General features: G+C 41.4%; 1 protein-coding gene across 2 annotated transcripts; it reads right to left on the bottom strand.

The window, feature by feature from the left end:
• Positions 1-44,359: 44,359 nt before the first annotated feature.
• Positions 44,360-127,994, bottom strand: wnt7bb (wingless-type MMTV integration site family, member 7Bb). Of its 2 annotated transcripts, none has more exons than XM_080190881.1 (4): positions 127,354-127,994; positions 119,399-119,625; positions 57,111-57,382; positions 44,360-45,606 (listed from the first exon to the last, which is right to left on the bottom strand). In XM_080190881.1, exons 1-4 carry the CDS (start codon positions 127,422-127,424, stop codon positions 45,127-45,129), a joined length of 1,050 nt encoding a protein of 349 aa, XP_080047007.1. In that variant the 5' UTR covers positions 127,425-127,994; the 3' UTR covers positions 44,360-45,126. The 2 variants fall into 2 exon arrangements, with proteins under 2 accessions (XP_080047007.1, XP_080047006.1); XM_080190880.1 differs by lacking the exon at positions 127,354-127,994 and adding an exon at positions 120,510-120,642.
• Positions 127,995-140,776: the final 12,782 nt, after the last annotated feature.

The raw sequence follows: 140,776 nt of genomic DNA, 5'->3' as shown, positions 1-140,776 counted from the left end.
ACATCTTTCCTTCACAACTTTTCCTTTGAACCCTTAACCTATTCAGATCCATTCATGTTCTGTCCCCATTGTTACTAAATTGCCTCAGATAAACATCAGTTTACAGTATTGCTGGGCTCTTTAATATCACAAATGCTCTAGGCCCATTCACATTGTTACTCTGTCCCTGCCTTAATTATCTTGCACATTCTCAATATATAACCAGAACATTACCAGCAGACAATATTTGAATTTCTTGGATTTCCCTGAAACTTTCATGACAAACCCCTCTTCAGTTTACACTATTGGAATCATTTGGTAATAGACCTAATGATGACGTAGAGATGCCGGTGTTGGACTGGGGTGGGCATAATAAGAAGTCTCACAACACCAGGTTAAAGTCCAACAGGTGGACTTCATTCACCCGATGAAGGAGCAGCATTCCAAAAGCTCATGATTCCAAACAAACCTATTGGACTTCTTACTAGACCTAATGATGTGGTACTGAGCTGTATGGGCCAGGAGATCTGGGGGTCCATTATCAATTTGTGCTAACTAACGCCAAAGCTGCAGTTGGGAACTGCAATTGGCCCCAGGGCCCAGACTGTGATGTAAGGTTTTGCCCAAGTGCTACACTTGCTGAGGTTCCTGTTGAGAATCAGTCCTCTAAACTCAGGAACGTGGAGGTTAAACGCATGGCCTTCTAACAAAACGTGGAGTCGAGGCTAGCATTTCAGCACTTATATGATTTATGCATGACCTCTCTTGATTTATATTCCACTACCTGGGTTATAATGTGGGCAGCACAGTGGCATAGTGGTTAGCATTGTTACTTCACAGCACCAGGAACCTGGGTTTGATTCCCGGCTTGGGTCACTGTCTGTGCAAAGTCTGCACATTCTCCTGATGTCTGCATGTGTTTCCTCCGAGTGTTCCGGTTTCCTCCCACAGTCTGCAAGATGTACTAGTTAGGTGCATTGGTCAAGCAAAATTCTCCCTCAGCATACCCGAACGTGCACCAGGGTGTGGCAACTAGAGGATTTTCACAGTAACTTCAGTGTTAATGTAAGCCTATTTGTCACATTAATAAATAAACTTAAACTTAATAACCAGTCATCTATATTTTGGCTTTTTTTTACATTTTTCTATCCCATTTTCTGTTTTAAATTTTATTTTTCTTCTCATCCATTAGTTTCTACTTCTGCATAACATTGATCAGCCTGCATTACATGACATACTACAGCTAAGTGCTAGATACCCACTTTAAAGCCCTGTTGCATCTTATTATGTATCCAAAACCTTGGAGAAAGGTGAGTTTAAATGCACCAAAATAAAGGAACATTTAAAAATTGAGGCCATTGATTTAAATACTTCATGGGAAATAAGACAAAATCTAGTATTTATGAACAAGCATCAGAAATAAGAACAATAGCTACATGATAATAACAAACACTATTATCGAGAGAATAAGCCTTACCACACTTAGTCACCAATGTATAACTCTTAGTCCCATACTATATGGTTGACTACTAATGGCCTTGAATGTGGCCTGGCAAATACTCAGTTGTACAAACAATTGCTATTTAAGAAAGTCCACAAATACCTCAGTGTTATAAATATGACTTTGTGGCCATTCACACAGCATGCTTGGATTTCTTTTCCTTTTTTCGCTGCTGTGCATTGATAGAAAATTGCTGAGGGTCAAAAGTCCTGAAACAGTACTTTGGGGTACATCGCCATTCACCAGATTTTTCTTAGTGTAAAACATTGAAACAAAGTACGAAATCTAAATTTTCAAGCTTAAAAGTCAATTTAGGTTACTTTGTGTAACATACTGTTCATCAACTTTGGCTCCTTATCATAACAATCTAAAAAAATACAGAAGTGGAAAATTGGGAATGGCAATTAACTTGATGCTGTTTCAACACAGGCATTGACATGTCGAACCAAAATTGTCATTTTTCATTCAGGAGGCAATCATGTCAATTTTATCAGCGGATTTCTGGCCAGTCTGGTGGGTTTTGATGGTTTGTAATACCTGACTTGCATATCAAACAGCCTGGCTGCAAGAACAATCCTGCATGTCTGACTAGCATTTGCAAGATTTTAACATTTCAAAGGCATGAAGGCATTACTTATGCAATTAACTTGTGAGCACATTTAATTTACTAACCCAGATGATCCCTATAGAAGTTCTGAAGTCCCTAAACACAATGTGTGTATTATTTGTATTCTCACAAAAATCTCTTTTTTGAGAACGCAGCTCATTGAAGTCACTTTTTAAAATTAAAATAGTTTATCCATCTACTGTTTCAGAAAAACCCTCAGAGATACAGTTGTTTGAAGAAAGTGGATATGTGCTTCTAACAGAGTAACACTGCTCCAGAAATATTTGGTTCTAAAAGATAAGATTTTTATCCCTCTTTCTAAACAATGACCAGGAAAGGTAAAAGGGTGCGTCCTCATGTTTAAAGTAGAAATGTATTTATCTCCTCGCAAGTAAGGATAACTCAGCTTACTTATTCGGATGCAACTAATATTTATTTTCCTTTCGCCAAGGTAACCTCAGCTTACTTTCCAAATCCGTTCAGTGAGGCTCACAGCCCCACCCATTACACCCATCAGCCCCTTTGCAATATTGTCATCTATGTTTTATGCCATGTTTTTGCATTTGCATCTGGGAATTTGTGGTAAACAGTGAACAAATGCCACTGAAGAGCCTTTAAACTTCACACAAAGTAAATCCTGTGTCAGTCAGTCATACGCCTGAAGAAAGGTCAGTGAGGAAAATGTGTAGCATATTAGCTGATATGTCATAATGAAAGCTTAGTTTGTACATTTAGCAGTTTACCAATAAACATGCCCAGTGAGCCACCAAGATATGCATATTTGGCTAATAGACAAGTTCTTGCTCTTCAAGCTCATAGATTTTATTTTGTTTGAATAAGTGGTGATAGACTCCGAAGTTGCCTTTAGACTTGTTTTGGAGCAATAATTAGCACCTTTAACAAGGAATATATAACTTGCACTTGCTGTTGCAATTTAGCACCTACAGATGTCTTGTAAATGATAAACTGACATCATTAAGCTGAACTATATATACAAAGTCTACAAATTACTGGAGGGCATGGTCAGGGGTACCTAGGTATGCAAAATCAGTAGCAATATTAGATTACTTTCAAGTTTAAGCCACTTTGTGATGCATAAGATAAATAGCCAAATATGGAAGAATTCGCATGAAGCTGAGTCATCACTGATTTGCTCATTTTTTCCTTTGTAGAGTCTTACAAATTGAAGCAGCTTCATCTGCTTCTCTTTTATTATGTTGCTCTTATGTTTGATGTCAAGTTCCCACACAGAAAAAATACAAGCTTAGAGAGTAGGGAAAGATTGAGGTTACTGCAATCCACATCTGCTGAACGTACTTTTTAAATTAAAAACATATCTGTAGTTGGAATTTTGCTATCAATGCTTCTATCTTAATTTTGCAATGAATTCAATACATTATGGTTTCTACTTAAGCTATTATGATGGCTGCAGAACAGGTGCATACTTCATATGCCTTGTTCTGTGGCCGCCACTGAAGTTGCTGCCCTTATGAACTCCTTTTTGCTTTTTCTTCTTCCTCTTTTTTATGAATGGTAGCTTTTCATTGCCATGGGAATAGTGCATGGGAAGCACTGCCAATGAGAATCAACTCCCGTTTAAAAAGAATGCATTTGATGCAGGTACAATTTATTAAGAATGGATGCTACTCCTTATCAGCACTGTAACATCTTTTCTATAACATGACATCTTTTTCTAATTGTTTTATCGTTTATTCCATTATTTCTTGTTATCTGATTTGTATCTATATATGATGCACCAAAACATTAATTTGAAAAAAAAAGAGACTCACCTTAGTGAGTTTTATTTATCAGATAGCTGAGCTGGGCTATGATCAGCAGCTCCAAGTTTTTGTAGTTGATCTTAATAGGTTTGACCATCATTGAAGGGGACCTGCTGATTTAGGCAAGGAACTGAGTTGTTAGTCCTCAGAAGGAAAGCAGGAATGAAAGCTGCAGGGAAAGCAGAGCACTGGAATAATACCCTCTGTTTAGTCAACATCTCTGTTGGTAGGAATAACGCATTACTCTTATTTGAAATAGCCATGAGGTAAAAGTTGGAAAATGCATTCATTTCTAGATTTTTTCCCCCTCTTCTTGGCTCAAGTCTGTTGCTCTCTGACTCATGTTACCATAAGTGTCCTCTTAAGGGATCTCAGTCGCCTTACTGGTGACTGAAGCGTAATACTTGAGGCTCAACATGTAGATGCTTCTGGCAAGACATCATCAGTGTATCTGTGTGAAAAATAAACAAATTCAGTATTCGCAGCCAAACTACCACAGCATTGTGCATAAGGGCACTCTGAAAACCAAATATTCTGATTAATCTGCTGCCAAATTTCACTAACTGTGTTCATATTAATCATTGTTGTTGATCAACTGTAACCAGATGGGTGCTAGCATTTAAGATGAACTTGAGCAGATGCCTCTTTCTGTTCATCCTACCCTTCTCCAAACTCCCTTTTCTTTCCAATGTCCTTGAACACATTGATGCCATCCAAATCTCTTCCCAGAACTCCATGTACAGATCTCTGCATAGATTTCCACCCTGCCAGAGGACCCAGACAGCTCTTATCAAAGTCTCAGCTTACGTGCTATCTGACTCTCAAAAAGATTAACTATCCCTCCATATCCATCTCGATCTGTGCGATCTTTGACACAATTGACCAACCATCCTGCACCAATAGTCTTTCACTCTTGTCCAGTTGCTTGGCATTACATTTGCCTGATTCCATTCTCATCTATTTAACCACTGACCCAAGGTCACTTGCCATGGTTTCTCTTCCCACTCAAACACCATCACTTCTGGCGTCGATAAGGGTCCATCCGTGGCTCCCTCTGACTTCTTATCTGCATGCTGCTCCAACCTCATCTAAAAGTGCAGTGTTGATATACTGTCAACACCCTGCTCTACCTTACCATTATATCTCTCTGTTCGTCCCTTGCCAATGTTACCTCTACACCTAACTATTCGAATACTTCTGACAAGTTTCCACATTTTGGAAAAACAGACAGAATGACAAAAAGGGGGGATAGCCTTGATGTGTAAAGGGTGACATAGGGACATTAATGAGAAAGGATTGAGCCTCAGATGATCATCAAATAGAATCTATATGGGTAGAAATTAGGAATAGCAAGAGTCAGAAAACACTGATGGGGGTAATTTATAGACCCCTAACATTAGTTATACTGGGAAGAGAATTAAACAAGAAATTAATGGAACTTTAACAAAGGCAATACAATAATTGTGGGGGACTTTAGTCTTTACATAGATTAGGGTAATCAAATTGTCAAGAGTGGTCTTGGAAATGAGTGTGTAGAATGTTTTGTGATAGTTTCTTGGAACAATACATTTTGGAACTAACCAAGTCAAAAACTATCATAGGTCTAGTATTACGCAGTGAAGCATGGTTGTTGAGTAATGTCATAGTAAAAGATTCACTTAGAAATAATGATCATAATATCATTAAATTCCATGTTAAGTTTGGAAGTGACATACTCCAAACACAAACAAAAATCTTAAACATAAACAAAGCCAATTATATGGTAATGAAGGAAGATCTGGCTGAGGTTAATAGACTGAAATGTATGGAGCTAAATCAACCATGAGAAACATTTAAAGAGACAGTTTAAAATGTTCAATAAAAATATATTCCATAGAAAAACAAATACTACAAAAAAAAGTCCTAGGGTGGATCACTGAGAAAGTTGAGGATAGTATTAAATTAAAAGAAGAAGCTTACATTAATGAAAAAATCTGAAACAAGTCTGAGGTTTAGGAGTGTTTTAGAAACAAGTCTAGGGTCACAGAAAGGGAAAAATAGAGTCTGAAAGCAAACTGGCCAAAAATATACAAACAGATTCACACTTTTATAAGTTTATAGAAAGGAAAAGAGTAGCTCAAGAAAATGTTCCCTTAAAAGCAGAGACAGTAGAAATTATCATTGGGAATGAGGAAGTGGTAGAGGCATTGAACAATTATTTTGTCTGTCTTCACAGTTGAAGCCACAAGCTTAATACCAAAAATAGATAGTAACCTAAGGGCTTAAAGGAATGCGCAAAATAAGGAAATTAGTATCAACAGAAAAAAAAGTATTATAGAAACTTAAGGAACTAAAATCTGACACATCTCTGGGACTTGATGGCTTACACCCTAGAGTTCTAAAAGAGATGATTGCAGAAATAATGGATGTACTGGCTATGATTTCCCAAAATTCCTTTGATTCAGGAACTGTCCCAGTAGATTGAAAGGTGGAAAATGTTACACTGCTTTTCAAGAAAAGAGGAAGCGAGGAAACAACTACAGGTCACTGAGCCTAACATCAGTTGCTGGGAAAATGCTGGAATATATTACTAAGAAAGCCTTAACAACGCGTTTAAAAAAGCACTCCATGAGTAGAACAAGTTAACATGGGTTTACACAAGGAAAACTCTGTTGACAATTTATTAGAATATTTTTGAGGATGTAATTAGTTGGGTAGATGAAGGGGAACTAGTAGATGTAGTATATCTAGATTTATTGTCAAAGCTTCATTTATTGTACTTCGAGTGATCTGGTCAATAATGTAATTATTTACTATTAAGATACTTTTGCTGTCCAGAGATTATATGGCCCCTAACGGGACTTTTCTTCAAACCTTAAATATACAGAAAAGTAATAGAATTTATCATGCTTTTTGCTATGCTTCTATTCTTGTATTTCTAATATAATTATTTACCAAAGCATTCTGAATAGAATTGTGAGAAATATGGTATTGTATGGCCTACTTCTCTCTCAAAATCTTCCTTTGAATATGACCGTCAGATCAAATTTCAAAGAAAATAAGATGGTTCTTACAATGTCAAAAATGATACCCTGGTCCTGATATTTTATGATATACCTCTATAGGGTAGAATGTTGTACAACATAACTCTGATATAAAACACATCTTGTATTCTCTGCTGCTCATCCTTGGTGACTCTACATCCCAAAGGGATTACGTTATTGTGGTACATAAGAATGTTTAATGTCTTAATGTATAAAACAGTGCAAAAAGTTGAAAGAGCATAGAAGTTGCACTTCCCTTCTCGACTTCATTGTGCGTCTTAACTACAGAGTCTTCGTCCGATCAGTTTCTTCTGTGTCCTAAAATTTAACAAAGAGTAAAGAAAGAATCATAGAAACCCTACAGTGCAGAAAGAGGCCGTTTGGCCCATCGAGTCTGCACCAACCACTATCCCACCCAGACCCTACCCCCATTTCCCTACATATTTACCCGCTAATCCCTCTAACCTACATATCTCAGGACTCTAAGGGGCAATTTAGCTTGGCCAATCAACCTAACTCGCACATCTTTGGACTGTGGGAGGAAACCGGAGCACCCGGAGGAAACCCATGAGGGGAATGTACAAACTCCACACAGACAGTGACCCAAGCCAGGAATCGAACCCAAGTCCCTGGAGCTGTGAAGCAGCAGTGCTAATCACTGTGCTACCGTACCATCCCTAATAGTAAGGCATAGAAATTATTTCATAGCTAAAGAGGTGTATAATAATCAAGGACAGTGAGGTACAATTTTCATAAAAATGTGAAAAACATAATTTAAGCTAAAATTACTGCTAACATTCTTTAATACCAAGAGCAAAATGTGTAGTTTAGTTTTCCAGTCAATATAAATCAGCGGTCCCAATATTATTCTGTATGTTGTGTGTAATAAAGCTGCTCATGCTTTGGCTATGAGTATCAAGCTAGAGTTTATACGTATTCGGCCTAATTACATGATCACGGAGCCAAACCCACACCAGAAAGTGGTTTAAACAAGGATCCAACTTGTCACAGGAGCTTTTTCTTTTGAAGAAATCAGTGCCCAGATCAAATTAAAATCTTAGTTCCTTTAACAGCCACCAAATATACTCAGTGAAATTCACCATTTTATTCACTAAACTACACGGAATGTTTATCACAATGCATCTGAGAGCAAAGGATTTATATCAAAAACAATCAGAATGATGAGAATGAATGAAAACAAAAATTGATCTCCTGATAAACTTAAGGATAAGTATCTTTGATGTGAGATTAAGATGAGGAAAGTCAGGAGGAGGCTTGAGAGCAGCATAGATGCCAGTATGAATTAGTTTGCTGAATGGCCTGCTTATGCAACATGTATTCTATGTAACCTTATGTAATCCCTCCATTGCTGTGAGAAGATGTACATACTCTGGAGAACACATTTTAAATTGTCAGCTATTATCCAGAAAGTGTTCTTGTGTGTGCATGCACAGGAGACCAGGCGAGGTTCTCTCTGTTAGTGTCAAGTCCTTTCACAGTTTCGCTGTTCTGTGAAAAGTCAGACTTACTGCTGTGCCTCTTAATGTCATTTGATTTTTTTTCCCAGGCTCATCTCAGCCAGCTGTTACATTGTTGCAACATGTCTGCATTTGAAAGCTTTATTCACGAAAGGAAAATGTTTTAGAAGTGGGGGAGGAAGGAAAATCTTTTTTTAAATAGACTTAGTGTAACCAACATTCTTGGAGAAATGTGTTATTAGTTTATGCCATAATAAATTGAATTGATTTTTTATTGTCACATGTATTGGGATACAATGAAAAGTATTGTTTCTTGTGAGGTATACAGCCAAAATATACCGTTCATAGAGTACATAGGGGAGAAGGAAAAGAGGGTGCTGAATATAGTGTTGCAGTTACAGATAGGGTGTACAGAAAGATCAGCTTAATATATGATCCCTTCAAAAGTCTGATGGTAGCAGGGCTGAAGCTGTTGTTGAGTCAGTTGGTCCATGTTTTCAGACTTTTGTATCTTTTTCCTGACGGAAGAAGGTGGAAGAGAGATTGTCCAGGGTGCATAAGGTCCTTAATTATGCTGGCTGCTTTCCTGAGGCAGCGGGAAGTATAGATGGAGCCAATAGATGGGAGGCTGGTTTGTGTGATGGACTGGGCTACGTTCATAACTGTAGTTTCTTGCAGTCAAAGTCAGAGCAGGTGCCATATCAAACTGATGCATCTGGAAAAGATGCTTTCTACGGTGCACCTATAAAAAAATGGGTGAGAGCCGAAGTGGACATGCCAAATTTCCTTAGACTTCTGAAAAAGTAGAGGCATTAGTGGGCTTTCTTAACAAGAGTGTTGGCATGGAGGGGCTAGGACAGATTGTTGGTAATCTGAACACCTAGAAATTTGAAGCTCTCAACCATTTCCACTTCATCATCTTTGATGTAGACAGGGGCATGTCCTTCACCATGTTTCCTGAAGTTGTTGACGCTCTTCTTCATTTTACTGACATTGAGGGAGAGATTATTGTCGTCACACTAATTCACCAGATTCTCTAGATCCTTCCTGTACTCCATCTCGTTATTGTTTGTGATCCATGGTGTTGTCAGCAAACTTGAAAATCGAGTTGGAGGGGAATTTGGCCACACAGTTATAGATGTATAAGGAGTATGGTAGGGGGCTGAGGCACAGGTGTTGAGTATCATGGAGGAGGTGCTGTTGCCCATACTCACTGAGTGTGGACTGTGGCTAAGGAAGTCTAGGAATAGTTGCAGAGGAAGGAGCTGAGCCCTAGACCACAGAGTTTGGAGATGTGTTTTGTTGGGATAATGGTGTTGAAGGCTGAGCTGTATCAATAAATAGGAGTCTGATGTAAGTGTCCTTGTTATCCAGGGGTTCCAGGGTTGAGTGTATGGCCAGGGAAATGGCGTCTGCTGTGGACATGTTGTGGCAATAGGTGAACTGTGCTGGATCCAGGCAATCTGGGAGGCTGGAGTTGATGTGTGCCATGACTAATCTTGTGATGGCCTGGTTGGGGAGGGGGATTTGCATTGGGACAAAATTTTGAATGAGAAAAGGGGTCAAGATGGAGGAGAAAGATCACAGTCTAAAGTAGTTGAACTCAATGTTGAGTTCAAAAGGCTGAAACATGCCGAATCAAAAGATGAAATGAAATTCCTCCAGCTTGCATTGGGCATCACTGGAGCATTGCAGCAGCCCAAGGATGGATATGTGGGCATGAGAGCAAGATGGTGAGTGGATATGGCAAGCAGCAGGGAGTTTGGGACCATGCTTGTGGACTGAGTGAAGGTGTCCCACAAAGCAGTCACCAAGTCTACATTTAGCCTCCCCAGTGTTGAGGAGTTCTTTTGGAGTAGTGAAGAGAGTGGACCAACTCGAAGGCGCTGTAAGTGAAATGATGCTTATCCCGAAATTAGTATCCAGGGCTTTGGACAATGAGGACGGAGGAGGAAAAGGGGCAGACAGCATAGGAAAAAGTTTGTATTCGACTTTTTTGTTCAGATGTGTTTGATTGTGCAACTTCTGAAAAATCTATTGGGTTTTGGCACTGAACCTTCTGCGAGCACCAGTTCATTGGTTCTGTCACAGGTGAGGTAACACCTTGTTTCAACATAGAATCAATTCCCTTTACCTTTGGCAAGAGTGGATGAGGAACTTGTCTGGGTATAGACAAGCACACAGGCTTTGCTTCAGGACGTTGATGTGGCGTGCTGTCTTAACCTTTCCCAGTCCTGTAAACAGCTGTGGAAATTCCGCTCTGAAGTTTTTAGGCTGAACTTGTTGGCTTTCCAGTTTCTCTAGCCTGCCATTCAGATACAAGTCAGTACAGGCTTTCTTGCTTAGTAGCGAACAACTCTGGTTCTGATCGCATATACGGATTCAGTGATTTTTCTTTCTCTCTATTGAAGAATTTGGCTTCTTATCCATGCTCCTGACTCATGTAATTTTTTGCATGATAGCTGAAGAGAACTTTTCTCCAACCATGTTCAATCAGAGAAAAAACCAGAACTGCTGCACTGGTATCTAACTTAAAGCATATCTTGTTCCTCTCTGCTAGGATATCAGAATTCCAATAACTTCCACTTGGTTCCTGGATCTCTGCAAGGAAAGATTTCTCAATATTTTTATATGTCCTATTGCCACATTGCAAAGGCTTTTCGTTTTGCTTATTCTGTACTAGCTTTTTGCTGAAAAACAGATTGAAAGTAACCCTTCTTTCTGAAAAAATGGCATTCCGCCTCTTTAGTGAGACAATTTTTACATCATGCTTTTTCCTGCCACATTGATAACAGCTGATTAGTTGATGATGCTATTCCAGCTTTGCATGCTTTTGATCATCCAACTCTGCTTTTAATATATATATATCCCCACCGAGCCACTCATGTTGGGGGTGCAGTTGTGTAATTCACTGCTTGATTTTGTTTCCTGGCCTCTCATTATCTGCTCAGTTAAATTGCCTTTGTTGAGCTTATGTCATCCCTTGACTGCAAATGGTTAGAAGTCTTACAACACCAGGTTAAAGTCCAGCAGGTTTATTTGGTAGTAAATGCCACTAGCTTTCAGAACACTGTTCCTTCGTCAGATGAGTGGGGAGTTCTGATCACAAATAGGGCATATAAAGGCACACACAGGTTATAGAATATTGATTAGAATGTGAGTCTTTATAGCTAATCTGCTATTCAAGTCTTAAAGGTGCAGACAATGTGAGTGGAAATAGAATTTAAGCATAGGTTTAAGAGATGTGTATTGTCTCCAGACAGGACAGTAAGTGAGATGTTGCGAGTTCAGGGAAGTCATGGGGGTTACAGATAATGTGACACGGACCCAAGATTGTGGCCTGCTGCACTCAAGCAGTGCAGTGGGCTGGGAGAATCGCCCCCATGACGATTCCTCCACCTCGATTCTATTTTATTCCTAATCAACACACACACACAAAACACAGCCTGTCATATCTTCCAGCTGCACCCTGTTAATGACACTTTCATGCTTTTCTGACCAGGATATTATTGGGTGCTCTAACTAGTCACCTTAAGTAAAAGTTTATTTATTAGTCACAAGTAAGGCTTACATTAACACTGCAATGCAGTTACTGTGAAATTCCCCTAGTTGCCACAGTCCGATACCTGTTCAGATCAATGTACCAAACCAGCTCATCTTTCAGAATATGCGAGGAAACTGGATTGGGTCCATGTCACACTATTTGTAATCCCCATGACTTGCCTGAACTCGCAACATCTCACTTAATGTCCTGTCTGGAGGCAATGCACATCTCTTTAACCTATGCTTAATGCTATCTCCACTCACATTGTCTGCACCTTTAAGACTTGATTAACTGTAAAGACTCACAATCTAATCAGAATTCTGTAACTGAGTGTGTGTCTTTATGTTTGTGATCAGAATTCCCCACTCACCTGATGAAAGGGCAGGGCCCTGAAAGCTAGTGGCATTTACAACCAAATAAACCTGTTGGACTTTAACCTGGTGTTGTGAGACGACTTACTGTGTTTATCCCAGTCCAACACCGGCATCTCCACATCATGCAAATGGTTAGACAGTGCTTCATGTCCCCATGGTGTATCAAGGGCTTGGAGCCCGTGTAAAACCTCTTGGGCTATATGTACCAGGGACCATGAAACATGAATTGTCAATGTACATTGTAAATGTAATTTGGAATGGCAAGTGTGGTGTTGCACCTCATGTACTGTATTGACAGAAACTGATCTCGATTTGACTTTATATATCACATTTGAACTGTTGTGCAATGAACCTGCTTCAAATTTTATGAATAAAGTATATTTTTAAAAAATAAGCAAGTTCATCTTGAAATTGCCAGCTAATGTAATCAAAAAGGTGGGTGGAACAGCACTACTGCTTCACAGCACCAGGGACCCGGGTTCGATTCCTGGTCTGGAGTTTGCACGTTCTCCCCATGTCTGTGGGGTTTCCTCCAGGTACTCCAGTTTCCTCCCAAATTCTGAAAGACGAGCTGGTTTGGTGCATTGACCCATACAGGTACCGGACTGTAGCGACTAGGGGAATTTCACAGTAACTGCATTGCAATGTTAATGTAAGCCTTACTTGTGACTAATAAGTAAACTTTACTTTTACTTTAGGTGACCAGTTAGAGCTCTCAATAATATCCTGGTCAGAAAAGCATGAAAGTGTCACTAACGGGGTAAAAGGGGGCAGCTGGAAGATATGACAGGCTGTGTTTTGTATGTGCGTGCTGATTAGGAACAAAGTAGAATCAAGATGGAAGAGGAGTCATGGGGGTGATTCTCCCAGCCCACTGCACTGCTCAAGCGCAGCAGGCCGGGAGACATCAGCAGCAGCCATTTCTCAGGATTCTCACTGGTTGGCCAGGCCTCCACACGTCTCTCAGCGCGAACGGATTCAGGGACTGACCCTGTCCTGTGTGCCTATCCTGCAACACATGCCTGGAAGGGAATGCTGTAGTAGCTCCCATGGCAGTGGCTCAAGGGTGCACAATGGCCATGCCTGCACACCAACCTGTATGCTCTCTTTGCCCACTGTGTTCATGATGCCAATGGCAGGCAACCAAATCAGGTGACGCATGGCACCACAGATTGTGTTGTGTTGCCAACATCCACAAGTAGGAGCACTGGTCCCAGTGAGGGAAGGGGGGTGCGGGTGCTGGGATAATTAAAAGCAAAGACATGTATCTATCAATCTCTGTCTCTGTCTCTCTCTTTCTCTCTCTTTCTCTGTCTCTAATCTTTTGGACTTGGATTTTGGATTTATACGTCTGGAGCTGGCCATCATGGTGAGAGCTGCTGAGGAGGAGGAGGCGGCTCAAGAGGAAGAGGGATTCGCCCAGCCTCTGCTAGAGCAGCCAATGGCAGAACCAGCAGAAGGAGGGTAGGAGACTGCTGGTGAGGCCCAGGAAGTGGGAGTGCAGTCTCCCGAAGGAAGGGCCTGGAGAAGGAGGATGCGGAGACAGAGGCTCTACAAGACAGGGAGGTCCTTTGAGGGCTGCAGAGTTCACCACCATAGCTGAGATGCCCCATGTGCAGGGGGCTGTGGGTGGGTACTCATCGCCCTGTCATCCCAGTGAGGTGAGGGACAATCTTTAAACAACAGGAAGGGCTTCAATGTCTGTGACTACAGGCTGATCATTATGCAGATCTGTGCACGGCCCCCAGGGAGTGTACATGACTGTTATGTCCTGAGGCGTTCAGACATCCCTAGGCCATTTGAAGACCAGCTCATATTGCCAGGATGGCTCATGGGGGGGCAAGGGCTACCCACTGAAGTCATGGTTGATGATGATGTGGATATGCCGGCGTTGGACTGGGGTAAACACAGTAAAAAGTCTGACAACACCAGGTTTAAGTCCAACCGATTTATTTGATAGTAAACTATCAAATTTACTGTTTACTATCAAATATATGAGTTTACTATCAAATAAATCGGTTGGACTTAAACCTGGTGTTGTCAGACTTTTTACCATGGTTGATGATGCCAGTGCAGAGTCCTAAGACCGAGGTGGAAACCCATTACAATGAGGCACACGCTGTCACCCAGTCCGTTGTTGAATATTACATAGGCCTGCTTAAAATGCAGTTCCGGTGCCTGCACTGCTCTGGGGGTGCTCTACTGTACAACCCTGTGCAGGCCTCATACACCATCAGTGTGTGCTTCATCCTACACAATCTAGCGCAGCAGTGGTGAGACCAGCTGGAAGAGGAGGGGAAGGATTGCCACCTGCAGGATATGGAAGAGATTCAGTACGAGGAGTGGAGGATGGGTGGCAATAGTGAGGGTCCAGCAGGGCAGGGCTGGGAGGGATGCTTTACCAGCAGCTCGCTTCACCTAGTTGCTGCCGTGCAAAGTGGCAGCTGTTAGCACCACTCTCTCACATACCCCAGGAGACGCTGAAGCTGCCCCCCCAACCCCAACGCCTCCTCAATCCCCCTGACCCTTCCCCTCTCCCATCTCTTTCACCTGCCTCCCCTCCTGTTCCATTCCCCCCCCTACCCTACTTACTCCATCGCCCCCAGTTCCCAATCACATCACAACAATTGAGCCTGGGCTGGCCATGCTAGCAAGCGTTGGTGAAGGATGATGATGACTCGCTGTAAGGCACACTGGGATCCTGCCCCTGGTGCCACACAAGTCTGACTCCTATTGTCCGACTGCACACTTGCATCTGGGCTCACATAGGAGTAAGGGTTTTGACCACAAGTGTGTGGGGCAATGGGTTAGGGGTTGAGGTGATGGAGGCAGATGCAAGGGGGTGGTGTTGACAAAGGGTCCAGTGGATGTTGAGGAAAGCAGGGCAGGCAGTCTATAACTTTTGGCCAAGGAGCTGATATCGCGCAGCACAGCAATCTACACCTCGAGGCATGGGATTGGGATGCACTCAGTTCTGTGTGGGGAGAATCAGAGACAGATTAGTCACAGCTGTGAGGTGCAAAAAACATTTAATAGTGATCCTAACAGTGACAAAAACCATCACCCAGACCACTGCTGACCATTCACCTGTGAATCTACAACCTTTTAATCTTGTGTGGCCTATTGATTTATCTAGGTGCTCCCCCAGGATGCACATCTGAGGTGGAAGCATCCAGCTGTGATCCAAGCCCCATTGTCTGTGATGCTCTTCACGGGTGTCCCCTTGGGTGTTCAGGGAAGAGTGGGGCAGGACCTAGAGGGCACTGGCTGATTTGCAGATGATGTTTCTGTGCCACCTTGTTCATCCAATTGGCCCTGACATGCCCCGGTGTGAGGAAGGGGGGATTCGAAAGATCTGGGGACATCCAGAGGTTCCTGGGTGGAAGGCCCCAGCATGGACTCTAGTCCTGCCTCCTCTCTCAGTGTGCCCATAGGCCCTAGGGATCCTCCATGGAATGCCAGGGCAGCTAGACTGGACTCCAGAATTTCCAAGATCACCTGGCTCTGCCAGTCCTGGAGGCCCAAATGTGTCTGCCCCACGGTCTGTGATTCCTCAACACTGGCCTTCTGAGACTGGGCAAGCTCTGGAGCCTCTCTGTATTAGCCCTGTGAGACTGGGCTAAGTTGTTGAGGCCCACAGCCATGGCCAGCAGTGTCTCCAACGCCCCTAACACGCATGGCCATAGCCCGATGTGCCTCCAGGATGCCAGCAACACCCTCAGCCGTGGCCAGCTGTGCCTCTGACGTGGCTCAATGTGTTTCCAAGCTGGCCTGAACTCTGTCACCCATGAGACAGAATCCCTGAGTCAGAATTTCCACTGCGGATGCCATCCTTCCAGTTTGGCCTGGTTACCATGCGGTTATGGCACCATCTCCTGCAACAGCACTCAGTTTGACTCCTCTTGCAATCGCAGCATTGTTGCTGACAGCCCATCCACAACTCCCCGGGTTTGCTGATGCATTTCCACCAGCTTCAGGATGAATGAACCCCGAGGCCCAGCATCTGGCCTGGGGCCAGCTGAATCCTTGCCTCCAGCAGATTTATGTCTGCCTGAGCCCTCGGATTTGCCCACCTCCACCCACTGTGCATCAGTGGCTGTGATGTGCTCATCAGTAAGTGACCCAGAAACCTTAAACGTTGTGATAGCCTCTGCTGTTGGGTTGTGTGGTTGATGCCTGAGCCAAATCACTGGTGCTGTCCTCAGAGGATTCTTCAAGGCCTCTCTCCGAGGTGTCGTCCAAGGGGTGTTGGTTCAGGAGCAGTGGCAGGGGTCATGACACCAGAAGGATCCAGCATTGTAAGAAAGAACACACAGGAGAAGGGAGGGAAAACAGCCATCGCAGCATGGCACTTACTTTAAAGATCTTAGGAATAGGGTTCAGCTGACATTCACTAGTATGCCAGAATCTGACCTGGCTGTTGGTGACCATTCTATGCTCTATCTCCCCTGCCAGATCCAGGGCGTGCTACTCAAACCCCACAAGCAGGCACAGCTCAAGTACTCCAACATCAATTTTCTCCCTATCTCAGCCGGTATGTGTGGTTTTCTCCTATGGGGACATAAGGGAGATTGAAAGCTTGATCTATGGAAGGGCATGGGGTACAATGTGTGTTGGGGGTAGGGCACGCGGATGGACCATTCTGGGGCAGTGTACCTCCCCATTGTGGAGTGCAGATTGCCGGGGGGGGAGGTATTACAGGTTGATGGGGGTGGCTGGTGGCTGCTTTTGTGGTGTCTGGGGATGGTTTCACATTATGAGTACAGCACACGTACTGGTTGTAGAATGGGATGTATGCTCAGCTTGCTGCCTGAAGATGGTTGTTCATCTTTTTCCAGTACTGGTCTTCAGAATGACAAGATGATGCATGGGCACTTACAGCTGCAGCCACAGCCTCCCATATGGCATTTGCTGCCTCTGTGTCCATACTTGCAGCTTATGTACAGCTCTGCCTTATTAAGAGATTCCAGGTCGGTGGGATGGGGCGTGGAGTGGCAGGGTGAGAGGCAAGCAATGTTCTTGTTGTGGGGGGGGAGGGGGTGTGGGAAGGAAGGAGACCAGCGATACTCTTGTCCGGGGATAGGGTGGAGAGTGTACGGTAAGAGGCTAGTGTTAAGGCCAACAATGTCTGTGAGGGAATGAATGGCCAGCGATCTCAATGTTGGGATTATAAACAGTTCTCCCAGGGATCAGCACACGCGCAGGGCCTGCTCAGCACACTGATTTCAGCCTCTTCAGTGGGAATAGGCCCCACCCGGATTTTCAGACCAATGGGATTTACTTCAGTTTTTATGGAGTTTGACACTTAGAATTTTTTTGGGAGAATCCCGGCCCATATTTAGGTTCATCTCTAGTCAGTGATATTTTACGAAGCCCCACAACCTTAATTTGTAACTAGTATATGATTAATAACTGAGGTTTGGCAAAGTCATTGCTGGAACCGGCAGTGATTTACCACAAGTATAAAATTGTTCAGACTTTTTAATTGCAATGTCAGCTTATAATTCTTTATTGTTTAGTTGTTTAAATGAGTCGGTATAGACTGATAGCAGCAATTAGGACAATTGCCTTTTGGGAAACACCTGGCTCTTCCCAAAATGTAAGATCAAATCTGAGTGAAAATGAACATCTCTGCACAGGACAGATGTGATTTGCAGCAGCAGCTTTATCAGTTGGAGATCTTCGCTGACTCATTCTGTTGTAAGAATTCACTTCTACCATGAACACCAGCCTATTCTGAAGATGTTGAGCTGGAAAAGGAATCAATGACCACAAGAATGATGGAGTAACGATGATATAAAGACAAAATATTGCGAATGCTGGAATCTGAAACAAAAACAGAAAATGCTGGGGAAGCTCAGCAAGACTGACAGCATCTGTGGAGAGAGAATAGAGCCGTTGTTTCGAGTCTGGATGATTCTTCGTCGGAGGTATAAGGGTGGTGACTGCCTGGGACTTAAAAATTTGAAGTTTAATTTTGGCAGTCTCACCCACCATGTATTTGTGACCCCGTGAAGTCACCATTCAGGACAAAGAATGTGAAAATATGGAGATGAGAAATAGCAAAGGAAAGAAATCGCTTGTGAGAACAGTTTATCAGCCCACCTAACAGCAGTTACATAGCAGAACAAAATATACATCAAGAAATAATGAGGGTTTGTAAGAAAGATATTGCAATAATCGCGAGTAGCTTTAATCGTCACATTGATTGGACAAATCAAATTGACAAAGGTAACCTAGTGAATGAGTTCATAGAGTGTTCAGGATGGTTTCTTAGAACAATATATTGTGAAACCTACCAGTGATCAGTCTACTTTGGACTTGGTAACATATAATCATGTGACTTAAACCTGGTGTTGTCAGACTTCTTACAACATATAATCAGACAGGATTAATTAAAGACCCCATAATAAAGGATCCTCTAAGAGTGAGATATGAGGATCTATAACTAGGGTCTTAAATATAAAGGCAATTATAAGGGTATGAAGGCAGGTTGGCTAAAGTGGACTGGACAAATTGGTTAAAAGAAAAGACAGTTGAGCAGTATTGGCAGATGTTTAAGGAGATATTTCAAAACTCTCAGCAAAGAGTTTGAGGGCCAGGCAGCTACCACTGTTATTCCATCACTCTTCTGATCATTATTTCATATCCATTGAGCAAGAAAATTTATTGGAAGTATGCATCATCTGTGGCTGACTAAGGAAGTTAATGGTTGTATCAAATTGAAAAGAAATGTACGGTGTTGTAAAGACCCATCATGGACCAAGAGCTTGGGAAAGTTTCAGAAGCAAGTGAAGGATGATTTAAAACAAAATGAAAATAAAATTGAAGTATGAAAGAAAACTGGCAAGAAATAGAAAAAGAAACAGTAAAAGCTGCTACGAAGGAAAAGAACAGCTTAAGTACACAGATGGTGCGACTGGGGAATTAATAATGGGAAACATGGAAATGTCAGAGACTTTGAACAAGCGTTTTGTGTTGAGCTTCACATAGAAGACACAAACAGCAATCCAAAAATACTAGAAATTCAAGAGGTGAAAGGAAGAGAGGAATTACAGCCTTGGTTCAAACATGAACACAAGAGCTGAATGCTAGAGGCATTTGACTCTTTTTTTTTTCCATTTGATACCACCATTAACTTCCTTAGTTAGTCATGCATGGTACCTACTTCCAGTGGGGTCTTTATTCCTCAATGGAATATATCTTTGTTGAGAATATGGCATCAAGGAGGCCTAGCAAAACTGGAGTCAATGAGAATCTAGGGGAAAAGCCTCCATTGGTTGGAGTCATACCTGGAGTAAAGGAAGATGGTTGTTGTGGCTGGAGGTCAATCATCTCAGCTCCAAGACATCACTGCTAGAGTTACTCAGGATTGTGTCCAAGGCACAACCATCTTCAGTTGCTTCATCAATTACCATCTTTTCATTATAAAGCCAGAAGTTGCTGATGACTGCACAATGTTTAGTATCATTTGCAATTTTTCAGTTACTGAAGCAGTCCATGTCCAAATGCAGCAAGATCAGAACAATATCCAGGCTTCAGCTGACAAGTGGCAAGTAACATTCATGCTGCACAAGTGCCAGGCAATGACCATCTCCAACAAGAGATGATCTAACCTTCACCTCTTGACATTCAATGCATTACCATCACTGAATTCCCTACTATCATCATCCTGGTGGTTACCATTGACCAAAAACTGAACTGGACTAGCCATACAAATACTGAGGCTACTAAAACAGGTCAAAGGCTAGGAATCCTGTAGCGAGTGACTACCTCCTGGCTCCTCAAAGCCTGTCCACCATCTACAAAGCATAAGTCAGGAACGTAATAGAATATTCTCCACTTGCCTAGATGAGTGCAGTTTCAACAACACTCGAGATACTTGACACCATTCAGCACAAAGTAGCCCACTTGATCACTACCTCTTCCACAAAGATTCACTCCCACTACAACCAGAGAACATGTGTACCATCATCAAGATGCACTGCAGGAACTCACCAAAGCTTTCTTAAGTTGCATCTTCTAAACCCGTGACCACCACCATCTAGAAGGGCAAGGGTAGTAGATACCTGGAAACACCACCAGCTGGAGGTTCCCCTCCAAGTCACTCACCATCCAAACTTAGAAATCACCGTTCCTTCACTGTCGCTGGAATTTCCTTCCTAACAGCACTGTGGATGTACCTCCACTTCAGGGACTGCAGCAGTTCAAAAAGGCAGCTCATCGCCACCTTCTGAAGAACAACTAAGGCGGGAAATAATGCTGGTTTTGGCAGTGATGCCCACATCCCGTAAAATGAAATAAATAATTTTAAACAATCACAATCATTAGAGAAAGACTAATGGGAAAACTAATGGAAGATAATGTGGATGGTTCTCCTGTTTCCTGGCTAGCATCTTTAAGGAAGTGATACAGAGATTGTGACTGCTTAAATAGTAATCCTCAAATTCCCTAGATTCTTGAAAGGTCCCAGTGGATTGAAAAATCACAACCGTAACACCTGTATTCAAGAAAGGAGAAAAACAAAAAGCAGGAACTCTAGGCCAATTAATCTAATATCTGTTATTTGGAAAATGACAGAATCAATTAATAAAGAGGTAGTTGCAGGAAGTTTAACAAATGTTTCAGAGTTCTTTGAAGATGGAACAAGTAGGGTGTATAAAGGGGAACTGGCAGATGAAGTGTTTTTGGATTTCCAAGGCATTTGATTCAGTCACAAGAGTTTGGTACGCAAAATAAGAGCTTATCATGTTAGGGTCTGTATATTAGTATGGATGGAGACTGGCTAATAGGAAACATGGAGTTGGGATAAATGAATCATTTCCAGCTTGTTGAACTCTTAAAAAGTGGATTGCCACAATGATCACTGATACTTCAACTATTTGCAAACTATATTAACTTGGGTAAAAGGACAATTGTACTATAGCCATACTTGTCTGTGAAATGAAAATACATGGGAAATCAAGTTGTGAGGTGGATGCAAAAGAGTTAGGAAAAGGAAATAGGTTAAATGAATGAACAAAAATTTGATAAATGAAGTGAAATGTGGGAAAATGGAATTTTGCGCAGGAGGAATAGAAAGCAGCATATTATTTAAATTGAAAGAGACTGCAGAATTCTGCAATATAAAGGGATCTGGGTGTCCTATATAAATCTCACAGTTAACATGCAGGTACAGCATGGAATTCGGCAAGCAAATGGCGTATAAAAGTAGGGAAATACTGCTATGACTGTATATTGGTGAGAATGCACCTAGAGTACTGTGTATAGTTCTGGTTACCTTATTTTAAGGAGGGCTGTATTTGCATTGGAAGCAATTCAACAAAGGTTCAGTAGATTGATTCTTGGGATGAAGGATTTATCTTATGAGGAAAAGGTTGAACTGTTTGGACCTATAATCATTGGAGTTTAGAAGAATGAAAGATGATTTTATTGAAATGTTTGAGATTTTGGGGACTCTTGACAGGGTAGCTGCTAAGAGGAGATGTGGAGGGATTTAGAACTAGGAAGGATAGATTAAAATGGAGATGTGAAGGAATTTTTTTTCTCTGAGAGTTGTGAATCTTTAGAATTCTCTACTCCAGAAAAGTGAGCCATTGAATATATTGAAGACTGTGTTTTAGACAGATTTTTGCCAAGGGAGTCAACAGCTATGGGGAATCCAGGAAGGTGGAGCTAAGGCTGCAATTAGATCAGCCATGATTTATTGAATGGTAGAGTAGGCTTGAGGGGCCAAATGGACTACTCCTGCTCCTATTTCTTAACTTAAGTGGAACTTGCCCTTTAGGGCACCTTCAGGTGATGTCAATAGCCAGGTGGTGCACTGGCAGAGCTTCAAGTCTGACTCAGTGAATTATGGTTGTGACCAATGTCAGATCAAGCTGCATGTCCAGATGTCCATTGAAAGATTGATATTTCAATTAGATGCAAGTGAAAGCTTCAAAGGCCTCCAAATTATAGCCTGCTAATTGGAAAAACATTGCACAGTACATCATTGTTCTACCACCAGATGCCACCAGCATATTGAATAAATACTATACCATATTAGCCCACTAAAACATGTCTGACAAAAATAGAAAGAATTTCACAATATAGACCCCACTGTAACTTACATTTTCTGAAAATATCCCCTAGAAATCTATAGGTTTCTAAGTGTCAGAGTTCTGAATCTAAAAGTGGTCAAATCTGATCACAGCAGTCATGTGGCACCTCACTAACTTCTACTTTTTGTGAGTAGTTGATAGATTAAATGGACTACATAACTTTTCATTATTCTTTCTTCACTTTTTGTCAGTACTAATTTAGCTACGCTCTTTATGAAATGTTGGAGAACAGGTTTTCTCTTTGCCAGGCCTGCTTTATCTGCCACTTAGCTTTCGATGTGAGTTTCATGTTTTGCCATTTATTTTCATGACATCACATTGATAATGACCTTAAAGTAAATTCAATTTCAATTAGTGGATATGTTGTCAATTGCTGTGTGCAAGGTCTTTTCATCATTCAGTGCTAAATTCTGGCATTAACAAAACCAACTTGCAGCTGATTTCAAAGGTACCAAAACTATATTTTAAAAAAAGCATAAGAAATTGCAAGAGATGATTCATGCTGACAATAAAAGGGGTACAGGATGATGTGTATGACAGCGGTAGGCACGGAAAGAAGAGAAATTTTGAAGTTGTATCCTTTCCAAAGGGTTTGTTGATCCTGATAATTTTTCCAACTTGAAGTAAAAGGCATAGACCATTGATTTAGACAAAGTAAGCAATATTTCATGTTTGTACTGACTTGCAGGAGGATTATACACTGCAGTCAGCAGTCAGTGCACCTTTGCCTCCAGGTATGGTATTAATTACTACTCTCAGAAGGGTTTCTGATTGTCACTGTGGAATGGTGCTGGTATTGGGAAATCAAGTGCAGTACCTCAGCAGGCTGAAAAGCTACTGCCTTTTTCTTTCGCATACTTCTCCAAAGTCGATCATTGACAACACTCGCATGTTCTCTGTGTTCATGTGCATAGTTCCTTTATCTTCACATGTCATAATGATATCTAGCCCTTCAAGTGATCATTAAAATAAGGACAGCAAATCAATGCCTTTTTCAAATGGCGGTCAGGTTTCCTTCATTTTAAGGTAATGTAGTTGCTATGATGGTAGACGGCATTGATAAAAAGCCATTATGTCTGACTGCAGTTTTGCAGACAATGATTTCCTTGATATTTATCATTAAGCTGTGGAGAATATTTTGCATTGACCATAATGGCCAGAAATCTACAGTACTTGGATACCTCTTCTTTAACTCAAAAGGCCCACATTAAAAGGCCTGGCAGCTTCTACTTTACCCTTCTATCAAAAGAGTCCTCCTCTTCTGTTTGTAATTTTTATTAAGTTTTATTAATGATCTGGATGAGGGTATAGTTGGGTGGATTAGTAAATTTGCTGATGACACCAAAGTCGGAGGTGTGGTAGATTGTGAGGAAGGGTGTCGTAGTTTGCAGGGTGACTGAGACAGGTTGCAGAGCTGGGCCGAGAGGTGGCGGATGGAGTTTAATGCGGAGAAGTGTGAGGTAATTCACTTTGGTAGGAATAACAGATGTGTCGAGTATAGGGCTAACAGGAGGACTCTGAATAGTGTGGATGAACAGAGGGATCTAGGTGTATGTGTACATAGATCCCTGAAAGTAGGGAATCAAGTAGATAAGGTTGTTAAGAAGGCATACAGTGTCTTGGCGTTTATTGGTAGGGGGATTGAATTTAGGAGTCGCAGCGTCATGTTGCAACTGTACACAACTCTGGTGCGGCCGCACTTGGAGTATTGTGTGCAGTTCTGGTCCCCACATTATAGGAAGGATGTGGAGGCTTTGGAGAGGGTGCAGAGGAGGTTTACCAGGATGTTGCCTGGTGTGGAGGGGAGGTCCTATGAGGAGAGACTGAGGGATTTGAGGTTGTTTTCGTTAGAAAGAAGGCGGCTACGAGGGGACCTTATTGAAACATATAAGATGATTAGAGGTTTAGATAGGGTGGACAGTGATAGCCTTTTTCCTTGGATGGAGAAAGCTAGCACGAGGAGGCATAGCTTTAAATTAAGGGGTGGTAGTTATAGGACGGATGTCAGGGGTAGGTTCTTTACCCAGAGGGTGGTGAGGGATTGGAATGCCCTGCCTGCTGCAGTTGTAAATGCACCTAGTTTGGGGGCGTTTAAGAGATCCGTGGATAGGTTTATGGATGAAAAGGGATTGGTTTAGGTTAGAGGGTCATTGTTTTTTAACTGGTCGGCGCAACATCGTGGGCCGAAGGGCCTGTTCTGCGCTGTAATGTTCTATGTTCTATGTTCTTCCTCACTGATCCTCTGATTGTCACTTACTTAATTCACTAACTTCCCAAGGGTAGATCTGAGCCAGTGATGCTAGATGTTGCTGACTGATGTTCTGGGGGACATTGGAATTTGGTCCTATATCCAGTGCTACATCTATTGAAAATCCTGACATCCTTTCAAATAGTCATCAGATGGAAATGTATATGGTTTTACTGCAGTTAAAATGATGCACATGATTGTATCATATAGGATGGTTTGAATGAAAGATTTTTCAGAATGAAGCTGTTTAAAGACATAAGTTTGGGAACAGATATAAACATATGTTGCTGTTGTGAAACTTGCTTCACTCAGAATGGTCATGCATAGTGAGCATTCAATGGAGTGTAAGATATTGTGAGGAGGAGGATGCGATTTGGCATCTAGACTTTGACTAAATACATAGTGTAAGATCATGGAGAGCATGTTCACCTTGATTTGGCACAATCCCTACACTTTTTCTAAATTGTATCACACATGCCCAGCATGAATACTTCAAGCTAACAGTCAGCATTTTGAGGGTCAGTTCAGTGTGTCAGTATTTGCTGTCAACAGAGCAAAGCCATCTCTTACCATCTCTGGCCTAATGTTATTTCAACTTAGTCTGGTTGGTAATGTTCCAGCAGATTCCAGTCTGTAATCAGAGTAACTGCTAGAACATATTTAGGATCTTCATATACATCAGGGAAGAACACTGATGAAAACCAAGTTCTGGCTCTGTCTCCATCATGCGTCTCTCCATCTCTGCCGAACATTTCTCTCCTGTCCCTTCAACAGCAAAAATAAACATTTAAAAAATTTGCCCCCAAAACCTTACACCAGAAAAAAATTCTAAAATTAGTGATCTTGCTTTAAAATCATTTAACAAAGTGAGCAATAAGCACTATCAAACCGAAGGATGTACAATCATTGTATTTAGAAACACATAGATGCAGACTGGAACATTCTCAATGCTGTACAGACTTGAACTGAAGCATCTTAGGAACTACAGGCAGAAGTAAAGTTATTTGCTGCCTTCAGCTGACAGTGTAATAGCTGCAGAAAGAATATCTGGTCCTAGTCCAGGAATTTAAAGGACAGCAAAATGTCCATCAAGGTGCTGCAGATAGTTACAGGCAAATTTAACTGTGTTATTTTGAAATTTTTTTTGTGTTACAAACTTATTTTGAGTTCTGACTATTTGAGTTTGTGAGAAATAAAGTTGTTGCACAAAAGGCTTTCTAAAAAAAATGAACGATTTGGTTTAACTTATATTTGTTTTTTGGAAATCTAAGTTTTGTTTCTTGTTGAAAGAATTTTGAATGATTTGGTGTATTTTCCTCACAACTGATTGAGTTCAGGTTTATTGTTTTCTGAATGTAAAACTTGAGCCAAATGAATCTAGAGTAGCGCAAGAATTGTGAGGTCAGATAAGTTGCATATAGGAATTGTGCGCAGTTATGAACTTTTTCTTTGATTCTTTTCTAATTTTCTTCTTTAACCTTCTGTGCTTTCCCAACTGAATGGTGACTGGCTGTCCAGATCCTCGAAAGCACTATTGTTCAACTAATACTAACAGGTCCACTAAGACTGTTGAGTGATACCTTTCCCAAGTTGGTAGCCTCAACTAAACATGCAGCTAGGATTGGTAACTCAGTATTGCAGGTAGATGGGAATCACAGCTGCAAAGAAGGCTGTGCCCTGAGTAGTGAATAAAAGATATTAAGTTGGAGCAGGGTGTATAAACTGATGTCTTGCAAGGAGTTTTAGGGTCCTTGTCCAATGATGTGAAAGAAGGTCAATATACAGGTGTTCATGCAGTACGATTGTAACAGGATGTGGCACCTGGAATTCAGAGTGATGGTAGAATAAACAAGCTATCACAGAGTGAACAGTCACTTTGGAAAGACATGTTTGCTAATTTTGCAGGTGACAGTAATAACCAAATGGATGTATAGGACAGTGAGGATGAAATGGAAGCTTTCTTCGTTGGGAGAAGGCTGAGTGTGGAGACAATTAAGACCCCTGACAGCACTAGACCAGGGCTCCAATCATGGCTGCCTTTCAAGACAACAAATCACATGTGCTCACTCCAATTCAGTGTACTGTATTCACTCCTCATAGTGTGCATTTTCCTGAGGTTGGGTAGCAAATTACTGTTTGGATGACTGTCATGCAAACATTTTTGATTTATGTCCAACTTGGAAAATTGCCATACACAAGATTACTGTATTAAATAAAGAATAGCAAGCACACAAGTGATAAATATATTGCATTATATCTTTGCAATTGCATTTTCTACCTCTTGCTCTTATCTAGAAACGAATATATATGTATTTGAATATTCCATTGTATTATCTGCTTAAACATCAGAGTTATCTCATTAAATTGCTTGAAGTGATATTAACTGATAAGTGAGTTGTTCTTCACTGAGATCATACTACAGGAAATCATGAATACCCAGGCTGTCATCTTCAATCTATTAAAGTATTTGAATAGGAAATCAAAGGCTGTGCATTAGAAATCTCAATGATGTGCTATGCTCTGAGAGTATGGAATGATCACTAATTGCATGTTAACATGTGTGATTTGGTCTTGAGAGTGCCCTGGCACATTTGCCTCATTGTCTTCTTGACACCATTGTGATTTGTGATATGATTCTCCATTATATTTTTATGATTCTCCTCAACAGTACAACTCTTTCACATTTCCACACCTATTTGTCACAATGTAGAAAACTCCTTTCCTACAAAACTGTGTCCTCACAGAATCACAGAATTGCTACAGTACAGAAGGAGGCCATTTGGCCCATTGTGTCTGCACCGACTTTCTGAATGAGTGACTCATTTAATGCCATTCTTCCACCTCCTCTCTGGAACATTGCATATTCTTCTTTTTCAGGTAACAGTCTAATTCCCTTTCAAATGGCTCTGCATTTTGGACCCTAACCTCTCATAGAGTCATAGAGGTTTACAGCATGGAAACAGGCCCTTCGGCCCTACTTGTCAATACCACCTTTTTTTAAAACCCCGAAGCTAGTCCCAATTGTGTCGGCATGGTGTACCAGGACAGGTTGTTGATGATCTGGACACCTAAAAACTTGAAGCTCTCGACCCTTTCTACTTCGTCTCCGCTGATGCAGATGGGCATGTTCATTCTTTACGCCTCAACTCTGTTGTAAACTGCAGCCCCCTCCACCCCCCCCCCCCCCCCCCGCTTATTTTGAAGCTCTGCCCTCTAGTTCTGGTTTCCTTTCTAAGTGGAAAGAATCTCTCCACCTCTACCCTATCTAGCCCCTTCGATACCTTTTAAGTCTCTATAAGATCCCCCCTCAGCCTTCTAAACTCCATCAAGTACAGGCCCAATCTACTCAATTTCTCCTCATAAGCTAACCCCCTCATCTCCAGTATCAGCCTGGTGAACCTTCTTGTATGCCCTCCAAGGACAATATATCCTTTCGCAAATAAGGGGACCAAAACTGCACACAGTACTCCAGTTGCAGCCTCACCAGTACCTTGTGCAGTTGCAGCAAGATCTCCTTGCTTTTATATTCTATCCCCCTCGCTATAAAGGCCAGCATTCCATTCACCTTCTTGATCACCTGCTGCACCTGCAGACTGAGTTTTTGCGATTTGTGCACAAGGACCCCCAGGTCCCTTTGCACAGTAGCATGCTGCAACTTTTCACCATTTAAATAATATTCTATCCTACTATTATTTCTTCCAAAGTGGATATCCTCACATTTGCCAACATTATACTCCATCTGCCAGGTCCTCGCCCACTCACTCAGCCTATCCAAATCTCTCTATAGACTTTTCATGTCCTCCACGCAATTCACTTTTCCACTCATCTTCAAGTCATCAGCAAACTTTGTTAGCGTACATTCAGCCCCCTCCTCCACATTGTCTATTTATATGGTAAACAGTTGAGGCCCCAGCACCGATCCCTGCGGCACATTACTAGTCACCAACTGCCAACCAGAAAAGCACCCATTTATTTCAACTGTCTGCTTCCTGTTAGATAGCCAATCCTCAATCCATGCTAACACTTTACCCCCAACTCCATATACCCTAACCTTCTGCAGCAACCTTTTATGAGGCACCTTATCGAATGCCTTCTGAAAATGGAAAAACACATCCACCAGTTCCCCTCTGTCTACCGCACTAATCACATCTTCATAAAAATCCAGTGAATTTGTCAAACACGACTTCTCCTTCATGAATCCATGCTGCGTCTGTTTGATCGAAGCGTTCTTTTCTAGGTGTCTGTCTGCTTGATCGAACTGTTCTTTTCTAGGTGTTTATTCCACTATTTGGCATGCAAGTAGTTCTGCGTTATAGTTTCATCAGAATGACACCTTACTTTTTAGATGGCCTAGTGCTGTTCCTGGAATGCCCTCATGCACTCTTCATTGACCATGTAGTTGGGTGACAATAGTAGAGTAGGAGATATACCAGGGCACAAGGTTACTCATTGTAGCTGTATGCGATTGTTCTGCTGCTGATGGCCCACAACACCTCATGGATGCTCAGCTTGGAGCTGCTAGATCTGTGCAAAATCTGTGCCATCTAGCATGGTGGTGGTGCCACACAACACATGTATCCCCAATGTGAAGATGGGACTCCACCAGGACTGTGTGGTTGTCACTCCTTCAAATACTATCATGGACAGATGCATTTGCAACAGGTTAATTGGTAAAGATGAGATCAAATGGCTTTTCCCCTGTTGTTGATTCTCTCACCAAATATGTACAGTTTTTTTCCCTTAAGAGGTTAAACAATTAACAATTTGTAGTCTGGGCAATCAGGAAATAAATACTTGGCACTCTGGTTGACTGCTGTCTTTGAAGAGAGAGAAAAAGAAGAGGAGAGAAAAGCTGCTGATAGAGGAAAATCCTAGAAAATCAGATCTTTGTATGAGGAAAACTGCAGAAAGAGTCGGGTTTATTCAATGGAAAGCTATGAGGATCTTCTTTGAGAAAATGAGATAGAAATGCTAAAGGGTAATTAAGAAGCATCTCGTTTAAGTCAAGTAAGACTGATGTGGGGAAATATGACTTCTTAATTTGTGACTACTTAATGTGAAAGTATGTTTTTTGGATTGAACTAAGAAGATCTGTTGAGAACTGCAATGATGCCTGTTAATTCTGAAATAAAGTAATTTAACAATTTGCCTGTAGTCAAGGAAATTATAGAATCACATGTGAAAGATATGAATTCCAGGCAAGAAGGACAACTATAGTTGTATCCCTAGGTTATTCTGTTATACAAGTTTATATAGTAAGTAGTGTGAGACCCAGGAAACTAAGCTGCGCAGACCTGCTCACCACCATCTTTTCAAAGGCAGTTAGTGATGGGCATTAAATGCTGGCCTTAGCACCATGCCTTGGGCGAGATGGTGGCACATTGATTAGCACTGCTGCCTCACAGCTCAGGAACCTGAGTTTGATTCCTGGCTTGGGTCATTGTTCATATGGAGTTTGCGCGTTCTCCCTGTGCCTGTGTGGGTTTCCTCCAGGTGCTCCGGTTTCCTCCCACAGTCCAAAGATGTGCAGGTTAGGTTGATTGGCCGTGCTAAATTGCCCCTTAGTATTCTGGGATGTGAAGGTTAAAGGAATTTAGCCAGGTAAATGTGTGGGCTTGTTGGGATAAGGACTGGGGTGGGATTGTTAGTGGTGCAGGCTCAAATGGGCTGCACTGTAGAGTTTCTATGATTTTTATGATGATAATGCCCACTTCCCCTGTGAAAGAATAAAAAAAATCACTTACTAAAGTAAATATCCATTGTTTAGGAACATTTTGCATGACTGAGTCTAGATCTTGTGTGAAGGCTAGAAGTATCATGAGCATCTATATTATAACCCTCACCCAATATTAGAATATGGATATAAAGGTTCCACCTCTTTCTGACAAAAGAACTTCCTGTCTCAGTTGAAGTGGCTACTGGAAACATGTGAGATGCAACATGCTTGGAGCTTCAGTCATATTTCTGCTGATTAAGGAGTCTAAGAACAGAGGGCTAAAAATTGGAGCCAGATTTTCAGTAGTGAAATTAGGAATCACTTCTACAAAGAGTGGTAGAAGTTTGGAATACTCTTCTATAAACATTAATTGATGCTAGATCAGTTGTTAACCTTTAAACTGGCATTAATAGATTATTAGGTGGTCTTGTGGCATAGTGGTAGTGTCCCTATCACTGGACCAGAAGCTTTGGGTTCAAGTCCAACACCAGGATTGTTGGCCATGAGAGGAGCATTATCAGCCCGGGAATCCTTCCACCACTTCCCCACTATAGGTGTGTGTGCATAGGTATGCTGAAAAAAGACCAACATTTGTGAATCAAAGGTGTTAAGGAACATGGACAGTGACAGCTATATGGATTTAGAATGCCAATCAACTTTGAACTTGTTGAATGGTTGAAAAGGCCAAATGGCTTACTCCTGTTCTTATGATGTGCTCAATATGCCCATTTAGTGTCAGCCCTGGCTCAGTTGGTGGCACTCTCACCTCTAAGTCACAAGGTTCTGAGTTCAAGTCACACTCTAGAGCTTGAGCACAAAAATCAAGGCCGACACTCCAGTGCATAATTGGATGTGTCCAGCATTGTTGAAAGTTCCATCCTTCAGATGAGACATTAAACTGAGAACCCTCCCATCCCCCACCCCAACTCAAGTGGATGTAAAAGACTCTATGGCACTATTTTGAAGAAGAGCAGGATAGTTATCCTCAGTGTCCTGCTCCATATTTATCCATCATTCATCATAAAAGAACTGCCATTATTGCATTGCTGTTTGTGAGAGCAGCCAAATGCAACCACATTTCCTACATTTCAACAGTGACTACACTTCAAAACCACATGATTGGCCTTAAAGTGGTTGGAGATTCCTGGTGGTCATGAACAGCACAATATAAATGCAAGCTATTATTTTCTTCTTTTGGTGCACAAAATATTTTTCTTTCAGGTTTCAAGGTGTATCTTCTAGAGTATATTCCGCCACACTTCAGGGTTCACATTAGAAACCCTTGGAAACTCTACAATGCAGCCCATTCGACTCGAGCCCATCAAGTTTGCACCGACAACAATCCAATCCAGGCCCCATCCCTGTCACCCACACATTTACCCTGCTACTCCTCTAACCTATGTATCCCAGGACACTAAGGGGCAATTTAGTATGGCCAATCAACCTAACTCGCACATCTTTGGAGTGTGGGAGGAAACCAGAGCACCTGGAGGAAACCCATGCAGGCACACAGAGAATGTGCAAACTCCAAACAAACAGTGACCCAAGTAGAGAATTGAACCCAGATCCCTGGAGCTGTGAGGCAGCAGTGATAACCACTGTGCTATCGTGCCACCCATGGTTCCTTTGGGAAACTGTTTGAGTTTTACTCTGCTATTTATAATGTTCTGTCAACCCCATAATGTGTTATTGACTCTCACTCAATGTGGATTGCTATGAATGCAAATCTTCAAAACTGCTTTTTTTAATTGGAAGAATATTATTTGGATACTTCCTTAGAAACTGACTTGGGGTTTTTTTTTATGTTATAATTTCACTTTGGACTGTGAGAAAACTGTCTTTTCCAGTAAATCAAATGGCTTCAGCTAAATGACCAGCAAGGCACCTGAGGAGATAAGAACTATTTGTTTATTTGTACTTCAATTGCTGAAGAAAAGAACAACTGCTTCCAGAGGCTTAGTGAGAGGCCTGGTGATTTTCTGGAAACCACCAACTAAGGTGAATTTCTGTTTTGAATCTGTTTTTTGGACTTGAAAATAGACTGCAAAAGAAAAAGTTTCCCAACTCTCTCTCTCCCTACCTTGTCTCAAATTCAGATTAGTTGTCATTATCTACTTAGAAATCCTTATCTCAGTATAACACATCTATATTGGAAACCTGAGAAGCTAAGACGAGAGACATCAATCCCACCCTGTTCAACTCCACACCAAAGCTCCTTTGGAAAGAACTTCCAGGCAAATATTGTGACTAGTGATCCATCGCCACAGATCAAAAGCGTCAAAACCCCTCAAGCTTTATCCTTTTCATAATGTTTTCCCAGCTTTTTCCTAAAAGGTGTTTTTTTTTTCCTTTGAACACCAACTTCTGTCAACACCTTATTTGTTATGTCTTTTTTTGTGTAATCATGTGTTAAGATTTAGAGGGGTATATAGTTACACTTCTGGGTTACAAATTATATGTCAATCAGTTTTTGTAACTTATTTTTAAAATGTTTTGTTTCATAATAAATCAATAATTCTGAGTTTATTGAAAGGAACCTGGTTAAAGTCTCTTTTATTCCAGCTCTAACAATAGCAAAAGTAAACAACTGGCCATTTTGGTGAGTGACTAAAACATTTACACTTACGGTACAATCTGTGGAGTAGTGGAGTTAGAGAAACGCCTTCCTCCCGGTTGTAACATGATCAACATTTTTTCCAAACTTTTAAACCACAACAAAATAATTGCTGTCAATTGTTTAAAAAAGAAAGTTCATAGTTTTGTGTTCCTCATTGAATTCCTGTAATTAAAATATTCTGAGAGGTTAGGCAGCTTTAACATTATTGTTACATGGCTATTAAATTCAGCCCTTTCTTCTGTCATGAATTAAGCTGACATGCGATCCGAGGTTGCTGGTCCCTGACTCTGTGATCAAGATGAACTCACATTGCCGGTTCAGTGCAAGTGGAATTTGCAACATGAGCTGCTCAGGTGAGATCTTGATTTTCCCCTACAGAAAAATTCAAATACTGTATCGCTGAGCCAACCATGTGACAGACAATTATTCTCATGGGGCGGGGGAAGTAACTACTGGCAAAAGCATACAGTTTAACCTTGTGATGGAATTTACAGAGTCTCACATTTCAAGGCCTATTGCCTTTAATTTTTAAAACATTTTCCCTCTTTCCTAAATGTTCTAAAGGTATCAAGATTCCCTTTTACTGTGCCCCAATTGGTCATACTTAATCTGTAAACTTAATTGTCTTGTATTTATACTTGGAGTGTGCACATCATTGGCATTAATTGTCCATCCATTGTTAAGCTGAGAAGGTGGTAGTGGGCTACCTTCTTGAACAGGTTTACTCTAATACTCGCTTTACCACAGAGGGCAATTAAGAACCAGTCACATCCAGACTGAAATTACTCATAAACTAGACTGTGAAATGGCTGCATGTTTTCTTGCTGAAAGGACATTGGTAAACCAGGCGGAACACACTGTGCCACAAGGTGCCCTGGAGAGATCCAAAATCAGGGCCTTGGCACCAGCTAGTCCCGATCATCACCAGATAGGACTGTCCTCGAGGGATTCCCAACACATGTAACTACTATCGCGCTGATTACGTAGATCATTCCCAAGGGTTAGGATGCAACTAGTGAAGCTTTTACATTCAAAGCAGAAAGACTGTCTTTGTGTCAACATAAGCCATAGTGCCTACCCAGATAAGAACAAACAATTCCTTGTCTTGATTGAACAGGCACTTCCCAGCATTCATGCACAGAGTGCATAAGTTAAATGGAACACAGTTTGAGACACCATTAACAATACCACACTCTCAACATGTGTGAAGCAAGAGTGGAAAAAACGCTGACTGGTTCAAGGTTAACATTGCTGTGATGGAATCTGACACTGAAGTCAAGCAATCCTCTCTCTGTTACAAGAGAGACCTGAGCAAGCAGACTCTGAATTCACTAAGAGCTACTCAAAGTAAAGTCCAACAGACTGCCAGGCACTGCGCCAATGGTTACAACTGTGCCAAAATATTCAGATATCCTTCAACACAGGGAATGCTGGAGGAATGTATGATAGGATCAAGAAGGCAACGGATCCAACAGCATTGAAAATGGCTCCATTGAAAACAAAGCGGGGGAGGGATGAATCATCAACAAGTGCAATAAACTGTTGAAGAAATGGATGGAACACTAACTTGAGTCGTACTCCAGAGAGAACATAGTCACCATGGAAGTTCTAGACTTTATAGGGAGCCTGCCTGCCTGCCTGCCATAGAAGAATTGGATTTTGAACTCACAGTGGAAGAGCTTAGCAAAGCTATTGACTCTCTTGCTGTGGGAAAAGCTCCAGATGCTGATGCTATATGACCTGAGCTCATCAAGCATAGAAAACCAGCAAGCCTGCAATGTCTGCACAAACCTCTCTGTCTCGGCTGAAGGAAGGGGACAATCATTCTGTATACTTCCGATGCAAAGATTGTGACCCTGTACTAGAATAAGGGTGTCTGCAGCAATTACAACAACTAAAGCTGGCCATTGTAGGAAAAGTATTTTCCCATGTTGTCAGATTGCAGATTTTGGTTGAATATATCTATTCTGAATCCCAGTGTGGTTTCAGAACTGGACAATCTACAATGGAGATGATTTTTTCTGTCTAACAACTGCAAGAGAAATGTTGTGAACAAAAGTGGCCACTATATGTTAACTTTATCGATCTCACAAAGGCATTTGACCTTATGAGCAGAGACAGTCTATTTAAGCTGCTGGAGAAAATTAGCTTCCCACCCAAGCTGCTCCATATGCTCTCCTCTTTCCATGACAACGTGATGACTAAGATTATGGCAGGCAACATCAGGACCCATTGAGATCAAATATGGGGTCAAATATGGTTGAACACTGACACTGGCATATTCTTTGTTGCTGACATGTGGCTTCAGTTCATCTACAAAGGTTGCCGACTTACATATTCATTAGATTGATGATGGTTGTTTATCCAAAGACTGTCCTTACAGTAAACGGAATACTCAGTCAGGAGCTGCTGGGTGTCCATACCTCCACTACATGGACACCTGCAAGTGAAACATCAAGATGGCAGACATGATGACTGGGAGACAGTTGCCGATGACTATGACATATGGAGACTGACTATTTGGAATGGCATTGGAAACGATGAGCAGAAGTAGGAAGCACAGCTCACCAAGAAGAACACACAGAGAAAGCAGAGGCCAATGAATCGTGCACCTCTTGGCCCACTGTCTTCCTCTGCAGTGAATGCAGCAGAGACTGCCATGTCAGAGTGAGGCTCCTGAACCACGTCAAGTGATGTTTAAAATAGTCAAGGTGCAAACCATCATCTCATGAGATCGAAGGCTGCCAAATAACCAGCTTTTATAACAGTAAAAAGGCTTTATGGTCATTTTAATAGATATTTTTTATTTACATATTTTGAAAAACTGAATTCAGATTCACAAACTAACATGGTGAAATTTGAACTCAGATTTTCTAAATAATTAGTCTAGCAACAAGTAATACACACTGCAGTGTCGAATTTTCTGTTTACCTTTCCACAAGACGAGCAGCTCAGCAGAGCCCTTTTCTGAGCAGGCCTATTGTGCACGTGCACATTTTCCAGCAAGGATCACTGCGTGACTTTCAGTTACTGTTTCCCCTTTCCTAATGTAGAGAGATTGAATAAATTGGTTAACATCCCTATTGTATCAGTTTGCTGTGATGATGGCCCATTCATCTCTGGGTCAAAAGGTTTTTTGGTTCAAGCTTCTCACTGGGGAACATAATCAATGTTGATACTCCCGTGCTGTATTGATAGCATCAATACAGATGTTATCCTTTGAATGAAATGTTAACCTGAGTCCCTGTCTGCTTGTTCCGCTGGCTGAGGTGAATGATAAGGATCTTTGTCACTCTCTGAAAAAGTGTATGGGAGTTCCCAACTGTCTGGTTAGCAGTTTTACTTCAGCCAATATCACTAGATTAGCTAAATCTTCTTTTGATGGATATTGTGGCACAATGCTGGTGCAGAATGTTTGCTTACAATAACAATCATGGTGCTTCATTTTGTGTTCTGATGTGATGCTGTATATAAACAATCTATGAATTATATCAGGATCTCTGAGCAGGTAACTCAGCATGGAACCAGATACCCGATCTGTGACTTTTCCTTGTCCTCCTGTAGTTGAACCTCATAATGCATTGCACTTACTCATTCAACCATTAAAAAGTTATTTCTTAACTCTTAGGATTAGTGCAAAATTGAATCTTGAATACATCTGACTCCAAATTGATAAAGCCTATCAAACGTGAATCTGGAATGAGAGCCCGTGTAAGGTGGAAATCCATCAGCTTCTTAAAAAGCAGATGAATGCAGTTACGAGTCAGGCACGTTCTACCTGTAGTCTGCATGCTTATGAAGTCAGCAAACTTCACATTGCTTTGTTCTTTTAGTTTCGGCTAACACTTTTAAAAATATGCGAATATGTGCAGGAGGAATTCTGGTCCACGGATTGAGTTTGTTTTTATATTTGCTTGACATATCTTTGGGCGGCTTCTCTGACAAACACAACAAGACTTGAAGGAGACGGGGGGTCGAGGGGCTGGGAAAGCGGGACCAACGGCACTGAATTTCTTTGTGGGGAAGAGTTGAGGGAGAAAGGGGCCAGGAGGCGTTTTGAGGAGGGCTCATTGGACTTGTGCAGGGATGAGAGACTACTGCAGATCCCTGGCTGGGAGAGTATTGACTCTGTTTCACCAGTCCTGTCACTTTTAGCACTTTTTTTCTCTCTTTTCAGTCTGGGTTTTATTTAAGCAGCAGACACGTCGTCCCCGCGGTGAATTACACCAGAAGCATTAGCTTGCAGAATATATGCCAATGAGCTAATGATTCTGACACTTTGACAATACTAGCCTTACAGCAAAGCACCCACACAGCAAAGCCCGTTTGTGTATCTCATATTTTTTAATGGTGAAATGTTTGTCAGAAAGAAACGGATTTACTTTCTGTCAATCCAGGCTATAATATCAGGGGTTATCCGGTTCCGGTCCTTAGGGCTTCAGACAACTAACAAAACACATCTTATTTCTGCTCCGATAGTTCCCTGTTATGCCTTTCAGATACAGGAAAAGAAGTGAAAGCATAAACCAGTTGAATGTGGCAGTGTCGCCTGCCATTGACTGCTTATGAAGCACCATGTGATATGCCTGCATTTTCGAACAAAAAAAGTGTACCTGCAAAAATGAGAATAACAATTTTAAGAAGAAACAAGTTACAAAGAGGTACGTGGTTATTTGCAAGTATATAAATAAAATATCAAATAGAAAAATATTCTCTTTGAAAATATACTTAGTTGGATTTCTAAATGGAGGGAAGCTCATTGCTGAAACTAGCAATGAAAATTTTTTACATGCCAGGTAGAACGCTGCTGTTCAAATAGAACTGCCCTGGATCTGAGTTAGCAGAATGCTGGGTTATCTCTTGGTTGGTCTATATGTGAAACTGAACTTTAACATCACTTAAACACCCACAGTTCCAAAATACACCATGTGAGCCTTTCATTCATCGTCAAAAATGTACATTTTTAAAAATCCAAAAAGAGCCACCATACAACTCAACTAGAAATTGCAAATCAATTTAGTAGGATTTACATTTTATTCTGGAGGATTCCAGCTCAAAATATAAGTATTCTATGCCAATATGATGTCATGATCTTCAATGACAGATTGTCCCCATCACAAACCATTTTAACCCAATAAATGAAATTATCAGCAAACTTAATGCAGAATACTTATGTCATGTTCTTTTTGGTAAGTATATTTTAAAACGTTTTTGCAGGTCTCCTGCAATTTTTGCTCAGGCAGGTAACGCCAGCTTGTTCCCAGACCAATGGCTCCAACGAACATAGAAATATTGAAAAGTGGGGTAGGAGGAGGCCATTTGGCCCTTCAGTCCTGCTCTGCCATTCATTAAGACCATGGCTGATCATCCAATTCAATAGCCTGATCCTGCCTCCGCCCACTCCCCCCACCATGTCCTTTTGATCCTCTTTGCCTCAAGTGTTATATCTAACTGCTCCTTGAAAACATTCAATGTTTCGGTGTCAATGACTTTCTGCAGTACTGAAATCCACAGGCTTACCCCTCTCTGGGTGAAGAAATTTTTCCTCATCTCAGTCCTAAAAGGTTTACCCTGTATCCTCAAACTGGTTCTGGACACCTGCATCATCAGGAATAACCTTCTTGCAGCTATCCTGTCTAGTCCTGTTAGAATTTTATACATTTCCATGAGGTCCCCTCCTCTTCTGGTCTCCAGCTAATACAATCCTAACTAACTCAATCTCTCATGTCAGTCCTGCCACCCCAGGAATCTGTCTGGTTAGCACCAGCCTCAAAAGAATTTAATCGCGGTGACTTGTGTACCAATGATTTTTGGTCCCAAAGGGGAGAAAGCACAGGGCTCCTATGAATACTCACGCTATCCAACATCGACTGCTCATGTTTTGTGAATTGGATCTCACCACATTATTGCACTCTGTATCCAGTAGGGTATTGATTTCATTATAATCATTAAACAGCCGCACAAGTTCTTGGCATCTATGAGGCTGTTTATTTAACACCTGTGAAATTTGGGAATCTGGTACTTTGGGAGCTTTGTAAAGTAATTTATTCCCTTTGCTTCTTTATAAATATTGGAAAAAAGGGGGAAAAATCATTGGATGTCCCTTAGTAGATCCCATACAAATGGAAACTGAGTGCCTGAGCTTAAAGTAGATCCAAAATGTTAACCTGTTGTCCCAATGAATCTGATGATTAAAACTGAGGGCTATGTTCAATCCCATAGCAAGACATCCTGTGGAGTTTCCCACTTAAATTGAGCAGCACATCAACACAATGCTCTCATTTTACAACTTCTTCAAATTTACCCAAGAAAAGTTACAATTTGAACAAAGAACAAAATCAGCCTGGGAAACAGGCCCTTCGGCCCAATGAGCCCACGCTGCCATCTCAACACAACCTCTCTACCCAAGACCCCTATCTGCATCCAGAATGTGCCTTGCTGTGGTGTCTTTGCAACATGAGTCTTTGAAAGGGGCATTTGTCAGCAGAAATATTGCAAAATAAGATTTTGAAACAACTAAAACATATCCAGTGAGAATATTTGTCAGTATACCAACATTCAATGCCATGGGGTTATTCTACTACATCTCTGCCTATTTTTTTAAAAGGGGCCTTGAAATAGATCCCTTCAGCACTACCATTTCAATGTGAGAATAATCTGTGCTATCTGAACCTAAAAGAAGGTGGAGTAGGGCATGTTGTACTTCTGTTACAATATAAAGCATTGAACACAAGAGCACAAGAAATAGCAGCAATAGACCATACAGCCCATCAAGCCTGCCATGCCATTCAACACGAACATGGCTGATTTTGGGCTTCCAGCACCATTCTAGCCGCTCCCTATATCCCTTGATTCCCTGAGAGACCAAAAATCTATCTTGCCCAGCCTTAATTATTCAATGATGGAGCATCTGCAACTCTTTTGAGAGTTTTAGTGAAGTAATATTTCCTCATCTCAGTCATAGAATCCCTACAATGCAGAAGGAAGCCATTCGGCCCATCGAGTCCGCACTGACCCACCCAGGCCCTATTCCTGTAACCCCACATATTCACCTGCTAATCCCCTTGATAGTAGGGTCAATTTAGCATGGCCAATGAACCTAACCCGCACATCTTTACACTGTGTGAGGAAACCGGAGTGCACGGGGGAAACCTACGCAGACATTGGGAGCACATGTAAACTCCACACAAGCAGTGACCGGAGGCCGGCATTGAACCTGGGTCCCTGGTGCTGTGAGGCAGCAGTGCTAATCACAGTGCCACCATGCCACCCCAGTCCTAAATGATCAATCTCTCTTCCTGAGCCTGAGCCCTTGTGTTTTATGTCTCCCAAGTGGAAGCAATCTCTCAGCATGCACCCAAAGGAACCCGTTCAGAATCTTAAGGCAAAAGCAAATTACTTCAGAATGGTGTATGTTTCAATGAGTTTACCCCTCATTCTTCCAATTTCATGCTATAAGCCCAGCTTACTCAGCTCCTAACAGGCGGATAGTCCCCCTCATCCTAGGATCCAAGTTAATGAACCTTTGCTGTACCACCTCCAATACAAGTATATCCTTCCTTGAATATGAAGACCAAAGGTGCACAGTGTGTTCCTGATGTGGTCTTACCAAAGCTCTGTACAATTGTAGCAAGACTTATTTATTCTTATCCAATCCCTTTCTAATAAAGGCCAACATGTCAGTTACCTTCCTAATTGTTTGTTTTATGTGCACGCTAACCTTTTACGTTACTTGTATTTGCACACCCAATTCTATCTGAATCTCAGTATTTACACATTTCACACATTTAAATAAATATTCTGCTTTTCTATTTTTATAGCCCAAGTGAATAACCTCACACTTTCTTATATTATACTCCATCTGTCATCAGTTTGCCCACTCACTTAACCTATCTGTTATCTCTTTGCAGCCTTTCTGTGTCCTCTGTCTCTTCCTCTGGTTATTGATGTAGTTTGTAAATGGCTGAGCCCCCAGCACTGATCCTTGTGGCACTCCACTAGCCACAGCCTGCTGACTTCAAAATACCCTGTTTGTGCCCATTCCTCTGCAGGGCTTAGTGTTGGGGTCCTTGCTGTTTGTGGTATATATTAATGATTTGGATTTAAATATGGGAGGCATGATTGGGAAAATTACAGGTGACACAAGAATCAGGCCCTGTATCTGATAGTGAAGAGGATTTCTCTGGACTCCAGAATGATATAAATGGATTTGTTGAGTGCGGACAAACAGAAAATGAAATGCAATCTGGAGATATATGAGGTAATGCATGTTGGGAGAGCAAACCAAGCAAAGGAATACTCAATAAATGAGAGAATATTGAGAGGGGTAGTGGAAGTGAGAGAACTTGGAGTGCAAGTCAACAGGTTCCTGAAGATAGCAGGACAGATAGACCAGATGGTGAAGAAGATGCTAAGATGCTTTCCGATAATGGATAGGTATAAAATACAAATCCAGAGATGTAATGCTGGAACTATATAAAATGCTGGCTCGGCCATTGCTGGAGTTTTGCGTACGGTTCTGGTCACCACATTATAGAAAGAACATGATTCCGCTGAAGAGAATATGGATAAAATTTATAAGAATGTTGTTAGGACTTGGAAAATTGCAGGTGTGGATAGGCTAAGGTTGTTTTCCTAAGAGCAGAGGGGGCTGAGGGATAGCTGATTAAGGTGTACAAAATTATGAGGGGCGTGGATAGAGTAGATAGGAAAGACTTGTTTCCCCTACTGGATTGGTCGATTATTGGGGACACAGATTTAAGGTGATTGGTAGAAGGATTAGATAGGATGTTAGGAAAAGCTTTTGCACCTGGAGGGCGATGAGTGTTTGGAGTTTGCTGCCTGGATTGGTGGTTGAGGTGATACCTGGATCTGTATCTGAGCTGCTGTAACCTGCAAGACTCGGGGCCGGGTGCTGGAAGGTGGCACTAGAATAGGTGGTTAGTTTTTTCAGCCAGTGCAGATGCAATGGGCTGAATGGCCTCTTCCTGTGCCATAACATCTCTATGGTTTTTATGATGTTCAACTGTTTTGAACTACTAACAATTCAGCTGTACATCATCAGAATAGGACTGGCTTCCCATAGAATTGAGATGCTTGTTCCACCCCAAAATCCTCCTCCCCTTCATTTGTCCTGAAATGATGGCTCATGCTTCTTTGGATGTGATATCTACTGGTGTTTTATAGGAGCCTAGGCAATGGGTTTCAGCCAACAATTTCAACAGCTGTAAAACAACAACAGAGTCCATTCTCAATGTTACTTGACACACAAATTCAAGCTGGAGGTTTTGCTCTCTCTAAGGGTGCTGAAGACGATTGTAAAACCTGTTAACGTTTCAGATGCAATCAGCAAACATAGATCACAACTTCTTATGTTTGGATGAATCCTATATCATATGGATATATGTGTTTGAGAAAGCAGAGAGCTTTTACACAGGATTCACTGATCACGGTGAATAATTCTGAAGGTTTACAGATTATTGCAATCTCAGCAAAAATTGGGTCACAAATATTTGAACTGAATTATTTCTTGTGAGCAAGCAACTGGAAGCAAAGAAAGAACTGTTTATAATTTACCTGAAAAAATATATTTGATCTGAGATTAGTACAATATTATTGCCCTCTGATGGGTAGAGTTTGATTTTACAATACCTAAAATTTTTGAATGTTTGTACCTGTTGAGTCTGTGACAGCCAACAAAATTCTCACTCCTGGACCGTTAATACAGGAAGACCTTACTTCAAATAAGTTCACTGGAAAGTGAATGAATGTCTCCTTGAATTATGCTTTCAGTCCAAAGGGTTGATGAAAAGCTGTTTGACATTTAGGCATGTTCTTTAGTCCTATGTCTATGGTAGAGTTTGGGGTCCACATTCAGCACTTAGTAATTAGTGTGTGTGCGTTTTTGGTCAATTAATTCAAAAGGTTGAATTGTGGAAGGAAAAGCAGAAATGGCAGAACTCTGTGTACTTGCAGTGGTAAATTGTACAAATACAGATACAACTTAATGAAGAAGTGCCAGTCAATTTTAGAAGTATAATCATGGTAGCAGTTTTCCTGTTAACTCACACGGATTGACACTGACATCAATTGTGCCATCATCCACGCTCCCATCTATACTGCTCAATCAGGTGAAGGACAGTGTCAAAAATGGAAGATACCAGATACTGAATTTAAAAGGAAGGAATGCTACTTTCAAAATTGAGGTTGGACAATGTTTGCATTTGGTCATTGATTACAGTCTGGAAATTGTAAGGACCAAGAGAGGAAGTATAGTTGTTCAGATGTTTATTTAAACACAATGAGTCATCTCATTTCAGTTTCTCAGTCATGCTGTTATGCATAATAGGGCTTCCTGCGTGGCCTCAAAGCTCTGGAAATGGTATACCAGAGGGTACCACGTTCAATTTCCAGCCTTGCCCTTTCCCTGAATCTCCACCTTCCCCCAGCCATGCAAGGGATTTCAATAAGAGAATGCAAACAGCATGACAGTCTGCTGAGGTGTGATGCTCTATGTGCTATATGCTCCAGGGTGGACATGACTGGGTCCATTCGGCTGCCTGAGCAAATCCATACCTTTCATTGGCCAAACCTGAAGTGGCAATTTGTTTCCACTTTGTAACTAAAGAGGCAAAAGAGAAATGGGGACCAAAAGAGGGAACCATGGGAAGGATGAAATAAATCTATCTCATCAAACTGTAAGATGTATGGTGTTTTAGAACTCAGAGTTAGTTTTTAAGCTGTCTGCTCCCATGACAAACATCAATAGGTCAGATATACTGTAGGTAAAATGAGAAAGCACCTACTGAAACCTACAGTGCATTGTATTCTGCTTAATGAATGAGGTGAGGGAACAAAGCTACATATAGACCAACCAATGGGCATTGGATTACAGCCACTTAGGGAAATACTTATTGTAATAACCAACAGGACACAATTTCAGCCAAGATCACTTTTCCGAGGATGTCCCATTTCTGAAAAATGTAACATGACCAGAGGTAAGTGGAAGAACAATATAGATCAAGTATTCGTGTATTGACTTGGGTAATGAGATTTCCTTAACTATAAAAAAACATTTTTTGTCAATAATTATGGTCAGCCATACCTGTAGCATATACTATCCCTTTGTCCCAGCATTCAGGAACTTCCTTTCAAAATAAATTAATTATTTTAAAGCATATTTGAATCTTTGAATACCTTGATGTAAATTTTAAAATTAATTTGTTCATGATTCCCTCTATATCAGTCCAGCCATGCTTCTTGTTAAACAATTGATGTATATGCAGAGTACTGTCAGAGAAATATTGGGGAAATATCCAAATGAATGTGTTATAAGTCAGGAAAGAATCTAACAAGTTTACCTTTAAAAAATTACAATATTACTACCCGTTAGTGCTTAGTTTTACTTTCATTCTATAACATAAATAAAATTTTCTTTAGGTATCCAGACAGCTCCAGTGAAACTGGACAAGACACATATTTAGTCATTTTCAAAAGAAACGATCTGCATGTCTTCCTGTTTTACTCTGAATGTCAGCACATCATTTCTGAGATGATGCAACTCAGTCATTTCCAGTCCTCAATAGAACTGAACAATGTTTGTGTTCCTTTGCCATCCGTTGACTCTCCTAGTATTCAGTCACTCATTTTGCTCCACACTTTTGTTTGATGTGTGCAAGTATTATTTTTGTCTTCTCAAAGCATAGGATTGTGTCATTGTTGAGCAGAATTTCTTGTGGAGAATATGAAAGTGGGAAGAGATTGTAAAGTGCACAGCATTCTGGGAGTTGTAGCTTGTTCACCCACTACTTGCCATACAGATATCAATAATACTGTCCATAAGAATGGACTGCAGCTCCCAGAGTGCATTGCAATTGTTGCAGACTCACACTGGTATTACTTAATGTCAAATTGCATCTGACTCCTCTTGTCTAATGGTCATGAGACGGAAAGGGCAGCCAACCTATAACATCCTTTTAAGCAAAGAGTGCATTTTTTTAAAAAGTAGATATCATACTGATGCTGTGGTAGATTGGTATTAAATTCCATTCTTCTTTTGTTGATTCCTTCTCATTTCTTTCTTCTCCGTTTCTCTTTCATTCTGTCTCTTTTCCCCCTAGCGTTAAATGTCTTTTTTTTCTGTCAGGGTTACTTCCTCACTTGCAGGTGAAGACTTCAGTCCTTTCGCTGCATGTGTTGCACTTGACAAAGCAGCACCAATGGAACTTGCAGTTGCACTGCCACACTTTGGTATACTGGTGGGTATTGTAACCTCGACCACAGCACATCAGGTCGCAACCATCTCCATGGTGAGAGGTGCGATTACATAATCTTCCCTGTGTGCCCACACTACCTGTTGAGCTGTCCTCCTCGCAGTAGTTTGGTGATCGCTCTATGTAAACTAGATCTGTGACCATGGGTTTTCGGTAGGTCCTGGGTTTCTTGATTTTAAGAAAGGTGGGCTGTCGTAATCTGGTGGCCCTGACAGCTTCAACATGAACAGCCTCGCTGTACTTTTCTTTCAAGATGTATCCAATCTCTCGGAATTTGGGAAGAGTTGTCCAACACGTCTTGGTTGTACACGAACCAGAGACACCATGACATTTGCATTCCAACTTCATTCTTTCTTCCAAAATCTATTGAAGATAGAATAACAAATATTACATATGAACGTAAATTACTGACATTGTGTTCTTTATCAATATCTTGACTTCAGTTTGGCTTTATTTGAGATTTGAGTTATAACGAGAAAGTATCCTTGGTTGCTCTGCAGTAAGTATTGGGGGGTGCTAGTCTTTGATGGTATGGCAAGATTTGCATAATTTGCTGGTTTGTAAACTTATAGAACTGTAAAAAGCTATTCAGTTCATTTATTTGAACAAATTTGCTGTCAGTGTATTGTCTCGTTTTTTTCTTTAACTTTTGTTAATATTTGAAATAACCACCCTCCATATTTTATCTTTTCAGTTAAGACAAGTCTGGCTAGATTTGTAGGAAGAAGAAGGAAGGAAGGACCAGAGTATGAGCAATTAGGTGGATGGGTGAAGTGTTCACTTTGAATTCCAATTACTGGCCTGCAGAATTTTAAGCTGCCTTTTGCAGTTCAGACGTTGACAGACTTGAGTTTTCAGTTTTTTTGGGGGATTCTTTAAGACCACTTTAAATCAATGAGAATGAATTAAACCCTCAGGATTCCAATGCAATACTACAAGTTTTCTCCTACCTACTGATTTCTTGAAATTCTCTATTCCATCATCACTTTACACAACCATTTCAGTGTATGTTTCCTTATTAGCTCCCTATGTTGTGTAACTACCTGGTCCCTGGATTTTCCTTACACATGTGATTCCTCCATTCTTTATTTTCATTATATTTGATTTAGTAAAATTGTATATGTTGAATCCATCTTAATGTATGTTGGAATTTTCTGAGGAAGGTCCATCTAAAAAATCCCAGTATGTCTTTTAGACTAGCTTTGTTTCACGGCAGTTAACTTTGGTACCTTTGAAGTTGTTTGACTTGATGTACACCTAATGGCAGCATCTAGCACTCTGAGGCCAGGATATTTCAGATAGTAGGGTTTTCCTTCCCACCATCCGGCGAGTCAGCAGCGAACACATCCCCGGTCAACACTGCATGTCCTGCAGCCATTTCATTCTTGAATGAATATTAATGGGCTGCAGAAGGGACATCCGCAACCCACTTGGGAGCAGGCCCTGCCTTAGAGAGTTGCCAGCCAGTCTGATTGGTCATTAACTCCCTAGACCATGCAGAAATAGAGCTGTAGTAGACAGAAGTGGAAATTCATGAAATGCATGGTGCTTTGGTCCTGGGAGTGCATGGAAAGGGGCGCTTCTGGGCAGGGCAGGTAGGGAAGGCCTTGGGATGGATAGTGCAGGACTCAGGTGTTGGGGGAGAGGTGGTGTAGGAGGACGGAGATCCAGTGGCCACCAGACCTTTGGATGAGGGCTTCTGATGGAGTCACCACTCCCTTCTTCCTGCCTGAGGCCTAAACCTGTTCACTTTTGAGTTTCCCTCACATCACACCCAGCAAATTCTCCTGCGCCAGAAATTGAGGCTGGGTGGAAAATGGCCCATAAGTTGTCAATAATTGGCCACTTTAGATCCTCATTTGGTCATTTTGGGGGGATTTGAAATGAATTGGCCGTCGGTAGTGGTGAAGGCAAATTCGATAGGGTCTTTCAAGAGACTTCCGGATGATACATGGAACTTAATAGAATTGAGGGTTATCGGTAAGCCTAGTAGGTATGGATATCATCAGCGCAACTTGTGGGCCAAAGGGCCTGTTTGTGCTGTAGTTTTTCTATGTTCTCTGTTCTCATTTGGGGCAAGGGCTGCCAACCTTGTCCAAGCCTTGCCTGCCCCAGCATGAAATCGTAGAGGTCGGGGCAAGAACCCAGCAGGAAACCCATTTGTTCTATTTCATTCTCTCCCCGCCACCTAAATACCTGCTGGCGGAACAGCGTGAAAGAGAAGCCTTAGGTTAGGGGTACAATTTTGCTACTAAATAAAACTGGTTTCCTTTCCCGAATACGTGAACAGCATTCCTTACTGCATTCAGTGGGAATGGTTTGATTTTCCACATCAGTTTGTTCTCCATGTTTGCGGCACTTGTACACTGGAAATTGCTGTCCATCAGCCAGCCACTAAATTATAGCTACTTAACCCAGCAGCAAAATTATTGGATCCACCAGAAACTGGCTCTGAGTTTCTGCCACTAGAGTTAAGCAGTTTAAGCTAATCTCCCAGAATCTAAACCAAACAAACTCCACAAACCACCTTGTGGTAAATTGCATCAGCAGTTGGGTTGATCCTTTAAATCTCAGGTGTGTTAAGGTACATGAGTGAGAAAACGCTTGTGTGCTCCAGTAAACTGACAGACTTTTAGACTGCACAGACAGAAAATTACCGAAAAGCATCAAGCTCAGCCTTTTAATTGGATCAACCTGTTCTCTCCCATCACAGATTTTGAGTCTTTGACACAAGTTCAAGGTGAACCAGTTTTGCTATTTACTCCACCTGCTTCTTACAGTTAAGAAGTTTCAACTGTTATTCGGAATGCAACTTTTTTTTGTTTCTGCTTCTTTCTGTTGTCGATCAGGGATGTGGGATATGTCTTGCGGAATGTGAAGTTTGTGTTTGCTCAGTTCCTGTACTGCTGGTTATGAATCGGTTCTTCAATCCACTCATCTCTTTGCCAGGAACCAAAGACCCCTAACTAACCAATCAATGGACTTCAGATAGTATATTAACATGACCTAATACTAGTTACAATATGCAGATTTCAACTGGAAAGATTGGGCATCTGAAACAATGGGATAATAACTAATTATGATGTAAGTTCATCAGCTAATAAACAATCAGCAATGTATCTCTGCTTTTCTTACCTAACTATCGATTGTTTTGTAACCCAGATGCTGCCCATGTACCATTCAAACTAAATAAATCCCACCCCAATTAAGTGTAATAGCCAAGTGCTCATTATAAAATTATAGATGCCCAGTCTTTAATAGGTGTGTAAAGACTGGATTTTTAACTCTTTAAGTACTAGGTGCAAAATGTTCATGCTTTCATGCACTTAGCTGGCATGACAAAATTTAAACTGTAAGTCATATCACAGATAATTTCTCCTATTTCAGATATTGACATTCTGAAAGTTTGACTTAAAAAAATACAAGATTTGGTTCCATGTTATTGCATTCAATGAAGACAAATAATAATTCACATTTTATATGGTTTTTATTAACATACTTGCTGGACAACTAGCTGAAAGTTAGTTTAGCTAACATATTGACTAACCAAACCAAAAGTGCACAAGCCAAATTCCCACAGAATCAATGGTGTGCTGCCAGTGCTGAGGAAACCCTTAGCCAAAGAGCAGACTGTCAGCAAGTAGCAGTAATGGCTGAGCATATTGTACATTGAAATTTCCACACTAGCTTAACCCTTCAACTTTATGTAAAATTGCTAACTGATGCATCTTTTGTGTATGCAAAGTTTACTTTTGTCCTTCTTTCAAGTGTGATGTTTCCATCTTCACATCCACTCCCTTGAGACAGAACAGTGAAATTTCCACTTCCTATAGGCACTGATCTTTTCTCTCTGTGACACCTAACGGGAAGACTGTGTTAAAAAATAAATTTGAGTTTGTACCATGTTTTTCACAACCGCAGGATGTCCCAAAGCATGCTACATTGAATTAAGTACCTTTGAAGTATAGTTGCTATTGTATGGGGCCAATCTTTGTTTCCCTACACACTCTGTAACCATTCAGAGGTGGAGTATTGCACTGACTTGGGGCAAGCTCTTTGGTTATGCTGCTGAAATCTGTCAAAGCAAAACTGAAACCTGTGTGTTAGCTTGGATCACTGGTATTCTCTTATCCTCTGCATCAGAAGGTTGTGGGTACAAGCTGAATTCTCAACATGAGACATATTGTAGGTTGACACTTCAGGTGGTATCTTATAAAACCTGTGGTAGCATTAGGACAAGAACAGGGCATTCTCTCTGTGATCTGATCAAGTAATACCATCCCAAAAAAAACCAAATGCATTGTAGGATTTTGTTGTGCACAAAATGGCTGTCATGCTCACCAATAAGAGTGACTGCGCCACAAACGTAATTGACTGAGTAAATTAGATAATATGGTATGGAGTGAATCAAGTGTTGGTGGGGGACAGCAATCATATCATAAGGTTTAGGATGGCTATTGAAAAAGATGAGGAGAAATCCAGAGTAAGAATAGTTATTGCGAGAGGACCAGGTGAAAATGAATCTGGCCCAAGATAAAATCAAAGATAAGCAGAGAAAACTAATGGAATAAAGGGCTGCCTTATAAAGAGGAGATCATGATGTACTGTTAATGTATATTCCTATAAGGTGACAAGATAGGCCAAACAAATCTAGAGCTCCCTGGACAACAAGAGAGAGACTCAGATAAAGCAGAATATGACAGATGTTAGCTGGATAATACAATTGTGAAGCAGGCTCAATATAGAAGGTTCAGAGAAGTGATAAAACATTTGATTAACCCCACTAAAACAATAGTCTGGATGTGGCAAGACCTGCTGCAGAGAATGCACACAGAACCGTGAAACTTCCACTTCTCACAGGCACTGATCTTTTCTCTCTGTGACACCTAACAGGAGGACTGTATTTAAAAAATAGATTTGAGTTTGTACCATGTTTTTCATAAGATGTCCCAAAGCATGCTATGTTGAATTAATTACCTTTGAAGTATAGTTGCTATTGTAATGGGGCCAACCTTTGTTTCCCTACAGACTCTCTAACCATTCAGAGGTGGAGTATTGCACTGACTTGGGGCAAGCTCTTTGGTTATGCTGCTGAAATCTGTCAAAGCAAAACTGAAACCTGTGTTGGACCAGCAAAAAGTTGGTTGGCTTTCGGCAGGACTGGATGATCCCAGTGGCGGGCAAAGCTGGAAAATCCCACCCAATAGTTCAGCCTCATCTGGAATATTGTGTCCATTTCTGGGCACCACACTTTTCAAGCATGTGAAAGCTTCAGAGAAGGCGGAGTAAAGATTCTCTATAATGGTTCCAAGATGAGGAACATCTGTTATATGGATATACTGAGCAGCTGGGACTGTTTGGAGAAGAAAAGTTTGAGAGGAGATTTAATAGCAGTATTCAAAATCATGAGGGATCAGAGCAGAGTAGATTTGATAAACTTCCTATTCGTAGATGGATCAAAAACCAGAGGGCACCAATTTAAGGTGATTGGCAAAAGAAGGAATGGTGACATAAGAAAAGACTATAGAAGTTCTATAAAATCCCTACAATGCAGAAGGAGGCCATTTGGCCCATTGAATCTGCACTGACAATAATCCTGCCACCCCACATATTTACCCCGCCAATCCCTCTAACCTACACATCCAAGGATACTAAGGGGCAATTAAGCATGGCCAATCAACCTAACCCGTACATCATGTGGGAGGAAACCGGAGCACCTACAGGAAACCCACACAGACACGGGGAGAATGTGCAAACTCCACACAGACAGTGACCTAAACCAGGAATTGAACCCAGGTTCCTGGCGCTGTGAGGCAGTAGTGCTAACCACTGTGTCACCATGCCTCCCTTTTTAAGCCCTTTTTAAGCAGCAAGGGGTTAGGTTCTGGAAAGCTCTGCCTTACAGTGTAGTGGAGGAAATTCAGTTGATGCTTTCAAAAGGGAAATGGATAATTATCTAAAGGGAACAAATTGCAGGTTTATGGGATGAAGGCAAGGGAGTGGAAATAAATTAATTGCTCTTCCAGAGAGCTGACACATACATGACAGGCTGAATAGCCTCCTTCTGTGCTGTAATCATTCTATGATTCAATAATTTATAAGAACTTTGAAATGTTTCTGAGAGGCATGATAAGATGTCATATAGATACAGATTATTTCTTTGAGAATCAAAACTCAACTCAGCAATCCCTGAATAAACCCTTATTACGACCTGCTGAGCATGTTCAGCTGTTAGAAAATGTTCATGCTAGGCAGCACGGCAGTATCTTTTATAATGCAAAGATCACAGGTTTGAACCCTAGGGCAGCTTACCAATCAAATCTATCTGTTCTACTTGGGACCAGTGTTTAGCATGATAACCTTGTTTAGTGCAGTGTCACATGTTATTGGGGCATTTCATAATGTGAGGGTGTGAAAAACTGAGCAAACTTGGCATGGAAAATGGTCTTCTATCATGCCACATTGTGGAGGAAATACTTATTGTGGAAACTAAGCAAATATTCCTAATCCTGAGCTAAATGAGAACAGGGAATTTAAATGCTGGCTGCAGCCGGCTTTCGGATGAAGAGTCTCTGGACCGATTGTTTAACATCTCCTCTATATTGGGAATCATATCAAAACCACCTCTCAGAAACTGTTGTAGACTTATAGATATGGTGCTTCAAACTGATGGAATAATAGCCTGCTGAAGTAATCGGGGGGGTTGCCCCAAACAATATGATGTGCAGTGCAATTCTGGTGTAAACTAAGCGTGCACCTCACCATATTGGCATTTGCAGTGCTGTTTTTCACTGATTCACAAGCCCAGTTAAATCAAATTTGCAGGCTCTAATATTGTAGTTGCATAGATTGAGGGATGAAAATTGGTCAGGACACAGGAAGAACTCCAGCTTTTCATTAATTTGTGGTAGGTGGGCTTTTATATCTAACTGAGAATATCTAACTGGAGTACTGTGTGCAGTTTTGGGCGCCGCACCTGCGCAAGGATATTTTGGCCCTGGAGGGAGTGCAGAGGAGGTTTACTAGGCTGATACCGGAGTTGAGGGGATTGAGCTATGAGGAGAGGCTGAATAAACTAGGCTTGTACTCGTTAGAGTTTAGAAGAATGAGGGGAGATCTCATTGAGACGTATAAGATGATGAATGGGATGGATAGGATAGAGGTGGAGAGACTCTTCCCGCTCAAAAAAGACAGTAGGACTAGGGGGCACAGCCTCAAGATAAAGGGGAGGCGGTTTAGAACGGAGTTGAGGAGGAACTTCTTCACTCAAAGGGTGGTGAATCTCTGGAATTCTCTGCCCGTTGAAGTGGTGGAGGCTGCCTCGCTAAATATTTTTAAGAAGCGGGTTGATGGGTTTTTGATAAGAGAAGGGATTAAGGGTTATGGGGAGAGGGCGGGAAAGTGGAACTGAGCCACGACAGATCAGCCATGATCTTATTGAATGGCGGGGCAGGCTCGAAGGGCTAGATGGCCTACTCCTGCTCCTATTTCTTATGTTCTTATGTTCTTATGAGAAGGTAGGCCTTTAATATCTAGAGTACCTCCCATGGCATAGCATTCCCTCAGTACTACAGTGAGGTGTCAGCTTGTATTAGCTTGGGAGTTGTGCATCTCTGCCTTGAAAGCAAGAATGTTACCACTGAACTATCACTAAGCTGATCATTTTGAAATTTGAGATAAAATTATTCTGAGTTTAGATTAAATACTTAGAAGTATATTCACTTTTTAAGAATTGGATTCATAATGATAATTCAAACAATGTCAATTTAATCAGTCACTAATGTTCTAGTAAAATCAAGAAACACAATAAAAATGCTATAACCAAACCCATCCTTCCAGGGCTTGTTAACCTCTGTTAATGAACAAGTAGGCACCATAGGCAAAAAACAATTTTCCAATATATGCATAAAGTTCTTTTTGTGTCACATAATTTTACTTCCTCAGAAACTTGTTCTTGGAATTTTTCTGATTTTAAGGAGAATCAAAATAAGATCCTTTTAATAATAGTGAGAAGCCAGGCAACATTTGTGAAGAGAAAAACAGAGTCAGCATTTCAGGACTATGACCTGTTCTACTGAAAAGTCACTAACCTGTAAAATTAATTCTGTTTTTCTCTCCACAGATGCTGCCTGCCTTGCAGAGTATTTCCAGAATTTTCTGTTTTTATTTCAGATTTCCAGCCTTTATATAGTACTTTGATTTAAGTTAAGGTTTCCTAATGCTAGGGTGCCAATTTAGCAGATTATACCAGAGTACTAGGGGATTGTGTGTTGAAACCTCTGACAGCATGGTATCTCAGCTCAGAGAGATGTTAAGGATTGCCATATTGTTGGGTCTTCAGATAAAATTTCAATCCGGGCTCCCATTTGCTGCTTTGAGTGGCGGATGCGGAAATTAAAAACTCTATGAAGCAATGCTGGGAGATTTCCTGGTGGTTTGGTTAATATTCACTTTTCCACTAACACCAAAAAAAGAACTGATTATTAAGTTTTGAGTTTGTTTATTAGTGTTACAAGTAGACTTACTGCATTGAAGTTACTGTGAAAATCTCCTACTAGCTACACTCTAGCGCCTGTCTGGGTGTGCTGAGGGAGAATTTAGCATGGCCAATGCACCTAACCAGTACATCTTTCAGACTGCGGGAGGAAACCGGAGCACCCAAACCCACAGAGGTATGAGGAGAACGTACAGACTCCACAGACAGTGGCCCAAGCCAGGAATCATAAGAAATAGGAGCAGGAGTAGGCCATCTAGCCCTTCGAGCCTGCCCCGCCATTCAATAAGATCATGGCTGATCTGTCGCTGCTCAGTTCCACTTTCCCGCCCTCTCCCCATAACCCTTAATCCCCTCTCTTATCAGAAACCCATCAACCCGCGTCTTAAAAATATTTAGCAAGGCAGCCTCCACCACTTCAACGGGCAGAGAATTCCAGAGATTCACCACCCTTTGAGTGAAGAAGTTCCTCCTCAACTCTGTTCTAAACCGCCCCCCCCCTTTATCTTGAGGCTGTGCCCCCTAGTCCTACTGTCTTTTTTGAGCGGGAAGAGTCTCTCCACCTCTATCCTATCCATCCCATTCATCATCTTATACGTCTCAATGAGATCTCCCCTCATTCTTCTAAACTCTAACGAGTACAAGCCTAGTTTATTCAGCCTCTCCTCATAGCTCAACCCCCTCAACTCCGGTATCAGCCTAGTAAACCTCCTCTGCACTCCCTTCAAGGCCAAAATATCTTTGCGCAGGTGCGGCGCCCAAAACTGCACACAGTACTCCAGCTGCGGCCTCACCAATGCCCTATGCAGCTGCAGCAAGACCTCCCTACTTTTATATTCAATCCCCCTCGCTCTGAAGGCCAGCATCCCATTCGCCTTCCTGACCACATGCTGCACCTGCAAGCTGGGTTTTTGCGACTCATGCACAAGGACCCCGAGGTCCCTCTGCACCGTCGCCTGCTGCAGTTTTTTGCCACGTAAGTAATAGTCCTTCCTACCATTATTCCTACCAAAGTGGACCACCTCACACTTGCCAACATTAAATTCCATTTGCCATTTCCTGGTCCAAATCCAGGTCCCTGGCATTGTGAGGCAGCGGTGCTAACATTGTGCCACCATGCCACCCCAAGGATTGTTTGCACAGATTAAGCAACTACAATCTAATATAATGTAAATAGTTCATTGTACATGAAAGAAGGACTTGTATTTATATATACCAAAATCTTGCTCCCGTTCCTGTCGGTAGGATCTTACAATCCCACCAACAATACACCTTGCCGTGGGTTTCCCAGTAGTGAGGCATATGTTCAATGGGAAAATCCATTGACAATAGTGGGACTGTAATTTCTCATTGCCAGCAAGCATGTGCCACCTCTCGCCATTGTGGAGAAGGAGAAAAATCCTATCCATATTTCCTGCCATAATTTCAAGATATCACAAAGTATTTTCCAGATAACGAAGCATTTCTGAAATGCAGTCACTGAGGCAATGCAGGAAATGTGAGGTGTTTTGAGATGTTTCTGGGAGATGTAATACAGCACCAGGTAATTGCAAGTCTTTTATTTTCTTCTGGCTATCTTCAAATATTAAGTTTGTAATCTGATTACGTGCTCCCTCCATCCTTGTGATTAACAAACCTTTCAGTCCTATTTTCAGATTGTTGTTCCTTTCTTGGCCAAATGCCAAACCATCTGCTGAGAAATGGCACAAGCTGAGTTGTCTTCTTATATTCTTATGTTGAAGCACTGAATCTCACCCTTGGCTTCAGTTTAAATATCTTGCAGCGATTGTTAAGGGTAAAGGTGGGGCTTGAAATGTTTCTCTGTTTACTTATATGTTGGAATACTTACTGCATCTGTTTGTGGATTGAGGATTGGCTATCTAACAGGAAGCAGAGAGTTGGAATAAATGGGTGCTTTTCTGGTTGGCAGTTGGTGACTAGTGGCGTGCCGCAGGGATCGGTGCTGGGGCCTCAACTGTTTATACATAGATGATCTGGAGGAGGGGGCTGAGTGTAAGGTAACAAAATTTGCTGATGACACTAAGATGAGTGGAAAAGTGAATTGCATGGAGGACACGGAAAGTCTGCAGAGAGATCTGGATAGGCTGAATGAGTGGGCGAGGATCTGGCAGATGGAGTATAACGTTAGCAAATGTAAGGTTATCCACTTTGGATGAAATAATAGTAGGATGGAATATTATTTAAATGGTGTAAAGTTGCAGCATGCTACTGTGCAGAGGGACCTGGGGGTCCTTGTGCATGAATCACAAAAACCCAGTCTACAGGTGCAGCAGGTGATCAAGAAGGCGAATGGGATGCTGGCCTTTATAGCGAGGGGGATAGAATATAAAAGCAAGGAGGTCTTGCTGCAACTGTACAAGGCACTGGTGAGGCCACAACTGGAGTACTGTGTGCAGTTTTGGTCCCCTTATTTGCAAAAGGATATATTGGCCTTGGAGGGAGTACAGAGAAGGTTCACCAGGCTGATACCGGAGATGAGGGGGTTAGACTATGAAGAGAGACTAAATAGACTGGGCCTGTACTTGTTGGAGTTTAGAAGACTGAGGGGGGATCTTATGGAGACTTACAAGGTAATGAAGGGGCTAGATAGGGTAGAGGTAGAGAGATTCTTTCCACTTAGAAAGGAAACCAGAACTGGAGGGCACAGTCTCAAAATAAGGGGGAGCAGTTTAGAACAGAGTTGAGGAGGAACTTCTTCACTCAAAGGGTGGTGAATCTCTGGAATTCTCTGCCATTGAAGTGGTGGGGGCTACCTCTTTGAATATGTTCAAGTCACGGGTAGATAGATTTCTGATAGACAAAGAAATTAAGGGTTACGGGGAGCAGGCGGGAAAGTGGAACTGATCCACTTCAGATCAGCCATGATCTTATTGAATGGCGGGGCAGGCTCGAAGAGCTAGATGGCCTACTCCTGCTCCTATTTCTTATGTTCTTATGTTTGGGTCCAGCACAAATTAAAAGTGCTTGTGTCTCTCAAACTCGCACTGGAAATGCTAAGTGAGACAAATGTAGGAATTTTTGGCCTAGCTGTTGTTGCTCACAAGTCTACAGTTCAATTTTATCCCCAAAATGACTGCATTAAGACTAATGGTGAGCAGTCTCACTAAGAAAGGGCACGAAGCAGGCAGAGTGGAAATTCTGTTGCAGTATAGGGCTCTACATTGCTGAAAAAACGTGAGGAGTTCTCTGAACTTTATCTAACCAATGCTTGACTTGCAGTGCAGGGACACAAGAATTTCATCTTGAAGTATCTCACTGATGAGCACAAATACACACAAAAAATCTATATATGCATTAGATACATTGGAATTGAAGTTCTCTCAATTCAGTGTGCAAGATGCACAGATTTTACCTTTCTCCCAGCCTCATTGTTATGCAGATTCATCAGCCTCCTGGCATTTTTTTTTATTTCCCTTGCATCCACGAATTTCCTTGAGAAATCGATTCCATATTTGATGTCTGCAGAGCAGCCTCCCCATTTCCAGCCTTCCTCTTGGTTGTAGTAGCCCTGTTTCTCTCGATCACAGCCGCAGTTACTCAGGTTTCCTTGACTACATGCAGCAGTCACTGCATGAGCTACACCAGCCGCAGTGATGGCATAAGTGAATGCCGCTTCTCTGCTACCTGTAGGCACAGGATGGCAACAATTAGGACATCAGGCAGTCGTGGGCTTTTTGCGAACCAAGTTATTTTTAAAGCATTAATGCAACAGTGCACGGGCTGACACTTCATTTCATCACAGAATATCTAACAATCCAGCAGACTGAATGAGAAATGAAGATTTTAGTCTGTTATTGTGGAGACCATTCACTGAAGTTCTTGGAATGCACCATCTAAAATGAAAAGAAACTTTCTCATCATTAGAAGCAACAGCAGACATGAACTCATCTATTTATTCATTGAAACTAAACAGGCTAGCAGCAAGAGCAGCTGAGATTGAGATGATAACGTTTTTGAATAGAAGTAAGATAGGTATTTAGTAGGGAAAAGGATAACTGTTTCTAGGGATAGATACAGGCTGGAGTTTTCCAGCTTCTCTTCCGTGGCAAGTTTTCCCAGTAGGAACATTGCTGCAGAGGCAGGCACCAGTAGTTTCAGTGGGAGAACTATGTTGAAATCTTACTGAATTGAACAGGCTGAGTGAGTGATGTAATATCTCAAAAAGGTCAGCAACATTAATGCAGAACATCAGTTTTCAGGATTTACTCAATCTAAGAGATAAATTAATGACAGAGGATACGAGATGATAGTGACTGATTATAACAATATAAAGGAGTTGGATTATCACTGAAAGGTGATCATTCCCGCAGCAACAAGTTTAATATTCTGTATACTGGTTGAAAATCTATCTGCAGCTTAGAGTTAGTGTCCTCTGCTTGCCAACTCCCCCCCCCGACACCTTCACCCCCTCCCCGACCCCTTCGCCCCCTCCCCGACCCCTTCGCCCCCTCCCCGACCCCTTCGCCCCCTCCCCGACCCCTTCGCCCCCTCCCCGACCCCTTCGCCCCCTCCCCGACCCCTTCGCCCCCTCCCCGACCCCTTCGCCCCCTCCCCGACCCCTTCGCCCCCTCCCCGACCCCTTCGCCCCCTCCCCGACCCCTTCGCCCCCTCCCCGACCCCTTCGCCCCCTCCCCGACCCCTTCGCCCCCTCCCCGACCCCTTCGCCCCCCCCGACACTTTCGCCCCCCCCCGACACTTTCGCCCCCCCCCGACACTTTCGCCCCCCCCCGACACTTTCGCCCCCCCCGACACTTTCGCCCCCCCCGACACTTTCGCCCCCCCCGACACTTTCGCCCCCCCCGACACTTTCGCCCCCACCGACACTTTCGCCCCCACCGACACCTTCGCCCCCCGAAACTTTAACCCCTTCAACATCTTCATCTCCCTCCCAGTTTCGCCCCCATCCTTTACTCTGCTGCTCACACCACACCATCCTTGGCCCCTCTCCCCATTTACCGCTCTTTTACCAGTGCTTGGCGAGGACCCTAACATTCTGAATCAAGTCTAACATCCATGAAGCTGAAACTGCTGTGTGGAGACAACCCTCCATCCTGCCCAACCCCATTGGACCTGAGGACCCACCTGGACTGTGCTCCTCCAGGCTCCAGTGGCTTCAGACCTCTCGTCCTTTCTCTGGATGTCCTTGGTGTGAACAAGGTCCTGAAGATAGGCCCCCGACATTTGCACACCATGGTAATGCAGCTGTATTCTGGACCAGTATGTTTTCCCACTGGTGTAATGCAGAATCAGAAAGATTCTGGATGGGCCTTTATCTGCCTTCCATTAGCGGGATGCAGATTGGTTTCATGCCAGCCTCCAGTGAGATTCCCTAATCTGCCATGGTGGCACCAGTAGGAATCTTACTGGAAATTCATGCTGGTGTGAAGCTGAGATTTGGACTCCTGCTGAACTCTCTCCTTCCCACCACCCCCATTCCCCCAAAACCATTGAATTGAACCTGCCCGTGGAGACATGGGAGAATTCATGAATCAATTAGTTAGATTTTGAAGTTCAATGCTTATATTTGTAGATGGTACCAAATTATCAGAGGCAACTGAATCTGAGAAGGCAGCTCAGAAAATATGAAATGAATTGGATTATCTATGAGTGGAAGAATGACAGATAAAATATAATACAGGGAAGTTTAAAGTACTGCACCCAGGGAGGAAAAATGGACAACGTACAATTCTCCATGAGTAATGTTGAAGTAACTAAGAGAGCTGAATGAGATCGAAGCGTAAGAGCAGACTTGACACTGACGATGGCAAGCTACATCAACAAAGCAGCTGGAATTTTGAACTCTACTGTCAAAGTAGTACAGGAGATTAGGTGTTGGTGTTCTTATCGACACAAAGAGCAAATTAAAAGTTCCTTATATCCAACCATTTCCATTCGGCAGATCTGCAGTCATGATTGCTAGGGGCAAAATGAATAGCTTTCAAAAGAAACTGATGTTGAGTATAAAACATAGGAAAGCACACAAATTATTTTGCTTGCTAATCAAACCACACTTTAAATACTGATTTCAGGTATAGTAATCATAGGGACGACATTCAGGTGCTGGAAGCATAACAGGGGAAGAGCTTTAACATCCAATATCTGTGCTGAGGAAATAATAGAATAAATTTGCTTTATAACCTTCAAAGCAGACAATTAGGAGGTGATCTTATAGTGGCAGAAAATAGTTAATGATAGAAACAAATAACTCTCAAACTGTTTCAAAATGAATTGCAAGTTTCAGACAAGGGGGCACACATTCTATGAGCAAAATATAATAAGATGTCTATTGAATAGATATTTAAATAATTGAGGCAGATGCTTTGGAATTATATAATGCATTAGATATTGCAAAGGTGAACATTGTGTCTTAATTTGGATCTCCTAGCTTAATGTCCATTATCTTCTTTATTTATATTTACTGTGATCTTTTAGTTTACTTTGTGTTTTTCCAATGCCTATTATCTCTTCTTAAGTCTTCATTAAATTTGAATTACTGGAATTTCCTGTATCATCCTAATTTGAACGCTCTCCAATCCAACAGCATCCTTTGATGGGTAGCATGCACAAAATTTCTCACAAGATCTTGCATATAATCTCACTAAAATCCCATTCCAGATAAAATAACATGCAATTTGCATTCAGTTAGAAATCATTGCAAGTAATCTGTTTGATCATTGCTTCATAAATACAAAGTGGACTTTTTTTGGATAGGAACAGATAATGTATGATGTATCCGAGTGAGAACATGAGAAGTAAACTGATCAGAAAAATAGCATCAAAAAGTTGTCTTAGAATTTCCAAAGGCTCTTATCACATTTTAATCTTGTGTGGATGCTAATTAGAAAGAACATGAATTTATACAATGCTTCAGGAGCTCTTCAAGACATATAAAAGAAACTCCACAATCAATGAGTTCTTATTGAAGTTCAATCACTATTATTACATTGTTAAATATAACAGTTGCAGAATTATAGTTTATAACACAGAAAGAAACATTTGGCACACTGTTTCTATGCTGGTTCTTCGATAAAGCCATAAACCACAGTAAATTAATCTTTTCTTTTTTGTGGTGTTGGTTAAGGGAAAAATATTGGCAGAACACTGAGAAAATTCTACTGTGAAAATTGCCAAGGAATATTTGATGTCTGCCTCAAGAGGTAAGACAAATCCATGATCTAAAATCTAATGAAAAACATGGCATCCTCACAATATCACACTCTGTCAATATTGCACTGAAAAATCAATCCCAGTCACGGTGGCACAGTGGTTAGCATTGCTGCCTCACAATGCCAGGGACCCAAGTTTGATTCCCAGCTTGAGTCACTGTCTGTGTGGACTTTGCACATTCTCCCTGTGTCTGCATATCTTTCTTCTGGCTGCTCTAGTTTCCTCTCATAAGAACATAAGAAATAGGAGCAGGAGTAGGCCATCCAGCCCTTCGAGCCTGCCCCGCCATTCAATAAGATCATGGCTGATCTGTCGCTGCTCAGTTCCACTTTCCCGCCCTCTCCCCATAACCCTTAATCCCCTCTCCTATCAAAAACCCATCAACCCGCATCTTAAAAATATTTAGCGAGGCAGCCTCCACCACTTCAACGGGCAGAGAATTCCAGAGATTCACCACCCTTTGAGTGAAGAAGTTCCTCCTCAACTCCGTTCTAAACCGCCCCCCTTTTATCTCACAGTCCAATGATGTGTGGGTTAGGTGGATTAGCCATGCTCAACTGCCCTTTAGTGTTGGGGAAATTAGCTAGGGTAAATGCATGGGGCTATGGGGATAAGGCCTGGGTGGGATTCTGATAGGTGCAGACCCGATGGGCCGAATGGCCTCCTTCTGCACTGTAGGATTCCATCATTCTATAATGTTCTAATGTTGTGGAATGGACTTGAACTCACAACTTCCTGAGATGCTGCAAACCGAACTAAGCTGGCACTCTCTGAATTTGCAAACTTCTGAAGTATAAGTCAAGTTAATAACTGTTATCTTTCCTGTCTCTGAACCTTGTGAAATTAGAGCTGAGTTCAAAAAGCGATAAATATGGACTATATGCCTCATTTTAAAAGATCAATTTACAAGGTGGGGCACTCTGAACAGTCACCCTCCTTGAAAGGAAAGTTTTGAAGGTTATGATATTATTAAAGGGACTAACTTGTCTCCTCAGGTATCGAGTGAAGTCAGCCAGTCTTCTGAAACAGCATGCTCCAACAGGAACATTCTTTGATGCTGCCATGGTAACGTTCAGTTTGAGACAAGAATGACAGCGGAGAGATCTAATCTGATGTGATTTAATAGACCCGAAAATAGGATCGTTCATGAATCTAGTGGAAACTGGGATTATTCTCAGTGGGTTTCATGTACGTTCAATCAGATTTATGCTAAATCCATATTATGATTGGCTCTTCCTTGGATATTTGTTCATATCTTTCTCTGCATGTTTGTTCACACACAACCAATATCCTAAGAAAATCAGCTGCTGCTTTAGTATTTTCAAACTAATCTGGAATCAGCATTCATTTAAAGCACAAAGATACATTTCTTTCTTTTGTTGAAGGAGCCACAGTCCTTAACTCTCTGAAGGTGTGATTGAATAGGAGCAACATGTTATACCTGTGGAGTTAGGGTTACCCAGCTAATTCAGATACTTGATTTCTGCTTTTATCATCCAATTATGCAATTATCCCAGGCAGTGAGTATGAACAGAGTTACACACATCCCAGCAAGTATGAGTGTGCTAACTTTAAGACTTGAATAACAGGTTAGCTGTAAAGACTCACATTCTAATCAGTATTCTGTAAACTGTGTGTGCCTTTATATGCCCTGTTTCTGATGAGAACTTTCCACTCACCTGACGAAGGAACAGCGTTCCGAAAGCTTGTGGGTTTACTATCAAATAAACCTGTTGGACTTTAACCTGGTGTTGTGAGACTTCTTACTGTGCTAACTAAACACAGTGGCATTCGGTCTGTCACAGAATCCAAAGAATTATGATCTGTCATAAGTGAGTGCATGTTTTGAAATCATGGTTCACTCAGTCTGACAGGTATTGGACACAAGCCACCATGTGTAAGTCAGGTTTACTTTGATTTTCTTGAACTATATTATATAATTACTATTATCCTTTTTTATTGTAAAGGAAGGTTGGAGGTAAGGGTGGCAGAAGAGCACTGAGAAAAGATGAAACATAGAATCATAGAATAGTTACTGTGCAGAAGGAGGTGATTTGGCCCCCTCTGTCTTATTTCACTACCCTTTTCCATAGCCCTGCATTTTTCCCCTTCAGCCATTTATTCAACTCTCTTTTGAAAGTCATGACAGAATCCACCACAATCCTGTATTCAAGCATTGCCTTCTAGATCCTAAGCACTTGCTGCATAAAGGATTTTCTTCTTCATATCACGTTTTTTTTGTCAATCCCTTAAATTGGTGTCCTCTGGCTCTTAATCTTTCCACCAATGGAACCAGTTTCACTCTATCTACTCTGTCAAGATCCTCTCTTGTTTTTAAATGTCTGGCAATACACCAGCTGAGGCCAAATCATTGTTTCATAAAGGTTTATCATAACCTCCATGCTTTTCTATTCTATGTCCCTATTTATAAAGCCCTGAATCTGGTTTACTCTCTCAGCCTGTCACCTTCAATGATTTGTGCACACACATCCCAGGTTTCTCTGTTTCTGTATTCCCTTCAGAATTTATATTGCCACTCCCTGTTCTTCCTATCAAAATGAATCATGGTTTCTGTTCTGTCTGCCATACAATCTCAGTCATGGCAAAAACACATGAATGCTGGGTTTTGCTGACAGATAGAAAGTGTTGGGGGAATAGGTGTTTTAGAACTCAATAGTTGTCATATTCACAGATTCCCCATTGATCTGACAGCTCCTCTATTCTGATGATACCATGCTAATTCTTCACACAGAAACTCAGCTACAAAGATTCCTGGATTGTCTTCCTACCTGTAACTTGTTCTTCCTTACTACAGACATCTAGAAAACCCTGGTTCTGGAATATGGTGTCACATTTCCTTGATCACACTAAATAACACCCCACTGGAAGTGGTTAAGCAAATTCTGTAACCTTAGGTCCACAGTGACAGACAATCTGTCTCTTGATGCAGAACTCGATACACACATGGGGAAAGCAGCTTCCTCCTTTGGCTGACTCGAAACGTGTATGGAATTACATCAAGCGGATTCTTAAAAATGAGATGCTGTTTTATGAAGCCTGTGGTCTTCACGCTTTGTGTGGCTGTGAAACATGGACAACTCATGACTATCGAGAAATGAAAGTCAACAAATTTCATTTTCGCTGTTTGCAGTACATTCTGGACATTTCATGGAAGGACAAAATCACAAACATGCCAATCACCTCAAAGGCAGATTTACTGAGTATGATGGCACTCACCAACCATTGGTAACTTTGCTGCTTCAGACATTTGGCAGGTTAGAAGATGGTTACGTATCTAAATATTTTCTGACTAGAAAGGTAGTCAGAAACAGATGGCCAGTTGGCATGCTGTGTCTGATTAGTGGCCTGGTTAGATCAGCTTTCTGGTGAATTTTGCTCAGTCTTTTGTGATCCGGCTAGCTCCTTTGAGTCTCTGCTCCATGCGCTCTGATGCAGCCCTTTTCAGCTTTATAGTGGAACTTTCTTCTGCCCTTTATCCTCCACACTTGCATTGGAGTTGTCGAGGCAATCTCCAGCGTTGTCTTCAAATTAAGTGCACTTTGCTCGTCAGGTGCTGTTTCTTTACTGTTTAATGTCTTGGATTTTGGGTCCTTCTCTTGCTACCACATTGTAGTAAGGCTGTTGGTATATTACAAAGCAGTCTGGAGGCTTATGTGGTTGAATATAAATGTTTATTAATAACAGGCAACTACATAGCCCAAACTACCTGTTACCTTCATGCTGATTTCTCTCAGACTCTCGCCATGCACTGTCTACTATTACATGGATCTCTACATCGTAATGTCAGTGGCACTTTTTCCCCAGTCTCACATTAACTCTTATTAACCCAAACATTCTTTTGCTACAATGGTGATATCATCTGTTGGCTGGTCTGCATCACCATGACAATCAGTGGCTACAGCGACTTGGCAAAAGGCCCAAAAACAATAACCGAGCAAATCCATGAAATTCCGAATTGGTATTTTATGTCCATTTGTATTTACTGTTGAATACTCTGGGCAGGATTTCTGATCCACCGAGGTCAAGGATGGAAGTGGATGGGTCTTGGAAATACTGGTGCTGGTTGGTGTGCTAATTTCCTGACCCCATTCTCAGTGCCAACCATTCTTGCCGAGGCATGTTCAAGGCTGGTGGGGTTTCCTCCAGTCACCCTCCAATTTCCATATACAATGGGGAGAAAGACAGTTTAATTTCTTGGAGCAGGGCACCCAGCTGCACATCACCATATGCCAGCACCCAGGCAAATCCAGACAGCCATTTGCCTGCCTGCCTGTGAAAGCAGCCACAGGTAGCTTTGTAAATGAACTACCCTTAGCCTCCACTCCTCCCAGCCCCTGCAGTGCTGGCCTGGCTGCAGCAACCATTTCTTATTTAAAGTTTCAGAAATGTTGGAGAGGACATCTCCCTGTTGAAGTGGTACTTATCGTGCTTCATACCATGTTGCTCCTCTCAAGCTGGAAGACCTTGTTGGACCCCCCATCACCCCCCAGTTTTCAGAGCCCGCCCACCTATCACCCTTAATTGGATTGGGAACCCATCTCCATGTTGAATACGGGGGTCTCCCTGTGAAAATTCCAATGTGACTTCATCTTCTAACGGTGGGTTCAGGACCCAGAAACAGTCCCGATTCCAACTTCCCACCCCAAGAGGGAACCAGCCCTCTCTGTGAACTCAAACAGGGGTGAACATCAGCCGGTGATCATGCACAAAGTGGGGGAGGGAGGGCTTGTGTATGTGTACATAGGAACCACATACAACAATTTCAGTAGGAATCTTTACAACACAGGCAAAGATTCCAGCAATTTCTCTTATTACCGTCCTCTCCTTTTCACTGGATTTTTTTGCACCTCCCCCCCACCTCACCCCTCTCCTTAAACCACCCGAGGTGCTGTGTCAATTCTTTCTTGACGGGAATTGTGAGTAAATGATGACATTCACAATTCTGTGGAAGGACAATCTATAATTTGATTTTAAGACCAAAGCTACAAAACCATTGTTAGGTTAGGAAAAATATGAATTTTTTTGTGTATCTATAACAAAATCTAACCAGGTGGCTTACACAAGTGAACACGATGTCCTCTCACTGGAAGAACTGCTTAGACTATTCACAGTATTTACATGAGAAAAAAGCAGTGATGTGACTCAATGTCTGACTCCAAAACAAAGATGGCATGACTAGCTTCATGCTTCAAATTGCTTATGTGCAACACTGGGAGGAATTTCTGGTGCTGTTCACATGCATCAAAAATGTCTACACATTCCAGTTAGTTTTAAATGGGAATGCTTCTGGGTGGGAACGAGTTAAAGATCTGCAAATCTTTTGCTGCAACATCTAATAATTCTGGAATGCAAACACAAGCAACAGATAGTCATCAGTGCCGATAGCATCACCCCAGGCATCACACAAGGTGCAAGATTACAGATAAATCACTGCTTTGAAAAACACATTGAATTTGAAGTTCTAAAAATAACCCCTGGATGTCCAAAATCTAAAATGTAACAAGCTAAATTCCATGATGTTTTACAGCTCTCTGTATTAAATGTGCAATATGTAAGGAGAGAAGGAAAAGCTAGGAAATTAGAAAGTCATTCGTTTACCTCAGTTGTTGATAAACTTGCAGAATCCATAATTCAAGAAGACGTTAATAAGGTGCAGGTGATTTGTTTGAAACATGCTTGAATAATTTAGCTATAAGAGAAAATCTAGCGAGTGATTTTCCAAGCCCGTCATACTGCAGTGGGGAGGCCATGATATGTGCTTCCTGCTGGGTGTCATGGCCTCTGCGCATCTCCCAGCCTAAGATATCCAGTGTCATTAACTCCGCGCCAGAAATCAGTATAGCTTGACTTCACTCCAGTGGAATTTCACAGTAACTTCATTGCAGTGTTAATGTGAGCCTTACTTGTGACTAATAAACTTTAATTGCATCCCACTAACAGGGAACAGGCAGCCTGACCCCGCTGGAGGGAACAGAGGCCCTCCCAGGAGGTCAGGGGTAAGGAGGGGTGTCCCTTGGGCAATGTCAACCTGGCAGTGCCAGCCTGGCACCCTGGGACTGTCCACCAGGCATCGGGCAATGCCAAGGGGATGAGGTCTATTGGAGGCAAGACCTACTGGGGGACGATTGGTGGTGGAAGGACCCACTGCCCCTCTGCATTGGGATCAGTGGTCAAGGGAGGGAGGATGGCTGTCGGGGTATTGGGACTGTTAGAGGGCCGGGGTTGGGGGGGAGAGGTCAGGACTGTCAGGGTGGAGTCGGGGCTGCCAGGGTGGGGAATCAGGAGATCAGGGCTGGCTAGGTAGGGGGTCAGGACTGACCCAAAGAGGTCCTGGAGATCAACGATAGGGGCGGGATGGGGGTTGGAGAGGAAGGGGGTGGGAGGTTCTGTAAGGCCAGCAATGTGGGGTTGTGTGGGCTGGCCAGCGATCTGGAGGCTGGCAGTGCGGGGCCACAGCACTGTGCTGACCTCTGTGCTGACAGATCAGCGCACACACAGTGTCCCACTCAGCACAATGCTGCCGGCCTCCCCAGCAGAAAAAGGCCCCATCCCCAGATTTTCAGAGTGAATCCCGCTAAGGCACTCTGTGATGCTCAGAGCATCAGAGATTCATTCTGGAAATCCTGTTTAAAAAAAAATTGGCGGGTGTTAGTCCCCTTCTCTTGCAAATTGGGGACTTTGAATTTTTTTGGGTGAATCCCAGCCTATAGTGTTTAGATGAAGGGAATCTTGTGGATGTTGTATATTTTGGTAAAACGCTACATAAGTGACTTATTATGAAAATTAAAGCAATGAGGGTAAAAGGGATGGTGCAGAACCAAAGCTAAGAGGTAGGGATAAATGATTTTTTTAGGATTGATGAAATTTGCCCATAGGTGTTCCAAAAACATCACAAGACTATGTAACATCCCAGCTGGATTAAAACTTTCTCTTGATTTAAATTATTAATATTTAAGTTATGAATCTTAGATTTCTTTTAGGGGATACTATCAATTTGATTGTGACTTTTGCCTCAATTCAAAGCAATCCTTCTGCCAATGAGCAGTGCTGATAATAGAGGTTATTGGCATGTCAAGCAGTATGTCTGGTATTCATGCTAAATTGTGCAAAGGAAGGACCCAGAGATGAGTCATGAGTTGATCCTTTTCGCTGGCTCCGGTTAAGGCAAGGACAACAGGAAAATTCCTGTTTTTTCTTCAAATAGTGCTGGGGATCTTTCCTATCCATCTGAGTCGGCCGACATGCAGCATATATCCCATCTCTGTTCATAGGTATTCTACAGCTTCATAGGGCACTAATTGGCAGGGTGAGCTGGGATATTTCAACCAGATTGAAACAAGGAAAGTCCTTCTAACAACTGACAGGCTCCTAAAGAAATGAGTTTGGATACTGACTAAACAATTTATCTCATGCCAATGAATCAGTAAGAAAGAAACTACCCCATATAAGCATCAAATGGAGGTAAATTGCTTATCTCAGAGAGACCAGAAATGTAGATGAAGGAAATGGCAATGCTTATTCTATGCAACTTTAATTATGTCACTAATATGCACTTAGGCATAATTAAAAGGCACAAATCTAAATTAGGTATTTACATAGTTAATATATACCAAATTTTTGTTAAACCTTTACATATATTAGCACATTAAATCTCAGAGTCAAAGCTAATCAATGGATTCAGTTGATGTAAGTATAGAATAATGAAGGGTATCCTGGATGTTTTCTGGTCCAAGGATTCTGATAGTTTACATATAGAATAATAGGAACAGGCAGTACGTTGATCAAAGGAATTAGAGTTTTTAATAATGATAGATACCTAGGTGTTTTGGGTAAATTTAATTATGGGATTTATACAATTTTTGTTTGGAATCTGAAATACATGTAAGTGAATTACAGGCTGGAATTTATATTATAATTATGGATGCCTAGAAGTAAGTTGAGCATCAAATCATGAAAATTATAGTATTAACAGAGACCATTTAATACACTGCACCTGTGCTGCTGCTTCAACTCAAGCTCTGTATTATAATCCCTGCCTTTCCCCATTTGACTTAAGATTCTTCTTTCAAAATTCTTACTGAGTTTCATTTACATTATATTGTAGTCTTTGGCTTAGTATCAACTTGTGGTAACATACTCTTCATTCTAATAAATGCTCTTGTGAGAAAGAATCTTCTAATTTTCCCTTTCTTTCAAGAATAATTATTTTCCGATTCTTTCATTGCATATGAGCACTGTTGGTAAGGCCAGCATTTGTTGGCCATCCTTAATTTTCCTTAAGAAGGTGGTGGTGAGTCACCTTCTTGAACTGCCACAGTCCATGAGGTGTAGTTATATTTGCCAGTCAGGATAGCGTGTGACTTGCAGGGAAATTTGCAGTGTCGGGGTTCCCATGTGATTACTGCCCTGTCCTTATTGGTGACAGAGATCATAGGTTTGGAAAGAATCACAATTGGTCAAAAACTGACCCTAAGCTTAAAGAAGGAGCAATTAGAATTGCTTACTAAAAGCTCAGTTAAAGGGGTAGGTTTATGGAAGGTCTTAAAAGATGAAAGCTAGATGGAAAGATTTAAAATAACAACAAATTGTAATTAAAGAGGCACTTAAAGCAAACTGTTACTTAAGAGGAGTCAAAAAAAAATTGCCATTGATCCACATAAAGCAATGTTACAACAGATTACAAAAAGCTTGATCAAAGAGGTAGATTTTAGGAAGCAAACTCAAGGAGAAAGTAGCAGTTGAGAGGTGAAGGAATTTAGGGATGGAATTCCGCAGTTTAGGACCTGGGCAGCTACCAGTTGTGAAGCAAAGGAAATCCTGGCACACATGAGATCAGAACTGAAGGAGCACAGAGAATATGCAGGGTTGTAGGGCTAGAGGAAGTCACAGAGATTGCAGGAGGGCAGGAGTTTCAGAGTTTAGAGCCTGATGGCCACATTTAGTGGCAAAGGGAGAAGAGGGATTAAGTGAAGAAACATCATCCTAAGTTTTACAATGTGAAACAATAAACAATTTTTCAAATCTTTATTCTTTCATTTCTGGTATCATTTTCAGTGAAGTATCACTTTTGCTTTTCCATATGTTTCCCTATAAGAAAATGCCCAGGACTGCACCCAAATTACAAATCATGATCAGTTTCAGTTCCCTGCTTTTATATTCAGCATCCCTTTGAATTAAATTATATCTACACTCCTAGCTTTAAAGTTTAAGTTTATAGTTTATTTACTAACATCACAAGTAGGCTTACATTAACACTGCAATTAGGTTACTGTGAAAATCCCCTAGTCACCACACTCCGGCGCCTGTTTGGATACACCGAGGAAGAACTTAGTATGGTCAATGCACCTAACCAGCATGTCTTTCAGACTGTGGGAGGAAACTGGAGCACCCAGGGGAAACCCATGCAGACACTGAGAGAACGTGCAGACTTCGCACAGACAGTGCAATCGAACCCAAGCCCCTGGTGCTGTGAGGCAGCAGTGCTAACCACTGTGCCACCGTGCCACGCCGAGTAATAGCAGTAGTTAAAAATCTATTACTTGTAGCTTTCCACTTGTATTTTCAGAAGAGAGATGTTTTAACATAGTTTTCAACAGCTTTAGGCATTCTCTATAAATAATCTCTGATTGCTATTTCAACAGGATTTTTACTTCAGCAGTTTACAGCAGGAGATTTGGCCTACCAGAGGTTTTAAGCCCAACAATTTTGAGAAATAGTGTCTGTGTATATTATATTCATCAGATAAATATAAAGTGTTGTGATTGATTACCTATTATGCAAGAAAATTTCAAGAAAAAAGCCTTGATACTTCAGTTGCCACGTTAAAAATTTCATTCTCACCTCTAAGTCAGAAGGTTGTGGGTTTAAGACCCACTTCAGGGCCAGGAGAACTTTTAGAATGGTGGGGTTTCTCTCCTCACCATCTGAGAGCCAGTGGGAAATGTACCTCCACCAATACTGGCTACCCTGCAGCCACTTAATGGTCCAGTGAGCACCAAAATACTTGTGATGGGATTTCTGCCCCTCACTCAGGAAGAAGTCCTGCAATAGATAGCTGCAAGCCAATCTGAATGGCCATCAGTTCCCTAATCTCAACAGTGCCAAAAGCTGCAGTGGACAGTACTGGGACTGCAGGAGGTCCCCAGCATCTATCTCCAGGAGCAGGTAAGTGTGGGGTCTCAGGGTGGGGAGAGGATGTGAAGCCTGACCGGGAGGGCAGAAGTGATTGGTGGAGAGGCCAAGGTGGAGGAAGCACCTGTAAAGGGACAAACGTTGAGTATGGCAATTGGGGGGGTTACTGTGGGAGTGATTTTGATGGAGGCACCAATCCCTTGTCCACCCAAGGTCTGAGGGGAGTTACTTTCTGGGCTTTCCCTGGCCCTGAACTCCCCCCATCAGCTTGTGACTTGAGGCTGGGTGGGAAATAGCCCTGAAGTGGTTATTAATACGTCACTTAAGGCGTAGTTGGGGAAAGGGTAGGTGGAGCAACTCTAAATTGTGGAGAGTTTGGGGCAAGTGGGAGTACGTTGGGAAGGCTATCAAAGGAATTTTACAGCCCTCATTACCCACCTTCTTCTTCTGCGAATGCACCAGCAAGGGGAATAAGAAAATTCTGCCCTGGATATGAGCAGATGTATCAGCTGAGACTTGAGTAGAGTGCTGAGAATGCTATGTTTTTGGAGGTGCTACCTTTTGATGAGATAATCACTGGAATCCTATCACCCCATCCACCATGGAATCGGAGTGGGCGAGGGACGGACAACAGAAATATCCATTGACCTCAGACGAGTGAGGCTATAAAATCCTGCCATTAAATCACAATCTCAACAGATCAACTGGTAATTCATTCATATGCTGTGGGGACTTGCTTTGGACAAATTGGCTGCATTTACCTGCATACAAACAGTGACTATGGTTGGAATTTTACTGGCACGCATGCCTGCCTCATTCAGGGGAGCGGGCGAGGCTCGGAGAACGGTATTCTCCTTTTGCCTTGGGTAGGATCGTACAAACTTCGGGCAGACATGCTAGTAAAATTCCGCCCTTAAGTTTTAACGTAATCCATTAATTGTAAAGCACTTTGAGACACCCTGAGTTTGGGATGAGGTGCTTCATAAACCACAATTCTTCCTTTACGCAAGAAGCTAAGTGAACCAGCTCAAACAGTTGACACCATGGTATTTATTTGACAGCCTCTAACAGCTTAAGTTTTATAATTGACAGATTGTTGATTATTAATTGGAAGAGAGTCAGTGCTTTGCCACCACTGCTGGGCAGTCCTATGATGTGTTCATGATGGGTCAGATTATCAATTTCTTGACTGACATTGCTGGTATTCACAATTCATCTTGAAATGGAGGATTTGTCATTGATGGATATTTTGAATGCTTATTCATAAACTACTTGATTTGATCTACTTCTTGATCAATATTTTCCTTTTTAAATGAATGAACAAATACCATCCCTCCTGGACCTCTTCTTTACAACAACTGTATGTTGCTGTTTCCTGTCCTCACTGCAACCCCCCCTGGGATTTCCATTAACTGTGCTTCCATTTTCCAATTATTCTTCACCTTCTGATCCTATAACTCTTTCTGACATTTTCTGGAATTTTTGCTTTTTCTATCCGGATAATGACCTTCAGGAGTCAGGTCACAAGGCCAATGGTGCAGTGAGTCACGTCTCTACCTCTGAGCCAGAAACTCTGGAGCCAAGTTCCATTCCAGGACTTGGTGACCATGGAAAGTGCATTCATAATGCAGCGAAACAAGTTGCGTATCAATTTGCTGATCTTTCCAATGGCAGCTGACATTCCTAGTAAGCCATGTGATGGAAAGAAAATTGATGTCTATGTGATCACCATTTATAGCTTTGAACTATAACATGTATGTAAAACTGTATGTTGCCACACCGCCTTGGTCTCTGCGGGGGTGGGTGGGGTAGGGGAAGTGGCGGGGATGGTTGGTTGGCTCAGTTGTCTGGGCAGCTGGTGTGGATTACACTGGTGTCAGTAGCACAGGGTTTCATCCCCATTCTGGTTGGGATGGATTCGGTGCCTGCTCATTGCCCTATCCATGGTGGAGATTGCAGCACTGTAAGCCAGACCTGCCTTTGGAAAGAGAACTGAAGTAGAAGAAGTTACAAGCCCACTGACTCTTAGCATACCTGCACTGGATGGCTTCCTATCCTGCTTCCTCAAAGGACACTATCGTGTTCTTTCAATTTCTTCACTGGCATTGAATCTGCCGTGATGACTTGTTTGTTCCCACCAAGGCTCCTAAATGTCATTGGTTAACAAGGTCCTCCACGGGAATGGTTATATTTCTCTTGCTTGTGTTCCACTCCTTCCTTCCCCTTTCAACTGTGAGAGTGCCCTTCGTCCTTACCTTCTAGCACACCAGCCTATGTATTGAACAGATCATTGTCCACCAATTCTGCCATAATCAAATATATCTTCCCTTCCTCATCCCTTGTATCTTTATTTTATCCTAACAGATTAATAGATAGCTGTGTTTGTTTTGTGTGTGTGTGTTATACAAAGCATAGCAGACCACACACACGTTAAGAAGGGAATGTGGCAGAGCTAAAAGACTGAGGAGTAGTAGCTAAGTGAATAAGGCTTAAAAAGGTTATTGAGACGGCAATGGCGGAGTGTATAAAATATGAATTGTAGGAAGAGTAGGTTTGCAGCTTGGATGAAAGAGGTACTAACAAAGATAAAGGAAGGGAACTCCAGGATATCTGGAGATAGGGGAGTATAGATCAGTATAAGGAGCAATTCAGAAAATGTAAAAGGGTTGTTAGAAGAAAAGAGGCGACATTATATCAAAATACTGAAAGGATTCAATAAAACTGGAAAAAGAACAAACATTTTTGGAAAAAAGGATGAAACACCAGAGGTTAAAGTCACTGGTTACAGGAACAAGAGTCACAATTAGTGAAAATATGAACATTGGCAAAAAGTGAAATGAGCTTTTCAGTTCAGTACTTTTTTATTTTATCGTGGGCATGTGAAGGTCACTGGCTAGGAGAGTATTTGTTGCTCATCTTTAATTGCCCTGAAAAGGTGCTGGTGAGCCATCATCTTGAACTGCTGCTGACCATTTAATATAGGTGCACCTGCAGAGCTGTTAGGGAGGGAGTTCTAGGATCTTGATTCGGAATGGCAATATTGTTCGAAGTCAGGATAGTGTGTGGCTTGGAGGGGAACTTACAGGTGGTGGTGCTCCCATGCATTTGTTGCCCTTGTCCCAGGTCTCATGTTTGGAAGATGTTGTCTAAGGAAGCTTTTCAGTCACTTTCAGAGATGGAGCCAGAGGTAGACAGGCCATCAATTTCTCGCTAATGACTGGTTTATCCATATGTTCTCACTACCAGGCCATTTTGGAACACGCTGGATCAGAGGGTGTAAACCATTCTGCCAATGCCAACTGGAATTTTAAAATAAGAATGCAGACCCTTTCTTTCTCCTACCTACATTGGCAGTGTTATCCTCCATAAGAAGTCTCACAACACCAGATTATAGTACAACAGGTTTATTTGGTAGCAAACACCACTACCTTTTGGGGCTCTGCCCCTTCCTCAGGTGAGTGGGGAGTTCTGATCACAAACAGGGCATATAAAGAAACACATCCAGTTTATAAAATACTGATTAGAATGTGAGTCTTTACAGCTAATCAAGTCTTAAAGTTGCAGACAATGTGAGTGGAGATAGCATTAAGCATAGGTTAAAGAAATGTGTATTGTCTTCAGACAGGCCAGTAAGTGAGATGTTGCAAGCCCAGGCAAGTCATGGGGATTACAGATAGTGTGACATGAATCCAAGATCCCAGTTGATGCCATCCTCATGTGCGGGGAACTTGGCTATCAATCTCTGCTGACTGATTCTGTGCTGTCGTGTGTCGTGAAGGCCGCCTTGGACAACGCTTACCCAAAGATCAGAGACTGAATGCCTGTGACCGCTAAAGTGTTCCCCAACAAGAAGAGAACAGCCTTGCCTGGTGATTGTCGAGTGGAGTTCCTTCATCCGTTGCCGTAGCGTCTGCATTGTCTCCCCAATATACCATGCCTCAGGACATCCTTTCCTGCAGCGTATCAGGTAGGCAACATTGGCTGAGTTGCAAGAGTATTTACCGTGTACCTGGTGGACGGTGTTCTCACGTGAGACGATGGCATCCATGTTGATGATCCAGCATGTCTTGCAGAGATTGCTGTGGCAGTGTTGTGTGGTGTTGTGGTCACCGTTCTCCTGAAGGCTGGGTAGTTTGCTGCAGACAGTGGTCTGTTTGAGGTTGTGTGGTTGTTTGAAGGCAAGAAGTGAGGGTTTGGGGATGGCCTTGGCGAGATATTCATCTTCATCAATGACATGTTGAAAACTCCGGAGAAGATGTCGTAACTTCTCTGCTCCGGGGAAGTACTGGACGACAAAGGGTACTCTGTCCGCCGTGTCCCGTGTTTGTCTTCTGAGGAGGTCGGTTTGGTTTTTTGCTGTGTCTCATCGATTGACAGTTCCGACGCACCACAGCAAAAAACTGCACCGACCTCCTCAGGAGACAAACACAGGACACAGTGGACAGAGTACCTTTCATCATCCAGTACTTCCCCGGAGCAGAGAAGCTACGACATCTCCTCCAGAGTCTTCAACGTGTCATTGTTGAAGTCGAACATCTCGCCAAGGCCATCCCCACACCCCCACTTCTTGCCTTCAGTCAACTGCACAACCTCAAACAGACCGTTTTCCGCAGCAAACTACCCAGCCCTCAGGAGAACAGTGACCACAATACCACACAACCCTACCACAACAACCTCTGCAAGACATGCTGGATCATTGACACAGTGCCATCATTTCACGTGAGAACACCATCCACCAGGTACACGGTACATACTCTTACAAATTGGCCAACGTTGTCTACCTGATATGCTGCAGGAAAGGATGTCCTGAGGCTTGGTACATTGGGAAGACCTTGCAGATGCTACGACAATGGATGAATGAACACCACTCGACAATCACCAGGCAAGACTGTTCTCTTCCTGTTGGTGAACATTTCAGCAATCACGGGCATTCGGCCTTTGATCTTCAGGTAAGTGTTCTCCAAGGTGGCCTTCACGACACACAACAGCGCAGAGTCGCTGAGCAGAGACTGATAGCCAAGTTCCACACACACGACGATGGCCTCAACCGGGATCTTGGGTTCATGTCACATTATTTATAGACCTCATGACTTGCCTGAGCTTACAACATCATTTTGGGTAGCACAGCAGCACAGTAGTTAGCATTGCCGCTTCACAGCTCCAGGGACCTGGGTTCGATTCCTGGCTTGGGTCACTGTCTGCGTGGAGTTTGCACATTCTCCTCATGTCTGTGTGGGTTTCCTCTGGGCGCTCCAGTTTCCTCCCACAGTCCAAAGATGCACAGGTTAGGTTGATTGGCCATGCTAAAAATTGCCCTTATGCGGGAAATGTCTAGAGGTGCAGAGATTAAGGGCCCGGGTGAGGCAGCTGGAACTGAGGCTGGAGGATATGTTTTTAGTTAGGGAAAATGAGGAAATAATGGATAGGGACAGTAACACTGAGCAGATACCAGGACCTAGGAGGAGAGATGGATGGGTTACAGTTAGGAAGAGCAATAAGAAAAGGAGTCATGGCACTAGGACCGCCCCGGAGGAATTACCCCGGAATATCAAGGGTGGGGTGACAGCTGGGGTAGAGAAAGCAAGGGAGGGAGATCAGAATACCTCAGAGGAAGGGAAGAGTGCAGGGTGTGAGATAGTGGTGGGGGATGGGAGAGTCAAAGGAATTGACAGGCAGTTCTGTGGGCAAAAGCGGGACTCCAGGATGGTAGTCTGCCTCCCTGGAGCAGGGGTACAGGATGTTTCAGAAAGGGTAGAGGGAATTTTGAAGGGTGGAGGGACTGAGTCTGATGTGATAGTGCACGTAGGAGAGAAGGATGTAGGAACAAAGTGCAGGGGGGACATACGTAGGCAGTTCAGGGAGTTGGGGGCTAGGCTGAAATGTAGGGCCTCCAGGGTGGCGTTCTCTGGGCTGCTGCCGGTGCCTGGGGCTAGCAGGGCTAGAAATAATGAGATACTCCAACTAAATGCGTGGTTGAAGGATTGGTGTAGGGCAGAGGGCTTTAGATTCGTAGACCACTGGGAAGTCTTTATGAAAGAGGGGCAAATATACAAGAGGGATGGGGTACAGTTAACTGGGAAGGGTGTGCATATCTTAGCTGGAAGGTTAGTTGGAGTGTTTCGGCAGGGTTTAAACTAATATGGAGGGGGGGTGGGGAGGTGGACGGAACTGGGATTGGGGATAGGGTAAGCCCAGAGGGTAGGAAGAAGGATTGGATTGTTTCTGAGGGTCTTCGGTGCATGTGTTTCAATGCTAGGAGTGTGACTGGCAAAACAGATGAACTGAAGGCAATAATGTTCGATACAGTCTGGATGACCCTTCATCAGAACAGCTCTGACGAAGGGTCATCCAGACTCAAAATGTTGGCTTGTTTCTCCCTCCACAGATGCTGCCAGACCTGCTGAGATTTTACAAAATTTTCTGTTTTTGTTTCAGATTCCAGCATCCGCAGTATTTTACTTTTAGGTTAATAATGTAGGTACTCTTCTTAGACATTTTAGCAAAGCTCAGAAAACGGATTTCCATAAAAATGAAAGCATTGGAAAATAAGGCAAAATTAGAGAAAGGGAGAAAATATAAGGTGCAAAAGCAGCCAATTTGCAATTAAAAATAAAAATGCAATTGAAACACAATGTTTTTTTTGCCACTAGTGAATCCAGTCTTTACAGCAAGCTTAGACCACAGCCAAGATTAACATTACCACTGAACTGGTAGCTGGATACTTGAATAGGTGCCAAGTAATTAAATAGCCTGAGTCAGATGGGGTACAGTCTAAAGTTCTAAACATAAACTCATAACACCATTAGCGGAAATGTTTAGGGATTGGCTGAAAAATTGATAAATGTCACACAGTACTTGAAAAAGAAACTGAGGATTCTGGCTGACTGTGGATCAAATTATTTGACGTCAAAACCAGGTAAATTCCTGGAGTCAATTATCTGGGATGAGGTGGTAGAACATTTGGAAGTATCTGAAAACGTTGGCTAAAGTGAACGTACTCAAGGAAAACCAAGTTGACGGATTTTTTTGATAAAATAACAAAAGATTTGGATTTGGGCAAGAATATAGGGCAACATTTGGATTTTAATAATAATTCTGATTAAATGTCTCATAGAAAGGCAGTACACAAAATCAGCAGTCTTAATGGTGGAAGTACACAAGACAGATCAAAACTTGTCTTAGTAAAAGGGAACAGAGTGTGATTGGGAAATGACCTGGACAGGGAGGTGTACAGCCAAAATACATATGCGATGTAGACCAAAGGAAATAATTTACCCTTATAGGAGCATTAGTCAGACTCCACCTAGAATACCGTGTGCAGTTTACAACATATACCACAGAGAGGATATAGCTGAACTAGAGAGATACAAAATAAAGCTGCTAAGATAATAAGGGGGTATAGACTTTGGATATGGGGGCTATCCTTTTTGGAAAGGAGAAGGGGATTGATTAATATGATTGAGATATTCAAAGTACTGAGGTTTGGAGACAGCTAAACAAACGTGAGAGTTTAGGCACACCAGCATTACATTCAGGGAACATTATATCACCCACGGAGTAGCTGGTGATTGGAATAGCTGAACGAGGGAGGATGTGGAGCGGAATACTTCATTTCTCGTCAAGGCAAAAGTGGGCAAGAGCCGCAATGGGAAACACATTATCAGATGCTACAGCTAGGTGGAGCTAGGTCTTTCCAGCTTTCAGCTTCTCTGTTTCTACAATAGCAAAGGTTACAAGGCAGAGAACAGAATATGGAAACTGTGTTGTATGGAGGTTAATAATGCAAAGATAATGGAAATACATATTGCAAGGAATATGATCATGGGTTAGGAGGATGTTCAGCAGAAGGTAAGGGAAAGATTGGGATGTATCAAACAGGAGCTCAGAGAGCTGTAAGTCACTAATCAATGATTGAGGAGAAATAGGAATGTGTTTGACAGAATCTAATGGAGAGCTGGAGTTGGCTTATGCAATGGGGAGCCAACTAAGCAGACAGCAACAATCAACAGAGACAAGGAACCCATTAGAAAGAGGATAGTAGCAAATTGAAGTTATGCTCAGAACGACAGGGTGTAGACAGAGGATAGAGGAGAGGTGAATGTACTCCACAAAGAACAAAGCAATTACAAAGCATGACTGATGCGGTCAAGTGTAAATGGGAAGAGCTAGAAGTTTACAGATGTTGAAATCCTAGTTTTTTTTCCTGGACACTTCTCTCCTTTTGAATAATGAGCGGTAAATAAACACTGTGATTGATGCAAATGCTGTTTGTTTTCTTTAATCTGTAAGTGTTCATACTACTGCAACATGTTGTATGGTGTAATGTAATTTTAGATGACCCATGTAGCAGAGTTGTTCATGAAAAAACTTGCCTACCAGCACTATTGATTTTCAAAAAACAGGTAAATATTTCCATCTAAAAAGCAAATTAAAACATCTCTGATTCTACTTTACACATTACTGGAGTCCTTGCTGTTTGACTATTTAGAAACACACCTGCATGTTGTAATGTGCTCTTTATGCAGAAATATTTGTGTGCTTAATGAAAATGAATAGTGCAAGTGGGCAAGCAAGTTTTCTCTTGAACAGTGCCACATGACTCATTGAGTTATACTATACTGCACAGCATATTGGAAGTAATGTGAACATTTACAGAATATTACAGGAAACAACCTGTCTTTTATAGTAATTGTATCAATCACAAGATGCTTAATTACTGCTCAAATAGCTCACATGGAAGGAGAAATGTGTTTGAAAGGTTACCAAAAGCTGGCTGGGTACTTGGCTCTGGGTTGCCAGCAAAGGAGGAGCATGGCTGCAGGTATCATGTATCGCTTAATGGCACTGGTGCAGTAATGCCACCAGCTGGCTGCTCCAGGCAGGGTCATAGAACCATATAATGTTACAAGGCAAAAACAGGCCATTCAGCCCATCTACTCCCTGGAGCCTAGCCTGTACTTTCTCCATCTTGTGCTGCTGTTACCTTATACCAGGAGAGGGAGTGCCAACGATCGAGAAAATGGGCTTCAAACACTTGTACTCAGACAGGCTCTCTGCATGAAAAAATCAACAAATAGTTTGACTTGAGAAAGGGATAACAGTGCTATTATCATTCAGTGCTGGTGAAAGATTGGGTGGGTGGAATACACATCATCAACTGACATATTTATGGACACAAGTAATAAGGGCTACGAGGCACAGTTTGCCAACATATGATTTCTCTATAGTTTCAAATGAACATGAGCTCTGATGTTCCATATGCATCTGTACTTGTGACTTTCAACCTACTTTTAACAGTTCTTCACCCAGCTCTTGATTGGATGTGTCACTGATATGACATTAGTTTTACTGTAATTTTATTCTCTGCACACAGTACATTGGGGAGGAAGGAAGAGAGGAAATTGTTGTCTAAACTTTAGTTTACTTGGGAGTGTTCACATTGAAGTGCTGGGATTCCAGTTTGATCCTCCCACACCAATTAGTTCCTGATCTCACCCATGTAGCTATTAAATGCCAACAGGCCGCCAGAATATGCTTCCTGAAGTGAATAGAGGAATAGTCAGCAGGAGCAATCTGTTTGAACTCTGACCTTGTACTTTCTGGAAGCATTTTTAAAAATATTAGAATCACCTGTTCAGTGTGATCTCTGCTGGAGAAGTGAATGAGGGAACGGTGCCAATTTGCTTGGCTTCATGAAAATGACAATGATCTGGGTGGAAGCTCAGGACTATTCTCTCACAGAACAAATTTCCAATGAGCCTAGTACCACTGTCTTCTGTGAGAAATGCTTCAAAAGGATTTTGCACACCACCTGTTCTGCAAGACAAGCCCGTTGTAAACACTCTAAAAGGGTGGTCAGTCTGTTAACTAAAATATTACGTTTCTGACGGTGCGTTCCAGTTTATTTTAAAAACCCTAATTTCTTCAAAAGTAAGTGGTCTCTACTGAAACAGAATTGACACATCAGGAGACATGGGTAAGAAGAAGAATCAACAAACCATGATATGGGCTTCTCTGCTCACTCTTGCCTTGCCTTGTCAGCGGCTATTTCTGAACATGGGGGGTTTGCACATTTAAGAGACCTTTTGGCTCATGACCCACTCTCTGTAATCTCTCCTTTTTTATGCCAATAGTTCCCTATTGCTTTCAATTGTTGTTTTCAACATATTTATTAAAATGAAGGCTGAATACGTTTGAATGTTCCCACATTGCTCTAACTTGCAAAAAATGCACATTTCAACTCTTATTGACAGCCACACAACTCAATTGTTTTGTAAAAGCTGCCAGCTACCAGCTAAGCAAAACCAGTTCTTCTGTTAGCATCCACTGTATCACTAGATTCCCCAAGAAAATTTGAAGAGCAATTGGACCACTGTCCTTCCAAAGGTTGTTCCTATTTTCAAAGCTCTTCACTGAGCGGTCACACACATCTGAATATCTCATCAGTTAGAGATAGCCAGAAAGAATAGCAACAGAGAAGATAACAAACAGCAAACTATTTTTCTTGTTTCATTTAGTCACCCTCCAGCTTCCAGATCACTAGAATTGGGATAAACACAGTCATACTCTGATATATGATTCCTGCCCAAAAGCATCTTGGTTCATTCTTCCTTATTTAACTGGGGATGGCTGACAAATAGCAGTGTAGTGTAAGATACCAATACTTATACCAAAGCAACTTTAACACCACTCTATATTGTATGGCTCTAAAAAACGAACAGCATCAATTTGCCATGTGTCTGTCTCCGTTTAGTGACAGCTGGCAAGGGCATTGGACAACACTTTTCTTCAAGTGTGGTTGTTAAGACAATATTAAACAAAACCAGTTTTCAGTCAGGATGCAGAAAAGTAACAAAATAGAATTTAACAAGATCAACAAAAATGATAAAGGGAAAAGAATTTTCAAGATAGTAACAAAGAGATTAGTTTAAAAAATATAGGTGAAAAAGGAATTGGACTCATTAGATTTGCATTGAGCAGTAGGGGAGAAGGAGGTCAGAACTGCTCAATGGACATTCTGGTTCAATTTTCACAATGGAAAGTAAGATACTCTACCAGAGATTAAAGGAAGACTAGAGATAAGTGAAGAACAGGAAGTGGTATAAACAAAGAATAATGCTTGCTAACATAATGTACTGAAGCTAAACAAGGATCCAGGTACAGATGCTAAAAGTAATAGTCAAGTAAACTGGAGCTGCAATGTTTATAGTTTATTCAGCGCTCATTGGATTTGGCAACAGTATTGGGAGGTTGTGAAACTGTAAATGTTCCTTTACAGCTAAAGTGTAAAAGAAAGAAACAACAAGAGATGCATTTATTGGAGTCTACAGGAATGGGTTGGGAGGTGGTCCAAAAAATTGGGAAGGAAAGTAGGGGATGGGATGCCCACGATCTTCCTGTCACCACGGCATCTGCTAGAGACATGGAAGGTGGAGAATGGCCCTTCTGTCCAGAGACTAGTTGTGCTACTGAAGGCCCATTTAAGGGCCTCTTTTCCCTATCACTGACCTTTAACCAGCAGAGAGTGGGCCCTCTGGCATGTAGAGTGACCACTTGGTGAACTCTGGCATCTTTCAGTGGGCTGTTGGGGAGAGTGGGTGTGTTCTCCTATTCAGAACACCCTGTGGGCCACAAAGGACCCCCCCTCCCCAGCCCAAGCAGTAATGGTTGAATTACATTAGATGCCGACCCCCCCCTCACCCCTTGTCCTCAGCAAACACTGCCCCCACTCCTCCTGACTTGTCCAGTTGAACCCACTTACCTTGTTCTGAGAGTGGTGTCCATGCTGCTTTCCTCACCAGGGTGCAGTCCTAGCAGTGGCTACCATTCCTAATGGCCTTGCTGGGCCTAAGGAGCCTCCAGTCCTCTGGTTGGCCAGAAAATCTTGGAAGCAGGTTCCTGTTCCTTAAAGGGATGGGAAGCCTGACAGCAACTCAAGCTACTAAATTGCCACAGAATGTGGTCAAGGGTCCCCCAAACAACCCAAGCAAATTCCAGTCCAATAATAGCAGTCCAGTGGTCATGATAGAAACAAAGAGCATTTGGAAAATTGAAGCTGATTCGGCATAAAGATGAATTATTACATTCCTGATTTTTTTTGTATCATGCACACACTGGGGAGTGTGATAAAGGGAATAGCTCTTTCAGAGCTCCTATACAGATACAACAGGCACAGGAGCTTCCTTCTGTGTTTTAAAATTCCACATTTAACTATTGTGAGAGTTCTTTTCTGTCATAATTGACATTTTATGTAGAAAAATATCAGTAGATGTCTCATGCAAATTTTGGATCTGCCATAAATATCTTTTTGATCTCAATTGCGTAGGTCATTCCTGCAAGAAGATCCATATCCTTATGTTCAAGAGATTACCCATAAGGCTCAATGTCTAGTTTCATAAGTCAGTGTTATTCACAGATGTGACCCCTATGCTGCTGCCATCACCTGCATTGGCAATGGATCAGGAGACTGTATCACGCAACATCTTTCGTTCATTCTCAGTACGTTTTGTAGATGTTATAATAAAGGAAAGCTCTGCAGTGATAATATTATTCAGCTCCTGTTGGTGATTGGATCCTTCAGCCCTAACACATCTTAGTACTCAAAGGCCTTCAAAGTGGTTGTGTAACAATATGATGGGGTTGCCAGTGATAGTTTAGAAGGTATTCCAGCAACCTGTTTCTCATGATGATCAGTTTGTTGACGACATTCATCTGGTTTACTATATCTGTCTCTCTTTGCTTCTTCATCATTAATATTTGTGTACAAGCACAAATAACAGTATCATAGTGTTTCTGTTTCAATGATAATCTCAGCCTTCAGGTATTCACTGATGTCTTTTGGTTGACTTTAAATGATGTACAATGTGGCTCCACCATAGGAAGGTAGAGAGGGTACTGTGCAGACTCACTAGGATGCTTCCTGGTCTGAGGAAATACAATGGAAAACTGGAAAATATAGGGCTTTGTGTCATAGGACACTTTAGAGTGATTTGATAGAAGTGCTTGATTTTATAGAGATGGGACAGTGGTTAAGGGATCTAGAAGAAGGGGAATTAGATGTAAAATCAAATTTAAGATTTAGAACAAAGAGCAAGAGATGTCCTCTGTAAATGTACTGCTGAAGTTTGTGTTCGAAACAGAAATCACATGAACATTTTGGAAATGATTAGATAGATGATTGCAGGAAAATGATATAGAGTTATGAAATTAGAGCAGACACTAAGCTGGCAGCTTGTGAGGACAATCACCGATAGACTGGTTATGTTTTAATTTCAGTGTCATCCTATGTAATTGTCATTAAGAATTACAAATCAACAAAATCTTGCATTTATATTGCACTTCTAACATCCCACGCTGCTTCAGAGGAGCATGATCAAACAAAACTGATACAACGTCAAAGAAGTAAACACTAAGACAGGTGACCAAAAGCTTGATCAAAGAGGTAGGCCTTAAAGGAGGAGAGAGAATGTGAAAGACAAAGAAGTTTAGAGAGAGAATTCAGATTTAGGACCTAGACAGCTGGAAGCACTTTCAGCCATTCCACTATCTTGTCCCAACAGCAGATGAAGGCAAAGTGGTAGCTTTTAAATTTAACGCATAATGATCCAGAGAAAATGCTTACACATTCATCTCCTTAAGCAACAAATACCACGGAGACTGATCCATGGCTTACTCTAGGATGTTAACCAAACTTCCCAGAAATGATCATTAATTGCCTTATCTGTAGCGTTTGACTTTTCCAGTCTGAGTGACCCTAATGCTAGCTAGCAAGACTACTGCTGGTGTAGCTCTTCATGTTACAGGCACACAAATTCCTTCACAATGCTTAGTTTGTAGACAACAATGAGACAACCAAATATCAAAGAAATCTAATACCAATTCCCAAATACCAGAATATTATGGACACAAACTATCCTGCTTGAAAAATGAATAATACTCAATGCTAAGGTACTTGTTAATAAATCAAATGCTTCTAATAGTGATGAATAAAACTCAGAGTAATGATGAACTGTGCGTTTGCTGGTAAATCTTCATCATTCAGTGTGAGCACTAGAATGTGCACTTCACTTATCAGCCTTGTAATAGCAATGCCTCCAAATCAAAGATTATCACCTCAAACCCCACTCCAGATTCTTGAGTACATCATCTATGATGACACTTTGTTACATGCTGAGGAACCTCTGCACTATCGAAGCTGCCACATTTTGGATTAAGACATCAAATTCATGTTTCACCTGTTCTCAGGTGGGGATTACAGGACAAAGACTTGTCAGAGAATCCTGATCAGTATCCATTGCCAAACTTGTGGTCCTCATCACCTTCCTACGTGGTGCTGGGTGCTGAGTCCTGGGTCCTGTATGGTTGTTTTGTGTACCTTCTAGAGGGTTTCCATTAGTGCTGCCTCACTAACATCCTCAACATTCACTGGCAGGATTGCATCATAAACACTGAAGCCCTGGAAACAACATCAAGGCTATCCTTCTGCGAAGTCAACTGTATTGGGCGGGTCACATTGCCCAGGTGGACAACATCTGGCTGCCCAAGATCATGTTGTATGAAGAACTGAGCACTGGCAATGGGCAGAGGGGCCACTCTCTGAAGAAGTCCCTTTCTCTGTGTGCCACACTGACCATCATCAGTAGAAACACAGGCCCTCGATCATGATGCCTGGAGACACTACATCTGGAGTGCTATAGACACCTTTGGGACTGAGTGGAAAACCGTCATGGCAGAGAAGAGGAGGAGAAGGAAAGATCAAATTGCTCTCAACATCAATTGTATCTCCACATGTAGCGCTGTGGGATACTCTGCTGGTCATGGTTAGGCTGACTAGGCACCAATAAGCCTGCAATCTCTGAGCACAGACGTTCCTGAAATCCTGCAGTGTGAAGAAATGCTGAGAACAGCAGCAAAACAGCCAATCGAGTCATTTACCTCATTGCAGCACGTGGTGTGGCTATTAGCTGCTGTGTTTCCTATTCACGACAGTGACAACTTCATTAGCTGCAAAACGATATAGGACATCCTGATGATGTGGTCGGCAGTGGATGAATGCAAATTCTTTCTTTATTATAAAAATTTATTTCCTAAAATTGACTTCTGGAAGTAATTCAGAACCAGAAATTGATGTTTTCATTGGTGATAACCTCATTTTGACAGAAGAACCCAGTGGAAATAAAAAGAATCTCTAATGCAAAGGAGGCCTCACGATATTTGAAAAGGAAAATGTTAACCAATGAGAGGGGATGATTTTAAATCCCAAGATGCCATTTGTGCAGACATTTACTCTCAACCACTAGGTGTCACTGATTCAGTTGATGAGTGCGCGGATCCCTCAGGATACGTTTACATTTGGGAATATTAGAAAAAACATGGAAATGCACAATATGCTTCCAGGACTAGTTCATATACAGTTTACATAATCTCCCTTCATTTGTGAGAGCCGCATTGTGTGTTATCTGAGACTAAAATATGTGCATGAATGTTACAGAGATGCTGAAAGTGTGATATTTGCTGAGGAAACTACAATTGCTGTGTGTGTAATATTGGAAGATGTTAGTCTGGTTTCTCAATTGCACAGCTTTTGATAAAATCATTGTGTGAACAGGCTATTCAGTGCAATTCAATAATTCAATGTTAATCGTGATTTTTTTTTGTCAGTTGAGGGTCACTATCACAAGCAGCTTTCAGCCTGGGGACCACCTTCAGCAACACTCCTAAATGCTGCTTTATACAGTGATGGAACCCAGGCTTGTCTCTGCTATTTCCAACATGTTGAGCTATTCAACTCAGTTTCTGAGTGGAGGCCAAACTCTTCTCCACAGTAACAGAGTAAAGAAAATAACCAGCACTCAAACCAGTTGTTCAAATTGAACGATTGTTTTTTATGTTGCAATGGGAGCTTTTAATTTGCTCTCTGGGTGTTTTCTCTTTGTTTGTGCTGATGAAAGAGCAAGAAGACAGGAAATAGCATGGATTCCAGTTATGGTGATAATCCAGAGCGTAGCTAGGTGAAGGTTCAGAGATACAGAGAGCAACAAATCTGCAAATGGACGCAGGTGAAGGGGAGGAATGCTGTAAGAGGAAGGTTTGCATTGTGAATGTTGCTGCACTGAAAATTCAGCACAATTACAGTGATCAGAAAAGTTGATCACATACACCCTCACACTCTCATTCACACACACCCTCACACTCTCATTCACACAGACCCTCACACACACCCTCACAATCTCATTCACACACACCCTCACACTCTCATTCACACACACCCTCACACTCTCATTCACACACACCCTCACACTCTCATTTGCACACACCCTCACACTCTCATTCACACAAACCCTCAAACACTCAATCACACACACCCTGACGCTCTCATTCACACACACACCCTTACACACACATTCACACATACCCTCACACACTCAATCACACACACCCCCACACACTCATTCACATACACCATCACACTCTAAATCACACACCTGATGCCGTCATTCATTCACACACACCCTCACATACTCATTTACACAGATCCTCATACACTCATTCACACACACCCTCACACACGCATTTACACAGATCCTCACATGTACATTCACACTCACCCTCACACATTCATTCAAACAAACCCTCACACATTCATTCAAACAAACCCTCACACTCTCAATCACTCAACCCACACCCTCAACTATTCACATAAACACTCAATCGTTCACACACACACACACCACTCCCATTTGCACACACCCTCACATTCCTATTCACACACACCCTCACACTCTCATTCACACACACCCTCACACACAGTTTTTTGCACAGATGTAGGATTGGGTTTTCCAGCTGCACTGGCCCCGAGACTGAAAAATCCCACCCGAGGTCAATGGACCTTTGCATGGTGTGTGTCCCACCCACCTCAATTCCTGCTGCTGGTGGGCACACATTCACACCCTCTCACAATCATGCAGACACATATCCACACACACATAATCCCAAACACACACGTGCATACTTAGACTCACACACTCAATCACGCATGCACATGCACGCACACAGAGAGGCTGCACACATGCAAACGCACACATGCACAGACACATAGACAATGAACAATGGAAGCATTCATGTTTACTCAGTAGAAATGTTAAATGCACCAGACTACAATATGTTATGTTTTTAAAAGGATCTCTTTGTGTGAGAAGCCAAGTTATTCATTTAATTATTTAAAATGTGTAACTAATCCTAAAATAAACCTAACCAAGTGTAAGAAAAAGTTACTTAATTAAAAATCTGTTTTAATTCTGTGCATGCTATGTCTAAGGGCATGTTTGGTTTGTTTTTAGGGCTGTCATCTCTCATCACTGCACGGCAGATTCACCTCTACCTTTCTGATAGCAACCTGGCTTCTTACTGCACCCACATGAGTGACTGATGCTTCTGAAGGTAAGCAAACGCAGAGTATGTACTCCTGGAATGAATGTGCTCAGGGTAAATCTTTGCTGAATTTTGTTCCAAAGCTGATTTCTTTCCCCCAAAGCTAGAGTTATTTTGAGCTGTATTTGACATTCACTTTTTGTTCTAGAATTGATTACATTGTTGTCTAGAACAGAATGGAACCCATTCGTATTTTTCAAATGTGATTCCAGTGCACCAGACAAGAAACAGTTGCTGCCCTCCAGCATTGCACCCCATCCCACTCTCTTCAAGAGAATAATACCATTCTGAAAAAATCTGTTAACTTGTAGCTGGTGGTGGCGTGCATAGCACAGTGGTTAGCACTGCTGCTTCACAGCACCAGGGACCCAGCTTCAATTCCCGGCTTGGGTCACTGTGAGGAGTTTGCACATTCTCCCCATGTCTGTGTGGGTTTCCTCCAGGTGCTCCAGTTTCCTCCCACGTTCTGAAAGACGTGCTGGTTAGGTGCATTGACCCGAACAGTCACCAGTCAGTGGTGACTAGGGGCAATTTCACAGTAACTTCATTGCAGTGTTAATGTAGGCCTCACTTGCGACTAATAAATAAGCTTTAACTTTAAACTGTAGCTTTCTGTTTCTGAGTGTAATTAGGGCAGGGTTTTCCACTTGCCCTCATGGTGTGCTTTGCAAAGGTGGACCACCATTGACCAGCGCGGGATCTTCTGGTCCTACTACTATCGATCGGGTTTCCCAACGTTCACACTCTCTGCTGCTGGGGAACCAGATTGCTAGGATAAACATTTCTTTTTAATGCCTGTATTGTCCAAGGATAAATAAATCTGGACAATCTTGATAGGCCAAAGAACCTCTCTCTATGCTCTTTGACTCTATAACTGAGTTAGTCAGGTATCAGCCTGCCCTGATTGCATAGAAAATAGTTTGTTTGGCAGCATTGTTGGAGGGTTACTGCAAGAGATAGAAATGTCACAGCCTCATCAGCCCTTCTGAGGCTGGGATGCATAATTTATATTGTCCTTTTAATAGCAACCACTGTTTAACAATAAGAGATTGCCCATTTAAAACAGATGAGGGGTTTTTTTTCTCTGTGTTGTGGTTGAGGCTAAATCTTTGAATATCTTCAAGGAAGAGGTAGCTAGATTCTTGATGAAAAGTTATCAGGGGTAGGCAGAAATGTGATGTTGAGGTTAAAATTAGATTAACGATGATCTTATTGAATGGCAAAGCAGACTCGAGGGGCCAGTGGCCAACTTCTGCTCCCAATCATAATTACTCAGATGTGTCAAAGTGCTTTACAGCCAAAGCCTTTCTAAAGGGTACTGATTGTTGCAGTGTGATATTGGAACTGTGCAATGCTGCATATGATTTATGAGCATCTGATGATACAATGGAAACATTTTCCATACCCAGTACAATCGTCCCTTATTTTGAACAACCTCCTGTAAACTCATTTTTAAAACAAATCATTCAGATAGTTGTTTGGAGTACTACTGTATCCAGTTGCAGGATACAATATGGAAAAGTGCCAGTGGAACCATGACTGCAGAAACAAAGCACCAAACCAGGGCTGCCTTTCATTCATGTGCCTCTTCAGGTATGAGTTCTGTGCTTGTTCATTCAAGCAGGAGGAAGTCACTGGCTGAATTATTTGGTACTTTCTCTTATTGAGATAGCTGTACAATCAGGCTGTGACAGGACATTCATGCCTCCAGTGTAAATAACATGATGGTATCATGGAGGAGTGTTGTTCAAACATAAACACAGGTTTAAGTTGGGGTGGAGCTGAAACCGACAATTACATTTTTTTGCATTAATGATGCAACTACTGAAATGAATGTAACTTTCTTAAGTCACAGACTGAACTTTTCCCGGTGTGAATGCAAGCAATGCTGAACATTTGGCTTTAGAGAAGGAGGTCAGTCAGAATCAGGAAGAAAGCTCTGCACTTCCTAGAGTCATACCTTGTGAAAAGCAATAGTTGTGGTTGCTGGAGGCCAGTCAACTGGCTCCGCAACACTGCTACAGAAGTTCCTCAGAAGGAGATAGTCATTGACTTCAGGAAGTGTAGTTGGGGACATGCCGCTATCTACATCACTGGGGATGAAACAGAAATCGTCAAGAGTGCAAGTTTTTAGGTGTCCAGATCACCAAAAACCTGTTCTGATTCCCCCCATGTTGACACTACAGTTAAGAAACCAATGCTTCTACTTTCTCAGAAGACTAGGAAATTTGGCATGTCTGCTACAATTCTCTCCAACATTTACAGATGCACCATAGAAAGCATTCTTTCTGGTTGTATCACAGCTTGGTATGGCTCCTGCTCTGCCCAAGACTGCAAGGAACTACAAAAGATTGTGAATGTAGCCCAATGCATCACTAGAAGCTAATTTGTTTGGCAGCATTGTTGGAGGGTTATTACAAGAAATAGAAATGTCACAGTCTCATCAACCTTTCTAAGGCTGGGATGTCTTACAGAAAGCTAAGGCTTCCTTTTTTATGAAAAGAAAGAAGGACTTGCATTTCCTTTTAATAACAACCAAAGTTTAAAAATAAGGGGTTGTCCATTTAAAACAGATGAGGATTTTTTTTCTCTGCATTGTGAGACTTTGGAGCTCACTTCTTAAAAAGGTGGTTGAGACTAAATCTTTGAGTATCTTCAAGAGGTAGCTAGATTCTTGATGAAAAGTTATCGGGGATAGGCAGAAATGTGATGTTGAGGTTAAAATTAGATTAACGATGATCTTATTGAATGACAAAGCAGACTCGAGGGATCAAATGGCCTACTTCTGCTCCTAATCATATTAAGTCAGATGTGTCAAAGCACTTTACAGCCAAAGCCTTTCTAAAGTGTACTGATTGTTGCAGTGTGATATTGGAACTGTGCTTGCAGTTCCCAGTCTCCTATCCATTGACTCTATCTACACTTCCCACTGCCTTGGCAAAGCAGCCAGCATAAGTAAGGACCCCATTCACCCCGCACATTCTCTCTTCTACCTTCTTCTGTTGGGAAAAAGATATAAAAGTCTGAGGACACATGCCAACCAACGCAAGAACAGCTTCTTCCCTGCTGCCGTCAGACTTTAGAATCATAGAAGTATAGAATCCTACAGTGCAGAAGGAGGCCATTTGGCCCATCGAGTCTGCACTGACCACAATCCCATCCAGGCCCTATCTCTGTAACTCTGTATAATTACCCTAGCTAGTCCCCCTGATACTGAGGAGCAATTTAGCATGGCCAATCCACTAACCCACACATCTTTGGACTGTGGGAGGAAACAGGCACCCCAAGAGGAAACCCACACAGACACGGGGAGAATGTGCAAACTCCACATAGACAGTGATCCAAGCCGGGAATCAAGCGTGGATCTCTGGTGCTGTGAGACAACAGTGCTAACAACTGTGCTAACATACCGCTCACATGTTTTGAATGGACTTAAGTTGATCTTTCTGTCCACCCTAGCTATGACTGTAACACTACATCCTGCATTCTCTTCTTCTCTAAGACTGGTATGCTTTGTATAGTGCGCAAGAAACAATACTTTTCACTGTTTACTAATACATGTGACAATGATAAATCAAATCAAATCAAATTCTCAGGACAGTGTCCTTGGTCCAGCCATCTTTAGTTGTTTCATCAATAGCTCTCCCTCTATCATAAGGTCATATGTTGGGACATGGACTCAGTTGCAGTATCCTGTACAACATTCAGACTTGGGCTGATAAATGAGTAACATTCACATCACACAGATTCCTGGCAATGATAATCTGCAACAAGAGAATTTCACCATCTCCCTTTAATATTCAACAGCATTACCATTGCTGAAGCCTCCATCATCAACATCCTGAAGGTTACCATTGATCAGAATCTCATAGCATAAATACTATGGCCACAAGTGCAGGTCAGAGGCTGAGAATTCTGCAATAAATAATTCACCCCCTGACTCCCCAAATCCTGTCCACCATCTATAGAGTCATAGAGATTTACAGCATTGAAATAGGGGTATTCGCTTAGGGGTTTTTTTTAAAACTCCTAAGCGAATACCAATTGCCCGCATTTGGCCCATATCCCTCTATACCCATGGTACCCATGTAACTATTTAAATGCTTCTTAAAAGACAAAATTGTACCTGCCCCCCGCTACTACTACCTCTGGCAGCTTGTTCCAGACACTCACCACCATCTGTGTGCAACAATTGCCCCTCTGGACACTTTTGTATCTCTCCCCTCTCACCTTAAACCTTTGCCCTCTAGTTTTAAACTCCCCTACCTTGGGAAAAGATATTGACTATCTAGCTGATCTGTGCCCCTCATTATTTTATAGACCTCTACAAGATCATCCCTCAGCCTCCTATGCTCCAAAGAAAAAAGTCTCTATCTATCCAACCTCTCCTTATAGCTCAATCTATCAAATCCTGGTAACGTCCTAGTAAATCTTTTCTGCACTCTTTCTAATTTAATAATATCCTTTCTACAATAGGGTGACCAGAACTGCACACAGTATTCCAAGTGTGGCCTTACCAATGTCTTGTACAACTTCAACAAGACATTCCAACTCCTGTATTCAGTGTTCTGACCGATGAAACAAAGCATGCCGAATGTGTTCTTCACCACTCTGTCCATCTGTGACTCTACTTTTAAGGAGCTATGAACATGTACCCCTAGATCTCTTTGTTCTATAACTCTCCCCAACGCCCTATCATTAACTGAGTAAGTCTTACCCTGGTTCAATCTACCAAAATGCATCACCTCGCATTTGTCTAAATTAAACTCCATCTGCCATTTGTCAGCCCACTGACCCAATTGATCAAGATCCCATTGCAATTGGAGATAACTTTCTTCACTGTCCACTGTGCCACCAATCTTAGTGTCACCTGCAAACTTAATAACCGTGCCTCCTATATTCTCATCCTAATCATTAATATAAATGACAAATAATAGTGGACCTAGCTCTGATCCCTGAGGCACACCGCAGGTCACAGGCCTCCAGTTTGAAAAACATCTCTCTACAACCACTGTCTGGCTTCTGTCAAGAAGCCAATTTTGTATCCATTTAGATATATCACCCATGAGATTTAACCTTATGCAACAACCTACCATGTGGTACCTTGTCAAAGACCTTGCTAAAGTCCATGTAAACAACATCAACTGCACTGCTGTCATCTATCTTCTTGGTTACCCCTTCAAGAAACTCAATCAAAATTGTGAGACATGATTTTCCGCTCACAAAGTCATGCTGACTGTCCCAAAAGTTTCTGCGTCTCTAAATACCTGTAGATCCTGTCTCAAAATATCTTCCAACAATTTACCCACCACAGATGTGAGGCTCACTGACCTGTAGTTCCCAGGTTTTTCCCTGCAGCCCTTTTTAAACAAAGGCACAACATTTGCCACTCTCCAATCTTCAGGCACCTCACCCATGACAATCAATGATTCAAATATCTCGGCTAGGGGACCCACAATTTCCTCCCTAGCTTTCCACAATATTCTGGTATACACTTCATCAGGTCCCTACAAGGCACAAGCCAAGAGGGTGATTAAATGCTCTCTACTTTCTGGATGAGTATGGCCCCAACAAGCCTAAAAGAAGTCCACACCATCCAGAATAAAGCAACCCCTCGATCATCAGTACCTTAAATATTCATTCGCTCCACTACCATTACACAGTGGCAGTGGTGCATATCACCAACAAGATACACTGCAGCAACTCAGCAAGCCTCCTTTGACAGCACCTTAAAACTCACAGCTTCTACTGTCTTTAGGTTACAGATGCAAGGCTTCCTCCCAAGTCACACATCATCCAGATTGGGAAATATACCACTGGTCCTTCACTGTTGCTGGGACAAAGTCCTGGAACTTCCTTCCTAACAGCTCTGTGGATGTACCTACACCGCATGAACTGCAGTGGTTCAAAAAGGTGGCTTACTGCCACCTTCTCGAGGAAATTAAGGATTAGCGAATGCTAACTCACATCCACAAAAGGATTTCAGAAAGGAAAAGATGAACAGGCTGGGGACTATTTTCTCCAGAAACACAAAGGCTGAGAAATAACCTGTTGGAGGTCTTTAAAATTATGAAGGCTTTCATTAGTATAGAAGGAGATGAGATGTTTCCATTTGTTCAGGAGATCAAAACAAGGGGCCATAAGCACAAAAGGAGGCTGTGGTTTCATAGATCACGCGCTATCCAAATTGTTGTGGCAACATGCATTTTGCAAGTATGTAGTTGTCTGGAGCTATGGATGGTGATGATGGGGGCTTCTTTCCATCACAAGACTGACTAGGAATCTCTCCTACTCTTACCAGCAGCCATTTGCATGTGTTGGAATGATTTGCAGGTTGCCAACAACCTATTTTGGCACGTTTTGAGAACACCTTTCTTGGTCTCAAATCCTGGGTTGACACCAATGCTGGAGCTTCTGACTCAGAGGAGGGGGGGACACTATCCACTGCATACAATACCTCCAAATACAAGTATCACTAATAAATTCAGGCGGAACTACTCAGAGGGTGATTAGGATGTGGAGAATGCGGTCACAAGGATTAGTTGAGGTGAATAGTATAGGTATATTTAAGGGGAAGTTGGGTAAGCATATGAGAGAGATGAGAATCAAAAGATATGCTGAGATGATATGATGAAGTGGAAATTGAGTCTCATGTGTTATAGTCCACTTGGTCCAAATGGTCTGTTTATGTGCTGTAAATTTGATATAATTCTATAGAATAGTGCAGGAAAGAATTTATATTCTCTTTTACTATAATTTTTCAATGCTAATTTACTGCCGATCCTTCAAGAAAATTTGAGCTTGGAGAAGAATACCTGCTGGCTAGCCAATTGCACAATTGGAATAAACTATTGACTGCTTTGGGAAAATACTATCACAGCATTGAACAAACCAGTGAATTGGTGGATGTGAAAGATCTGAAGTATTTAAAACCGGTTTTGCCACACTTATTTCAAACAAGTTTGCCACAACTCACTTTAAATCAAACACGGAAGTAGAAATTTGAAACTTGCAGACTCATGACAACTTTCCTCATTTTGTGACAACATGATGGCAAGGTCAGTTATGACTGGACAACATTTGAACTCTTTAATATCCACAGTCGAGTCAAATAGGGTTGAGTTCTGGCACCAACACTCTTTGACATATTTTTCTCTTTGCTGCTGTCACTTGCTTTCAAGTCATCTACAGAGAGTGTCAACATATACTGCAACTGACGGAAAGATGTTCAGCCATGGTTGACTGAGATCCAAGACAAAAGTTGACCATGTCCTCATCAGGCTCTATGCCAATGGTGCCACACTAGCATTCCATAATGAGGAAATGGCAAATGGCCAGATTTTCTCACACTGTAAAACAATTTGATTTGACCATGAACATTGGGAAGACAAATTTTATAGTCCAGGTTGTTGCTGTATCACCATCGATTAACACTAGGCAGTGGGATACTGAAGATTGTTGACAGGCTCCACAACCCCCAGCAATCTGTCACTTGATGCTGAAATTAACGTGTCACAAAAGGTGCAGCCGTTATGTCCAAGCTGAATAAGAACAACACAACCTGGCTGAGAATACCAAACTGTGAGTGTACCAAGCCTCGGTCCTCAGTGCATTCTTCTAAGATGGTGAGACCTAGACAATATATGCTAGGCAGGAGAAACGCCTGAACAGTTTCAATCTTCACTTTCTCAAATGTCTCCCCAGCATCTCTTGGCAAGACAAGTTCAACAACTCAGAGGCCCTGCACAGCACTAATTCCATTAATATACACTCATTGTTAAGCCAACAATATTTGTACTAGCTTGACCACATTCATCAGATGGTTAATAACTATATACTCAAAGACCATCTGTATGGTGAATTGGCCACTGGGCAATGACCTCTTGAGCATCCATACCTCCACTATGAAGAACTCTGCAAGCAAGATATGAAGATGGCAGACATTGACTCTGATTTCATTACAACCATGATCTCTGGAGGCTGACTGTTTGGAAAGGTAAATGGAAGAGGTGAGCAGAAAGGAAAAGCTCAGCTGGCTGAGAAGAGGACCCAGAGAAAACAAAGGTCAGCCGATCATGCATCTTCTCAACCCACTGTTTTCCTCTGCAACAAGTGCGGTAGAGACTGCCATGTCAGAGTGGGGCTCCACCAGGCGATAACTAAGACAGTTCTCCACCATGCATACCAACATCTTACAAAACAGAGGGCTTCCACTGCCTTACAGACTGGACACTGGCTGGTTATACTTCCAGGGAAGCTTTGATTTTATTCTGCCTTCACTGCTCAGGATCGAAAAAGCAAGTCAGTGATTGGTGCACAGCAATAATTTACCACCTTCCCATACAAGACGTTTGCTCTCTTTCCTCTCTCTGTGACATTCTTGTAATAAGTGATATACCCTGGGTGAATGGACGACCTGTTCCTGTCAGTTGTTCCCCATAGTATACAGCTCTAAGCAAAGCAGCTATGGGGCAGTATTACGTTTAAAACAGGTTCCAGATTCGAACTGAAAGATCCAGCTCTACCCATCATAACCTCCCCAAATCCAATCAAATCTCCTTTCAATCCCGTCTTGATACCCAAGAACTGACAAATCCCATCTCAAAACACTGTTCACCTCCATCCGCCATTAATCTCTGATCATGAAGGACCGCTGACCTATGTTGGGCTTTGGGAAGTAAGTGGAGTGAACCTTAGCCAGTGACCTTCACAAACTCTTGCTGGCCTTAAACTGTCCAGATTGAAGCTGATTATAAAGCATGCATTTGATTGCAATTCAAACTAAAATCGAATGACACTAAAGTAACATTGTAACACAAATTAAAAAAACACACTGATTCTACATCATTCATCTGTAACAAATAAGCTATACACAACCACGCAACTTATACTTAACCAGGGTCATTTGGAATCATTTGTGACACTTGTGTAATATATAATAAGGCAGTGGGGTAAGTTTTGTGCATGTGGTTCCAATGGATGGGAGACAGATGATTCAGTCCATGATTGATCAGGGTGTAAGGGACTGGAAATTCAATGAGCTTGGTTGGAAGTTAAGGGGAGGCGATGACCTCGTGGTATTATCGCTAGACTATTAATCCAGAAACTCAGCTAATGTTCTGGGAACTCGGGTTCACATCCCCCCACAGCAGATGGTGGAATTTGAATTCAATAAAAAAAATCTGGAATTAAGAAACTACTAATGACCATGAAACCATTGTTGATTATCAGAAAAACCCATATGGTTCACTAATGTCCTTTAGGGAGGGAAATCTGCAGTCCTTATCTGGTCTGGCCTACATGTGACTTCAGAGCTATAGCAATGTGGTTGACTCTCAGTCCTCCATGGGATAAACTATAAATGCTGGCCAGCCAGCAATGCCCGTGTCCCATGAATGAATAAATAAAAAAGTGAGATGCTAAAGATTGGGAACTGGGGGGTGGAGAAGGCAATCAGTGTGAAGATCTTTGTGGGTATAGGAGGAGCAATCATGCCGCAGTAGGTTTTTGAAGTGGACGGCATAAGCCCCCTCAAGGAGCTCATACAACTTGTCTAATGAGACACTAAAATTGCATCAAAGTTTCACAAATGGGATGACAACCCAATTTTCACATTCTAATCCATGTATTTGTAGCACAGACAGAATAAAAGGTTAATTTTAAGCTATTAGGACATGGCATTGACAACAGCACACCAGTTCAAAAGTGTTGGCCAATGATACTGAGTATAAAAGAAATACTTTAATTTATGTAGCACATTTCATGATTTCAGGGTGTCTCGAGCATTTTACAGCCAATGAAGGAGTTTTGAGGTGTAGTCAGTGTTGTACACTTCACACCAGCAAACTGGAAACTAATGGTCAATGGCACACTATAACAATATGCTGACTACAATCCATTGGTCTGTAATACTGCAAGGTTAACACACCATAACAATGCATTAATCATGAAGTATTTGTCTGTGGCACTGAGATTATAACATGCTTTACAGCTGTTGTTAGAGTTGAGAATGCTTTGGGAATTGAAGAGAGAGAGACCATCATTTTTTGAAGAAAAGATTAGATAAATATTAGAAGTGGACAAAGGTGCAAGGCTATGGGGGAAAGCATAGTTCTGGATTGTTATAGAAAAGACCTGTCATTCACAATGGAACAAAGGCCTCCTTCTGAGCTGTAAATTTCTGTAGCTTCGAACCAAGAATCTGTAGCACAGAGAAAAACACTTACGAAAGCCACCAGTCTATAGTGTTGAGAGCACAACTCCCTTCACAGCAATATGTTGAATAGGAGGTAGTCATTTGCACATCATCAAATGTACTTTTCTAATCACTCTTCTGTATCATTGAGTATGACCTGATTCATGAGGACGTGCTAAAGTCAACTGATAGTATTGAGCGCAGGATTTTCCAGTCCTGCCCACTGCCAAAATTGTTGTGGGCAGGACAGAAATTTTGATGTTTCAGCAAAGAGTATGTTCACTTTGGGTGGGAATTTCCGGGCCCACAGATTTTTGTTGGTCCTTTTTTTACTGCCCATATTAGAACTGAGATTTATGTGCTACCTTTAATATAATAAAACAGCCCAAGGTGCTTCACAGGAGCAAATAAAACAAAATATGACAATTAATAAATCTGGAATATAAAGCTAGTTTAAAGGTGACTGCGGCATCTACCATTAGTTGTTGACTGATGTTCTTTAGGGAAGGAAATCTGCGATCCTTATCTGGTCTGGCCTACATGTGACTCCAGATCCATAGTTATATGGTTGACTCTTAACTGACCTTTGAAATGGCCTAGCAAACCTCTCAGTTCAAGGGAAATTTACAAGGGGCAACAAATGCTGACTTTGCAAGTAATGTCACACCTCATGAAATGAGAAGAAAAAAATTCTGTGAATTCTGTACTTCAATGCATTTCCATATTCTTGTGATTTGCTGCAGCATATTTTGTTGTGTCTTGTCTATTTAATATGGAGTGATAGGCAGTCTTTGTATGCTCAGACTGGGGAAGTTTCATGAAGTATGCAATGGTCAAAGTCCCCAGTGACAAGTCACCAGTGCTCTTGATTCTATAACAATACAACTATGAATTGGTCACTAAATTGTCATTTTGTAATTCTCACATAATGGCTAGTTCTTTGACAAAGTCTTAGAGGCAACAGAAATAGCTCCTAAAATAAATTACAGTTTTTTCATAAAATGATATAAAAGTATTAGTTTACATTATCCAATACTACTGCAGTACTGGAAGTCCCATGGCAGTTCATTATTCTATAAATTTAAGAAGAATATTGTCCATTTACAAAATGTATTTGACAAGTCCTTTTTCTCTGTTGAGACAGTGAAAATTTTTTTGTTGTAAATTGATGGAATGATGAATGGGCATGATATATAAGGTCATATATTTGTCACCAAACTGATTAATAAGGATTGCTGCCTTTGATCAGTAACCCATCAGAAAATCAGAACAGACCAGGAATTGGTGACATTATCCACTGAATGGGCAAGAAGAGACTCCCAGTGTAAAGGATGGATATTCTGGTGTATTATGAAGTTTTCTTAGTAAAGTACTACAGTGTTTAGCAAGGTTGCTGATCCAGTAAAATTTTGGACCTATCAGTTGATGTTGATTTACATATTAAGCTACCAAATATGTTCAGAATTTTGTTTCATTCAATACAAGATACCTGGAATAAGAAGATTTTCTATTTATGATCAAGTCAATTTTTGCCATACCCATGCAAGTCAACAGTCCATGTGTGCAAATATCAAAAGAACTAAAATTGGGCATTTTTAGTATGTTCTTTGTGTAAATTAAGAGCTCTGGCAGGACTTGCCTTGGTGCCTGGAATTTATAAGGTTTTTAAAAAAATCATTTTGTTCAGTCTTGGGACATGAGCGTTGCTAGCTGGCCAGCATTTATTGCCCATCCCTAGTTGTCCGAGGGCAGCATTGTGGCTCTGGAATCACACGTAGGCCAGACCAGGTAAGGATAGCAGATTTCCTTCCCTAAAGGACATTAGTGAACCAAATGGATTTTTTCAACAATCAAGAATGGTTTCATGGTCATCGATAGATTCTTAATTCCAGATTTTTCTTTTAGTGAATTCAAATTCCACTAGCTGCCATGGTAGGATTTGAATCCAGATCCCCAGAACATTAGCTGAGTTTCTGGATTAACAGTCCAGCAATAACACTATTAGGCCATCACCTTTCCATAAGGTGACCAACAGCCTGGAGTATTGTGTTCAATTCTGGGCACCACACTTTAAGAAAGACATAAATGATTTGGAGCAGGGATAGAATGGAATTACTAGTTTGGTTCCAGGGATAAGGGGTTCTCCTTAGATCAGAAATTCGTAAAGATATCCAAAATCATGAAGGATTTAGATGTAATAAATAAAGATAAGTTGTTATCAATGGCTGAAGGGTCAATCTTGTTCAACCTTTGAGGTGAAGATGACCATGTTCATTATCTGAGGTGCATGGTAGGGTTTCAGTGGGTACAAGATTGCTAAGATTGATCTGTGCCTGGCAGATTCTGTGGCAAGTAGGGAGGAGGAGTCTGGAGACAGTTATGTGCTGGATGCATTGCTGGGTTGGAATTTCCTCTCTATCTTTTCTCTGTATCTGATCAGATGGCTTAAGAGGTAGAGGTGAGAAGGAGAAAATCTTTCCCTATGCAACGAGTGGTTATGATCTGCAGTGCACTGCCAGATAGGGTGGTTGATACACACACAATAGGAGCTTTCAACAGGGAATTGGATAAAAATTGCAGGTTTATAGGGTAGGATTGGGATATGGGACTATCTGGTTTGCTCTTTAAAGAGCTGGCACTGACAATGGGCTGAATGGCCCCCTGTGTTGTAATATTCAGGATTAAAACCATCTACCATGCTGTAAATGTTCTTTGTTCTTCATTTTCAAATTAGTCAATTTGCTAATCAAACCAGAAGGATCATATTTTTGAGATTTGAACAATATTTATTTCTATGTGAATTGTACTGAATTCATTTTAGAGTTTGTTTGGCAGAGATAGAATAGCAGTCAGAATATTAAGTCATGCCTGCCTTTATTAAACTCAAAGTAGTGTTTATGCAGATCAAATAGGATAAATACACACCAGACTTGGGGTTGCTGGAGGGAACAGGAATTAAAAGGATGTGATCTTGAAAGGTGAATTTTAACAGCGGCTAAACTTAGGTAGGCACGTGCTGCTTGCTTGTCCAAAGCCTTGGCGGCAGGTCCAAATCATTTTGAGGGTTGAGACTCCTTGCCACAAATCTGATTGCTGAGCAGCCACTCATGGTCAGCTTGCCAGTTGGTGTGGAAAGTGGGGGGAGGTGGATGTGCTGAAGTTGAGTTTATAATTGTCTCCAGGGGTGAGGGGATAAATAGTAGGCAGGAAAGTAGATGTTGCATTCGTGGGCCAGCAGTGGGGTAGAAATTTTCTTTGGGGCTTAGAAGCAACTAATGCCTCATTGCTTGGCACCAATGGGCAGAATATACATACTGCACCTCAACAGTTACAATAGTGGAAATTAAATTTGAGCAATTTCTATAATGGCCGTGTAATCCATTCTGCCAACTACTGCATCTACATGGTGAAAATACAATTTGCTGTTCTGTACATGCTTTCACTTATCAAGGTTACTATAAATCAACTTAGTTTGGAACCAAAAATTAACTCGAGTTCAGTCTGTGGCTATAATATTCAATGCAGTATCAGAGTGCGTGATGTACTTGCTGTATTACAATGTTCAGTAATGTTCTTGATTCATTTTAGTGCGTTAGAGTGCTCAATACAATGTTTCAGTATTAATGCAGTATTGCACTGATGCAGCAATGTAGTACTGAAGCAGTGCAGTGCTTTTAGAGAAGCTGTTTTTTTAGATGAGACGTCAAACTGAGGCCAAGTCTACCTCTCAGGTATATGCTACTTAACGAATAGCAAGGAAGTTCGACAGTACTTGTACTGTGGGTAACATTTATCTCTCAACCAACATCATTAAAAAAAACCTGGGTAACATATTTCATTCTGCTTGAAGAACCTTTCTGTGTGTGAATTGGTGCAATTCTTGACAGTACAACAGTGACTACACTTCAAATATTTTATTGGCTGTGAAATAATTCAGGAAATCCTGAGTTATGAAATGTGTTATATGAATGCAACTTATTTATTATAATGCTTATGATATGATTATGGAGTATTTGACAGTGTTGTGCTGCATCACAGTACTCAGTATAAGATTTCACAAATTGATATAATGCTGTACTGTGCACTATAATATCATTTCATTTGTTAGTGTTGTAGCACTCAACAACAGCTACCAGTTAGATAGCATCCTTAATGTGGAACAATGGACCACTGCACAGACATAAGTAGAAAATCTACAGTCTCTTATTCAGTGTAACATCACAGTGCTCAATACTATGCTATTGTGATTGTGCAGTGTTTGATGCAGTATTAAATGTTTGATACACCTTGGTGCACTATTACAACGTGCATCATAGTATTGTGTTGGATATTGCATTATAATCAGTAAAGGATAATTGGCCTGGAATTTGCAGTGCTAACAATGACAAAACTGTGAATGTTTACTATCATTACTCCTCTGAAACTGACAACAACATCAGGAGTCCACATATGTACAACTAAATGTGAAAATTTGGAAGTTGCTCTCAGAGATTCTACACTTCTTCAAAGGGTTTGCAGTTGAGGTTCCCATATAATGCAATTAAAAAAATTGAACAGTTGAAAACTTCCACTGTGATGCTCTTAAATTAGTTGTAAAACCTTTAAAAAAGTTACATCTTGTTGAACAGAATGTAACTAACTAGGTTTTTTTTAATGGTGTACTAATTCAGTGTAACTGCTAAATAGCTTCAATGGTTCTGAATTTTATATTTACTGAATAACAAATCTCCCCATTCCGGTAAGAAATTCTGCATTTATTTAATGTATTGATTTTTAAAGTTTGTGATAAATATGCTCTACCTCAGTTCGACACTCATTTACTTCACTATCTAAAAAACGTAAAATTAAAAATGAAGGGATTCTACAGTTGTTATTTCTTGTTTTATTGTCTGTGGGAATACTTCAATATGATTGGCTGCTGACCCTATTGGACCATATCATTGCTGCTGGATGCCTGCAGAACCCCTTTATTGCCAAATTCAAACTGACATTGGATAAAGGAAATACATGCTACAGAGGAAACCAGATCTTTGTGGACTGTTTTCTTTGAGGTCAGCAACATTGAGCCAACAGTGTTCAGCAGTCTTGCAATGTTCACTACTAATGTTGAGTATAGTATCATAATGCTCAGTGCAATATTATAGAGAATTATATTATTCATTACATTTATTATCAGCCTAGAAATTGGTATTGATAAGCTATTTGTAGTCAACTGTGAGATTACGAAGCACCCAACCAGAGAGGGTAATGTTCAGCCTTTGCCTGGAAATCAAATTGGGCTATAACTTCCTCGAAATGCAATCAGTGTCAGATTGTCTTCCATGCCAGTCTCACGTAGCCTTCCAACTCAGGTCATGTGAGATCCAGACAGAGCAGTTGTTCTTGAGGGCCAGTGTCAAAGTCCAACTCTGTCGGATTGAAGAAGATCTCACCCTTTTTTTAATGGCACTGGCTGCTGTAAACCAGGTAAGTTAAAGGTCCCATTGCAGTCAACAGACAAGCGAGATTAGGCTCCACGGTAAATGGATAGGATTTTGCTTGTGAGGGAGGAAACAGGAGGTTGGGGGAGTTGGAGTTTGAGTGGTGGTTGGATGTCAGGGAGAGGGGATCAGATATCAGAGGGTGGTCGTACCTTGGGAGGGTTAGTGGGGGTCATTGGGTTGAGTCTTCAGGGTTGGGGGATCCTGTCAGATTGAGGGAATCACCTGACAGGGTAGTCAGGGGTGTTAGGGGAGAGGTGGTCATTCTGGGTCTTCACAATAATTATCAAGAAGATAGAAAAGGTTTCAAACTTCTAACTTTCTCTGGGTTACTATTGTTGTGTAACACATCCAGAACCATCCAATGTTTGTGATTCAAATCACATTTTTGGATGGTTTCCAATGCGGGACAGTTACCAAGAGGAAGTTTGCACTTCATGCAAACCCCTTACCTAGGAAGTTCAGAGAAGGATTTTCCAGCACATCTTTGGGATACCCCGAAATCCAACATTGGGGAACTCGAAAGTTATGGCCCATTCATACTTGAAGATTCACTGGACACAAATTGCTCCTCAACCCCATCCTAGCTGTTCACCAACAGCAGAAGAAAACAACCCTAAACAACATGCAGACACTCATCTATCGCAGATATGGATGACCTGTTGGTCTCGTGCCAGTAGCAAGCTTACAATACAGGATGCCTTTGGGAATGTAACTAACATCTATTTGGCTTACTAGACTCTGTTTTGGTGGAACAACTTTGACAATCCTGGAGAGTTGGGTATGAGATGGCAGCATTATAGAGTGCTTGATTTACACAGATATCCAAAGCGTTACCTAAAGATACCAGTGACTTGCCAATAAATCCTAAACCTTATTGTGTCCATGTTCTTCTTTTGTCTTTGGTTGTTGCACGGACATTCTGAACAGAAGTCCAAATAGCTACAATTCTTGAACTCCTAGACAGTCAAAAGAATAATTGAATGCTGGTGCTAAATAGCAAATATCATAAAGCTGTTAAGAAATTCTTAGTCACCTTCTTAATGCACACACAGGCAGCAAACTACAGATGTCCCTAGCATTATTCCTGGAAAGAGGCAGATCATAAAGATTGAGGGCTATGGTGAACTGTTCAATAAACAGTGCTCATCAGTAAATCCACTTTACATCCAAGAGGCAAATTAGTGGTGGGACAAGCTGGTACACCATTCCTGCTCCTGTTCATTCCTCAGCCAGATTGTGCCATGGGTGCACTGAATGCAATCCCCATTGTTTCTTGATTTCAAAATTCTCTTCAAACTTCCAAATCCCACCATGGCTTTACCACACACTATCTCTGTAACATCTCCCAACTCCACAATGCTCTGAGTTATTCAATCCTGGCCTCTTGACTATCCCCAGTTTTGATCACTCCACCATTAGCATTGTCCACTCACTGCTGTAAGCTCTGGAATGATCTCCCTTTAAACCCTTAGCCTTTCTTTCTTTCTCACCTTTTAAGATGATTCTTATGAACTATCTGTCTGATGAAGCTTCAGTCATCTGTCCTAACATCATCTTATATGGTTGGGTATCAAATTTACTTTGTACAATGCTGCGAGGGGCCTTGGGAAATATTACCAAGTTAAAGGTGCTATTTAATTGCAAGTTGTCTTGTTATAAACTAAACAAACTACTATAAAATTAACCATTCTTTTGATAATTTCTTCTACATGGGAAATGAGGTTCAACTGCAACCCCTGAATTCTACGGGCAAAAAAAATTCATCACTTGTGTGGTGCAGACGTTTGCCAATATTGTTGATTGTCTCCTGTTTTTCCAGTATTAATAGACTTAGTAGCCACAGTTTTGTTTGTATTCTGCTCTTGAATACAGTGAATTATTTTTGTTGTGGCAGATATAAGGGTTGAATTGGTGAATAATCAGGAAATATGCACAAAAACACACTTCTGATTTTATGGCTACAATTTCCCCAATTATTATGGCATAATCCTTCACACAGACAACAATTTTCAAGCTTTACATTATTGTAAGCCTATAAATGGTTGGTGCAGCATTTCAGGTTAACTACAGACCATTAGAAATTGTTGAATGAATTTTTACCTACCCATTAACCATTGTGAATGCTGCTTTTACCGTATATAAAACAGTTATTCCCCATCCATACGGTCAGAAATCATTATCATGTAGAGCATTTAAATAATTTAAGCAGGCATTTAATGCCTAAAATCCATTGATCAAGAGAAAAGGACTCTCCTGAATAGCTCCTCCCTAAAAGATATCTAGTCTAAAAAGCTTATCTTCAGAGAGATTGTTCTTCTCTGAGCCAAGCAGACCTGGGTACAGTTCAGAAAGAAGCGAGTTGACCTGACAAAATCAACTAAGGTTTCAATGCTAAGTCATTGCCCAAGTTGAATACTACAAACTGTAACCTGATAATTTGTAAAGGATTTTGTGCTAAACCTGTCTAAGCATTAATAGAAAGTGTTGTGTGAGAAACTCACTGAATGTAAATCAGCATTGATGAAACAAAGCAACAACATATAACTCAGGTAATGGTTATACATAATCTTAAGAGACTGAACTCAGCCAACTAGGAGCATGAGGCATGCTCATATAGCATCAGATGGCCTGGAGAATAGCCACTTATGTGACACAATCCATGCAACCTAAACCAGCAAAACTTGTGATCCACTCATACTTTTTAGTCCCCTTTATATATATTTTTAATTCCTTCCATTACTATAACTCCTTAACCATCTGTAAGTGCTCAGTCCAGTATTATAATGTTTAGTACAATGCTGACATATCTGATATGGTGTTATAATGTATTGAACATTACAATGCTGTATTTAACATTTCAATACTGTATTGATCTCTACAATAGGGCCTGAACACTTGTTATGTTGAACACTAATACCACGCCAAACAGCATTAGAGCATTCAATACAATCAGTATAATGTTGTGTTTAAAGTGTTTCATACCATATAGCAACTCTTAAACAATATTAAACCTTTCCAGTGTTTGTTATCGTAGGATACTGTGCAGCTAAAAAGGTTTTCTGCAGTCTGTGGTAATGAACTGTATTTTATTTGCAGAGCACAAGATCTGATACAGTACTATGAGATCCAGTCTGCTAATATTGTAGGGTTTTGAACACCGTTATAAATTTCAATACATCTTGATAGGTCTTTGCCCAGTATGTACAGTATTATGTACAGTATTATGCTTCTGTATTCTTTTGTACAACATTGTAAGAATTAAGAGTTTAGTCATCATTATAGTTTAATAATTACCAATATAATTATAGACTTATGTACAGCATAATAGCATTATGTCTATTTTTACAGGGTATTGTACACTGCTACTGATTGTGTACAGTATTGGAAATACAGTACAGTATTTCTACAGTGTTGTGAAGCTTTGCACAGCACTGTTGGAATTTGTACGCTGTTAACAGGTTCTATATTAAATGATAATATTTTGTATTATAAGATCTGTACATTTTAGGATTCTATAATTGAATACACTCTAATACGCGTTTCACAGGTCTGGACAATGAGCAAGTTCAGTACTATGTTACAGTACAATGTAGTGTGGACTTCTAAGCACTATTGAAGGGCTCAATGCAGCAATGTATTATTTTGTACAGCATCAGTAAAGTATAACTCTATGGTATTGTATTGTACTGTTACGTACAACCTGATGTTTCCTGTTAGCATTTTCAAGTTCTGCACAATGTTATTGGGTTCTATACAGCCTTCCAAATTTCGCTTTGATATTAGATATTTCTGTACCGCACAGTAAGCTTAAATGCATGGAGTTCTCTGGAACAACATAGATCTCTGTAAAATTTTATATAGCATTACAGTTTCAACATTCTGTTCAGCATTCTATGCATGTTATACAGTTCACTACTGCATTATTATATCCAACACAATGTTGTAATATCTGGCATAATATTAATGCAGTAATAAATATTGTATTAGGTACGTGGTCATAGGATTGTGTGCAACATTACAGTATAGGCATATATACAGATTTGAAGCCCTCTGAAGTATTAATGTTCAATACAACGTTAATATGCAGTGTTGTAATGTTCAGTACTATGATATAGAATATTTTGAAACAATAGAGTTAAATAAATATTCAAATCAAGTTAGTGTTAGCATATATCATAATATTAATTGTACATTACAGTATTATAGGAACCTCTGAAGCATTATTATATGGCTCACTAGGTTTTAATGTGCAGTGTGGTTTCCAATTTAGTGTAATGCTATTATAATCAGTACAGTTATATAATGTATGGTGCAGTAATACACCCCAGTGTATAATATTGTTAAAGCTTTCAGTATTAATATAAAATCGGTACTAATATATTATAGTTAAATGTAGAGTGTAGGAGTGTACATTATGATATATTCTAATTTTCAGTCCAATGTTATATCATATCAATTTGATTTATTATTGTCACATGTATTGGGATACAGTGAAAAGTATTGTTTCTTGCACGCAATGCAGACAAAACACACCATTTACAGAGTACATAAGGGAGAAGGAAAGGATAGGGTGCAGAATATAATGTTGCAGTTACAGATAGGGCAAAGAGAAAGATCAGCTTAATATGTAATACGATCATTCTGAAGTATGGGTGGCAGTAAGGACGAAGCTGTTCTTGAGTCTGTTGGTACATATGCCATAAGGTTCTGTGCAGTTTTTTCGTGGATTATATAACGTGCAGTGTGTGATATTTTATAAACAGATGCCGTACTGAATTTTGTGGCATGTTGATACATTTTACCTTCAACCAATTGATAGTAAATGATGGAAGAGTGAAGGTGAGAATTATCCTCAGATTATGTTATATGATATAATATGTACTATATAGTAGCATAGAATGTGGCATATGTGTGATAAATTAAATTTAAGAGTGATATTACAAATAATGTTATTCACTTAACTATTCTATTCTTTTATCTGTTTTGACTGTTGTATCAAGTTTGGCGAGAAGGCAATAATGGGATGCAAAGTGAACTGCAATTACAGCACTGTAAAAACAGTTACACAGCTGTTATGATTAACAGTGGACTTATGCCATTTGCTTCATTACAATATGCACATTACATTGCAGTGCATAAAATATTTAAAAAACGATTAAATAAAGGGCCTTGAGAGGAGTTTGTGCCACAGTTTGTTGCTAAATGGTTTCTGTGTAAGTTGTAAGTATAGTAAAACTTGAATGTTAGTACCTGGTGAGACAGTTTTTACAGCTAATAACAATGCTTGTCACATTAATTACCAAAAGTGCTTGACCACAGTGTCCGGGGAGGTGAAAAAGATTCTGAAATTTTACTGAATTGGTTACTAGGTGATTTCCACACCTATACAAAAATGCTTGTAAATGGGTCAGCTGTAGTGGGACAGTATATACTGGTAGTATGAAAGGAGAAAGTTCATTTCAGTTCATTTCCATTAACCAAGAGCCAAAAAGCCACCTGCTAATCTGAAATCTTTCTTCAATGGCAGCAATTTTCCTCAAATTGATGTAGAATTTTGCATATTTACAGCAAGTAGAGTTTGTTACTTTAAAAGGGTAGATAAAGTTAAACATACACATTAGTGGCATAATAAAGCGTTGCATATTGTATGGTATATATAAAGATAATCCAATTTGCTATGAGCAAGATCGTATAAGATTTGTATATAATGTTCAGTATGTTACTGCAACTCTTTTGGGAGTTGTATATTTTCTTGTATAACTACTAAAGTCAATCAAGTTACAATCATTTACCTTCAACTTTATTATACTGCTTTTGTTATACTCAGCTAGTTGCTGCAAAATAAGTGTAGAAATTGGCGGATCAATACTGTTAACAATTTAAATGTTTCTGCTTATTTAAATTCATTAAATAATTTGGGCCCTTAAATTATTCCGGTGGACCCTGGCACATGAATGTTTAATGGTTGTGCCTGAACTTCTTCTCTTGGTACTGAAAATAATTAGATTAACAACTCTGATAAAGTAGGCCATGAACTTTCAGACAAATACACTGAGTTTTAGTGCATGATTTTCCCAAGGTATAATTTAAAGGTTTTTAAATTATTCCCAGTTAGCAAAACAGTGAAAACCACCCAGCTTCAGTGTGGTGTATAAATCCCCATATCAGGTATTGTGTTATAAAGTGGGACAATGGTTTGGAATGCTTTCCATCTTTGGCAGCCAAGTTCCAATCTAGACTACTGTGATGAAAATCCCTTCTGCAGTTGTTGGGTGGCAGGATTTTCAGTGAAGTCATTTTATAGTAGTTTCATCACAGCTCTTTGTGGAATTGCATTCACATTGTAAAATTGAAAAGTCATTCATTAGGACTATAGATGCAGTAGAGATTGTTAATCTGTGGTTGGGGGTGTGATACATTATCTAGCATCTAACCCAAAAATCACGTGACAAGTGTTTGATCCTGATATCAGAGTAGTAAGTGGAAAGATATTCGATTCCCCAGCATCAATGTCCCTCACTCTATCAAATACTAAGTTGACAGCTCACAGGTAAAGCATATATCGGTAAAACCATCTTTATTTATCAGATTAACCTTAGTTAGCCCTGGCCTGCATCATAGTCATGCACAACATCTCACCTTGTCACATTATATAGAGCTATACACCAGTAGATAGTTAACAATGATAAAGGAAGGTAAAGGACTTTAACAAAACTCTAATAAGACCAGGAAGGTAGATTCTATATATCGCAAATAAAAACTGATACCTCTAAATGACCCTGGTGTGTTTTGAAGGATGCAAAAAAACATGAACTTTGTTGTTGCAGTTTTTAATATCATCTGAATACCAGATTATATTACAATACCTTTCTAATCACCATTTAATTTCTGTCTAACTATTTATTTCCCTTTCCTTCAGACAGAAAGGGATTATGATGCACCATGAATTTTAAGGACATCATGATCTTTCATCACATTTTCTACTTCCCAGTTACACTTCCTTGCCATTTGCTTAACTTTTTCTTCCAAAGTGAAAGCTTTTCCTTATTTATCTCATTGTAGACCTTCTTTGGAAAAATCTGTCTTTTAGCTTGCTCTTTCCCCCCCCCCCCACTTGTTTTCATATTTTTAATGTTTTTAATCATCTGTATTTATGTATATGGAGAAACACTTGTTCTACAAATGCACCTTTAAAATAATAAAACATCCCAATTTGCTTCACAGCTACATTATAATGCAAAGAAGGTGGTAATTGGGCAGAAGGTCAAAAGCTTGATCAAGAAGGTAGGTTTTTAAGGAGGATCTTAAAGGTGCAAAGAGAGGTAGAGAGCTAAGAGGTTTAGGAAGGGAATTCTAGAGTCACTGCTGAAGCACTGATGGAACAATTAAAATTGGGAATGCTCTAGAGGCCGGAGTTGTGCAGATATCTTGGATGGTTTCAGGCGGGCAGAGATTAAACACAAGAATACACGAGAAATAGAAGCAAGTGTAGGCCACCAGGCCCTTCAAGCCTGCTCCTCCATTCTACATGATCATGGCTGATCTATGCTGGCCTCAACACCTTTTCTGTGCCACTCCCCCACAGCCCTCTATCCCTCAATCTATCAAATATTTATTCACCTCCACTTAAAATACTTCTAATGATCCAGCCTCCACGACCCTTTGGGGCAGAGAATTCCAGAGATTCACCACCCTCTGCAAGAAGAAATTTTTACACACCTCAATTTTAAATGAGATGAGAGGTTACACCACATTGGGTTATAATGCAGCAGGTTTATTTGAAATCACAAACTTTTGGAGCGCTACTCCTTTGTCAGGTGAAAACTACAGCCTGGTGTCGTGTGACCTCTCATCTTATCCACCCCAGCCCAACACCACCATCTCCTCATCGTGGCCACCTGTTTTAAATGACTGGCCCTTTATCTTGTAGCTATCCCCTTGTTCCTAGACTCTCCCTCTCATGAAAACATCTCACCATCTACCCTGTCAAGCCCCCTCAGGACCCTATATGTTTGAATAAGGTTACCCTTCACTCTTCTGAACTCCAAGGAATACAGATTCAGACTATTTAGTCTCTCTTGATAAGACAACCCTCTCATCCCTGGAATTAGCCTGATGAATCTCCTTTGGACTGCCTCCAGGGCGGCACAGTGGTTAGCACTGCTGCCTCACAGTGCCAAGGACTTGGGTTCAGCTTGGGTCACTGTCTATGCGGAGTCTGCACATTTTCCTTGTGTCTGCAAGGGTTTCCTCCAGGTGCTCCGATTTCCTACCACTGTCCAAAAGACGTGCTGGTTAGGTGGATTGGCTATGCTAAATTCTCCCTCAGTATACCTGAACAGGCATTGGAGTGGAGACTAGGGGATTTTCACAGTAACTTCATTGCAGTATACATATAAGTCTACTTGTGACACTAATAAATACACTTTTAAAAACAATGTTATTTTATTTTTTAAGTATGGGGACCAAAATTTTAGTAAGAAGTCTGACAACACCAGATTTAAGTCCAACCAATTTATTTGACTTAAACCTGATGTTGTCAGACTTCTTACTGTGTTTATTCCAGTCCAACGCCGGCATCTCCACATCATGACCAAAATTTTAGGCAGTATTCCAGTGAGGCCTCATCAAGATTCTGTACAATTGCAACAAAACCTCCCTATTTTTAAACTCCAACCCTTTTGCAATAAAGTCCAAAATGTTGTTTGCATTCTTAGCTACTTATTGGACCTGTCTGCTTGCTTTTTCTGATCCATACACTAAAACACCTCGATCCCTCTGTATTTCACTCACCTGCAGTCTCTCTTCATTTAGATAATCATTTTGATTCCTCCTACCAAAGTGCATGACTTCACATTTGCCAACATTAAACTCCATTTGCCAGGTTTTTGCCCAGTCACCCAATCTATCTATAGCCCGTTGCAGAATCATAATAACCTCATCACAACATGCTCTTCCACCTATCTTCATATCATAGGCAAATTTGGAAACCTTACATTCTGTTCCCTTCTCCAGGTCATTAATGTAAATAGTGAACAACTGTGGGTCAAGAACTGATCTCGAGTTACATCTTTCCACTCTGAAAATGACCCATTTATTTCAACTTTCTGTTTTCTATGCGATAAGCTGTTTTCAATCCATGCTAACATACTTCCTCCAATTCCATGGGCTTTTACTTTATGCACCAGCCTGTTATGTGATGCCTTGTCAAATGGCTTTTGGAAATCTAAATACATTACATCAACAGGTTCCCTCTATCTACTCTGTTGCATGCTCGACAAATTCAAGCAAATTGGTCAAACATGATTTACCTTTCTTAAATCATGTTGACAAGGTTTGATTATATTCAGTTTTCTTAAATGATTAACTGTTTTCTCTTTGATTACCGATTTCAGAGTCTTGCCAACAATAGGTGTTAAACTAACTGGCCTATAGTTTCCTGCTTTCTCCCTTTTTGAACAATGGAGTCATATTGGCTGTTTTCCAATCTTCTAGTACCCTCCCGGAATCTAGAGAGTTATGAAAATGTCAACCAATCGGTCCACTATCTCTGTGGCCACTTCCTTTTGAACACTCAGCTTTGACAAAGGGTCATCTGGACTCGAAACGTCAGCTCTATTCTCTCCTCACAGATGCTGTCAGACCTGCAGAGATTTTCCAGCATTTTCTCTTTTGGTTTCAGATTCCAGCATCTGCAGTAATTTGCTTTTATCCTTAAAACCCCAACATGCAGTTCATTGGGTCCTGTTGACTTATTTGCTTTTAGCCTCTTGTATTTTTCTAATACTCTCTCCCTTGTGATTGGGATTTTGTAAGTTCTACCATATTAATTGAAATTAGCTCATTAGGTATCTAAGGAATATTTGCATTGTCTTCCACGGTGAAGACTGATGCAAAATATTTATTTAGCATATCCGCCATTTGTTTGTTCGCTGTTATCAATTCACTGCATCGTTCAGTAGAGGTTCCATATCTACCTTAGCCACTCGCTCCTTATTTATATATCCAAAGAAAATTACTATTTGTTTTGTGGGTCAAATGTTTCATAGGCAATCAACCTGAAACGTTAACCAGATCCCCTTCTCTGCGTACATGCTGCCCCATCTGTTAATATTACCAGTATCTTCTGTTTATTTTTCAGATTTCCAGCACTTGCAATGTTTTCTTTTTGTTTTACACACCTTCCAAGAATGAAACTAAAATACAAGAGAATTATAAAATGATCTGCTGTTTTGTGAAGAATACTGGGATCTGTGTGGACTAAGTAAACACAGTAAGAAGTCTCACAAGACCAGGTTAAAGTCCAACAGGTTTATTTGGTAGCACGAGCCACTAGCTTTTGGAGTACTACCCTTCCATCAGGTGAATGGGGGTACTATTCACAAATTGGGCATATAACGACACGAACTCAATTTACAAAATAATGGTTGGAATGCAAGTCTTTACAGGCAATCAAGTCTTAAAGTTACAGACAATGTGAGTGGAGACAGGGTGAAGTACAGATTAAAGAGATGTGTATCATCTCCAACCGGGACAGTTAGTGAGATTTTGCAAGCCCAGGCAAGTCGTGGGGGTTACAGATAGTGTGACATGAACCCAAGATCCCAGTTGAGGCCGTCCTCATGTGTGCGGAACTTGGCTATCGTGGACTAAGTAACGAAAGCAAAAAGAAATTCTCATGTACAGCCCTTAGCTGGAGATCCCCAAGAACAACTTTCTTCAAGTGGCAGAGTGTGAGAGATTTTCCATTCATCTCTCCACCACATAAATGTGCTATTGTGCACACACTGGAATGCAAAGACCTGCTCGTGCAGAAATTCCTGACTAACACTACCTGGAGGATATTTTGTCATTGATGGTGAGACAAAGCTCTTCTTTCATAAGTGTGTCTAATGTCTCCTCTTTTTAAATAAGCAAAATAACCTGAAGCTGAGCATAAGTTGTATGTCTGAACTGGAGGTTCTGTTTACTCTCTAAGCATGTGACTCCTAGTGGCACCTGATTATGAATTTAGATCAATTTGAGAAAGCCTGCATGCTACTGAAGGGAAAGGAGAAAGCATGAACTGTGCACTTTTCCATGTTAGGGCCTACTTTTAATTGTTATTTATGAAAATGCCAAAGAATAAAAAAATGTTTATTTATTTCAATGTTAGGAACAAGCTTCCAGCTGCCTCCATTTAGACTAACGACACCCTACTGCTGGCATTCATTATGGGAAATTGAGGATAAAGTTCTCCTGAGTGATGTGTTAAGAATGCACTGGAAAGCAGCTGTCTCTGCCATTTTTGTCACACTTAGACTGTTAAAAGACAACGTCTCCATGACACAATTAAGTGAAATGGTGACAACCAGGAATCTGCTCCTAATATACAAAGTTAACTCTTCATTCAGTAGAAATATTTTTTTAATTGAAATGTACCAAGGTTGACACTGAGGGACATTTAAGATTACTGTCCCACACTTTCCTCCCCCTTTTACAGACATCCATGCAAAGCAATGATCTTTTACTGCAGCATTTAAAGTATTTAACTTTAAAAAAGATAATAAGTAAATATCAAGTCTTGCATTCTTGCCTCACTTTAAATTACTACAATTACCATTGTCTGATGCCCCTGAGTTCCTTTTGACAATGAGCAGCAGGAGTTACTGGGAATTAAGATTAATAGTAATGATTGATATTTCAGTGTTCAGCATTGGAAAGTTGACAAGCTTCAACTGGTTGGGCAAATGTTTTAAGATATTTGCAGGATGTATCTGTGGTAAATAGTTGAGTGTAACTACTGTCTGACTTTATTCCAGTATAGATCTTTCGAAGAGAATGTTTCTGTGAGAATATAATAGAACATTTCTTGCACATTCACGTCAATTTCTTGTGATTCAAGAGCCTGTGAGGCTGGCTTTTGTGTAGTTTCAGCAATCTTTTTCCATTTGTTTAGCAAATATAAATGTTGCATCTGATACCTTTTATGTATTTTTTGCAGTATTTCTTTAATGAGTTTAAGCAATTATGTAGCTCAAAGTCTTGCTCTGCTGACACACCAGACAAACATTTAATTCCTGTCAATGCTCTCTGCTGACACCAGTCAAAGCTGCTCAGTCTTGTGAAATGGAACAGAATAACATCCAATCTGCATGTTCACAGCACTCAGTGTAGCCCATGAACATAATTTTGGTAGAAGTTAAATGCAAACAGCGGAGGTGTTCTGTCAGACTGAAGCTTTGGGATATACAAAGTGGAAAGGAATGGCTTGTACCCCAGACTTGCGACAAATCTGACATTTTGTATTTGCACATTGCCGTTGTTCAAGTTTCAATTCTGGCAAAATTATTACAAAACCCCACACTGAATGATAAATGCCTGATAAGAATGGGAAGGTTCTAATGTAAAATTAGTTACATCAAAAAACATGAGGGAAAATACACTTTTGTGTCCTTCACTTAACTCCTGTTCCAATTATCAACCCTTGTTCTATGATTACAATGTGCCATTTCAATTACTCCAGTGTATCAATCTTTTCCATTATTTATACTCTTTATTTTATAGGGTAGATTACAGGTAGTTCAAACTCCAAAAGCTGTTTGACCCTATTAACTGGTATTAGTTTACTCCATGGCTGGATTTTAGAGGGGCAGAGTCTGGCCCACCTGCCATTTCCCAGCCATGCATGGCAGTGGAGATGGATTGCAGCACTTCATTACCAATTAATTGGACATCTAAGAGCCTTAATTAGACAGGGGTCGTGGGGGGAGAGGGGGACTGGTGGTGTTGAGATGGCGGCGCGGGCTCGTTGGGCCGAAGGGCCTGTTTCCCGGGCTGATTTTGTTCTTTGTTTGTTAATAGGCCTAAGGGCAGGTGGCTGAGTGGGAACTTACCTATTACCACCACCACCACCCCCCCCATCCCCTTATTATGGTGAACAGGTCAGGGGAGGGAGGGAGGGAAGGAGATGGGTTGGGCACCCAACTTATTTTATATGTCACTGCTCTCCCACCAGAAACATGCCTGACGGGATGTTGTAAAATCAAGCTCCATGGTTTCAAGCGTAATGAAGTTCCCATTGAAATATTGTGACCATCAGAACTTATCAGGAATTAATTTTGCATTTAGAAATTCTCTACTTTCTTCAAAGGTTTTTATGTTTAAACAGAATGTAATATGATAATGGAGGAACTCTCCTGTTACAAAATAAATGAGATTCACATAAGATATACAAGGTATGACTCTCTCTCTTTGATCAGAAATTTAAATATTGATATTAGTCACAATGTGGTGATTCAGTCAAGGGTGCATTTAACCCATGACAACAAAAATCAAAAGCAGCAAACAACGGTTAGCATCATACAAAATAAAGCACACAGTGGAATATACTTCAAAGCAGTAACTTCATGTTGGCATGGGGAAAATACATGGAGGAGACAAACTGGAAGAGATTAAAGCTTAATATTGTCTGAACTCTGCTGTTTTGCAGCACACCACAAGATCCTAAATAAACTATACCTCATTGCACCTGATACAAATGAAACCCTCCCAAGAAGAAACTTCCCAACATTAGAAATGTTTTTTCAGTTATGCTTGTAGGTAAGCAACAATCTCTGTACATCATATCAGGGAAAGGCAGAACAGCTATCAGTTGTTCGGGATCATTAATATGCAAGTCATAAATCGGCATGTTTGTGTTGGTACAAAATAATGCAACAATTTCATTATTATGCCTTCTGCAAGGTTAATGAGGTCCGGCACTTTATTTTGAGATTCACGCTACTTGTCTAGTTTTCACAGACTTAATTTTTCTTCATCACAAAATTAACACAACGATAAAGGTAACAGATTATCCTCAGTGACGTGAAACCCCGAACAGCTAGAGTTCTGTGTGTTCGGGGATTTATTTGCAAAGAAGCCTGTTAGGGGATTTGTATCTGAAATAAGTGTTTACATCATTGGTCTATTGTGATAATGTGAACCTGAATTGTGTGATAACAGCTCTGAGTCTAGATATTAATATTTGATGGATTTACCTTCATGGTGTTGCAATTTAAGGTTGAAAGAGTTGTGTTATTCATTTGATCACAATTATTGGTATCCTGTCTCCAAACCAACTAAAGGTATACAACAATGCCATGCAGTCTGCGGCAGTGCTGATAAACATTAAGAAGTACTGAACTCTTTAAGCAAATGGCTCACATATTAGGGCAAGGAAGAGATTTCAGAGGTTTTTCATATGTAGCTGGGAAATTGTAGGTATCAGTGTTGCAAATTGCTGTTGCATATTATCTGTCTGCATTTTTACTTTTCTAAATAATCGTATTGCAAATTGAATTTAATTAGTACTGAAGCTGATGAGTAGATTTAGCCTGTTCAAAGTGGGTATGGTATTTGATATTTGTCTGCCTTTGAAATGACAAGAGATAGAAGCCTGGGAATTACTCCTGACAGTATCAGCAGCAAAATACCCACACATTTATTCCTACAACTTTAACTAAAAAAAACCTATTTATGTTTAAAAAAAGTGTGTTGTCATTTAAGAGGCTTTGAAAGTAATTTCATAGCCACATGCTAATATTGTCATGATAATTTTATAATCTACAGCAAGTATATACATGGCTTCTCCTGCAAGTTTAGTGCTAATTTAGATCATTGGTAGCAGTATGGGTGGCATGCTGTCACAGTGATCAGCACTGCTGCTTCATAGCGCCAGGGACCAGGTTCGACTCCTGGCTTGGATCACTGTCTGCACAGTGTCTGCACGTTCTCCCCTTATCCGCACGTTTCCTCTGGGTGCTCTGGTTTTCTCCCACTGTCCGAAAGACATGCTGGTTGGGTACATTGGCCAGGCTAAATTCTCCCTCAGTGTACCCAAACAGGGGCCGGAGTGTGGCGGCTCTGGGATTTTCACAGTAACTTCAGTGCAGTATTAATGTAAGCCTACTTGTGACACTGATAAATAAAGTATGAGCTATACGACATAAAATAGTCCCTACTTAATTATCCAGTCCATTTCTGGATAAATGGTAAAGGCTTAGAAATGATTCCTGAGGACAGATATGTTCCGGTTGGCAATGAGGGCAATCTATCAACTAGGCCTGCTCACTGTGAAGTTAGCGATTTACAGGAGTCCCGGGACATCGCGGGCCTTCATCTCAAACGTTGTTCCCTGGTCTGATCTGAAAAGTTTACATCGGAACAGAGAGCTGCAATTTGCTTATGACTCACCCACTCTGAGCTCCTGTCCGAAGACTGTTTTCTCTCCGAGTGCTGAGCAGTTCCAGCGGCCGTACCTGAACTGATACTGACACTCGTTGATCCCCATCTGCGCCCCTTCCCCGATCACGATGATGGCATCCGGGCGGCTCTGACAGATCGCCCGCTGCCGGGGCGCCAGACCTGGGATCTTGTTGCAGATGATATTCGCTCCCAAGGCGACCACCGAGGACAACGCTCTGAAAGACAGAACACAAAAAACCCGATACAAAATCACAAACGGACGCAAAGAGCGGCTCAAATCAAATCGCAACTGAAGCATGAACTAGTGTGACCTCTGGGCACAACTTTCTCTGCGGTGGTAGTGAGGCTGAATCTGGCAGCCTTCCACTTTCTGATCTATTGCAATGGGCGTAAAACTGCGGAAAGTTTCCATTCAAGTGATCAATTTACTGTTTAATAGACAGCCACAAGACGGAAGGGTTAAAGTAGACAACACGTTTCTACCACAATGCTGAATTTTCTATTCGCTCCCGACTCAGGAAACTTGCATTCTGTCCCATTCCCCGAAGGCAAATAAACAATATTCTGAAGGATTTGGGTAAATATATAATTAGGGAGAAAGAGAGCACATGTGGATTAAGTTTAAAGGGATGAAATTGAGAGTGAGCTTTTTCACACAAGGTGGGAGGGGTGGGAGAATGAATATCAGATCCGGAGGTTACAGGGCACCGTGTACCTACCTGCAGGAGAGAGAGAGAGAAAGCCAACGCTGGGAGGAAACCCTCCCAGTTTAGAAGCGCATTGTGCTTTTGCTTGTTTCCACCCTTCTCTGACACAAAGTAAATGTCAATTTGACAATATATCTAAACATTTTAAGGGGAGGGGAGAGACATCCAACTTACTGGCTGGCGGTCTGGAGAATATAACCGCAGCAAGTGGCAGCTGAACCGCAGAGCGGTACACAGGTAAGCCCAGGCGTCTGAGGAAGAGCCAGGGACACAGAAACAATGCGGCCACAGCACCTTCGCTCCCCAAATATTACACCTTCCAGCCTAGTCGACGGAGCTACGATTTAAATCCTCGAAAATCTCAAGTCATTAAAAAAAAGGCTCTGACTTACAGGTAACTTCCGCTGGTGAGGATAAGAAACATCTGCGGATAATAAACTGATAGGAGCACACTGCGTGATAGAAGGATGATCATGGTCGCTCTCTGCGTCAGCTCCTATCGGTGTTGTCTGTTTTATTATAGAAATGTTGGATGCTATTTGTGAGCAGGATCCTTGTCTAAGTCGCCGGTAATTAGTCTTGTCCAGTGTCTTGTCGCTACATTGGTGTTTTTGCCTCTCTTTCATGACGGAGCAGTGCTTTGCAATTGTTGGGAGTTGCAGTTCGAATGGTTGAGTGTTTTGTGAGAGTTCATCTGCTCTCAGGAGACCGCCTGTTGCAATTGGGCAGACAGGCTAATCCCAGCCACTGCAATCCGCCCACTCCCTCTCAAATCACAATGGGGCAAAAATGACAATGGAAATCACTCAGATCTACTTGTAGACAGTTAGGCAAGTCCCACAACTACTGGACTCACTTTTTAAAGGGGAAACTTCGAGATTATGCTTAGCTACGAGATACAATTAAATGAAATTGTCTGTGTTTAAAAGCAATCAATTTCAATCATATGTCTGTGACTGCAATGGCAAAGAGAAAATGAAATCAGAGCAGTCATTCATTATTTTGAAGAATATGTGCCAAACCAATAGGTCATACATAGATATCCCTCGCTCCAATTTGGTTCAATTATCTGTTTTTGTTTAGAATATTAGATCCGACCCACAGAGAGAAAAAAACAGAGCTTGCACATGCAATTGTTCTGTTTGTGAATCCATCCAGAGATGGTTATTGTCAGCCATTGGGGAGAGAGCATATAATACTAAAGTGCCTCACATTGGGAGACCGCCCGGCAGTCTGGAAGTATCATAATGCCCGCTGGATAAGTGAAGTCCAGGATGCACTTCAGACATGAGTTATGACGGTGGGGTGATCTCTTGAGGTGTAATTATTGCCTTAAACTTACTGTCTGCATTTGATAATATGTCTGCAGTCTCAATATATATATAAAATATAACTTGTTCGTTTTCCGTCGACTGTTACTGATGTAGGTGGTGTAGAAGGGTGAGCATAATAATGCAAGACCTGTTCGATACAGGACACAAACTTCAAAATGTCCAGATAATATGGTACAATAAAACCGGATTGGTGAGGAAAGGGGCTGTTGGCGCGATTACCAAGAAATAAGAGATATATCATATATAGAGAATACATAGTGGAGAGCGATAGAATATATGGTGTATGATCAGTTTGAGAAAATGAGTTCATAGCCCTAAACAGAAAATGTGCCCTTAGGACTAGGACTGGACATATATTGTTGCCATTAGGTGCAAGGAAGAGGTTTCATCAAGTTTCAAATTAATAAACTCAATCTTTTAACGTAAAATATGCTCTTGACACAGGTACAGAAACTGTGCATCCTTATGAAAGGGGGCTGACTCCACAAAGTGAATGGAATTTATGAGAATAATGAATGCCACAAATTGAATGCCACTCAACTCCAGACATTGTATCGATACAAGTAGAACTGGAGATTTGCAATAGTGCACTTAATGTTTCTCTTTCTATTGAAAAAAAGTCGATTCAACTTTTTAAACGAAATTAAATGGTAAATGGTAAATACATTTGAATTGCTTCGTAATACCAAGGTTACAGTGATGTAAAAAAAGTTACCACATGTTAATGACGATACCTTTCTATAAGCACTCTGGTGTTTATTTTACAGCAGCACCGAGATCTAATATCTAGCCCACTTCGCTACTTTCAGCTCAGCGCTGAGGAAAACCCCAATACCACCGACATGTAAAACCTAATTGTAATCCCGCCTCTCTACTGAAGTTACAAAAAAGGTGTTATCCCACTCAATTTTTGTAAACTTGCGCACCAAATATTAAAACGGTTCATTTCACACCAGTTGCAGTTATGCTCCAGCCAATAAAAGTGGAAGTTAGGTTCACTAGCATTGTCTGACTTTATTTATTGTGAACCCAGTTGCCTCATTCCCTCAAACGCAGGCACTCTCACTTTTGCATCACCATAAAGCTGTTCTAACCCAGCAGCAGCGATGCAAACATCCAATACCAGCCTGAACGTAATATTTTGACCAGACTCGGTTGGCGTCAGACTCCCGCCCCTGAACTGGAATTTCACACTGTGGAGTTTGAAAGCACGTGGAGTATAACTTCAACAGAGTCACAGACTGGGATTCAGACTCCGACAACGTTTACAATACTTTTAGCTGGTGACATTCCTCCCATGATCTTTTAACAACTCAAAATGGCCCAGTGTCTGGAACAGGCTCCTGCCAGTGTTTAAACAGAAATGCACAGAGCTGCTGCTTGGTGAGTGAAGCCCCTCGGAGTGGTTTCAGACGAGCAGAGCAGTCTAATCCGCATCCGACAACATGTGAAACAAGATCTGCCAGAAACACCTAGGTGGGTGAGGATGCAGAATGAGGATCTAACGGTCTGGACTGATTAAATTCTATTCCAGCACTTAATGGATGAGCAGAACCGAAACAGAAATTAACGCCAAGAGTGTAGTTACCAATGGTAACGGTGTGGCGGCACGTGGGGATATTGCGGGTTTTATTTCCTGGATTTACTCTCCACGCCGGCGAATAAATGGTCCCACGCAGTCATGGCAACAGCGTAATATAAGTGTATAGTTTGAAAGAGTTGATGTGAACCAATTAAAATTGAGAGATCATCTCAAAGGGGTGGTCTTGCATAACTTCGGTTTCACGTTGGCTGAGGCATGACTGGCATTAAGCCAAGTTTAAGAAAGTCAGCAGACTGCTGTCACCTTGTTAATGTTACAGGGCCATTGACTTTTCACTGATGCTCTGTTTTTAAGCAGCGTTGGGACAGCGTTGAGCAGATCACACCTGCATCCAACTCTTTTGTTTGACATGTGGAGCAGTGTCTCACACTGGCCTGACGCAGTTAGCTACCCGTGGTATAATAGTATAGTTATCGCACGGGTATCCTCATAAATGATGTACTTTTCCTGGGGTTCCGCTTTTGATGGCTGGATTAATGAGACAAGACTGCAGTAAAGATGTTAAAAAAACATTTATATCTGCAACCAATACATGGGATATTTCAGTCCTGTCTGTGTGTGCAATGCCTGTCTCCTGTACACTGTGTATTGTTATGATGCGTGTTGGAGGGTTGATACATGGTGCATCCTAAAACTGAGCTGCTATCGGTTCAGAAAGGCAGAATTAGCGACTCAAGTCAGGGTAGTTGCTGGTATCATCTGTGTCAACTGAGTATGATATGGGCGTTTTAAAAATCATTTTTATTAACATTTTAGTCTGTTGTTGTAAAGTCATTAATCGGCACAACACAATGATAACACTACAAATGATTGATTAGACGCGTTTGAATTATGTCAATATATCATTAAACTAAATACTCGCGATTTAGATAGGACACAAATTTCAGATAAAGGAACGGAACGTCAAAGCTTTAACATTAAAGAGTGAGTTCCAGTGATTTCTTAATTCCGAACACTGACAATCATTAATTTACTGTGATTGAGTTTACCAAGTCAGAATGGATAGGTGCTCTTGTTGTCAGTCTGTAATATAGATACATTTTCTGGGACTACCGAAAGCCACCATTGCAGTTAAACACCTGGCCTCGGCTCAGACGAACAAGGCATATTTGCTTTTTGCCATTGTTCCAACCATTCCTGAATATAGCTACCAGGGCCGACTACTCCCTCAACTGACCATTAAAGGAATATATATTTTGTTCCCAAATAACGCGCGTCTTCCTGTTCATTCTTGTTACTGGGAAGCCTTGGGGATTTAAGGCATAGTTTTAGGAATTGCGCTCAGGTGTGATTGCAGCTGGATTTAACGAGTATCTTTTAGTTGATTACTTCTAAGAAGCTGGGCCAGTGACATGTGACTTAATAATATCTAGTGGCGCGGTTGAAACTACCTTAATTGTTGTACATTTCAAAACTGGCTAGCATTACCTCTTGGATCTTACTATCCATTACCTTTAACAATGAAGCCCATCAAAATCATTTTACAGTTTGTAAATGATCGACGTTTTCCAGGTAGTGCCCAGAGTGAAACACCTGCATGAGAGAGACAGTGAGCTTTGTGCACAATAGCTAGAGTACCCGAGGTGCTCTGTATGTGTCTAATCTAACTGCTACTATAATCTGCACCGTCCAACTGATCTCTTGTCAACCACAGAATCAATGCATTTTGGCTTATTATTGCCAGTAAATAGTTTTAAACAGCACGTTCATTTGAACAGATTAAGATCACTTCAGTAGGCCTGTCCTGCATCTGAAAAGAACAGGTTCAAATAGAAGCTGGACTTATAAATACATTTTTAATTAAATTGTGAAAGGTACAACAGTTCCATATCCTGGGGAATGATATTGTTCGTTATGAACTAACCCGGCTGCCTGCAAAAACGGGCATATGTCCGTTGCAGAAGTGACGAGGAAGTGGGTGTAATTTAATATCTGTCAATGATCTCCATAATAAGAGGCTCTTCCCGCGGTAGCAATTGACTTTAAATAGTAAACGTTATGTTCAACATAGAAAAATGCTGCGGATCCTGGAAACTTGAAATAAAAACAGAAAATGCTGGAAAGGTTAGGGGCCTTTTTTCACTAAACTCTGCATACGGTCTCTTTATAAAGTTTGATGTTTAGACGGGAATTGGCCGTAGAGTATCTGGATAAATATCTAAAATTTTTGTTAGTTAAAAGGCAATTCTGCCGCGTAATCTTTCCTGAACGGTATAGCTGCTGCTAATTGGATGAGCCCTGTCACCACGAACACATCTGAATGTTCAGATTGTCACTGTCCGTGGACCTGTAAAAATGCTGGGTTAATGCAAAGTGCAGTTGTCCCTGGTAAAGAGGGCTGAACCGAGTGCGAAGCTACAACTCTCTACAAGTGATGCACTGAACTGGCGTTTTCTGATTCAGATCAAATCACAGATTTCTGGATATAAACCATATGCCCGTCCGCTGATGGTTACCAAGTGGATGTCGGCAACTGGAAAGTCACAGCAGAGAAATATTCTGGGTGCTACCTGCAATCAGTGATTTCTAACCTTAGAAGAGGCGCGGAACGGAACTGGATGGCATCTGACCTGAGAAAACACCAAATAGGGGAATTTCACCCCCTCTGGACATAACTGGCTTCCGGATAGGTGTTGGGTCACATTACCTGGTACAGATTGATCCGGGTGAACCTAGGTAGCGCAGACACCACATTACGGGGAAGACTTTGTACATAACGAAATATTTCAACACACGTCTTTAAGGGGCTCACCGACTCGAAGTGTAAAATCAGGATATCTAACGTGCCGTGTATCACTGAAAACTCCAAGCTGATTTCAGATACCTCCAGAAGGTAAATGACAGGGTCTCAGTCCGCGACATAACCACATAACTCATAAGTGTAATCCCGTCCTCCGCAAACCTGGTGTAATTGTACCTGCCCCTGTGCTTATCAAAACCGTGTGCCAACGATCAACTTCCCTGGTGTGTAATATTCACGTGTTAAAATCGCCTAAACACTGCCGCGCTGCGTCATTCACCCAGATACGCTGGTATCTCATCCCCTAATATTGCTTTCTATCAGAATTTCCTGCAAATCAGTTTTGTACCGGCTGCCGTCCTGTACTTGGATCAGATCGAGAACGAGTCTGCACTTAGTGAGGTTCGGAGCTGCCACGGGCAAGGGTTAGTTGTGTTCTCCAGGTTAGAGCTGGGGAACATCGCACAGTAACCAGCACTGCTCAGAATGGCGAGCGCTGAAAGCTCCAACGAATGGGTGGGAATTTGGACAGGTTACTCAAAGCCAATCATTCCCTAAGCATGTGGAGTGAGGATTTCAGCTGAAAGTGGATACTTCTTGAAGCTATACTGAAGCTGAGCTGGTTCCTTTCTCTTTTTGATTTGTTTTGATTCTTGGGGACTGACCTGTTCTCACTTTGTTTCACTCAATCCTGCTAGGCGAAGTGCACCCGTCCAATTACCAGATGCAGCGCCAAGTCGTTTTAAGAGATGGGATTTAGCAGACTCAAAAAAAAGTTATGCATTCTTCATACAAAATCCCACAACTATGCAGCGGCCAAAAGTATTTGAGTTCGGGGGGGATAACAGGTAGCAGCGCATTCTAACAAACCGGGACTGTTGGGTTAGTGCTGAGGAATGTGGAAATACAACCCAGCCTTGCAACTAATAAGGGCATAGAGGCAAGAAAGTTGGCAAATATTCATAACCGCACAACCTGTTTATTGTGAGTAAAATCTCCGCGTTGAAGTGATGGAACGAAAAATCTGATTTCCGAATAGCAGGTATTGCTTTGCCTGTACATTTCCACCACTTCGACCGAGCTTTTTTTAAAATAAACCTTGCTCGTTCCTCTGCACGCGTTAAGCTCTCACTTTTCTCCAATCTGTTGCATCAGAAGAGGGCAGACAAACCAGTTGTCAAATAATTTCAACACGTATGTATGATGGATAGCATCGCCGATTCTGCCCAGGCCTGTAAATTCGCTATGCTTTGGAAACTGGCTGCTAGAGATCCCTTATCAAGCGATTCATTCTTTTTCTAATTTTGTTTTGAAAGAGATCCGATATAAAATCATTCGGTGATAACATCACATTTTGGGGGGGGGGGGGGGGGCCTTTACACGTGTGCCACCCAGGCACCTCAATACTAAGATCGGAATATTGTAGATAATATGGGGAAAACACTGCCGTTTGAACATCCCATGGCATTGAGCTATCTCGCTGCAATCTGTTTTGGAACAATTTCAAGATTAATTGCCCCCACCTCCCCCCTCCAAGATTGTTGGTTTTTATTACTTACCCTAATTTGACGTAGATGAAACCCAGACAGAGAAAGACATACAGAATCCACCGTCGAAAGTTCCTGTGCATGTTCTAGAATCAGGGTTTCGCCGGAAAGCCCAAATTGTGCGATTCTGTTGAAATTAAACACCCCACCCCCAAACACACAGACACACACACACACACACAATCAAACTCTCAGAACTTGTATCCCAGTTTCAGCGGTCGGGCGAGACTCAGATCACTGTAGAACCTGCTCTCTTGCGCAGTATCAATGATGGGCCGTTCAGATCCTTCCAATTCCATGAGGATCTCTCTTCCCCATTTGTATTCAGTTCACATAAAGAGAGGGAAACAGACTGACTCCACAGTGTAAGCAAGAGAGGACACCAGCGGGTTATTCCAGGTCTGTTCAGGCATTGCATTGCATGTGTTGTTACTTGTCCCGAATTCTCCAGTATTCTGCTATCTGGGATCTTTGTTGAACTGCTGGGCTAGTTGCAGACGATCGCCAGTTGCCTTGAGTTTTAAAATATCTCGTAACTCGTTCACGTCGACCTCCGCCTGACGACATCCATTTACCTGCTGATATAGGTTGGAGCAGAGCAAGAGCGACACGATCGTCACAAAAGAGCAAAATGAGGGAGATGCAGACAGAGATACGCCTCTAATAAATCAAGATAGGAAAACGGTGTCTAAGCAAGCTGCTGCCCATAGCTCATGAAAACACGTGTTACTTTTGTTCCAAAACCCCTTCGCTGCCAACTGAAAAGATAGAGTGTGACAGGTTGTGAGATGAAGGGTATTCTCTTGAAAGGCGATTCTTGTCGAATCTCTGCTTCTCTGTCTCCCTGATATATTTTATTTCATTTATTAAGTTACGGAAACGCCCAAAAAAGATTTTAAGTAGAAGATACGGCTTTATCTCTGGTGTTCTATAATCGAGAACAGCAAACCTGAATCTGACATTTCAGAGCAACATTTCTGTCTGCAGAACAGATGTAGGTGAGACAAAAAGGGAATGAAATGTGTGTTCTGAGTGAGAATGTTTTACAATCATTTCACATCGAAAACAAGAATCTGAACACAAAATAATTCCCAATAACGAGCACAAGCATGTTATTAGCGGGAAAACAATATTTTATTTTTAATGTAAGCTGCACATTCTGTTCATGTCATTCGGTCACACATAAGAGTATTTTCAAGATGACAGGTTGTTGTAAAATGATGGTGAGGAATTGCTGCAATGGCTCATTCTCCGAGAGGAATATCCAAACTCACCCTTAACAGAAGTAAGCAATTTAAATCTACAGATTGTGTAAATTTGATTAATGGGGGCTTGGGCCAGGGAACTTCATAAAGTTAAATAATCAAGTATAAATTTGACCTCGTGTAAATTTGATCAGTTTTGCGGTAACTTCATTTAAAATTCCGCCCACTTCAAAAAATTTATCATTGTCTCTGAAAAACCCAATGAGAATCGGACTGAGCTGGGGTGGGGTAACGCATTTGTGGCGAGCAATGTGGTACAATCTGGTGAAGCTGGCATAATCCTCGTGTGGTCGAGATGAAATGGAGGAACTACTATTTAAAACCATTCGATTTTTCCCAGAGAGCTCGCTTATTATTCTTGTTCACGATGAGGCGGCTCTCGTTGCCCAAATGTCTCTACAGATGGAGATGGTGAAGGACTTCATGTGTTGGGCACACACCTTTCCAGAACATCCATTCTCAAGTGGCTTCTTGAAGAGAGCCGCGAGGGTATCAAAGATTGTGCAGCCTGTTACTGTCCATCATCTTGTTAGTCTAACGAAAGGCGTCTGACACATAGTGTTGACATATAGATTTCCTCCTCATAAAAGAGTAAGACTCAATTTCCACCTGGGAGTAAACAATGCTGATCACCCAGGGAACATCATAAAGTCCATTGCATGAAGAAGATCAAGCAATATATTGTGAGAGTAACATTATGCGAAGACAACCAGATACAGGCACACGCACAAATGCAGGCACACACATATACAGATGCACACACATTCTCACACACAGGTATAAACACACACACACAGACACAGGTCCACACTCATTCTCTCTCACACAGAAGTCTGCATTTGTGTGTCTGCATGCCTGTGTATGTGGATGTGTGCGCATCTGTGTGGGTGTGTGTCTATCTGTTGAGAATATGTGAACCTGTATGCGTGTGTGTGCTTGTGTCTGTATTTGCATGTGTGTGACGAATGTATGGATGCTTGTATCTGTGGGAGTGGGTGATGCTGTATGTGTGTGTGTGAATTTCTGTGTGTCTATCTCTGTGTGCACACGCGCTTGTATCTCTCTGTGTGAATTTGTGTGTGTCTGTATCTGCCTATGTGTGTCTCTATCTGTGTCTTTATGAATGTGAGTGTGCTTGTGTGCCGTTTGTCTAAAATCAGTGACTTTCAGTTTCCCATACAGCAGCTCTCAGATTCTACCAGGGTTCCCACTCACTTCTTTAAACCACTTGTATCTGATGTAGGTAAATATCGCACTATCATCTAGCTGTTATCGTAAATTGTTGATCAACTTAAACCTGCAATGCATATCGAGCATTTTATACTAGAAACAAAATAGGAAGTTAGGCCCCACACATTTTGATTACCTCAGGTTTACACTTGTTTTAAAGTATTTATCGTTCCTGATACTCCCTTAGTCGGTTTGATCCATCATTCGCTCTCAGCTTTACTCCTTCCTTCACCCTTTGTCTCATCGTTCACCTTCATTCGCTCCCACGCCCCTTGTCATTCCCTTGCAGCCCCAGTACTTTTTGTATTAACTTCTTATATTTGTTTCTTTTCTTGTACCTCACTACTCTTTCTTCCTTTTCCTCTATCACTGATCCTTCAAACCATCTCCTTTTCCAGCCCACCCACCCCATCCAGCTGTTGTTCTCCTCGGTGCCTCCTCCCCCTCCCCATTATATTGCAATTGTTGTGATAGGCTCCCGGAATCGCGGTTTTCCTAAAGCCCGGTATGTCTTTCCGCACACCAAACAATTGATTCATTAATCGATATCTTTAAATTTTCCTAGTTCTGTTTTCTCACCATCTTCACGCAATTCATCTATCCTACCAATATGTACAGTCTCATTTGATGCATTACTAAGGGAAGACGGTGTACGTATCTGTTTGAATTGTATGTATCATTAATAGGTTAGCAGGACCGGACCACTGTCTTCACATCTGTTCCATCGAAACATGGATGCAAGTACTTAAACTTGCCGTGAACCTATGTGAGAGGTCTTCAGCCAGGAGGATTCCTTTTCACGCTGGGGCAGGAAAAGACGACAAATTTTCTTAAGTAACATTTTTGAAATGAAAGGTAATTGAACCGTCTAATGTGCTGTGATGTTTGCTCAGATATAAAGTGTATCTAGGGATCTGGTTTCCCATACAAGCCTGTCTCCAGTAACAGCATTTTGATATTTATGGTGGGGTGGTGCGGGGTGGGGGGGAGGGGCGGGGACGTGAGGAATGAAAGTTCTTTATTGGAAGTAACACCCTCCTGTGGTGAACGAACATAATTGCGGAAATTTGTCCTGATAGCTCTAACTGTAGGTTAATACTGCCATCTAGCAAACAAATCACTGAACAGTTTCAATCTCTCCCAGTTACTGTCAACAAATTGGTGCTTCTTCAGTAGTTGATTTTAATCTCAGTAATTTCCAGTGACAACTTTAAAGTCAGCAGCCTGCCAGATTAACATCTCCCTTTCACTCTCACCCTGCCTATCGACTCTGTCAGCAGTGGTTCAGTTGGTAGCATTCTCGCTAACACATTCAAAATGGAGTAGGAGGTTCACGTCCCACTCCAGGATTTTAGTACAAAAACGGTTGGCCCTCCAACGCTGTGCTATCGGATGTCCCGCCTTTCAGATAAGACTTTGAACTTGGGCCGTGTCTGCTCTCTCAGATGGATGTAAAAGATCCCCAGGATATTATTTTGAACATGAGCAGGGTGCATCAGTGTCTTGACCAACATCCCAAATCTCTGTTTAGGAGCTTGCTCTGTGTGAATTGGCTGACACACTTCCTACATTACAACAGTGACTACATTTCAAAGATACTTCATTGATTGTAAAGTGCTTTGAGACATCTGATAGTAACATAAAGTGCAATATAAATGCAAGCAATTTTTTCTCTGATAGTTGGGAGACCTACTTGTCCCCTACTTCCCAGTCACTACACATCTGAGTGAGATCAATCCATGGAATTTCACCAGTTTCATTACTATCAGCATGTTGTTTCCATGGTACATCATCTTTCATTGTAAAATCTCACCACTTCTCTTCCAAAAACACTGGTATTATAAATGTTCCTCATCCAAATAATTGTAGATATATGTTCAGAGCACAATGATGCAAGCCCCCTCCATTCCTTATTAAAAACAAAATACTGTGATTGCTGGAGATCTGAAATGATAACAGGAAGTGCTGGAAAACCCAACAGGTCTGGCAGCATCTGTGGAGAGAGAAAGACTTAACATTTCAAATTCAATGTGACTCTTCAGAATTGCTTGCTCCTTACTTCAGCATTGAAAGACCAGTTTCACATCTACACTAGACTGCTGAGTACAAGTAACATATAAATATTTCACTTACTACCAGGTTGGTTTTGTGATTGCACAGAAACTTCATGATATCAAATGCCTTCATCATAATTGTTGTGCCCATTTAATTTATTTGCTCTTGAGTGTTATTAAGAGGAGGTGATGACCTAGTGGCATTGTTACTAGACTATTAATTCCCAGAAACTCAGCTAATGTTCTGGAGACTGGGTTTGAATCCCACCATTGTAGATGGTGGAATTTGATTTAAAAAAACCTGGAATTAAGAATCTATTGATGACTAGCCATGAAACTATTGTCAATTGTCGGAAAAACTCATCTAGTTTATTACTATCCTTTTGGGAAGGAAATCTGCTGTCCTTACCCAGTCTGGCCCATATGTGATACCAGAGCCACAGTAATGTGGTTGACTCTCAACTGCCCTCTGAACAAGAGCAACTATGGAGGGGCAATAAATGCTGGCCAGCCAGCGACACCCATGTCCACAAATAAAAAAAAGCTACCCAACTAAGCAATTTCAATTCAAAAATTGTTCAAGGCCAGTTTATGAAATATTCCATTTGTCCATTGCAAAGATTGGTTTTGTTGTTTTGACATTTGAGGATTAAGTAGCCCAGCAGCAAGAAGGGCACACATTTAAAAATACCATCTATATTTCTCCAAGAATCCCAAAAAATGGCACAACAACCAAATTTGAAATGCATTGCCTATTCCTATGTGAGCAACACAACTGGCAAATTCTGGGCATCAAATTTCCTGAAGTAGCAATTAAATGAATGGGCAGTTAATTTGTTCTTGGTCATGCTGGTTTGAGAAAGAATATTGGTCAAAAACTGAAAGAATTTCCTGCTCCTCTTCAAGTGATGTCAATGCTCCTCAATTAGAATAGTCAGATAAGGGCTAAGTTTAATGTATCATCCAAAGGATACCACCAAGAAATTCATAGAGGTTACAACATGTAAACTGTCCATTCTACTCAGCAAGCCTATCCAATTACATAAATACAAAGTTAGCTGCAATCATGTTTACCCATCATGTTCTAATTTTCTTTCAATGCCTCTTTTTTCATCCATTTACCTAACCTAAAGTTAAATGCTAACATAATTTATGTCTTATCGGCATGTTGGCACAGTGTTTAGCACTGCTGCTTCACAGCGCCAGGGACCCGGGTTTGATTCCTGGCTTGGGTCACTGTCTATGTGAGTTTGCACGTTTTCTCCATGTCTGTGTGGGTTTCCCCTGGTTGCTCCAGTTTCCTCCCACAGTCTAAAAGAAGTGCTGGTTAGGTGCATTGACCAGAACAGGCGGTGGAGTGTGGAGATTAAGGGACTTTCACAGTAACCTCATTGCAGTGGTAATGTAAGTCTTACTTGTCACTAATAAATAAACTTAAATAAACTTAACTTAACCTTGGAAGTAAATTCCACAGGTTTATAACTTTGTGTGTCATTAAGATTCTCCTGCCCTCTGATCTATCTCTTATATTAAGCTTATTCCAGTGGTGCCATGTTCTTGATCCCTCCACTACTGAAAAAAGTATCCTTCTATCTGCTCTGTCCCATCCCCTAATAATTTCAAAATACTTCTGTCATATCTCCTGTTAAATGATAAAACAGCAGTTCCTCAATTTTATTGAAGTGCTCCAGTTTTGTGTGTGAGTCATAGTAGCATCCTTGCCTCTGAGTCAGTAAGCTATTAGGTTCAAGTCCCACTTCAGGACTTCAGCATAAAAATCTAGGCTGATGTTCAAGTGCAATAATGAGGGAGTGCTGCACTGTTAGAAGAGTTGCCTTTGAGATGAGATATTAAACTGAGAACCTGTCGGTTCTCACAAGTAGACATAAATGTTTCTATCATACAATTTTGAAGAGCAGGAGAGTTATCCTTGGTGTTGTGGCCAGTATTTATCTCTCAATCAACATCACCAATAACATTTTCATTGAGTGACTGGCTATTATCTCTTCTTGTACCTGTGTCACACACACACACTGACACCCCAGCACTAGTACTCACAAATAAGATCTGCAGTTAGCTTATTCTATTTCCCTGTGTATTGCTGAAAGGGAACAAATAACATGTATTTTGCCCTAGAATCAGCTTTCTTTCAACTCAGAGAACTTGCACATTCTGAGATACAAATCAACGGAAGATAGGTTTTAGATGTCTGCTGAGACATGACAATAAATCTCCATTGTTACCACAACCACAGAAGATTGAAGTTCAGCCTTTTGCATCCTTTTTCCCCTTTCAAGCATCTCTGTCTGAAGTAGGTCTTGTCACCCTTCAGATGCAAAATTTCACAGTCTCAGGACCGGTCGGTCAAGTATAATCCACATGAGAATGTTTCAGAAGGTGGTCACTTTACATTCTCAGCCATCTTTGACGCAGTGTTTTTGCTTGTATTTATTTTAAAAACACATTCTGCCTTAAAAAGTTCAGTATGTCCTATGTTACTCAAGACAGTGATGCACAATTGTGAGAAAATTAATTGCTGCATTTCCTACCACAATGATAACATTTCAAATGTACTTCATTGGCTGCAATGGATGTCCTGAGGTTATAACAGGTGCTTTATAATTACAAGTCTTTATTTATTTGAAAGTGAGGCTTGGAAGTAAAACCTTTTGACTGAGAGGCAAGAGTGCTACAAAATGAGGCAAATTAATATTTATTCCCAAGACAATTTGTACTTTCTAGGAGAGAACTGTGTTTTAAATCTCAAGATCTGAGTGCTATGTACTTTTAAAACATACTGTGGAGAATCTGACACTGTCACCTGCGGCTCTGGGGAGGAGCTGCAGTTTAGAGGGAAGCAGTTGCAATACCCCATGGATGGATGATCAGGGCAGCAGCTGAGGATGACAATTGGCAGTATGCCCACAGCACCAGTTTAGAATGCAGCTGGGGGATGGGCCATGAATGCTTGGTTCCAGGTTCCCTTTAATAGCTGGGGAGATGGTGCAAAAATGTTGTCCATGGGACTATTTGTGCAGCATGAAACCTGTCCGTGGAAGCTGGGGAAACGTGATAAGCCACGGTGACTCTGGAGCTGAAGAGGTAGCAGCTGTAGCGCTGTCTTCAGTTCTATGAAGCTGGGGCTCTGAAAGTTCCCGCAGGTGCTGGGCCTTGGAGAAGCCTAGATATAGCTCAGTGCTGCAGTTGAGGAGATTGGGGTTCAGAGAAGCCATAGAGCAATTGTTAGCTCAGTGAAGCTGAAGCTCCATAAAATTGTCATTTGGGGCAAAGAGAGACCCTTGGTGAGCAATGGTTGTCCGCTCAGTACAGCCAGATAACTGGCACCGTGCAGGTGGTAAGATGCAGGGTATAGCCTTGCCAAGCCATTAGGATGCAGTCTTGAATGAAATGATTGAGTGGCTGAAAGGGGAGCAGTCACTGGGAAAATTTGAGATTGAGTCCAATTGCCTGACAACTCACTGCAAACAGAAGCAAGAGGGCATCAAGTCGAGTTGGAACTGCTGTTGAGGGAGGTCTTCCAAAAAGAGGAGCTGAAATCTTCATGTAGGAAATAGCATTTTATAGAATTGTTGTGACAGACAGTGATCACTAACATTGAGTTAGGTTGCTGAGAAAATCTGTGGGACCTTTAAGATGCAGTTTGTGGTGTGTTCAGCCATTGGTTGCTCATTAATTCATGTTTAGCTCATGTTAATTCTACATGTTCTCATTTAAGATGGATAGTATTGACTGTTTGCTTTGTTGACTCTTGTATAATAAAATTTCTTCTGTTTGTTTAAACTGTGGAATCCTATGGTTTAGTCGCTTGGTAAGTAATTGGGATTTCAAATTGTGTCCACTTTACAAAATATGACTCATCCCTAACCAGATCTTAACAAAATTGTGGGTCTCGTCCAGGATCGAAACAATGCGTGGAACTCTCTGGTCTCCTCACAGTTTTTCTCACAGCAGGAGGCAACGTTTCATTGCCAGTGGTGGGATCTTCTGGTCTTGCTGCTGTCAATGGGATTTCCTATTGACTGCACTCACATCACTGGGAAACCCATGGTAGAGGTGCTGTATCGGCTGGGCCAGGAAATCTCACTGGCATGAACAGCTGGAGAATTCCAGCCAATGTACACATTACTCCTCACAACTACCTCCTTTCTCATTCTATTTACCCTTTACACTGCTGATTCCTCTCCACCCAGCAGATTTTAAAACAAATTCATTTACGAGATCTGCTGGCTAGGTTGGCATGAATTGCCCATTCCTAATTGTCCTCGAAAAGGTGGTGGTGAATTGCCTTCGTGAGCCACTGTAGTCCTTAAGGTGAAGGTACACCCAGAGTGCTGTTAAGAAGGGTGTTCCAGGATTTTGATCCAGCAACAGTGAAGAAGCATCAATATATTTTCAAGGGAGGATGGTGAGTGACTCGGAGGGAAACGTCCAGGTGATGAAGTTCCCAGGTATCTGCTGCTCTTGTCCTTCAAGGTGGTAGTGCTAGTGGGTTTGGAAGGTGCTGTCTCAGGAACCTTGGTGAGTTCCTGCAGTGCTTCTGGATGGTACACACAGTTGCCATTTTTTGTCAGTGGTGGAGGGATGTATCATTTGTGGAAGGGGTAGCAATAAAACGGGTTGCTTTGTCCTGAATGGTCTCAAGATTCTTAAGTGTTGTTGGAGCTGCACTCATTCAGGCAACTGGACAGTGTTCCATCACACTCCTGACTTGTGCCTTGTGGACAGGCTTTGGGGAGTCAAGAGGTGAGTTACTGCACAATTTCTAGCCTTTGTCCTGTTCTGGTAGCCACAATATCCATATGGCTAGTCCAGTTCAGTTTTTAGTCAGTGGTAACACCCAGGATGTTGATGTGAGGGATTCAGTGATGGTAATGCCATTGAATGTCAACTGGCAACTATGAGATCCTGAGATCCTCTCTTGCTGGAGATAGGTCATTGTGTGGCACAAATGGTTTTGCCACTTATCAGCCCAGCCTGCATTTGTCCAGATCTTGTTGCATATAGACATGGACTGCTTCAGTATCTGAGAAGTCAAACAATATTGAATATTGTGCAGTTATCAGTGACTCTCCCCACTTCCGACCTTATGATCGACAAAAAGTTATTGATGAAGTAGCTGTATATGGTTGGGCCTGGGACACCAATTAGAGAAACTCTTACAGTGATGTCCCAGACCTGAGATGATTGACCTCCAATCACCACAACCACCTTCCTTTGTGCCAGGAATGACTCCAACCAGAATCCAGAATACTACAGTGCAGATGGGGCCCTTCAGCCCTTGGAGTCTGCACCAATGCATGAAATGCCCTGACCTGCCCACCTAGTGGAGGGTTTCCCTTGACTCCCATCGACTTCAGTTTTACTAGGGCCTTTCGATGCCATACTCAGTCAAATACCGCCTAGATGTCAAGGGCAGTCATTCTTACCTCACCTTGAGCATTCGGCTCTTTTGTCCATGTTTGAATCAAGGCTGTGATGAGATCAGGAGCAAAATGATTCTGGCAATGTCCAAACTGGGAGTCCCTGAGCAGGTTGTTGCTGAATAGGTGTTGCTCCATAGTTCTGTTGATGACCCCTTCCATCACTTTACTAATGATTGAGAGTAGACTGATGGGGCAGTAATTAGCTTGTTTGATTTGTCCTGTTTCTTATGCACAGGACATACCTGGGCAATTTTCCACATTGCTGGGTAGATGCCAATGTTGTAGCTGTACTGGAACAGCTTGGCTAGGGGTGCAGCAAGTTTTGCAGCACAAGTCTTCAGTATACCGCTGAAGTATTGTCAGAGCTCATTGCCTTTGCAATATCCAATGCCTGCTGCCATTTCTTGATTTCACATTCTTGATTTTCGAATTGATTGAAGACTGACATCAGTGATATGCAGGATGGCTTTGTAAAGGGGAAGTCTTGCCTTACGAATCTGGTAGAATGTTTTGAGAAGGTGACAAAAACGGTCGACAAAGGACGAGCCGTTGATGTCGTCTATATGGATTTCAGTAAGGCATTTGACAAAGTCCCTCATGGTAGGTTGGGGTAGAAAAGATTAAGGCTCATGGGAAACGAGGCCAGGTATCTAGATGGGTGGAAAGCTGGCTTGCTAAGAGGAGACAGAGAGTAGTAGTGGAGGGGTCCTTTTCTAGCTGGAGGTCTATCACTAGTGGTGTGCCGCAGGGCTCAGTACTGGGACCTCTTCTCTTTGTAATGTATATAAATGACTTGGAAGAGGGAGTAAGTGGTGTGATCAGCAAATTTGCTGATGACACCAAGATGGCTGGATTGGCGGGCAGTGAGGAGCAGTGACTGGCAATACAACGGGATATTGATAAGCTGGTATATTGGGCAGATATATGGCAAATGGAGTTTAATCCGGATAAATGTGAGGTGATGCATTTTGGCCGGAACAATGTAGGGGAGAGTTATATGATAAAGGGTAAGCCCATAAGGAGTATAGAAACGCAGCGAGACCTGGGGGTGCAAGTGCACAAGTCTTTGAAGGTGGCAGTACAAGTGGAGAAGGTTGTGAAGAAAGCCTATGGTATGTTAGCCTTTATAAGAAGGGGTACAGAGTATAAGAGCTGGAGTCTAATGTTGAAGTGGTATAGAACGTTGGTTAGGCCGCATTTAGAGTACTGCGTCCAGTTCTGGTCGCCTTACTACCGGAAAGACGTGGAGACTCTGGAGAGAGTGCAGAGGAGGTTTACCAGGATGTTGCCTGGTATGGAAGGACTGGGGTATGAGGAAAGATTGAGCAAATTGGGGCTGTTTTCCCTTGAAAGACGACAACTGAGGGGGGATCTAATAGAGGTATATAAGATTATGAAGGGTATAGATAGAGTAAACAGAGATAAGCTATTTCCTATGTTAGAGACACACAGTATGAGGGGCCATGGGCTTAAGGTGAGGGGGGAGAGGTATAACACAGATATTAGAGGGAGGTTTTTCACACAGAGGGTAGTGGCGGTATGGAATGCTCTGCCAAGTAAGGTGTGGAGGCAGGCACACTGGAGTTGTTTAAGAGTAACTTAAATATGACTTAATATGACCTAGCATGTCACTAATTGAAACAGCCACTAAATAATGGAAAGGAAAATATATGTAGACAGATTAGAAAAAAATATAGGACCCAGCAGCATTATGATAATGGGTGACTTTTATTAACTAAATATAGACTGAGGTAATAGTCGTGAAAATGGCAAAGATGGGAAGATGTTTCTTCACTTATCCAGAACTGCTTCCTACAACAACATATTTTGTCCATCATGGAAGAGGCAATGTTAGATATAGTTCTTGGAAATAAAGAGAACCACCAGATAATATAAGAGTTGGGAACATCTAGTAGACAGTGACCATAACATAACTAGATCTGATCTAAAAATTGAAAAGGAGAGGGAACAGTCAAAGATAAAGGCACAGCAGAAACAAAAGTTACTGAGGGAAGAATGTAATAAACCCAGAAATGTCAAGAAGGGAAGTTGTCAAATAAATTAATGCACAAGCATTTCAAACTTCCAACCTGAAGATGAACAAGGTACAGATTAGGAGTAAAGGTGATGCAGCAGAAGTTGGAGCTATTTGGATGAGTAGTGAATTTAAAACAAATTTGAGGTTTGAAGGAAGAACTAAACTAGATAGCATTTCAGATAAGGCTAATATAATAGAACATTTAGCAAAACTTGGTGAGGAAATAAAATATATTTGGAAAGCTGAGGAAGTGCAATGAAATAATTACCAATAAAGAAGGTGCATGCAGTTCAATCAGCCTATTGTCAGTGTTGGTAAATTTCTAACGACAATCGTACCGGTTAAAATTAATCCTCACTGAGATAGTAATGTGTTTGAGAAACATGGAAATCACTTGCCGAGCCAATCTCAGAAGAGGTGGCAACCCTTTCTGACACAATTACCAGTCAGGACTACATTACCCACATGGCCTCACACCAAAGGAGGGCAGTACCAAGAGGCGGGGGGGGGGGGATTGGCTGGAGTGGGTATTGGGGTGGCGATTGGCCAGGAATGGAGGATATCGAGATGATGTCCAGGGAGATGGGGCACAATTGACCGGAGAGGCCAGCAAATGGGGAAGGGGGTCTGGGGCAGGGACTGACAGATCTCCCTGTTCTGTTGCACAGAACAGAGATCTGCACATATGCAATAGTGCCCTCTAGTTGAGCAGTCAGCTTTCTGGACAGAATGGAGTCTATTCACCCTCTCTAATGGCACGAATCACACTTTGCTTCTTTTTTTCAACTAATTGCCATAAGATTGTGTCTGAAAGGATGCTGAAGAAATGGGTGCGATTCTGTCCTGGCATTTAGAGTTTTTGATTAGATCGCCGCCAGTGTGTGTGAAGGGTTAGGAGGAAAGGAGTGAAGAAACAGCTTGATGCATGAATGGTTGCACACATGTGATAAGCCCTATTCATTAAAATCTAGATAGAAATACAGGAACAAGAGTAGCCCCTTGAGCATGTTCTGCTTTTATGGCTGATCTCTCTTAACTCTATTTACCCAGTTTTGTTCCATATCTTGTTGGTAAAACTCAGTTATTCATGTTTTTAATAGGCTTGAATTACATAATTAAATTGTTGCATAATAATAATAAATAAATAAATGCTAAAGACTAATGATTCAATGATCCATAGTTTGAAATTAAATGCCAATCAGCAGTAATACTATTCATGTACATGACGTTTGAGCACTTAAGTGATGAATGCACAGGAAAACAATGAAATAGGATATTGAGAAATTATATGACCTACACATTTTCTTAGAGCTCCTGCACCTCAGAATTTCCAATTACAACATTGGTGGTGGTGCAGTAGAGAGGGCGAGTGTGAGGGGTAAGGGGTAGGGGGGGGTGGTGGTG

This window comes from Carcharhinus amblyrhynchos, chromosome 6 (genome assembly GCF_965287045.1).
Source record: "Carcharhinus amblyrhynchos chromosome 6, sCarAmb.v2.hapA, whole genome shotgun sequence".
Classification (NCBI taxonomy): domain Eukaryota; kingdom Metazoa; phylum Chordata; class Chondrichthyes; order Carcharhiniformes; family Carcharhinidae; genus Carcharhinus; species Carcharhinus amblyrhynchos.
Note: the sequence above shows the minus strand (reverse complement) of the source record. Positions and strands in the feature narration are given on the sequence as shown.

Excerpts from the sequence above, each read along its gene's own strand:
- wnt7bb (XM_080190880.1), bottom strand. The coding sequence starts at position 120,592 with ATGATCATCCTTCTATCACGCAGTGTGCTCCTATCAGTTTATTATCCG. Across the intron at positions 57,383-119,398 it reads CGGACAGGAGCTCAGAGTGG|GTAGCAGAGAAGCGGCATTC; the intron begins GTGAGTCATAAG and ends CTGTGCCTACAG. Across the intron at positions 45,607-57,110 it reads ACAATGAGGCTGGGAGAAAG|ATTTTGGAAGAAAGAATGAA; the intron begins GTAAAATCTGTG and ends TATCTTCAATAG.